This window comes from Anser cygnoides, chromosome 28 (assembly GCF_040182565.1).
Source record: "Anser cygnoides isolate HZ-2024a breed goose chromosome 28, Taihu_goose_T2T_genome, whole genome shotgun sequence".
In the NCBI taxonomy this organism is placed as follows: Eukaryota; Metazoa; Chordata; class Aves; order Anseriformes; family Anatidae; genus Anser; species Anser cygnoides.
In genome coordinates, this window is record NC_089900.1 from 94,373 (window position 1) to 214,463 (window position 120,091).

A 120,091-nucleotide genomic window follows, 5' to 3' on the forward strand; every position below is an offset into this window, starting at 1 on the left:
GCCCACAGCCCCACCCCACAGCCCCGCCCCGTGCCCATAGCCCCGCCCCCATGGCCACGCCCACCCCCTGACCACACCCATGGCCACGCCCACAGCCCCACCCCACGCCCACAGCCCCGCCCCACAGCCCCGCCCCATGCCCACAGCCCCGCCCCTGGCCCCCGCCCACCCCCTGGCCACGCCCACCCCCGGCCACGCCCACCCCTGACCCCGCCCCCCGTGGCCCCGCCCGCAGGGGCTGACGGCGGGGGTGCTGCTGGGGGGCCGTGGCCGCCCCGTTCCTGCCCGGCCTCGGCGCCGCCTTCGCCCTGGTGCTGCTGGAGGGGCTGCTGGGGGCACGGCCTACGGCAACGCCTTCCTCAACGTGCGCGCCGAGGTGGGCGCCGGGGGGGCTCCGTGGGGCCGGGGGGGCTCCGTGGGGCCGGGGGGGCTCCGTGGGGCCGGGGGGCTCCGTGGGGCCGGGGGGCTCCGTGGGGCCGGGGGGCTCCGTGGGGCCGGGGGGCTCCGTGGGGCCGGGGGGTGCTCCGTGGGGCAGCTGGGGGTGCTATGGGGTGGTTGGGGGTACTGGGGGGTGGCTGGGGGGTGGTTGGGGGGCGCCGTGGGGTGGTTGGGGGGAGCTGTGGGGCACTGGGGGGGTGTTGGGGGGCCCTGTGGGGTGTTATGGGGCGGCTTTGGGGGGCGTTATGGGGTTGTGGGGCACTGTGGGGTGGTTGGGGGATGCTATGGGGCTGGGGAGGGTCTCTGTGGGGCGTTACGGGGACTCTGTGGGGTGGCTGGGGGCCCTGTGGGGCGCTCTGGGTCCCTATGGGATCTCTGTGGGTCCCTACGGGGTCCCCACATGTCTCTTTGGGGTCCCTGTGGGATCTGTGGGGTCCCTGTGGGTCCCGTGGGTCTCTCTATGGGGCGCTGTGGGTCCCTATGGGGGGTTGGGGGTCCAATATGGGGGTCCCTATGGGGTCTCTGGGGGTCCCCACATGTCCCTATGGGTCCCTATGGGGTCCCTGTGGGTCTGTGGGCGTCCCTGTGGGTCCCATGGGTCCCGCTATGGGGCGCTGTGGGTCCCTGTGGGTCCCTATGGGGGGGTTGGGGGTCCCTATGGGGTCCCTGTGGGGTCCCTATGGGGTCCCCACGCCCCCCCCCCCCTCTCTCCCCCCCCAGTCCCCCCCGGGCCGAGCGCGAGTTCGCGGCGGCCGCGGGCTCCGTGTCCGACTCCGCCGGGATCGCGCTGGCGGCGGCGGCGGCGCTGGGCGCGCACCGGGCCTTCTGCCCCGCCCCCTGACCGCGCCCCGGGTGGCCACGCCCCTGACCGCGCCCACCGGGTGGCCCCGCCCCCTGACCACGCCCCGGCTGGCCACGCCCCCTGACCACGCCCCCGGGTGGCCACGCCCCCTGGCCACGCCCACCGGGTGGCCACGCCCCCTGACCACGCCCACCGGGACGGCCACGCCCCCGGCCACGCCCCCCGGGATGGCCACGCCCCCAATAAACCTCCCCGCCCCTCCCCCCGGCTGCTCTCGTCTGTGGGCGGGGCTTGGGGAGGGGGCGGGGCTTGGGGGAGGGGGCGGAGATTGGGGGAGGGGGCGGGGCTTGAGGGAGGTGGGCGGGGCTTGAGGGAGGTGGGCGGGGGCTTGGGGAGGGGCGGGGCTTGGAGAAGGGGGCGGGACTTGGAGGAGGGGGCGGGGCCCGCCGCGGACTCGGTTTCCCGGCGTGCCATGGGGGCGCGGGGGGGCGGTGACGTCACTTCCGTCGCGCGGGAGCGGGGCGGGGGCCCGGCCTTTCCGTGCTGCGCAGCGCCGGGAGCGGAGCGGCCGCGTGAGCGGGGGGGGGGGGGGGGGCTGTGGGGCCGGAGATGTGGGGCGGGGGGGTGTGGGGCAGGGGGATCTGTGGGGCGGGGGGAGCTGTGGGGCAGGGGGGTGTGGGGCTGGGATCTGTGGGGCCGGACATCGGAGGCCTGTGGGGCGGGGATCTGTGGGGTAGGCCCCACGGGGCAGGGGGGTGTGGGGCCGGGGACGGTGTGGGGCCGGGAGATCCGTGGGGCCAGAGATCGGGGGCCTGTGGGGCTGGATCTGTGGGGCAGGGCCCCGTGGAGCGGGGAGACCGGGGCCCGGGGGCTCCGTGGGGCGGGGATCGCTGGGGGAGGCGCTATGGGGCGGCCTGGGCCCTATAGGGCCAGGATCTGTGGGGCTGGGGATCTGTGGGGGGGGATCTATGGGGCGGGCTGGGCGCTATAGGGCCAGGATCTATAGGGGCAGGATCTATGGCGTGGGGATCTATGGGGCGGGGCACTATGGGGCGGGGATCTGTGGGGCTGGGGATCTGAGGGGCCAGGCACTATGGGGCGGGGATCTATGGGGCGGGGATCTATGGGGCGGGGATCTATGGGGCGGGGATCTATGGGGCGGGGATCTATGGGGCGGGGATCTATGGGGCACGGATCTATGGGGCACGGATCTATGGGGCAGGCTGGGCGCTATAGGGCCAGGATCTGTAGGGCCAGGATTTATGGAGCAGGGATCTATGGGGCTGGGCGCTATGGGGTGGGGCCGGGTGCTATAGGGCCAGGATCTATAGGGCCAGGATTTATGGGGCTGGGCGCTATGGGGCGGGGATCTATGGGGCGGGCACTATGGGGTGGGTTGGATGCTATGGGGCCGGGCGCTATGGGGCAGGGATCTATGGGGCGGGCGCTATGGGGCGCCCCACTGACGCCCCCCCCAGCAGGATGTCGCGCTTCTTCACCACCGGCTCCGACAGCGAGTCCGAGTCGTCCGTGTCGGGGGACGAGCTGGTGGCCAAGCCGGCGGGCGGCAACTACAGCAAGTGAGGGGGGGCTGGGGGCCGGGGGGGGTCTGGGGGGGCCGGGGGGGGGTCTGTGGGGCCGGGGGGGGGGCCGGGGGGGGGTCTGGGATCTGTGGGGCCGGGGGGGGGGATCTGCGGGGCCGGGGGGGGGTCTGGGGGGCCGGGGGGGAGTCTGGGGGGCCGGGGGGGGGTCTGGGGGGCCGGGGGGGCGGGATCTGTGGGGCTGGGGGGCGGTCTGTGGGGCCGGGGGGGGGATCTGTGGGGCCGGGGGGGGGATCTGTGGGGCCGGGGGGGGGATCTGTGGGGCCGGGGGGGGGGATCTGTGGGGCCGGGGGGGGGATCTGTGGGGCCGGGGGGGGGATCTGTGGGGCCGGGGGGGGGATCTGTGGGGTTGGGGGGGGGGTCTATAGGGCTGGGGGTGGAATCTGTGGGGCTGGGGGTGGAATCTGTGGGGCTGGGGGTGGAATCTGTGGGGCTGGGGGGATCTATGGGGCTGGGGGGATCTATGGGGCTGGGGGGGATCTATGGGGCTGGGGGGATCTATGGGGCTGGGGGGTGGGGATGTGTGGGGCTGGGTGGGGAATTTGTGGGGCTGGGGGGGATCTGTGGGGCTGGGGGAGACTCTGTGGGTGCGGGGGGGGATCTGTGGGGCAGCCCCACACCTTCCCCCCCCCCCCGTCCCCAGGCCCATCCTGCTGAGCGAGGATGAGGAGGACACCAAGCGCGTGGTGCGCAGCGCCAAGGACAAGCGGTGAGCCGCGGGGCCGGCCGTGGGGCGCGCTATGGGGCGCGCTATGGGGCACGCTGTGGGGCTGACCCCCGGCGCCGCCCCGCAGCTTCGAGGAGCTCGCCAACCTGATCAAGACGATCCGCAACGCCATGAAGATCCGCGACGTCACCAAGTGCCTGGAGGAGTTCGAGCTGCTGGGCCGCGCCTTCGCCAAGGCGCGCGGCATCGTGGACAAGGAGGGCGTCCCCCGCTTCTACGTCCGCATCCTCGCCGACCTCGAGGACTACCTCAACGAGGTCCCGGGGGGGTTTTGGGGGTCCCGGGGGGGGGTTTTGGGGGTCCCGGGGGGGGTTTTGGGGTCCCCGGGGGGGTTTGGGGGGTCCCTGGGGGGGTATTTGGGGGTCCCTGGGGGGTTTTGGGGGTCCCGGGGGGGGTTTTGGGGTCCCCGGGGGGGTTTTGGGGTCCCCGGGGGGGTTTGGGGCCCCCCGGACGGGTGCTGAGCCCGCGGCGCCGCCCCGCAGCTGTGGGAGGACAAGGAGGGGAAGAAGAAGATGAACAAGAACAACGCCAAGGCGCTGAGCACCCTGCGCCAGAAGATCCGCAAGTACAACCGCGACTACGAGGCGCTGATCGCCAGCTACAAGCAGGTGTGGGGGCGGGATGTGGGGCGGGGTGTGGGGCGGGGGTGTGGGGCGGGGTGTGGGGTGCTGTGGGGCGCTCACCCCGCTGCTGGTCCCTGCAGAACCCGGAGCAGTCGGCGGACGAGGACGAGGAGAAGAAGAGCCGCGACTCGGAGGGTGCGTGGGGCGCGCCGTGGGGCAGGGGCGCGCCATGGGGCAGGCCGTGGGGCAGGCCGTGGGGCTGACCGTGCCCCCCTCCAGGCTCCAGCTCGTCGGAGGAGGACGAGGACGAGGACGGGCTGAGCGCCGCCGCCTTCCTCAAGAAGAAGGAGGCCGGGGAGGCGCGGGGCCGCTTCCTGAAGAAGATGGAGGTGGGGGGGGGTTTGGGGGTCTGGGGGGGCTTGGAGGGGTCTGGGGGGGGGTCTCAGGGAGCTTGGGGGGCTCTGGGGGAGTTCTGGGGGGGGTTCGGGGGGATTTTGGGGGGGGTCTGGGGGGCAGGTTCAGGGGTCTCGGGGGCCTTCAGGGGGTCTCGGGGGGCTTGGGGGGCTCTGGGGGGGGTTCAGGGGGATTTTGGGGGCGTCTCAGGGGGCTTCGGGGGGTCTCGGGGGGCTTGGGGGGGGGTCTGGGGGGGGTTCGGGGGGATTTTGGGGGGTCTCGGGGGGCTTCGGGGGGTCTCGGGGGGGCTTGGGGGGGGTCTGGGGGGGTATTTGGGGGGCTTGGGGGGGGTCTCAGGGGGCTTGGAGGGGACTGGGGGGGGATTCGGGGAGATTTTGGGGGGGGTCTCGGGGGGCTTGGGGGGGTCTTGGGGGGCTTGGAGGGGTCTGGGAGGGGATTCGGGGGGGTTGGGGGGCTCTGGGGGGGATTCGGGGGGTCTGGGGGGGGTTCGGGGGGTCTGGGGGGGGGCTCGGGGGGACTGAGGGGTTCTGGGGAGGTTTGGGGGGGGATTGGGGGGGGTTGGTGGTCTATGGGGGTAATTGGGGGGGTTTGGGGGGGATTTGGGGCATATAGGGGGCGTTTGGGGTTTTATGCGGGTCACTTGAGAGGTTTAGGGGGGGTTTGGGGGAGTTTGGGGGGGGCTTAGAGGATTTGGGGGGACTTTAAGGAGGATTTTGGGTTTTACGGGGGGAGTTTGAGAGACTTACGGGGGGTTGGGGGGATTTGGGCTTTTGTGGGAGCAATTTGGGGGCTTGGAGGAGATTCGGGGGGGGTTGGGTTTACGCGGGGGTCACCCGAAGGGTTTGGGGGGGTTACGGGGGGGCCGGGGAGCGTTTTGGGGGGATTTGGGTTTTTACAGAGGTAGCTCGGGGGGTTTGGGGGGAAGATTGGGGGGGGTTGGGGATAATTGTGGGGGATTTGGGGCGGGTTTAGGTGGGGTTCGGGGTTTTGGGGGGGGATTTGGGCAGTTCGGGGGGATTTGGGGGGATTTAGAGGGGATTTGGGGTTTTACGGGCGTAATTTGGGGGGATTTGGGGCCGATTCGGGGTCGGTGCCGTCCCCAGGAGGACGAGGACTCGGAGGACTCGGAGGACGACGAGGATTGGGGCTCCTCGGACTCGGACACGGACTCGGAGTCGGACGAGGACGAGGGCAAGTACACGTCGCTGGCCTCCAAGTTCCTCAAGAAGTGAGCAAATCCCCCCGAAACGCCCCAAAACCGCCCCCCGGAGAGGGGCAGGGGGTGACGGCGCCGCCCCCCCCCCCCCCAGGGACGAGGACAAGCGCGGGGGCGAGAAGAAGCGCGAGGAGAAGGCGAAGAAGAAGCACGACCGCAAGGCGCGGCGCTACGAGGACGAGGAGGACGACAACGAGGGCGGGCGAGTGGGAGAAGGTCAAGGGCGGCGTGCCCTGGTCAAGGTGTGGGGCGGGATGTGGGGCGGGGCGTGGGGCAGGGTCCTCGAGTAGGGCAACGGGGTAGGGCTGGGGCTATGGAGTGGGGCTGTGGGGTGGGGTTATGGGGCAGGGATGTGGGCAGGGCTGTGGGGTGAGGTTATGGGGCAGAGCTATGGGGCAGGGCTGTGGGGCAGGCCTGTGGGATGAGGTTATGGGGCAGGGCTATGGGGTGGGGATGTGGGGCAGGGCTATGGGGCAGGGCTGTGGGGCAGGGCTATGGGGTGAGGTTATGGGACAGGGCTATGGGGCGAGGCTATGGGGCAGGGCCGTGGGGTGAGGTTATGGGGCAGCGCTATGGGGCGAGGCTATGGGGCAGGGCCGTGGGGCAGGGTTATGGGGCAGGGCTGTGGGGTGAGGTTACGGGGTGAGGTTATGGGGCAGGGCTATGAGGAAGCGCAATGGGGCTGTGGGCAAGGTTATGGGGCAGGGCCGTGGGGCTGCGCGACGAGGCAGTGCTATGGGGCAGGATTACGGGGCAGTGCCTTGAAGTAGGGCAATGGGGCAGCGCCGTGGGGCGGGGCGCTATGGGGCAGGGCGCTATGGGGCAGGGCGCTATGGGGCAGCCCCACACCCCGCCCCACGCGCGCCCCCCCCCAGGAGAAGCCCAAGATGTTCGCCAAGGGCACGGAGATCACGCACGCCGTGGTGGTGAAGAAGCTCAACGAGATCCTGCAGGCGCGCGGCAAGAAGGGGACGGACCGGTGAGGCCGTGGGGCGGCTGTGGGGCGGGATGTGGGGCCGGCTATGGGGCAGGCTATGGGGCCGGCCGTGGGGCTGACCCCCGGCGCAGGGCGGCGCAGATCGAGCTGCTGCAGCTGCTGGTGGGCATCGCCAACGAGAACAACCTGGGGGTGGCGCTGGAGGTGAAGATCAAGTTCAACATCATCGCCTCGCTCTACGACTACAACCCCAACCTGGCCACCTACATGAAGGTGGGGCGCCGTGGGGCAGGTTATGGGGCACTGGGGTGCCGTGGGGTGGGGTTATGGGGCACCAGGGCGCTGTGGGGCAGGTTATGGGGCACTGGGGTGCTGTGGGGCAGATTATGGGCACCGGGGCTCTGTGGGGCGGGTTATGGGGCGCTGTGGGGTGGGTTATGGGGTACTGTGGGGTGTTACGGGGCACTGTAGGATAGATTGTGGGGGGTTATGGGGCGCTATGGGGCACTGGGGTGCTGTGGGGTGGGCTGTGGGGCTCTGTGGGGCAGATTATGGGGCACCGGGGCTCTGTGGGGCGGGTTATGGGGCGCTGTGGGGCAGGTTATGGGGCACTGGGGCCCTGTGGGGCAGGTTATGGGGCACTGGGGCTCTGTGGGGCGGGTTATGGGGCACTGTGGGATGTTACGGGGCACTGTGGGATAGATTGGGGGGGGTTATGGGGCGCTATGGGGCACTGGGGTGCTGTGGGGTGGGCTGTGGGGCTCTGTGGGGCAGATTATGGGGCACCGGGGCGCTGTGGGGCAGGTTATGGGGCACTGGGGCCCTGTGGGGCAGGTTATGGGGCACTGGGGCTCTGTGGGGCGGGTTATGGGGCACTGTGGGATGTTACGGGGCACTGTGGGATAGATTGGGGGGGGTTATGGGGCGCTATGGGGCACTGGGGTGCTGTGGGGCGGGCTGTGGGGCGCTATGAGGGGGGTTATGGGGCGCTATGGGGCTCTGTGGGGCAGGTTATGGGGCACTGGGGCGCTGTGGGATAGATTGTGAGGGGTTATGGGGCGCTATGAGGGGGGTTATGGGCGGTTATGGGGTGGTATGGGGCAGGTTATGGGGCTCTATGGGGCACTGTGGGGCCAGCTATGGGGCATGTTATGGGGCAGGCTATGGGGCGCCGTGGGGCAGGCCGTGGGGCAGGCTATGGGGCACTATGGGGAGCTATGGGGCGCTGTGGGGCAGGCTGTGGGGCGCTGTGGGGCACTATGGGGAGCTATGGGGCAGGCTGTGGGGCTCTGTGGGGTGCTATGGGGCAGGCTATGGGGCACTATGGGGCGCTGTGGGGCGCCGTGGGGCAGGCCGTGGGGGCAGGCCGTGGGTGCTGACGCCCCCCCCCCAGCCCGAGATGTGGCAGAAGTGCCTGGCGTGCATCGAGGAGCTGCTGGACGTGCTCTTCGCCAACCCCCAGATCTTCATCGGGGAGAACATCGTCGAGGAGTCCGAGAACCTCGCCAACCCCGAGCAGGTGCGGGGGCGCCGGGGGGGCCTCGTGGGGGGCCGGGGGGGCCTTTGGGGGCCTTTTGGGGGCCCTTGGGTCCTTCAGGGGGGCTTTGGGGGAGTTTGGGGTCGTTTGGGGTGTTTTGGGGGGGGTTTTGGGGGGTGTTGGCAGGGTTTTGGGGTCCCTTTGGAGGGAATTTGGAGGCTTCTGGGGGGCTTCGGGGTCCTTTGGGGGGGGTTTGGGGTCATTTAGGGTCTTTTTGGGGGTCTTTGGGGTCCTCTGGGGTCTGTTTGGGGTCTCTTTGGGGGGCTTTGGGGTTCTTCGGGGGGCTTTCTGGGGGCTTGGGGGGAGTTTGGGGTCATTTGGGGGCCTTTTGGGGGGCCGGGGGGTCCTTCGGGGGGGCTTTGGGGGAGTTCGGGGTCTTTTTAGGGGGCTTTGGGGGCTTTTGGGGGGGGTTGGGGTCATTTTGGGGTGGTTTCTGGGGGGCTTCGGGGCTTTTTGGGGACCTTTGGGGTCTTTTGGGTGTCACCTGGGGGGCTTTGGGGTCGCTTGGGAGGCTTTGGGGGCGATTTGGGGTCCTTTGGGGGGGGCTTTGGGGTCCTTTTGGGGGCCTTTGGGGGGGCTTTGGAGGGAGTTTGGGGTCATTTGGGGTCTCTGTGGGGGGCTTTGGGGTCTTTTTGGGGGCGTGGGGAGGGTTTTTGGGGGATTTGGGGTCACTTGGAGGATTTGGGGGGGAGTTTGGGGTCTTTTGGGGTCTTCCGGGGGGGCTTTAGATGGAGTTTGGGGTCTTTGGGGTCTCTTGCGGGGGTTTTGGGGGCTTTTAGGAGGCTTTGGGGTCACCTCGGGGGGGTTTCTGGGGGGTTTTGGGGTGATTTCGGGGTGTTTTGGGGGTGCTGACGCCGCCCCCCCCCCCCCCCCAGCCGTACCGGGTGCGCGGCTGCATCCTGACGCTGGTGGAGCGCATGGACGAGGAGTTCACCAAGATCATGCAGAACACCGACCCCCACTCCCAGGGTGCGCCGCTGGGGCGAAAAGCGCGGGGATCGGGCAAATCGGGGGCGGGGGGAGAAACGGGGGGGGACGGGGGGGGAAATGGGGGGGAAACGGGGAAAAAAGGGGGGGGAAACGGGGAAAAAGTGCAGCAAAAAGGGGGTGGGGGGGGGAATGGGGGGAAATGGGGGAAAATTGGGGGAAATTGGGGGAAATTGGGGGAAATGGGGGGGGAAGGAGGGAAGGGGGGGAGGAAATGGGGGCAAAAGGGGGGAAAATTGGGGGAAAATAGGGGGAAATTGGGAGAAATGGGAAAGGGGGGGGAAGGAGGGAAAGGGGGGGAATTGGGGGGAAAAATAGGGAAAATGGGATAAAATGGGGAGGGAGTGGAAGGAAACGGGGAGAGATAGGGGAAAATAGGGAAAGAGTGGGGTGAAATGGGAGAATGGGGGCAAATGGAAGGGAGCGGGGGGAGAAAATGGGGGAAATGGGAGGAAAATGGGGGAAAATAGAGGAGAATGGGGCAAAAAGGAAGGAAATAGGGGAAAATAGAGGGAAAATGGGGGGTGTGCGGGGAAATAGAGGGAAATGGGGGGAAGATGGGGGAAGAATGGGGAGAAAGGGGGGGAAATGAGGGAATGGGGGAAAATTGGGGAGAAATGGGGAAAATGGAGGAAATGGGGGACAACGGGGGGGAAATGTGGGGAGAAATGGGGGAAAATGGGGGGGAGATGGGGGAAAATGGAAGGGAATGGGGGAAATTGGGGGGGAAATGGGGAGGAAATGGGGGAAAATAGGGGAAGAATGGGGGAAAATGGGGGAAATGTGGGGAGGAATGGGTGGAAATGGGGGAAAATAGAGGAGAATGGGGGAAATGGGGGGATATGGGGGGATATGGGGAGAGATGGGGGAAAAATGGGGGGAATGGGGGAAAATGGAAGGGAATGGGGGAAATGGGGGGGAAATGGGTGGAAATTGGGAGGAAATGGGGGAAAATGGGAGGAAACCAGGGGGGAATGGGGGAAAATGGAAGGGAATGGGAGAAATGGGGGGAGAAATGGGTGGAAATGGGGGAAAACCGGGGGGGAAATGGGGAGGAAATGGGGGGATATGGGGAGAGATGGGGGAAAACCGAGGGGGAATGGGGGAAAATGGGGGGGAAATGGAGAGGAAATGGGGGAAAGTGGGGGGATATGGGAGAGATGGAGGGGAAAATGGGGGGGAATGGGGGAAAATGGGGGAAATGTGGGGAGAAATGGGGGAAATGGGGGAAAATAGAGGAGAATGGGGGAAATTGGGGGGGAAATGGGGAGGAAATGGGGGGATATGGGGAGAGATGGGGGAAAAATGGGGGGAATGGGGGAAAATGGAAGGGAATGGGAGAAATGGGGAGGAAATGGGGGGGAAACGGGGGAAGCCGGAGGGAAACGGGGACAAACGGTGGAAAACGGGGGCCGACGGGGCCGTGGTGTGCGCGCAGAGTACGTGGAGCACCTGAAGGACGAGGGCCGGTGTGCGCCATCGTGGCGCGGCTGCAGCGGTACCTGGCGGCGCGCGGCTCCCCCGAGGAGCTGTGCCGCGTCTTCCTGCGCCGCGTGCTGCACACCTACTACAAGTTCGACTACAAGGCCCAGCAGCGCCGCCGCGCGCCCCCCGGCGCCTCCAAGGTGGGACGGGGGGGGTCGGGGGGGGGTTGGGGGGGTTGGGGGGCGTTACGGGGGGTTGGGGAGTTTCGGGGGGTTTCAGGGGGGTTTGGGGGGATTACGGGGGATTTTGGGGCCATTCGGGGGGATTACAGGGGAGTTTGGGGGCATTACAGGGGGATTACGGGGGAGTTTGGGGGCGTTTGAGGGGATTGCGGGGGGTTTTGGGGCCATTTGGGGCGCTATGGGGGGATTTGGGGGGATTTGGGGGGAATTCAGGGGGATTACGGGAGGCTTCGGGGCGATCTGGGGGGATTGCAGGGGGGTTTGGGGGGATTGCGGGGGGTTTCAGGGCAGTTTGGGGGGATTTTAGGCAATTTCGGGGGGTTCGGGGGGGTTTCGGGGGCATTGAGGTGGATTACGGGGTGTGGGGGGCAATATGGGTGGGTTTCAGGGGGATTTGGGGGATTTCAGGCGATTTCAGAGGGTTTCGGGTCACCTGGGGGGCTTTGGGGGGGATTTGGGGGAATTGGGGCTTCTGCCTCCCTTTGGGGCCATTTCTCTCATTTTGGGGGCCCTTTGGCTCCCTTTGGGTCGATTTTCCCTGCTTCAGGGCCCCTTTGTCTCCCTTTGGGGCCATTTCTCTCCCCTTTGGGGCCATTGTGGCTCCTGTTGGGGCCCCTTTGGCTCACTTGGGGTCGATTTTCCCCCCTTTGGCTCCCTTTGGGGCCATTTCTCTCCTCTTTGGGGTCATTGTGGCTCCCTTTGGGGCCCCTCTGTCTCACTTTGGGGCCGTTTCTCTCCTTTTTGGGGCCGTTTCTCTCCTTTTTGGGGCCCCTTTGGCTCCCTTTGGGGCCCCTTTGTCTCACTTTGGGGCCATTTCTCTCCTTTTTGGGGCCCCTCTGTCTCACTTTGGGGCCGTTTCTCTCCTTTTTGGGGCCGTTTCTCTCCTTTTTGGGGCCGTTTCTCTCCTTTTTGGGGCCGTTTCTCTCCTTTTTGGGGCCCTTTCTCTCCTTTTTGGGGCCCTTTCTCTCCTTTTTGGGGCCGTTTCTCTCCTTTTTGGGGCCGTTTCTCTCCTTTTTGGGGCCCTTTCTCTCCTTTTTGGGGCCCTTTGGCTCCTTTTTGGGGCCCCTTTGGCTCCTTTTTGGGGCCCTTTGGCTCCTTTTTGGGGCCCCTTTGGCTCCTTTTGGGTCGATTTTCCCCCCTTCGGGGCCCCTCTGTCTCACTTTGGGGCCGTTTCTCTCCTTTTTGGGGCCCCTCTGTCTCACTTTGGGGCCGTTTCTCTCCTTTTTGGGGCCCCCTCTGTCTCACTTTGGGGCCGTTTTTTTTTTCTCTCTCTCCTTTTTGGGGCCCCTCTGTCTCACTTTGGGGCCGTTTCTCTCCGTTTTCGTCCCCCCTCGTCCCCCCCGGGGCCGGCTGCCGTCCCCGCCGTGCCGTCGCGGGGCCAGTCGGAGGCGGACGCGGCGGAGAACGAGGGCGAGGACTCGGCGGCGCTGATGGAGCGCCTCTGCAAGTTCATCTACGCCAAGGACCGCACCGACCGCATCCGCACCTGCGCCATCCTCTGCCACATCTACCACCACGCGCTGCACTCGCGCTGGTTCCAGGCGCGCGACCTCATGCTCATGTCCCACCTGCAGGACAACATCCACCACGCCGACCCCCCCGTGCAGGTGGGCGCCCCGCAGCGGGCCCCGAGGGGCCCCCGGGCTGCCCGCGGTCCTGCGGGATCTGGTTTGGGACCCCCGGTCCTGTGGGATCTGGTTTGGGGCCCCCAGTCCTATGGGATCTGGTTTGGGGCCCCCGGTCCTATGGGATCTGGTTTGGGGCCCCCCAGTCCTACGGGATCTGGTTTGGGGCCCCCGGTCCTATGGGATCTGGTTTGGGGCCCCCCGGTCCTATGGGATCTGGTTTGGGGCCCCCCGGTCCTATGGGATCTGGTTTGGGGCCCCCCAGTCCTACGGGATCTGGTTTGGGACCCCTGGTCCTGTGGGATCTGGTTTGGGGCCCCCGGTCCTGTGGGATCTGGTTTGGGACCCCCGGTCCTGTGGGATCTGGTTTGGGGCCCCCGGTCCTGTGGATCTGGTTTGGGACCCCCCAGCCCCGTAGGATCTAATTTGGGACCTCCCGGTCCTATAGGGTCTAACTCAGGACCCCCAGACCCATGGGATTGGATCTGGGGTCCCCCAAAACCCCCTGTGGGATTTGGGGCCACTTCAGTGCCATTTGTGGGGATTTTGGGGCCATTTGGTGCCAATTTGATGTGATTTGGGGCCATTTGGGGGGATTTTGGTGCCATTTGGAGCCAATTTGATGTCATTTGGGGGGATTTCGGTGCCATTTGGGGCCAATTTGGGGCCATTCGGGGGGATTTTGGTGCCATTCGGGGCCGATCCGACGCCGTTTAGCCCGGGTTTGGCGCCTTCTGGGTGCTCTCGGTGCCAATCCGGCGCCGTCTGGGGCCGCCCGCCGTCCCTTTGGCCCACCGGCGGCCCCTCGGGCCCCCGTTGGGCACCGATCCCGAGCCCCTCGCCCCCCGCCTTCCCCCCGCAGATCCTGTACAACCGCACCATGGTGCAGCTGGGCATCTGCGCCTTCCGCGAGGGGATGATCAAGGACGCGCACAACGCGCTGCTGGACATCCAGTCGAGCGGGCGCGCCAAGGAGCTGCTGGGCCAGGGGCTGCTGATGCGCAGCCTGCAGGAGCGCAACCCCGAGCAGGAGAAGATCGAGAAGCGGCGCCAGGTGCCCTTCCACATGCACATCAACCTCGAGCTGCTCGAGTGCGTCTACCTGGTGGCCGCCATGCTGCTCGAGATCCCCTACATGGCCGCCCACGAGTTCGACGCCCGGCGCCGCATGATCAGCAAGCAGTTCCACCACCAGCTGCGCGTCGGCGAGCGCCAGCCCCTGCTGGGTAAGGGAGGGAGGTGTGAGGGATGGCTGCCCCACGGCTGCCCCACGGCTGCCCCACGGCTGCCCCACAGCTGCCCCACGGCTGCCCCACAGCTGCCCCACAGCTGCCCCACAGCTGCCCCATAGCTGCCCCATAACCGCCCTGTAGTGCCTGCCCCATAGCTCCTGCCGTGTTCTGGCCCCATAGCCTGTGCCCCATAGCTCCTAGCCCTATGGCTCCTGCCCCATCCCGCCCCATAGCTCCTGTCCCCGTAGCCCCTGCCCCATCTCACCCCATAGATCCCACCCCACAGCTCCTGCCCCATAGATCCTCGCCCCATAGCTCCTGCCCCATCTCACCCCATAGATCCCACCCCATAGCTCCTGCCCCATCCTGCCCCATAGATCCTGCCCCATCGCCCCTGCCCCACACCGCCCCATAGCCCCTGCCCCCCCTCTCCCCCCAGGCCCCCCCGAGTCGATGCGGGAGCACGTGGTGGCGGCCTCGAAGGCGATGAAGATGGGCGACTGGCGCACGTGCCACCGCTTCATCGTCAACGAGAAGATGAATGGCAAGGTCTGGGACCTCTTCCCCGAGGCCGACAAGGTGCGCGCCATGCTGGTCAGGTGCGTGCCCCGCGGGCCCCAAACGGCCTCGTTTCGCCCCGTTCCGGGCTCCTTGCTTATCCCGGGGGGGGTCGAGGGGCGCGGGGCGGCCCCAAACCGCTGGGGTTTCGCCCCGTTTTGGCGCTGCAGGAAGATCCAGGAGGAGTCGCTGCGCACCTACCTCTTCACCTACAGCAGCGTCTACGACTCCATCAGGTGGGGCGGGGTGACGGCGCGGTGACGTCATCGGGGGCGCGGTGACGTCATCGGGGGCGCGGTGACGTCATGGGGGCGCGGTGACGTCATCGCGGTGACGCCGCGGCGCCCTCCCGGCCCGCAGCATGGAGATCCTGGCCGACATGTTCCAGCTGGACCTGCCCACGGTGCACAGCATCATCAGCAAGATGATCATCAACGAGGAGCTCATGGTGGGGGCGGCGGGGGGCCATGGGGGGCGGCTGTGGGGCAGCTGTGGGGCGATGGGGGGCAGCTATGGGGTGATGGGGGGCGGCTATGGGGCGAAGGGGGGCAGCTGTGGGGTGATGGGGGGCAGCTGTGGGGTGATGGGGGGCAGCTGTGGGGCGATGGGGAGCAGCTATGGGGTGATGGGGGGCAGCTGTGGGGCGATGGGGAGCAGCTATGGGGCAGTATGGGGTGATGGGGGGTGGCTATGGGGTGATGGGGGGCAGCTGGGGGTCAATGGGGGGCAGCTGTGGTGTGATGGGGGCAGCTATGGGGCAATATGGGGTGACTGGAGCACTGGGGGGCAGTTGTGGGGTGCTATGGGGCAGCTGTGGGGTGATGGGGGGCAGCTGGGGGGTGATGGGGGGCAGCTGTGGGGTGATGGGGGCAGCTATGGGGCAATATGGGGTGACTGGAGCACTGGGGGACAGTTGTGGGGTGCTATGGGGCAGCTATGGGGTGATGGGGGGTGGCTATGGGACAGCTATGGGGTGATACTGGGCAGCTATGGGGCAGCTGTGGGGCGATGGGGGGCAGCTGTGGGGCGATGGGGGGCAGCTGTGGGGCAATATGGGGTGATATGGGGCAGCTATGGGGTGATACGGGGCAGCTGTGGGGCAGGGTGGGGTGATGGGGGGCAGCTGTGGGGCAATGGGGGCCAGCTATGGGGCAGCTATGGGGTGATGTGGGGCGGCTGTGGGGTGATGGGGGCAGGTATGGGGTGATACGGGGCAGCTATGGGGCAGTGTGGGGTGATGGGGGGCAGCTGGGGGGTGATGGGGGGCAGCTATGGGGCAATATGGGGTGACTGGAGCACTGGGGGGCAGTTGTGGGGTGCTATGGGGCAGCTGTGGGGTGATGGGGGGCAGCTGGGGGGCGGTGTGGGGTGATGGGGGGCAGCTGTGGGGCGATATGGGGCAGCTATGGGGTGATGGGGGGCAGCTGGGGGGTGATACGGGGCAGCTATGGGGTGATGGGGGGCAGCTGTGGGGCAGTGTGGGGCGACTATGGAGCACTGGGGGGCAGTTGTGGGGTGCTGTGGGGTGCTCTGGGGCTGATGTGGGGCGATGTGGGGCAGCTATGGGGCAGTGGGGGGTGATACGGGGCAGGTGGGGGGCGATGTGGGGCTGATGTGGGGCGATATAGGGCAGCTGTGGGGTGCCGTGGGGTGGATGTGGGGCGCTGTGGGGCACCAGGGGGCGGCTGTGGGGCGGCACGGAGCACCTGCAGGGCGACGCGCGGTGGCGCATGGCAGCGCAGCCTGGGCACGGGGCGCCGTGGGGCAATGTGGGGCGCTGTGGGGCGCCGTGGGGCGCAGTGGGGTGCTGTGGGGCGGCCGTGGGGCAGCCATGGGGCACTGTGGGGCGCCGTGGGGCGCAGTGGGGCAATGTGGGGCAATGTGGGGCGCCGTGGGGCGCCGTGGGGCGCAGTGGGGCAGCAGTGGGGCAGCCGTGGGGCACTGTGGGGCGCAGTGGGGCGCAGCGGGGCAGTGCGGGTCCCGCAGGCGTCCCTGGACCAGCCGACGCAGACGGTGATGATGCACCGCACGGAGCCCACGGCGCAGCAGAACCTGGCGCTGCAGCTGGCCGAGAAGCTGGGCGGGCTGGTGGAGAACAACGAGCGCGTCTTCGACCACAAGCAGGGCTCCTACGGCGGCTACTTCCGCGGTGAGCCCTGCCCCATAGCGCCCCACGGCCTGCCCCACGGCCTGCCCCACGGCCTGCCCCACGGCCTGCCCCACGGCCTGCCCCACGGCGCCGCTCACCCCCTCTCCCCCCCCAGACCAGAAGGACGGCTACCGCAAGGGCGACGGCGGCTACCTGCGGCGCGGCGGCTACCGGCAGCAGGAGCGCGGCTCCAACTACTGAGCCCTGCCCCACGGCGCGACCCACGGATCCTGCCCCACGGCGCGACCCACGGAGCCAGCCCCACGGAGCCTGCCCCACAGATCCTGCCCCATGGAGCCAGCCCCACGGAGCCGGCCCCACGGATCCTGCCCCACAGATCCTGCCCCATGGAGCCAGCCCCACGGAGCCGGCCCCACAGATCCTGCCCCACAGCACGACCCATGGAGCCAGCCCCACGGATCCTGCCCCATGGAGCCTGCCCCACAGATCCTGCCCCACGGCGCGACCCACGGAGCCGGCCCCACGGATCCTGCCCCACAGCATGACCCATGGAGCCAGACCCATGGAGCCAGCCCCACGGATCCTGCCCCACGGCTCCTGCCCCACAGCATCCCCCAATAAAGCACCCGTGGGAAGCAGGGGCCTGGGTGCTGTGTGCTTGGAGGGGGGTTGTGGGGCAGGGGGGGCTCTGCCCCATAGCGGGGGGGTTGTGGGGCAGGGGGCTCTGCCCCATAGCGGGGGGGTGGGGGGGTGGGGGGCTCTGCCCCACATTGGGGTTGCTGTGGGGTGTGGGACACGTGGGGGGAACTCTGCCCCACGGAGCAGGGTCAGTGGGGCACGGAGGGCTCCTGCCCCACACTTTGCCTTGCTGTGGGGCGCAGGCCCTGCGCTGTGGGGGTTCCTGCCCCACACCTCCAGGCTCGCTATGGGGCACAGACCCTGCCCCACGGAACAGGGTCGGGGGGGCACGGGGGTCCCCTGCCCCACGTGTGGGCTCGCTATGGGGCGCAGAGGGTTCCCGCCCCACACATTTGCTTGCTATGGGGCACAGACTCTGCACTATGGGGTCCCCCACCCCACACATTGTCTCACTGTGGGGCCCCCTGCCCCACACATTGCCCTGCTATGGGGCACAGAGGGTTCCTGCCCCACACATTTGCTTGCTATGGGGCGCAGAGGTCCCCTGCCCACACATTGCCCCGCTATGGGGCACAGACTCTGCACTATGGGGTCTCCTGCCCCACAGCATGGGATCAGTGGGGCACAGGGGTCCCCTGCCCCACACATTGTCCCACTGTGGGGTCCCCCGCCCCACACACATTGCCCCGCTATGGGGCACAGGGCCCCCTGCCCCACACATTGCCCTGCTATGGGGCACAGGGGCCCCCCCGCCCCACACATTGTCTCACCATGGGGCCCCCTGCCCCACACATTGCCCTGCTATGGGCCCCCCTACCCCCCACGTTGCCCCCCATGGGGTCCCCCGCCCCACACATTGCCCCGCTATGGGGCACATGCCCTTCACTATGGGGTCTCCTGCCCCACAGCATGGGATCAGTGGGGCACAGGGGCCCCCTGCCCCACACATTGCCCCGCTATGGGGCCCCCCCGCCCCCCCCACGTTGCCCCCCCCCCCCCCCCCCCCCCGTACCCCCGCTCCGGGTCACGGCCCCGCTCCCCCCCCCCCCCAGCGCCCTTCGCCCCCTGCCCCCCACGTGCCCCCCCCACGTGCCCCCCACGTGCCCCCCCCCACGTGCCCCCCACGTGCCCCCCACGTGCCCCCCACGTGCCCCCCCACGTGCCCCCCCCCGCCCCCCCCGGTGACCCCGGCCGACCCCGGTTAATGGTTGCCCGCCGCGGGCTATTAAAGGCCCGGCCCCGGCCCCCCCCGGCCACCCCCGGCCCGATGCCGCCGCCCGAGGCCCCCCGAGGCCCCCCCCGGCCCCCCCTGGACTTCGGCGCGGGGGCGGCGCTGGGGGCGCGCAGCGGCTGGGAGCTGGCGCGGGCGCTGCTCGTGCTGCGGCTCTGCGGGGTGCCCGGCCTGGGCCGCCACGCCGAGACGGTGAGGGACCCGCGGGCACCCGGGGGCACCCGGGGGCACCCGGGGGCACCCCCACAACACCCCCGGGGCACCCAGGGACCCCCAGGGGCACCCAGGGGCACCCAGGGACACCCAGGGACCCCCAGGGACACCCAGGGACACCCCCAGGGACCCCCCCGGGGCACCCCCGGGGCACCCCTAGGGACACCCCTGGGACACCCCCCCGGAACCCCCCCCGGGACCCCCCGGGACACCCCTGGGAACCCCCCGGGACACCCCCAGGACACCCCCAGGGCACCCCAGGGACCCCCCCGGGACCCCCCCGGGACACCCCCGGGACCCCCCGGGACACCCCTGGGAACCCCTGGGAACCCCCAGGACACCCCTGGGACACCCCCCCGGGACCCCCCCCGGGACCCCCCGGGACACCCCCAGGGAACCCCTGGACCCCCCCGGGACACCCTCCTGGGAATGCCCCCGGGACCCCCCCGGGACACCCCCAGGGACACCCCAGGGACCCCCCCGGGACCCCCCCGGGACACCCCCGGGACCCCCCGGGACACCCCTGGGAACCCCTGGGAACCCCCAGGACACCCCCAGGGCACCCCAGGGACCCCCCCGGGACACCCCCGGACACCCCCGGGACACCCCCAGGGACCCCCAGGGACCCCCCCGGGACCCCCCCGGGACACCCCCGGGACCCCCCGGGACACCCCTGGGAACCCCTGGGAACCCCCAGGACACCCCCGGGACACCCCCAGGGACCCCAGGGACCCCCCCCAGACACCCCCTGGGACCCCACGTCTGCCCCACGGGGTGCCCCGTAGGGTGTCCGTAGGGTGCCCCATAGCGCCCCATAGCGAGACCCACAGCGCCCCACAGGGTGCCCCATAGGGCCCCACGCCCCCCCCATAGCACCCCATACCTGCCCCATAGCACCCCATAGGGTGTCCCGTAGGGTGTCCCGTAGCGCCCCACAGCGTGCCCCATAGGGCCCCATAGCGCCCCGTAGGGTGTCTGTAGGGTGCCCCATAGCGACCCATAGGGTGCCCCATAGGGTGTCCGTAGGGTGCCCCATAGGGTGCCCCATAGCGCCCCATAGCTGCCCCACAGCACACCCCATAGCACCCCATAGGGTACCCCATACCCACCCCATAGTGCCCCATAGTGTGCCCCATAGGGCCCCATGCCCGCCCATAGCGCCCCATATCTGCCCCATAGCGCCCCATAGCGCCCCACAGCCGCCCCATAGCACCCCATACCCACCCCCCAGCTGCCCCGTACCCACTCCATAGCGCCCTATACCCGCCCCATAGCGCCCCACATCTGCCCCATATCCGCCCATAGCATGCCCCGTACCTGCCCCATAGGGTGCCCCATAGCGCCCCATACCTGCCCCATATCTGCCCATAGCATGCCCCATACCTGCCCCATAGGGTGCCCCGTAGCGCCCCATATCTGCCCTGTAGTGCCCTGTAGCACCCATACCCACCCCATGGCTGCCCCATAGCGCCCCATAGGGTGCCCCACACCCGCCCCATACCTGCCCCATAGCACCCCACACCCACCCCATAGCGCCCCATAGCGTCCCATACCTGCCCCATATCCGCCTCGTAGTGCCCCATAGCACCCCACAGCACTCCATAGCACCCCATGCCCACCCCACACCCACTCCACACCCACCCCATAGCTGCCCCATAGCGCCCCATAGCGCCCCATATCTGCCTCATACCCGCCCCACAGTGCCCCATAGCACCCCACAGCACCCCATACCCACCCCACACCCACCCCATAGCGCCCCCCAGGCACCGCCAGCTGCCCCATACCCACCCCATACCTGCCCCATAGCGCCCCATAGTGCCCCATACCTGCCCCATATCCGCCCCACAGCACCCCATAGCACCCCATAGCTGCCCCACACCCACCCCATAGCGCCCCATAGCGCCCCATATCTGCCCCATACCCACCCCATAGCGCCCCATAGCACCCCATATCCGCCCTGTAGTGCCCCATAGCGCCCCACAGCACTCCATACCCACCCCACACCCACCCCATAGCGCCCCATATCCACCCCATAGCACCCCATAGCGCCCCATAGCGCCCCATATCTGCCCATACCCGCCCCGTAGTGCCCCATAGCGCCGCCCAGGTGTCCCATACCCACCGCACACCCACCCCATAGCGCCCCATATCCGCCCCATAGCACCCCATAGTGCCCCATATCTGCCCATATCCGCCCCATAGCACCCCATAGTGCCCCATATCTGCCCCATATCCGCCCCATAGCACCCCATAGTGCCCCATAGCGCCCCATAGCGCCCCATAGCGCCCCATAGCGCCCCATATCCGCCCCGTAGTGCCCCATAGCGCCCCCCAGGCGTCCCATACCCACTGCACACCCACCCCATAGCGCCCCATATCTGCCCCATACCCACCCCATAGCGCCCCATAGCACCCCATATCCGCCCTGTAGTGCCCCATAGCGCCCCACAGCACTCCATACCCACCCCACACCCACCCCATAGCGCCCCATATCCACCCCATAGCACCCCATAGCGCCCCATAGCGCCCCATAGCGCCCCATATCCGCCCCATAGCACCCCATAGCACCCCATAGCGCCCCATATCTGCCCCATACCCGCCCCGTAGTGCCCCATAGCGCCCCCCAGGTGTCCCATACCCACCGCACACCCACCCCATAGCGCCCCATAGCGCCCCATACCTGCCCCATATCCGCCTCCGTAGTGCCCCATAGCACCCCACAGCACTCCATACCCACCCCACACCCGCCCCATAGCGCCCCATATCTGCCCCATATCCGCCCCATAGCGCCCCATAGCGTCCCATACCTGCCCCATATCCACCCCGCAGTGCCCCATAGCACCCCATACCCACCCCATAGCGCCCTATAGCACCCCACAGCACCCCACAGCACCCCATAGCTGACCTATAGCTGCCCCCCAGGTGCTGCGGGCGTCGCGGCGGGTGCTGGGGGCGCGGCTGTGGGGCGCGGCGCTGCGGGGCTCCTTCTACGGGCACTTCGTGGGGGGCGAGACCCCCGCGCAGCTGCAGGGCGCCGCCGGCCGCCTCCGCGCCCTGGGGCTGCGGCCGCTGCTGGCGCTGCCCAACGAGGACGGGGGGCAGCACGGCGGGTAGGGGCGGGGGGGGGGCGGGTGGGGGTGGGTGTGGGTGAGGTGGGGGGTGAGGGGTGGGGGGGGTGGGGGGTGGGGGGTGGGGGGGCTGTGGGGCAGGTGTGGGGCAGGTGGGGGGTGGCTGGGGGTGAGGTGTGGGTGGGTGTGGGGTGGGTGTGGGGCAGGTGGGGGACAGGTGTGGGGCAGGTGTGGGGTGGGCATGGGGCGAGGTGGGGGGTGGTGGGGGGTGGGTGTGGGGCAAGCATGGGGCAAAGTGTGGGGCACGATGTGGGGTGGGTGTGGGGCGGGTGTGGGGCAGGGTGTGGGGTGTGCTTTGTGGGCTCACCATGGGGCAGGCTGTGGGGCTCGCTATGGGGCGCGAGTGGGGCAGCTGTGGGGTGAGGTGTGGGGCACAAGGGACCCACAGAGAGCACTGGTTCAAGGCCAGCAGCGGTGTGGGGCAGCTATGGGGTGGCTATGGGGCAGCTATGGGGCACTATGGGGCGCTATGGGGCGCTGTGGGGCGCTATGGGGCGGCTATGGGGCGCTATGGGGCAGCTATGGGGTGCTATGGGGCAGCTATGGGGTGCTATGGGGCAGCTATGGGGCAGCTATGGGGCAGCCATGGGGCGCTATGGGGCGCTGTGGGGCGCTATGGGGCGCTGTGGGGCAGTTATGGGGTGCTGTGGGGTGGCTATGGGGCGCTATGGGGCACTATGGGGCAGCTGTGGGGCAGCTATGGGGCGCTATGGGGCGCTATGGGCAGCTATGGGGCGCTATGGGGCAGCTATGGGGCAGCTATGGGGCGCTATGGGGCGCTATGGGGCAGCTATGGGGCGCTATGGGGCAGCTATGGGGCCCTATGGGGCGCTATGGGGCAGCTATGGGGTGCTGTGGGGCGCTATGGGCGCTATGGGGCAGCTATGGGGCGCTATGGGGCGCTATGGGGCAGCTATGGGGCGCTATGGGGCAGCTATGGGGCAGCTATGGGGCGCTATGGGGCGCTATGGGGCAGCTGTGGGGCGCTATGGGGCGCTGTGGGGCCCGCAGGGAGCCGCAGCTGGAGGCCAACGGCCGCGCGGCGCTGGCGTGCGTGGGGCTGGCGGCCGGCACGGGGCCGGGGGCCATGATGCAGCTCAAGGTGACGGCCCTGCTGAGCGCCCGCCTCTGCGTGAGTGGGGGGGGAGGGGGGCCCCCGAGGTGTGGGGCAGCCCCCCAAGTGTGGGGCAGCCCCCCAAGTGTGGGGCAGGGCCGGGCTGAGCGCGCCGCGGGCCCCGCAGGAGACGCTGTCGCAGCGGGCGGAGGAGCCGGGCTCGGAGCTGAGCGTGGAGCGCGTGATGGCGGCGCTGGGGGGCGAGGTGAGCCCCACGGCTGCCCCATAGCCGCCCCATAGCGCCCCATAGCTGCCCCACAGCCGCCCCACGGCCGCCCCACATCACCCCACGCTCTCCCCACGGCAGGCGCCGGCCTTCTCGTGCCTGAGCGCGGCCGACAACGCGCAGCTGGGCGCCGCGCTGCAGCGCCTCGACGGGGTGGCGGCGGTGAGCGGGGCGGGGGGCGGGGGGGGGGGCTGGTGTGGGGCTGCCCCACGGCGCGGGGGGCTTGGGGGGGGTCGGCCCTACAAGCGCCCCTGCCCCATAGCTGCGTCCCTGCCCCATAGCTGCGTCCCTGCCCCACGGCCAAGTCCCTGCCCCACAAGTGCCCCTGCCCCATAGCCGTGTCCCTGCCCTATAGCCATGCCCTGCCCCATAACCAGGCCCCTGCCCCACGGCCACGTCCCTGCCCCACGAGTGCCCCTGCCCCATAGCTATGGGGCTGCCCTGCCTGTGGGGCTGCCCCATAGCCATGTCCCTGCCCTATAGTCACGTCCCTGCCCCATAGCTGTGTCCCTGTCCTATAGCTATGGGGCTGCCCCCTAGCTGTGGGGCTGCCCTATAGCCATGTCCCTGCCCCTACCTGTGTCCCTGCCCACAACTGTCCCTGTCCCTACCTGTGGGTCTCTCCCTACCTGTGGGGCTGCCCCATAGCCGTGTCCCTGCCCCATAGCTGTGCTCCTACCTGTGTCCCTGCCCCATAGCTATGGGGCTGCCCCATAGCGGTGTGCCTGCCCTATAGTCACGTCCCTGCCCATAGCTGTGTCCCTACCCCATAGCTATGGGGCTGCCCCATAGCCGTGTCCCTGCCCCATAGCCGTGCCCCTACCTGTGTCCCCACCCCATAGCTATGGGGCAGCCCCATAGCCGTGTCCCTGCCCCCTACCTGTGTCCCTACCCCATAGGTATGGGGCAGCCCCATAGCAGTGTCCCTGCCCTATAGTCACGTCCCTGCCCCATAGCTGTGTCCCTACCCCATAGCTATGGGGCTGCCCCATAGCCGTGTCCCTGCCCCATAGCTGTGTCCCTGCCCCATAGCCGTGCCCCTACCCGTGTCCCTGCCCCATAGCCGTGTCCCTGCCCCATAGCCGTGTCCCTGCCCCCTATCTGTGTCCCTGCCCCATAGCTATGGGGCTGCCCCCTACCTGTGGGGCTGCCTATAGTCACATCCCTGCCCCATAGGCGTGCCCCTGCCCCCTACCTGTGCCCCGCCCCTATCTGTGGGGCTGCCCCATAGCCATGTCCCTGCCCCCTACCCGTGCCCCTGCCCCATAGCTATGGGGCTGCCCCCACCTGTGTCCCTGCCCCATGGCCATGTCCCTGCCCCACAAGTGCCCCTGCCCCATAGCGGTGCCCCCACCCCCTACCCGTGGGGCTGCCCCCCATGTGTGGGGCTGCCCCATAGCCGTGGGGCTGCCCCATATCCGTGGGGCTGCCCCCTACGTGTGGGGCTGCCCCCTATCCGTGGGTCTCCCCCTACCCGTGGGGCTGCCCCATATCCGTGGGGCTGCCCCCCATCCGTGGGGCTGCCCCGTATCTGTGGGGCTGCCCCATATCCGTGGGGCTGCCCCATATCCGTGGGGCTGCCCCCTACGTGTGGGGCTGCCCCCTATCCGTGGGGCTGCCCCCTACGTGCGGCCCCGCAGGCGGCGGCGCGCAGCGGGGTGCGGGTGCTGCTGGACGCGGAGCAGAGCGAGCTGCGGGCGGCGCTGACGCTGCTGGGGCTGGCGCTGATGGGGCGCCACAACCGCGCCGCGCCGTGGGTCTGGCACACGCAGCAGGCCTACCTGCGGGTGGGCGCGGGTGTGGGGCGGTGTGGGGCAGGGGGTGGGGCAGGGGGTGGGGAGATGTGGGGCTGGCACACGCAGCAGGCCTACCTGCGGGTGGGTGCAGGTGTGGGGCGGTGTGGGGCGGGGTGTGGGGCAGGGTGTGGGGAGATGTGGGGCTGGCACACGCAGCAGGCCTACCTGCGGGTGGGTGGGGGCGTGGGGCAGTGTGGGGCGGGGTGTGGGGCTGGTGTGGGGCAGGGTGTGGGGCAGGCCTACCTGCGGGTGGGTGGGGGCGTGGGGCAGTGTGGGGCAGAGTGTGGGGCTGGGTGTGGGGAGATGTGGGGCAGGGGGTGGGGAGATGTGGGTCTGGCACACGCAGCAGGCCTACCTGCGGGTGGGTGGGGGCTGGGGGGTGTGGGGGCGGGGGGTGGGGAGATGTGGGGCTGGGTGTGGGGCAGGCCTACCTGCGGGTGGGTGCGGGGAGATGTGGGGCAGGGCTGTGGGGCAGGCCGTGAGTTATGGGGCAGGGCGTTAGCTGTGGGTCCGGCACCCCCTGCCCCCAGGCCATGCCCCCAGGGGGTCAGCTGTGGGGCAGGGGTCGGTTATGGGGCAGGGGTCAGTTAGGGGTCAGGGGTCGGTTATGGGGCAGGGGTCGGTTGTGGGGCAGGGGTCGGTTAGGGGTCAGGGGTCGGTTATGGGGCAGGGGTCGGTTATGGGGCAGGGGTCGGTTAGGGGTCAGGGGTCGGTTAGGGGTCAGGGGTCGGTTACGGGTCAGGGGTCAGTTAGGGGTCAGGGGTCGGTTATGGGGCAGGGGTCGGTTATGGGGCAGGGGTCAGTTAGGGGTCAGGGGTCGGTTATGGGGCAGGGGTCGGTTGTGGGGCAGGGGTCGGTTAGGGGTCAGGGGTCGGTTATGGGGCAGGGGTCGGTTATGGGGCAGGGGTCGGTTAGGGGTCAGGGGTCGGTTATGGGTCAGGGGTCGGTTACGGGTCAGGGGTCAGTTAGGGGTCAGGGGTCGGTTATGGGGCAGGGGTCGGTTATGGGGCAGGGGTCAGTTAGGGGTCAGGGGTCGGTTATGGGGCAGGGGTCGGTTAGGGGTCAGGGGTTGGTTATGGGTCAGGGGTCAGTTATGGGTCAGGGGTCGGTTATGGGGCAGGGGTCGGTTAGGGGTCAGGGGTCGGTTTATGGGTCAGGGGTCGGTTACGGGTCAGGGGTCAGTTATGGGTCAGGGGTCGGTTATGGGGCAGGGGTCAGTTACGGGTCAGGGTCAGTTATGGGGCAGGGGTCAGTTATGGGTCAGGGGTCGGTTATGGGGCAGGGGTCGGTTATGGGGCAGGGGTCAGTTGTGGGGCAGGGGTCGGTTACAGGGCAGGGGTCGGTTACGGGGCAGGGGGTCAGTTATGGGGCAGGGGTCAGTTATGGGGCAGGGGTCGGTTAGGGGTCAGGGGTCGGTTACAGGTCAGGGGTCAGTTATGGGTCAGGGGTCAGTTACAGGTCAGGGGTCGGTTATGGGTCAGGGGTCGGTTATGGGTCAGGGGTCGGTTAGGGGGCAGGGGTCGGTTATGGGGCAGGGGTCGGTTAGGGGTCAGGGGTCAGTTACGGGTCAGGGGTCGGTTGCGGGGCAGGGGTCAGTTATGGGTCAGGGGTCAGTTCTGGGTCAGGGGTCAGTTACGGGTCAGGGGTCGGTTACGGGTCAGGGGTCGGTTGTGGGGCAGGGGTCAGTTATGGGTCAGGGGTCGGTTACAGGTCAGGGGTCAGTTATGGGTCCGGGCACCACGCTATGGGTCCGGGCTCGGCTGTGGGTCCGGGCTCGGCTGTGGGTCCGGGCGCCCCCCGACCGCCCCCCCCGCCCCCCAGGACGCCGTGGGGGACCTGGGGGCGGTGCTGAGCCGGGCCCAGCGCCTCGGGGCCTGCGTGGGGCTGAAGCTGGTGCGCGGCGCCTACCTGCAGCACGAGCGCGCCCGCGGCGCCGCCCTGCCCAGCCGCCAGCACACCGACCGCAGGTGGGCCGCGGCCCCCGGGGACCCCCGCGGGGACCCAAAAATGCCCCGAATCGCCCCAAAACGCCCCGAATCGCCCCAAATCTCCCTGCCCCCCCCCAGCTACGAGCAGTGCCTGGAGCTGGCGCTGGCGCGGGCGGCGCGGGCCGGGGGGCGCCTGGAGCTGATGGTGGCCACGCACAACGAGGGCTCCGTGCAGCTCGCCGTGCGCAGGTGGGCGCTAATTGGGGGGTTAATTGGGGCGGGGGGTTAATTGGGGGGGTGGGGGGGGTAATTGGGGGATGGGGGGGTGGGTAATTAGCCCCTGGGGGGTAACTGAGGGGGTAATGGGGGGTGATCGGGGTGTAAGGGGTTAATTGGGGGGGTGACGGGGTGTGTAGGGGGGTTAATTGGGGTGGGGGGGGTAATGGCTGGGGGTTAGGGGGTGGGGGGTAATTGGGGCCCCCTGGGGGGTAACTGAGGGGGTACTGGGGGGTGATTGGGGTGTAAGGGGTTAATCAGGGGCGTGACAGGGTGTGTAGGGGTTAATTGGGGTGTGCGAGGGGTTAATTGGGGTGTGGGGGGGTTAATTGGGGTGTGTGGGGGTAATTAGCCCCCTGGAGGGGTAATTGAGGGGGTAATGGGGGGTGATCGGGGTGTAAGGGGTTAATCGGGGGGCGTGACAGGGTGTGTAGGGGGGTAATTGGGGTGTGGGAGGGGTTAATTTGGGGTGTGGGGGGGTTAATTGGGGTGGGAGGGGGGTAATTAGCCTCTGGGGGGGGTAATCGGTGTGTCAGGGGTAATTGGCCCCCTGGGGGGGTAATTAACGGGTTGACGGGGGGTTATTGCGGGACAATGGGCGGTAAATGGGGTGTAATTGGGGTGGTGGGGGTTAATTCGGGGGGAAATTAGGGTGGGGGGGTAATTTGGGGGGTAATTAGGGTGCGGGGGGGGGGTAATTGGGAAGTGGGAGGGGTTAATTAGGGCATGTAGGGGGTAATTAGCCCCCGGGGGGGGTAATTGGGGTGTGTATGGGGGTAACTGAGGGCTTAATGGGGGGATAACTGGGGTGTGTGTGGGGTAATTGGGGTGCGTGGGGGGTAATCGGGGGTGGGCTGGGGCTAACTGGGGTCTGCGGGGGTTATTGAGGTGGGGGGGCTAATTGGGGTGTTAATTGGGGTGTTACCGGGGGGTTCCCCGCAGGATGGAGGAGCTGGGGCTGCCACGGGACGGCGCCGTGTGCTTCGGGCAGCTGCTGGGGATGTGCGACCACTGTCTCGCTGGCGCTTGGTGCGGGGTTTTGGGGTCCGGGGGGGGGGTTTGGGGGTCCTGGGGGGTTTTGGGGGTCCTGGGGGGTTTTGGGGGTCCTGGGGGGGGGTTTGGGGGTCCTGGGGGGGTTTGGGGGTCCTGGGGGGGTTGGGGGTCCTGGGGGGTTTGGGAGGTCCTGGGGGGGTTTGGGAGGTCCTGGGGGGGTTTTGGGAGGTCCTGGGGGGGTTTGGGAGGTCCTGGGGGGGTTTTGGGGGTCCTGGGGGGGGTTTTGGGGGTCCTGGGGGGGGGCTTTGGGGAGGTCCTGGGGGGGGGGGTTTTGGGGGTCTTGGGGGGGGTTTGGGGGTCCTGGGGGGGGGGCTTTGGGAGGTCCTGGGGGGGTTTTGGGGGTCCTGGGGGGGTTTGGGGGTCCTGGGGGGGGGGGGTTGGGGGTCCTGGGGGGGGTTTGGGAGGTCCTGGGGGGGTTTGGGGGGTCCTGGGGGGGGGGTTGGGGGTCCTGGGGGGGTTTGGGGGTCCTGGGGGGGGGTTTGGGGGTCCTGGGGGGGTTGGGGGTCCTGGGGGGGTTTGGGGGTCCTGGGGGGTTTTGGGGGTCCGGGGGGGGCTGGGGGCTCCTAAAGGATTCGGGGGCTCCTCGAGGGGGTTGGGGGACCTTCGGGGGTCCTGCTCTGGTCTTAGGGGTCCCCGCTGGGGTCTTGGGGGCCCCTCAGTGGTTTTGGGGCTCCCTTTGGGGTTTTGGGGCTCCCTTTCGGGGTTTCGGGCTCCCAAGGGGGGTTTTGGGGCTCCTTTTTGGGCTCTTGGGGTTCCCCATAGGGTTTTGGCCCCCTGACTGGGATTTCTGGGGCTCCCTTTTTTGGGGTTTTGGGGCTCCCAATGGGACCTTAGGGCTCCTAGGGGGTTTTGGGTCCCCCCAATGGGATTTTGGGGCTCCCAAGTGGGTTTTGGGGCTTCCTTTTTGGGCTCTTGGGGTTCCCCATGGGGTTTTGGCTCCCCCTGACTGGAATTTTTGGGTCCCCCTTTGGGGTTTTGGGGCTCCTTTTGGGACCTGAGGGCTCCTAGTGGGGTTTTGGGGCTCCCAGTGGGGTTTTGGGTCCCCCTTCAGGGTTTTGAGGCTCTTTTTGGGGATTTGAGGGCTCCAACACGGGATTTTGGGGCTCCCAGGGGGGTTTTGGGGCTCCCCCTGTTTCAGGGATTTGAGGGCCCCACATGGGATTTTGGGGCTCCTTTTTGGGATTTGGAGGGCTCCAACAGGGGATTTTGGGGCTCCCAGTGGGGTTCTGGGTCCCCCTTCAGGGTTTTGGGGCTCCTGTTGGGGATTTGAGGGCTCCACGTGGGATTTTGGGGCTCCTTTTTGGGATTTGAGGGCTCCAACGGGGGATTTTGGGGCTCCCAGTGGGGTTTTGGGTCCCCCCTTCAGGGTTTTGGGGCTCCTTTTGGGGATTTGAGGGCTCCACGTGGGATTTTGAGGCTCCTTTTGGGGATTTGAGGGCTCCAACAGGGGATTTTGGGGCTCCCAGGGCGGGTTTGGGTCCCCCCTTCAGGGTTTTGAGGCTCCCTTTGGGGATTTCGGGTCCCCCCCCCGACGGGGTTTCGGGCCTCCCAGTGGGGTCTTCTGGGATTTGGGGCCCCCCCCTCGGGGATTTCGGGGCCCCCCCGGTGACTGCGCCGCTGGCGGCAGGCCGGGCGGGTTTCCTGGTGTACAAGTCGGTGCCGTTCGGGCCGGCCGAGGCGGTGCTGCCCTACCTGGCGCGGCGGGCGCAGGAGAACCGGGCGATGCTGGAGGGCGGCCGCCGCGAGCGGGGAGCTGCTGGCCAGGGAGCTGCGCCGCCGCCTGCTGCCCTGGGCCTCCCGCTGAGGGGGGAAACGGGGGGAAATCGGGGGAAATTTGGGGGAAAAACGGGCGGAAACGGGGCCGGGGGGGGGGGGGGGGGGGCCGCGCCCGCCGCTCCCTCAGCGCCCAAGATGGCGGCGGCGCCTCACGGCCAAAAGGGCGGGAAGCGCGGGGGCGTGGCCTGCGAGAAGGGGGCGTGGCCGCCGGGGAGCGGCCCGCTTTCGCGCCTCTCCCCGGCGGCAGCCAATCGGCGCGCTGCCCGCCCGCCCGTCGCCATGGCGACCGCGCTGCCCCCCCCCCCCCCCCCCCCCAGTCTCCATGGTAACCGCGCTGCCCGCCCGCCCGTCTCTACGGCAACCGCGCGGCCTCCCCCTCCCTTCAGGCCCGTCTCCATAGCAACCGCGCGGCTCCCCCGCCCCTCCCGCCCGTCTCCATAGCAACCGCGCGGCCTCCCCCTCCCCTCAGGCCCGTCTCCATAGCAACCGCGCGGCCTCCCCCCTCCCTCCCCCTCCGTCTCCATAGCAACCGCGCGGCCTCCCCCTCCCCTCAGGCCCGTCTCCATAGCAACCGCGCTGCCTCCCCCCTCCCTCCCCCTCCGTCTCCATAGCAACCGCGCGGCTCCCCCGCCCCTCCCGCCCCGTCTCCATGGCAACCGCGCTCCCCCTGAGGGGATCACCCTGCGGCCTGCGCCCCCCCGCCCCCAAAACACCCCGAATTCCCCCCAAAACCCCGGCCTCCCCCGCACCCCGGGACCCCCCCACCCCACCCCCCCTCCCAGTTCCCCCCGAGCCCCCCCGAGCCCCCCCGACCCCCCCGGGGCCCTTTTGGAGGCGGCGGCGGCGGCGGGCGGCGCTGCCGGCGAGCCCCGGGCCGTACCAAGCGGCGGGGGCGGGGGGGGGAGGGGGAGGAGCGGAGGGGAGGGGGCGGGGGAGGGGGGGGGCTGTCGTCACGGCGCCCCCCGCCCCGATGGTGCCGGCCGGGCCCGCGGGGGCGGCGCCGCCGCCGCCATTTTGTGCGCGGGGGCCCCGGCGGCGGGCGGCGGGAGGGGGCCGCGAGGGGCGGGGGCGCGGCGGGCGGCGGCGGCCAATCGGCGGCGGGCGGGGCGGGGCCGGAGCCAATCAGCGGCGGCGCGCGCCGCGCCCGCTCCCCCCGCCCCTCCCGCCCGAGCGCCATGGACGCGGGCAGCTGGAGCAGCTTCATCTTCCAGGTGAGGCCCCGCCCACCGCCCGGAGGGGGCGGGGCTTGGAGGGGGCGGGGCTTGGAGGGGGCGGGGCTTGGAGGGGGCGGGGCTGGGCCCGGAGGGGGGGTGGGGGGTTGTTCCTCCCCCCCGCGGGGCGGGGCTTGGGGCGGGGGGCGGGGCTTATGGGTGTGGGCGGGGCTTCGGGGGGTGGGCGGGGTTTGGGGTGGGGCCGGTGGGCGGGGCTTCGGGGTGGGCGTGGCTTCGGGGAGGGGGCGGGGCTTCGCGGCGGGGACACGTGAGCAGCGAGGGGGCGGGGCCTACGGGAGTGGGCGGGGCTTCGGGATGGGCGGGGCTTCGCGCAGGGGCCTGTGCTCGTGGGGGGCGTGGCTAAGCGGAGGGGGCGTGGCCTCGCCTTACGGGACCGGGCATTGAGGGGGCGTGGCCTCGCGGGAGGGGGCGTGGCTTCGCAGAAAGGGGCGTGGCTTCACCTAGGGGCACATGGCCGGGAGGGGGGCTGCCCCCAGGGAGGGGGCGTGGCTACAAGGAGGGGCGTGGCTCCAGGGAAGGGGCGGGGCCCGTTGGGTGGGCGGGCTTCGCGGAAGGGGCGGGGCTTCGCGGAAGGGGCGGGGCTTGAGGAAGGGGGCGGGGCTTCGCCTGGGGGTGCATGCCTATGGGGGGGGTGTCTGTGGGGAGGGGGCGTGGCCACGAGGAGGGGGCGTGGCTACACAAAGTGGGCGTGGCTATATAAGGGGGCGTGGCTATGCAAATTAGGCGTGTCCTAACCCCCTCTCCCCTCTCTCCCCTCTTCCCCCTCCCCCTCTCTCCCCTCTCCCCCTCCCCCTCTCTCTCCCTCTCCCCCCTCCCTCTCCCCCCCTCCCCTCTCTCCCCTCTCCCCTCCCCCTCTCCCTCCCCCTCCCTCTCCCCCCTCCCCCTCTCCCTCTCCCCCTCCCTCTTCCCGTCCCCCCCTCCCCTCTCCCCCACCCTCTCCCTCTCCCCCCCCCTTCCCCTCCCCCCCCCCTCTTCCCCTCCCCCTCTCCCCCTCCCCCTCTCCCTCTCCCCCCTCCACTCCCCCCCCCCAGGCCGCCGCCCCCCCCCCCCGCCCCCCCTCCGCCCCGCCGCCCCCCCCCGCCCCCCCCCCCCCCCCCCCCCCGCTGCCGCCCCCCGCCGCGGGCCCCGAGGCGCTGCCGGTGGAGCTGCTCCCGGTGCTGGGCCCCGAGCCCCCGCCGCCGGCACCACCGTGGACCCCGCCGCCCTCAAACCGCCCCCGGCAGCCCCCGAGCCCCCTCCCCAAAACCCCCCGCAGCCCCCCCAGGCGCCCCCCGCCCCCGCCGCCGCCCCCCCGCAAGTCGAAGAGCAAGGGCCCCTACATCTGCGCGCTGTGCGCCAAGGAGTTCAAGAACGGCTACAACCTGCGGCGCCACGAGGCCACGCACGCCCCCGGCCGCGCCGCCGCGCCGCGCGCCGTGCCCACCATGGTGCCGCTCAGCCTGCTCAGCGTGGCCGGCCTGGGCGACGGCGCCGGGAGCCGCGGGCGCCGCCGGGAGCGCCAAGCGGGCGAGGAAGAGCCACGCCTGCGAGATGTGCGGCAAGGCCTTCCGCGACGTCTACCACCTGAAGCGGCACAAGCTGTCGCACTCGGACGAGAAGCCCTTCCAGTGCCCCGTCTGCCAGCAGCGCTTCAAGCGCAAGGACCGCATGAGCTACCACGTGCGCTGCCACGAGGGCGCCGTGCACAAGCCCTACGTCTGCAGCCACTGCGGGAAGAGCTTCTCGCGGTACGCCGCGGCGCGGTCCCGGCTCCTCGGGGCCCGCTTCCGTCCCCTTCCGCCCCGTACTGACGCGGTTCTGCTTCGTCTCGCCTCACGTTGGCCCGTTTCTGTGCTGTTTCGCCTCACGTTGTCCCGGTTCTGTCCCATTTTACCTCATGTTGTCCCGGTTATGTCCCGTCTTACCTCCAAGTTTCCCGTTTTTGACCCATTTCACCTCATGTTGACCCGGTTCTGTCCCGTCTTACCTCCAAGTTTCCCCATTGTTTGACCAAGTTTGACCAAGTTTGACCCATTTCACCTCATATCGACCCGCTTCTGTCCTGTCTTACTTCATTTTAACCAGGTTCTGTTCTGTTTTACCTCATATTGACTTGGTTGTGCTTCATTTTGGCTCACATTGACCCGTTTCTGTGCTGTTTCGCCTCATGTTGACCCGGTTCTGTCCCGTTTTACCTCCAAGTTTCCCGTTTTTGACCCATTTCACCTCATATTGACCCGGTTCTGTCCCGTTTTACGTCAAACTTTCCCGTTTTTGACCCATTTCACCTCATATTGACCCGGTTCTGTCCCGTTTTACCTCATGTTGACCCGGTTCTGTCCCGTCTTACCTCCAAGTTTCCCCATTGTTTGACCAAGTTTGACCAAGTTTGACCCATTTCACCTCATATCAACCCGCTTCTGTCCTGTCTTACTTCATTTTAACCAGGTTCTGTTCTGTTTTACCTCATACTGACTCGGTTGTGCTTCATTTTGCCTCATATTGACCCGGTTCTGTCCCGTTTTACCTCCAAGTTTCCCGTTTTTGACCCATTTCACCTCATGTTGACCCGGTTCTGTCCCGTTTTACCTCATGTTGACCCGGTTCTGTCCCGTTTTACGTCAAACTTTCCCGTTTTTGACCCATTTCGCCTCATATTGACCCGGTTCTGTCCTGTTTTACCTCATATTGACCCGGTTCTGTCCCGTTTTACCTCAAACTTTCCCGTTTTTGACCCATTTCACCTCATATTGACCCGGTTCTGTCCTGTTTTACCTCATATTGACCCGGTTCTGTCCCGTTTTACGTCAAACTTTCCCGTTTTTGACCCATTTCATCTCATATTGACCCAGTTCTGTCCCGTTTTACCTTAAAGTTTCCCGTTTTTGGCCCATTTCACCTCATGTTGACCCGGTTCTGTCCCGTCTTACCTCCAAGTTTCCCGTTTTTGGCCCATTTCACCTCATGTTGACCCGGTTCTGTCCCGTCTTACCTCCAAGTTTCCCCATTCTTTGACCAAGTTTGACCAAGTTTGACCCATTTCACCTCATATCGACCCGCTTCTGTCCTGTCTTACTTCATTTTAACCAGGTTCTGTTCTGTTTTACCTCATATTGACTCGGTTCTGCTTCATTTTGCCTCATATTGACCCGTTTCTGTGCTGTTTCGCCTCATGTTGACCCAGTTTTGTCCCGTTTTACGTCAAACTTTCCCGTTTTTGACCCATTTCGCCTCATATTGACCCAGTTCTGTCCTGTTTTACCTCATATTGACCCGGTTATGTCCCGTTTTACCTCAAACTTTCCCATTTCTGACCCATTTCACCTCATATTGACCCGGTTCTGTCGTGTTTTACCTCATATTGACCCGGTTCTGTCCCGTTTTACCTCGTATTGACCCATTTCTGCCCCATTTCACATCATATTGACCCGGTTCTGTCCTGTTTTACCTCACAATGACCTAGTTCTGTCATGTTTTATTTCATATTGACCCGTTTCTGTCTCGTTTTACCTCAAACTTTCCCATTTTACCTCATATTGACCCGGTTCTGTCCTGTTTTGCCTCGTATTAACCAATTTCTTCGTTGTGATTCGTATTGACACGGTTTGGACTCGTTTCCCCTCACGTTGACCCGGTTCTGTCCTGTCTCACCTCCCGTTAACCCGATTCTGACCCATTTCGCCTCACATTGACCCATTTCTGCTTCCTTTTCACAGAATCACAGAGTCACAAAACTGTAGAATTTTATTTTGCCTCGTATCGGCCCGGTTCTGCCCCATTTCACCCCACACCGACCCATTCCTGCCCCATTTCCCCTTCTCTTACCCGATTTCTTCCCCGTTTCTCTACTATTCACCTCATTTCCCACTCTTGGCCCGTTATCCCCCATTTTCCTCCAAATTTTCCTCATTTCCCCCCAATTTCCCCCGTTTTCCCCATTTCCCCCACATTTTCCCTGTTTTGACGCAGATTTCCCCTATTTCCCCCCCCTAATTTACCCAAATTTCCCCAATTTTCCCCCAATTTACCCCAATTTACCCAAATTTCCCAAATTTATCCAAATTTCCCCAATTTCCCGCATTTTTCCCCGTTTTGCTGCCAATTTCCCCTATTTTTCCCTGATCTTCCCCAATTTCCCCGCATTTTTCCCCGTTTTGCTGCCAATTTCCCCCCCCCTATTTCCCCCCCCCTGATTTCCCCCGATTTCCCCAATTTCCCCCCATTTTTTCCCTGTTTTGCTGCCAATTTCCCCCTATTTCCCCCTGATTTCCCCCGATTTCCCAATTTCCCCCATTTTTCCCCGTTTTGCTGCCAATTTTCCCCTACCTTGCCCAACTTTCCCCAATTTCCCCGCATTTTTCCCCGTTTTGCTGCCAATTTCCCCCTGATTTCCCCGATTTCCCCAATTTCCCCCCATTTTTCCCTGTTTTGCTGCCAATTTCCCCCCCCTGATTTCCCCCGATTTCCCCAATTTCCCCATTTTTCCCGTTTTGCTGCCAATTTCCCCCTATTTCCCCCTGATTTCCCGCACTTTGCCCCAATTTCCCCGTTTTTCGCCCCGTTTTGCTGCCAATTTCCCCCTATTTTCCCCCCGATTTCCCCACCCCCCCCTCATTTTTCCCCGTTTTGCTGCCAATTTCCCCCTATTTTCCCCCGATTTCCTCAATTTCCCCCCATTTTTCCCCGTTTTGCTGCCAATTTCCCCCTATTTTCCCCCGATTTCCCTGCCCCCCATTTTTCCCCGTTTTGCTGCCAATTTCCCCACTATTTTCCCCCGATTTCCCCACATTTCCCCCCATTTTTCCCCGTTTTGCTGCCAATTTCCCCCTATTTTCCCCCTGATTTCCCCCGATTTCCCCAATTTCCCCCCATTTTTCCCCGTTTTGCTGCCAATTTCCCCCTACCCCCGATTTCCCCAATTTCCCCCATTTTTCCCCGTTTTGCTGCCACATTTCCCCCCACAGCCCCCCCACACCCCATTTTTCCCCGTTTTGCTGCCATAGTTTCCCCCAATTTCCCCTACCTTGCCCAACTTTCCCCAATTTTCCCCAATCTCCCCACTCTCCTGCCCCCATAGCCTGCCCCATAGCCCCCGTTTCCGCCTTTGACCCCGCTTTGCCCCAATTTTCCGCCCCTTTGAGCGCGGTTTACGCCGACCCTCCCCCGCTTCGGGCCCCTTTTCACCGCACTTTGCCCCATAGCCCCCGTTTTTCGCCCCGTTTCCCCGCTCTCAGCCCGTTTCTCCCGCAGCCCCGACCACCTCAACAGCCACGTGCGCCAGGTGCACTCCACGGAGCGGCCCTTCAAGTGCGAGGTACGGCCCCACAGCCCTGCCCCACAGCCCTGCCCCACGGCCTGCCGCACGGCCTGCCCCATAGCCTGCCCCACGGCCCTGCCCCACAGCCCTGCCCCACATCCCCTGCCCCACAGCCCTGCCCCATAGCCCTGCCCCACAGCCCTGCCCCACAGCCCTGCCCCATAACCCCACCCCACAGCCCTGCCCCATAACCTCACCCCATAGCCTGCCCCATAGCCCTGCCCCACAGCCCTGCCGCATATCACGGCCCCACGTCCCAGCCCCACATCCTGGCCCCTGCCCCACATCCCAGCCCTATATCATAAATCTATAGGGCCACCCCATGCCCTAGCCCCACATCCCAGCCCCATACCATGACCCTATGGGGCCACCCCGTACCTCAGCCCCACGTCTTAGCCCCATATCACAACCCTATGGGGCCACCCCATGCCCCAGCCCCACATCTCAGCCCCACACCATGGCCTCAGCCCCACACCATGATCCTATAGGGTCACCCCACAGCCCTGCCCCACATCCCAGCCCCACATCATGACCCTATGGGGCCACCCCAAGCCCCAGCCCCACGTCCTAGCCCCATACCACAACGCTATGGGGCCACCCCACAGCCCCAGCCCCACATCCCAGCCCCTGCCCCACATCTCAGCCCCACACCATGATGGCCCTGTGAGGCAACCCCATGTCCCAGCCCCACATCCCAGCCCCAGCCCCACATCTCAGCCCCATATCATGACCCTATGGAGCCACCCCACACTCCTGCCCCACATCCTCGCCCCACACCACAGCCCCAACCCCTGCCCCACATCCTGGCCCCACATCTCAGCCCCATATCAGAGCCCTGTGGGGGCCACCCCATGCCCTAACCCCGCACTACAGCCCCTGACCCACATCCCCTGCCCCATATCACAGCCCCACCCTATGGGGCCGCCCCGTGCCCCAGCCCCACACCGTGACCCTATGGGGGCCGCCCGTGCCCCAGCCCCGCCCCCTCGCTGAGGCCCCGCCCCTCGCCGAGGCCCCGCCCCCCCGCTGAGGCCCCGCCCCCCAGACGTGCGAGGCCGCCTTCGCCACCAAGGACCGGCTGCGGGCGCACGCGGTGCGGCACGAGGAGAAGGTGCCGTGCCACGTGTGCGGCAAGATGCTCAGCGCCGCCTACATCGCCGACCACATGAAGGTGCACGGCCAGGGGCCCAGCCACGTCTGCGCCCTCTGCAACAAAGGTGGGCGGGGCCCGGGGAAGGGGCGGGGCTAAGGGAAGGGGGCGGGGCTTGGAAAGGGGGCGGGGCCTGGGGAAGGGGGGGCGGGGCTTAGAAAGGGGCGGGGATAAGGGAAGTGGGCGGGGCTTGGGAAAGGGGGCGGGGCTTGGGGGAGGGGCGGGCGGGGCTTGGGGAAAGGGGGGCGGGGATAAGGGAAGTGGGCGGGGCTTGGGAAAGGGGGGCGGGGCTTGGGGAAGGGGGAGGGGCTTGGGGAAGGGGCGGGGCTAAGGGAAGGGGCGGGGCCTGGGAAAGGGGGCGGGGCTAAGGAAAGGGGGCGGGGCTAGGGAAAGGGGGCGGGGCTAAGGGAAGGGGGCGGGGCTTGGGAAAGGGGGAGGGGCTTGGGGAAGGGGGAGGGCTTGGGGAAGGGGGCGGGGCTAAGGAAAGGGGGAGGGGCTTGGGGAAGGGGGCGGGGCTAAGGAAAGGGGGCGGGGCTAAGGAAAGGGGGCACGGTGCTCCACAACAAAGGGGGCGGGGCTTGGGGGGTGGGCGGGGCTAAGGGTGTGGGCGGGGCCTGGGGGCGGGGCTAAGGGTGTGGGCGGGGCTGGGGCAGGGCTATAGGGCCGGGGGCGGGGCTGGGGGGGCCGCACCAAAGGCGGGAGGAGGATGGGCGCCCCCCTTCTTCTAGGGCCCCGCCCCCTTCCTGTGGCCCCGCCCCCCTCCTTGGCAGCCCCTCCCCTTCCCCACAGCCCCCTGGCAGCCCCCTAACCCCCACATAATGCCCCAAATCCCCCTCATTTCCCCCCAAGTCCTCCCCTGACCCCCCTCATTTCCCCCCCAGCCACCCCCTCGCCCTCCGTAACAAATCCCCCCCAACCCCCTCATTTCCCCCCCCCAGCTCCCCCCTAACTGCCCCTTACCCCCCACACTCCCCTCATTTCTAGGAGGATGGGCGGCTCCCCCCCCCCCTCTAGGGCCCCGCCCCCTCATTTCTGTGGCCCCGCCCTCCCCCCTAACTGGCAGCCCCTCCCCTCATTTCCCCACAGCCCCCGGCAGCCCCCATTTCCCCCCCTAAGCCCCCCTAACCCCCACGTAATCCCCCCCAAATCCCCCCCCATTTCCCCCCCAAATCCCCCCTATCCCCCCGATAACCACCCCAATAACCCCCCAAATCCCCCCCGAACCCCCTCATTTCCCCCCCCAGCCCCCCCAAATTCCCCCTAACTGCCCCTTACCCCCCACACTCCCCTCGATTTCCCCCCCAAATCCCCCCCCAAATCCCCCCCTAACCCCTCGATAACTCCCCCCAATCCCTCTAACCCCCCCCCCCCCCCCCCCCAACCCCCTCATTTCCTCCCCAAATCCCCCCTAACCCCTCGATAACCCCCCCAATCCCCCCAAATCCCCCCCTAGTCCCCCCATTTCCCCCCCTAACCCCTCCAAATCCCCCCCCTAACACCCTCATTTCCCCCCCCCAGCCCCCCTAGCCCACCCAAATCCCCCCCAAGCCCCTCATTTCCCCCCCAAATCCCCCCCAACCCCCTCATTTCCCCCCCTAGGCCCCCCCCAATCCCCCCTAGCCCCCCAAATCCCCCCCCCAGCCCCCTCCCCCCCCCAAATCCCCCCCCCCCTAACCCCTCGATAACCCCCCCCAATCCCCCCAAACTCCCCCCAGCCCCCCCTAACCCCCCGGCCCCCCCAGGCTTCACGACGGCCGCCTACCTGCGGGTGCACGCGGTGAAGGACCACGGGGCGCCCGCCCCCCGCGCCGAGCGCCTGCTGTGCCGCCTGTGCGGGGTGAGCTGCAAGACCCCCGCCCAGCTCAGCGGCCACCTGCAGACCCACGCCGACGCCGCCCCCGCCCCCCCGACGGGCCCCAGCCCCCCCCCCCGCTGCGCTGAGCCCCGCAGGTCAGGGGCAGGGCTAATGGGAGGGGGCGGGGCTAACGGCAGGGGGCGGGGCTAACAGGGAGGGGCGGGGCTAACAGGGAGGGGCGGGGCTAATGGGAAGGGGCGGGGCTAACGGGGATGGGGCGGGGCTAACGGGAAAGGGGCGGGGCTAACGGGAAGGGGGCGGGGCTAACGGGGAGGGGGCGGGGCTAACGGGAAGGGGGAGGGGCTAATGGGGAGGGGGCGGGGCTAACGGGGAGGGGGCGGGGCTAACGGGGAGGGGCGGTGCTAACGGGGATGGGGGCGGCGCTAACGGGAAAGGGGCGGGGCTAACGGGAAGGGGGCGGGGCTAACGGCAGGGGCGGGGCTAACGGGGAGGGGCTAACGGGGAGGGGGCGGGGCGAAGGGGAGGGGCGGAGCGAAGGGGAGGGGCGGGGCTATCGGGAAGGGGGCGGGGCTAACGGAAGGGGCGGGGCTAAAGGAAGGGGGCGGGGCTGGTGGGAAATGGGAGGGGCTATGGGGAGGGGAGGGGCTAATGGAAAGGGGGCGGGGCTTGGGGAGGGGCGGGGCCAGGGAGTGGGGCAAGGGGTTATGGAGGGGGTGTGGCCTGAGGGGGTGGGGCTAGGGGGAAATGGGGGCGGGGCTGAGGGAAAGGGGAGGGGCTAAGGGAAAGGGGGAGGGGCTAAAGGTCGGTGGGCGGGGCTTCTGAAGGGGCGGGACTAAGGGGAGGGGCATTGGGTGGGGGAGGGGCTTAGGGAGGGGGTGTGGCCTGAGGGGGCGGAGCCTGATGGGGTGGGGCTAAGGGGCGGGGCTTGTGGGGGTGAGGCTGGAAGGGGGGCGGGGCTTATGGAAAGGGGCGGGGTTGGTTGAGGGGGTGGGGCTAAGGGAAAGGGGCGGGGCTAAGGGAAAGGGGCGGGGTTGGTCGAGGGGGTGGGGCTAAGGGAAAGGGGGCGGGGCTAAGGGAAGGGGACAGGGAGCGGGATTGGGGGTTGTGGGGGCGTGGCCGGATGGGATTGACTAATGGAAAGGTGGGCGGGGCTAAGAGAAAGGGGGCGGGGCTTCTGAAAGGGGCGGGGCTAAGGGAGCAGGGCACGGGGTGGGGCACAGGCTTAAGGAGGGGGCGTGGCCTGGGAGGTGCTGAAAGGGGGCGGGGCTAAGGGTAAGGGGCGGGGCTAAGGGAAAGGGGCGGGGCTTATGGGCGGGGTGTGGTTGCGGGAGGAGGCGGAGCCCCAGCTCCGGGGTCATTTGAGGGCGTGGCCACAGCGACGTGGGCGTGGTCACGGCGATGGGGGCGGGGCCAAGGGGCTGGGGGCGTGGCCACCGCGCCCCCGCCCCATTGGCTCCCCCTCTCTGGCCCCGCCCCCTTCCAGGTCTGGCCCCGCCCAGCGACGGCCCCGCGGGAACCGCGCGGGGGGCGGGGCACGGGCGGAGGCCCCGCCCCCCGCCCCCCCTCTCCCTCCCGGCCCCGCCCCCTCCCCGGCCCCGCCCCCCGGGGCTCTGTTCGGCGCCGCGGGAACCAATAAAAACCCGAGCGGTGCAGCCCGGCCACGCCCCCTCCTCGGGGACCGGAAGTGACGTCAGGGGCGAGTGGGCGGGCCAGGCTTCCGGGCGCAGGGAGGGGAGGGGGAGTGGGACCGTGGCCATGACGTCATCGCGCCGGCGGCTTCCGCGGTGGGCGGGGTGAGCGGCCACGTGACGCCGCGCGCAGCACGTGAGGCCCCCGCACGTGGCCCCGCCCCCGAGGTTCCCCCCCCCCCCCCCCACAAACCGAGCCCCGAAAAGCCCCGAAACGGCCCCAAACCGGCCCCGCAGCCCCCTGGGACCCCCGCGGGACCTGCCTGCGCCCCCACGGCCCCCCGCAGGCACCTCGCAGCCCCCAGTTACACCCCCGGCTCCCACAAATGCCCCCCGGGCCCCCCAAACCCCCCTGAGCCCCCGGAGTGCCCCTGAGCCCCCCCAAATCCCCGTGTAGCCCCCGTAATCCCTCCTACAGAGCGCTTTGCATCCCCCATAACCCCCTCATAGGCCCCCCAAGCACCCTTATGAAGCCCCACAACCCCCCTATAGCCCCCCCAACCCCCTTCAGCCCCCCCCATAAGCCCCCCAAACTCCCTTACAGCCCCCGTAACACCCTTAGCAGCGCCCTAAACCCCGTTATAAGCCCCCCATAATCCCCCCATAAGCGCCCCATACCCCCTTAACCCCCCCATACCCTTTTACAAACCTCCATTAATCCCCCATAACCCCACCACCCCCCCATAACCCCACCACCCCCCCATAACCCCACCACCCCCCCCACCACCACCCCCCCACCCCACCACCCCCCCATAACCCCACCACCCCCATAACCCCCTTACAAACCCCTTAGACCCCTTACAACCCCCCGCAGCCCCCCAAATCTCCGCATAAATCACCTGTAATCCCCTATAACCCCCCCAAGCCCCCGTAACCCCCCCTATAATCCCCCCATAAGCTCCCCCACCCCCCATACCCCCCCATATCCCCCCCATAAACCCCCCCAAAACCCCATAACCCCCCAAAACTGCCCCATATCTCCTCACACTGCCTTTAATCCCCCCTAACCCCCCAAACCCCCCCCAAAACCCCCCCCCCATCTCCTCACAGCCAGCCTTTAATCCCCCCCCCAAAACCCCCCAAACCCCCCCCAAAACTCCCCCAGAGCCCCCTCCATCTCCTCACAGCCAGCCTTTAATCCCCCCTAACCCCCCCAAATCCCCCCCAACCCCCCCCCCAAAACCCCCACTATCTCCTCACAGCCAGCCTTTAATCCCCCCTAACCCCCCCAAAATCCCCCCCCGTAGACCCCCAGAAACCCCCCAAAGCTCCCCCAATCCCCCCCAGACCCCCATCACCCCCCAAAATCCCCCCATATGTCCTTACAGACCGCCTTTAATCCCCCATAACGCCCCCAAATGCCCCCGTATCCCCCCCCCAACCCCCCCCAGCCCCCCCGAGCCCCCCACCCCCCCCCGGAGCCCCCCAGCCCCCCCCCCCGAAGCCCCCCAGACCCCCCCAGAGCGGTTTCGGGGCGGCGCCCCCCTTTATTGCCCGTCGGGGATGTCGATGACCAGCTCGTCGTCGCCGTCCAGCGCGTCGCCCTCGTCGCCGCTGCCCTCGCTCAGCAGGCGCCGCGGCACCGTGCTGGGCACCGGGGGCACCGGGGGCGGCGCCGGCGGGGGCAGCGCGGGGGGGCCGCCGACAGGGAGCCCCCCCCGGCACCCCCCGGAACGGCAGCGAGGGGGCGGCGGGGAGCTGGGGGGGAAGGGGTTAACGGGGGGGGGTAGGGGGAACCCCCCTTTTAGGGTCACCCCCCCACCTTTTAAGGTAGCCCCCCCCCCTTTTAGGGTGACGCCGTCCCTTTTAGGGACCCCCCCATTTAGGGTGACCCCCCATTTAGGGTGACCCCCCCCCCCCATTTAGGGTGACCCCCCCCACTTTAGGAACCCCCCCCCTTTTTGGGTGACCCCCCCTTTTGGGGATTTTCCCTCCTTTTACCCCCCCCAACACACTTTTTAGGTCCCCCCTAATTTTGGGGTTCCCCCCTTTCGGAACCCCCCCCTTTTTAGAGTCCCCCCTTTTGGGCTCATTCCCCCATTTCCATGTCCCCCCCACACCCCCCCCCCATTTCATCCCCTCCCCATTTTGGGATCCACCCCCCGCCATTGGGGTCCCCCCCCCCAATTTTAGGATCCCCCCATTTTGTGGCCCCCACCCCCATACTTTAGGGTCACCCCTCCCAATTTTTGGGGTCCCCCCACATTTCAGAACCCCCCCACCGTGTTTTTAGCCCCCCCCCATATTTTAAGACTCCTCCCCCATATTTTAAGACCTCCCCCCATTTTTGGGGTCCCCCTCCCCATTTTTGGGGTCCCCTCCCCATTTTTGGGGTGTCCCCCCCATTTTTGGGGCCCCCCTCCCCATTTTTGGGGTGTCCCCCCCATTTTTGGGGCCCCCTCCCCCCATTTTTGGGGTCCCCCTCCCCATTTTTTGGGGTCCCCACCCCCATTTTTGGGGTCCCCTCCCCATTTTTGGGGTCCCCCCCATTTTTGGGGTCCCCCTCCCCATTTTTGGGGTCCCCACCCCCCATTTTTGGGGTCCCCCCTCCCCATTTTTGGGGTCCCCCCCATTTTTGGGGTCCCCCTCCCCATTTTTGGGGTCCCCTCCCCATTTTTGGGGTCCCCACCCCCCATTTTTTGGGGTCCCCCTCCCCATTTTTGGGGTCCCCCTCCCCATTTTTGGGGTCCCCCTCCCCATTTTTGGGGTCCCCCCCATTTTTGGGGTCCCCACCCCCATTTTTGGGGTCCCCACCCCCCATTTTTGGGGTCCCCCCGATTTTTGGGGTCCCCCTCCCCATTTTTGGGGTCCCCCTCCCCATTTTTGGGGTCCCCACCCCCCATTTTTGGGGTCCCCACTCCCCATTTTTGGGGTGTCCCCCCCATTTTTGGGGTCCCCCTCCCCATTTTTGGGGTCCCCCCCCCCCATTTTTGGGGTCCCCCCCTACCTGCAGGCGCCGCGCCCCTTGGCTCTGCGGGCGGGGCCCCCCGCGGGGGAGGGGCGAGGTACTCGGCCGGGAACGGGCTGTAGGGGGGAGCCCAGCTGGGGGCGGGGGCGGGGTCAGGGGCGGGGCCTCCTCTGGCCACGCCCCCTGACCCCAGAATGGGGGCGGGGCCTCTGGGTGGCCACACACACCCCCCCCAGGTCCAAATAAGGCAGGGGGCAGATCCAGGGGGCGTGGCCTCCGTTCGGTCACACCCCTGGACCAAAAGGGGCGTGGCCTTTAATTGACCACGCCCCCAAGCCCAAGGGGGCGTGGTCTCCACTTGGCCACGCCCCCAGGTTCCAAAGGGGTGGGGCCTCCAAGCGGCCACGCCCCCACTCCGACATCCAGGGGGTGTGGCCTCCCGCTGACCACGCCCTCGAGGGGGCGTGGCCTCCTGCTGACCACGCCCTCGAGGGGCGTGGCCTCCTGCTGACCACGCCCCGGTGGGCGTGGCCTCAATGGGGGCAGGGGCACTCACCGAGCTCAGGTAGGGGGTGGGCGGGGCCAGGCTGGGCGGGGGCGAGGCTCCGCCCCCGTGGGGCTGCGCTTCCTGTGGGGGCGGGGCGGGGGGTGTGAGGCGGCGGGCGCCATGTTGGGTGCTGGCCCCCCCGCCGGCCCCGCCCCCTTTACCTTTTAAGGGAGGCTCCGCCCCTTGGGCCCCTCCCCATCGGTGTCGGAGGAGGCGGTAGCTTCGGAGTCTGGGGGGGGGCGGTGACATCAGAAGGTGTGACGCTCACGGGGTGTGATGTCACCGGGTGTGACGTCACACAGACGTGATGTCACCGGGTGTGACGCCGTGAGGGTGTGACGTCACAGGGTGTGACGTCACCGGGGGCGTGGCCTCGCGGCCCCGTACCTGAGGAGTCGTCGTCCACCTGCTCGTACTGCAGCAGCCGGTCCAGGAGGTAGCTGGGGGGATTTTGGGGGGTTCAGGGGGTCCCCGGTGGGATTTGGGGGCTCCAGAAGGGTTTGGGGCATTTTGGGGCCCTGAGGGGGGGTTTGAGGTCCCAAAGGGTGATTTTGGGGTCCCCAGGGGGATTTTGGGGTCCTCAGGGGGATTTTAGGGTCTCTGAAAGTGCCCGGGGGGGATTTTGGGGTCCCAACGGGACCCTTTGGGGGTCCTGAGCAGGATTTCAGGGTCCCACGGGGCCATTTTGGGGTCCCCGGGGCCCGTTTGGGCCCCCCCTCACCTCTTGTCCCGGGACACCCGGAGCAGCCTCCTCTGGGCCCTCCGCAGCTCCTCCTGGAAGCACTCCTGCTCCTGCGGACAGTTCATTAAGGCTAATTAAGCTTTAATAAAGCCAATTAAGCCCCCCCGTGCTAATTAAGCCTGCCTTGCTAATTAAGGCCCTCCCCTGGTTAACTAAGCTCCCTCCTCCGGTCTAATTAAGGCCCTCCCAGGTCAATTAAGCCCCCGGGTTAATCAAGGCCCTCCCCCTGTCAACTTAAGCTCCTCCCCCATATAATTAACTCCCGCCCCTGGTTAATTTAGGCCCCCTCATGGGGTAACTAAGGCCCCCGGGGCTGATTAAGGCCCCCGGGGCTGATTAAGCCCCCTTCGAGTCAATTAAGCCCCCCCCCAGCTAATTAACTCCCCCTGAGCAAATTAAGCCCCCCCACAGCTCAATTAAGGCACCCTCGTACTAATTAAGCTGTTCCCCAGTCTAAACAAGGCCCCCCCGGGTCAATTACGACCCTCCCCCGGGGTAATCAAGCCCCCTCCCCGCGTTAATTAAGGTCAATTAAGGTCAATTAACCCCCCCCGGGTCAAGCGAGGCCTCCTGGCGGGTAATTAAGCCCCCCCCCCCCGGTTAATTAACGCGTTAACGAGCCCCTCACGTAGAGCAGCAGCTTGAGGCGCCGTTTCAGGGCCCGGTACCGCCGCCGGTAGCCGCCGCCCGCCCCCCCCCCGCCGCCGGGCTCGGCCTCGGCCGCGCCGTTCATCTCCCGGCGGGGCGCCCCCCCAACATGGCGGCTCCCGGCGTGCCCCGCGCCGCCGCCGCCTCCCATTGGCTGCCCGCGGCCGGCGCCGCGCCCGCATTGGCTGCGCCCCGCGAGGAGTCCCGCCCCTCGAGCCCGTTGGCTCCGTAGCGCTTCGCCCCGCCCCTCCCCTTCGAAGCCCCGCCCCTTCGAAGCCCCGCCCCCTCTCTTCCCATTGGTTCCCGCGCGTCGCCCCGCCCCTCCCGCCCCATTGGCTGCCGCTTTGCGTCGCCCCGCCCACCGTTGGCGGTGACGTCAGAGGAGTGGGGAGGGGAGGGGGAGCGGGGAGGGGAGGGGCTGGGGGGGCTGGGGGATTTGGGGGATTTGGGGGGTTTTGGGGTCCTGGGGGGGCCTGGGGGGGTTGGGGTCTTTGAGGGGGGATTTGGGGTCTGGGGGGCACTTGGGGGGCCTCAGGGGGGCTACAGGGGGGTTTGGGGGGGATAAAGGGGGATTTGGGGGTTATTTGGGGTCTGGGGGGGCCCGGGGGCATTGGGGGTCTGGGGGGGCTTGGGGGCATTTGGGGGGATTGGGGTCTGGGGGGGGTCTGGGGGATATTTGGGAGGGTATTGGGGGATAAAGGGGTATTGGGGGGGGCTGGGGGCGTATTCGGGGCCTGGGGGCTATTGGGGGGTCTGGGGGGGGGCATTTGGGGTCTTTGGGGGGGTCTGGTGGGTATTTGGGGGGGTATTTGGGGGTCTAGGGGGGCTTGGGGGGGATTTGGGGTCTGGGGGGTTATTTGGGGGTTAGGGGGCATTTAGGGGAGGGAGGGGGCCTTAAGGGGTGGGATTTGGGGTCTGGGGGGTGGGGGGGCAGTAACTGGGGTCGGGGGGGGGTAATTTGGGGCCTGGGGGCTGTTGGAGGGGGGCATTTGGGGTCTGGGGGGAACTTGGGGGGGGCATTTGGGTCTGGGGGGGATTTAGGGTCTGGGGGGCATTTAGGGTCTGGGGGGAATTTGGGGGGGGTATTTGGGTCTGGGGGGATTTAGGGTCTGGGGGGGGGATTTAGGGTCTGGGGGGGGTCTGGGGGGAGGTTGGAGCCTGTGGGGGTCACCCCCCCGGAGCCCCCCCCCCCCCAAATAAGCACAGCACACCGCTCCGGTTTTGGGTCCAAACGCCGCGTTTTCGGCCCCCCCTCACTTGCGCTGGCGCAGCAGCAGCAGCCCGGGGGGCTCGGGGTCTCCCCTGCCGGGGGGGGGGGTGGGGGGGCTCCCGGGGGGGGGGGGGTCCCTCGGGCGCCCCCCCGCAGGAGCTGCTCCTCGGAGGCGCCGGTGGCGCTGGAGGTCGGAGAGCACCTTGTCCAGCCGCGCCTCGCGCCGCCGCCGCCGCCCCCGCGCCTGGGGGGGGGGAACCGGGGGGTCAGCGGCACCCTTGGGTGCTGACCCCCCCCCCCCCCCCCCCCCCCACCGCCCCTCCTAGGACTCACCCGGGGGCGGCGGCGCTCCAGGAGCCCCCCCCTCGGGGGCCGGGGGCTCGTCCTCGAAGTCGAACTCGGTCGGGGGGCGGCCTGGGGGCGGCAATTGACCCCCCAGCAATTAACCCCCCTTAATTAACCCCCCTTAATTAACCCCCCCTTAATTAATCCCTAATAAACCTCATTAACCCCCCTGTAAAAGGTCTTTTTTCCTCAAGCACCCCCCCCGACCCCGCTTACCCCCCCCCCAAACTCTCCTGCCCCCCCCCCCCCAGTGACCCCCCCAAGGGGTCCCCTCCCCCATTAACCCCCCCCAATTAACCTACCCGCCCCAATTAGCCCCCGTTAACGCTGCCTTCCCCCACCCCAATTACCCCCATTACCCCCCCACCCCAATTACCCCCCAATTACCCCCCGTTAATCATCCCCAATTAACCCCTCCCCCACTAATTACCCCAATCACCCCCCAATGAACCCCTCCCCCACTAATTACCCCGATCACCCCCCAATTAACCCCTCCCCCACTAATTACCCCAATCACCCCCCAATGAACCCCTCCCCCACTAATTACCCCGATCACCCCCCAATTAACCCCTCCCCCACTAATTACCCCAATCACCCCCCAATGAACCCCTCCCCCACTAATTACCCCAATCACCCCCCAATTAACCCCTCCCCCACTAATTACCCCAATCAACCCCCCAATTAACCCCTCCCCCACTAATTACCCCAATCACCCCCCAATGAACCCCTCCCCCACTAATTACCCCAATCACCCCCCAATTAACCCCTCCCCCACTAATTACCCCAATCACCCCCAATTAACCCCTCCCCCACTAATTACCCCAATCAACCCCCCAATTAACCCCTCCCCCACTAATTACCCCAATCACCCCCCAATGAACCCCTCCCCCACTAATTACCCCAATCACCCCCCAATTAACCCCTCCCCCACTAATTACCCCAATCAACCCCCCAATTAACCCCTCCCCCACTAATTACCCCAATCACCCCCCAATTAACCCCTCCCCCACTAATTACCCCAATCACCCCCCAATTAACCCCTCCCCCACTAATTACCCCAATCAACCCCCCAATTAACCCCTCCCCCACTAATTACCCCAATCAACCCCCCAATTAACCCCTCCCCCACTAATTACCCCAATCACCCCCCAATTAACCTCTCCCCCACTAATTACCCCAATCACCCCCCCAATTAACCCCTCCCCCACTAATTACCCCAATCACCCCCCAATTAACCCCTCCCCCACTAATTACCCCAATCACCCCCCAATTAACCCCTCCCCCACTAATTACCCCAATCACCCCCCAATTAACCCCTCCCCCACTAATTACCCCAATCACCCCCAATTAACCCCTCCCCCACTAATTACCCCGATCACCCCCCAATTAACCCCTCCCCCACTAATTACCCCAATCACCCCCAATTAACCCCTCCCCCACTAATTACCCCAATCACCCCCCAATTAACCCCTCCCCCACTAATTACCCCAATCACCCCCCAATTAACCCCTCCCCCACTAATTACCCCAATCACCCCCCAATTAACCCCTCCCCCACTAATTACCCCAATCACCCCCAATTAACCCCTCCCCCACTAATTACCCCAGTTCACCCCCCAATGAACCCCTCCCCCACTAATTACCCCAATCACTCCCCCAATTAACCCCTCCCCCACTAATTACCCCAATCACCCCCCAATTAACCCCTCCCCCACTAATTACCCCAATCACCCCCCAATTAACCCCTCCCCCACTAATTACCCCAATCACCCCCAATTAACCCCTCCCCCACTAATTACCCCAATCACCCCCAATTAACCCCTCCCCCACTAATTACCCCAATCACCCCCCCAATTAACCCCTCCCCCCACTAATTACCCCAATCACCCCCAATTAACCCCTCCCCCACTAATTACCCCAATCACCCCCCAATTAACCCCCTCCCCCACTAATTACCCCAATCACCCCCCAATTAACCCCTCCCCCACTAATTACCCCAATCACCCCCCAATTAACCCCTCCCCCACTAATTACCCCAATCACCCCCAATTAACCCCTCCCCCCACTAATTACCCCAGTTAACCCCCCAATGAACCCCTCCCCCACTAATTACCCCAATCACCCCCCAATTAACCCCTCCCCCACTAATTACCCCAATCACCCCCCCAATTAACCCCTCCCCCACTAATTACCCCAATCACCCCCCCAATTAACCCCTCCCCCACTAATTACCCCAATCACCCCCAATTAACCCCTCCCCCACTAATTACCCCAATCACCCCCCAATTAACCCCTCCCCCACTAATTACCCCAATCACCCCCCAATTAACCCCTCCCCCACTAATTACCCCAATCACCCCCCAATTACCCCAATCACCCCCCAATTAACCCCTCCCCCCACTAATTACCCCAATGAACCCCTCCCCCACTAATTACCCCAATCACCCCCCCAATTAACCCCTCCCCCACTAATTACCCCAATCACCCCCCCAATTAACCCCTCCCCCACTAATTACCCCAATCACCCCCCCAATTAACCCCTCCCCCACTAATTACCCCAATCACCCCCAATTAACCCCTCCCCCACTAATTACCCCAATCACCCCCCCAATTAACCCCTCCCCCACTAATTACCCCAATCACCCCCCAATTAACCCCTCCCCCACTAATTACCCCAATCACCTCCCCAATTACCCCAATCACCCCCCAATTAACCCCTCCCCCACTAATTACCCCAATGAACCCCTCCCCCACTAATTACCCCAATCACCCCCCAATTAACCCCTCCCCCACTAATTACCCCAATCACCCCCCAATTAACCCCTCCCCCACTAATTACCCCGATCACCCCCAACCAACCCCTCCCCCACTAATTACCCCCCCAATTAACCCCTCCCCCACTAATTACCCCAATCACCCCCCAATTAACCCCTCCCCCACTAATTACCCCCCAATTAACCCCTCCCCCACTAATTACCCCACCCCCCCCAATGAACCCCTCCCCCCCTCACCTCTCCTCCTCCTCCCCCCCGCCCCTCCCCCCCCCCCCCCCCCTCCCCCTCCCCGTCCCCCCCCCCCCCCCTGCCCGGTGCCGGTGCCCGGGGGGGGGGGTGGGGTGGGGGCGCGGCGGGGCCGGGGGGCGGCGAGGGGGGGCGGGGCGGCGCGGCGGGCCAGCAGCTCGTACAGCCGCCGGATGTCGGCGGGCGGCGGCGCCCAGGCCTCGGCCCCCGCCGCCTCCAGCTCGGCGTCGCTGCAGCCCGCGCCCCACTCGTCCTCCTCCGCCGCCGGGCCCGGGCCCGCCGCGGCCGGCGAGAGCGGCGGGGCCGCCGGGGAGCCCGCGGACATCTTGGCGGCGGCGGGGGAGGGCGGGGAGCTGGGCGCCGCCATCTTGGGGGCGGGGACGGGGGCTGGGCGCCGCCATCTTGGGGGCGGGCCGTAAGCGGGAGGCGGGGCGCCATCTTGGGGTACGGACGGGACTCTGGGAAGGGCGCCGCCATCTTGGGGCGGAGACGGGGGTGGGCGCCGCCATCTTGGGGGCGGGCCGTAAGCGGGAGGCCGGGCGCCATCTTGGGGTACGGACGGGACATCGGGAAGGGCGCCGCCATCTTGGAAGGGAGCCGTAAGCGGGAGGCCGGGCGCCATCTTGGGGTACGGACGGGATATTGGGAAGGGCGCCGCCATCTTGGGAAGGGCGCCGCCATCTTGGGGCGGAGACGGGGTGGGGGACGCCATCTTGGGGGCGGGCCGTAAGCGGGAGGCCGGGCGCCATCTTGGGGTACGGACGGGACTCTGGGAAGGGCGCCGCCATCTTGGGGCGGGGACGGGGTGGGGGACGCCATCTTGGGGGCGGGCCGTAACGGGGCGGGATTGAGGGGGGCCTACCGCCATTTTGGTGTACGGAAGCCACGTTGAAGTGGGAGCCGCCATCTTGGAAAGGGGCCGTAAGGGTGGGGTGAGGGCGCCATCTTGGAGTACGGAAGCCACGTTAGAGAGGACGCCGCCATTTTGAGGAGGTGCCGTAAGGTTGAGGGGGGCGGGGGTTAAAGGGGTGGGGAGCCATCTTGGAGTACGGCCGGTGTTCGGGGAGGGCGCCGCCATCTTGGTGCACGGAAGCCGTATTAGAGAGGGCGCCGCCATCTTGGAAGGGTGCTGTAAGCTGGGGCGGGGGGCGCCATCTTGGGAAGGGCGCCGCCATTTTGGGGAGGTGTCGTAAGCTTCAGGCTGGGCGCCGTTTTGGGAAGGGGACGCCATCTTTGTAAGGGCGACCCCTCTGTCTTGGGGGGGGACGTTCTTGTCTTGGGGAAGGGGAAGCGCTTGTGGATTTGGGACGCCATTCTGGGAATGGCGCCGCCTTCCCGGGGCGGGAGCCGTTATCCTGGGCCCAGGGCTCGATTTAGGGGCTGAGGGGACGCCATTTTGAGAAGGGCGCCGCCATCTTGGGAAGGGCGCCGCCATGTTGGGGCCTGAGGGACCTCCAGGGGCCTCCATCTTGGGAGCCCGCAGCCCCTCCCCTCCCATCCTTCCCTTTCTCCCTTCCCCTCCCCCTTCCCCTCTCCTTCTCCCCTCCTTCCCCCCCAACGCCCCCCGCCGCCGTTTTGGCCCTCCCCTCACCGAGCCCGCCCCCGCCAGTGCGCATGCGCGCAGCTCCCAAGGGGGCGTGGCCTGGGCGCCGCTGAGGCGTTGCCATGGAGACCGCGGAGGGCTTTGCGCGCGGTCCCCGTGGGGGTGGCCCGGCGCTGAGGCGTTGCTATGGAGACCGCGGCGGGCCCCTCCGGTTGCCAAGGAGACCGGGGCGGCTACCGGGGCGCGGCGCCCAATGAGAAGCCGCCCTCTCCGCGCCTCGCCCAATCCCCGCCCTCCCTCTCTCCTCCCCTCACGCAAACAGCCAATAGCGGCTCGCCCCGCCCTCCTCTCGGCCGACCCCGCCCTCCCATTGGCCGCCTCCCTCCCGCCCTCCGCCGGTTGCCCCCCTCACGCATGCGCAGCGCGCGCGGGGCCGGCCCGGCCGTGAGGCGCCGGCGCCATCTTGGAGCCGGGGGCGGCGGCGGCGGAGCGGGACCGGGACGGGGCCGGGGCCGCCCCCAGCCCCCAGCCCCCAGCCCCCGGCGGCCGCCATGGCCCCGGCCGCGCCCTGACGCCCCCGGGCCCCCCTCGAGGCGCCCCCGCAGCCGCACCCCGGGGGGGTCCCGGGGCGAGGGGGGGCGAGGGGGGGAAGCCCCCGGCCGCTGAGGGAGCCCGAGCCGGCGGTGAGGGGCGGGGCCTATGGGAGGGGGCGGGGCCTGAGGGAGGGGGCGGGGCCTGGAGGGAGGGGGCGGGGCCTGAGGGAGGGGGCGGGGCCTGAGGGGAGGGGAGGGGCCTGGCGGGCGAGGGGCGGGGCCTATGGGAGGGGGCGGGGCTTCAGGGAGGGCCGGGGGCTGTGGGGCAGCAATGGGGGCAGCATTGGGGCTGTGGGGCCGTATGGGGGCTGTGGGGCAGGGCTGTGGGGCTGTATTGGGGGCTATGGGGCAGGTTTGGGGCTGTGGGGCAGGGCTGTGGGGCTGTGTTGGGGCTGCGTTGGGGCTGCGTAGGGGCTGGGGGGCAGCTGCGGGGTTAGGGGGCACCCTTGGGGGCTGTGGGGCAGGGTTACAGGGCTATATGGGGGCTGTGGGGCATCATTGGGGGCTATGGGGCAGGGCTATGGGGGCAGGGCTATGGGGCTGTATTGGGGGCTGTGGGGGGCTGTATTGTGGGGCTATGGGGCAGGTTTGGGGCTGTGGGGCAGGGCTGTGGGGCAGTATAGGGGCTACGGGGCAGCATTGGGGCTGTGGAGCACCAGGGTTACAGGGCTATATGGGGGCTGAGGTATCTGTCATTGGGGGCTATGGGGCAGGGCTATGGGGCTGTATTGGGGGCTATGGGGCAGGTTTGGGGCTGTGGGGCAGGGCTGTGGGGCAGTATAGGGGCTACGGGGCAGTATTGGGGCTGTGGGGCAGGGTTACGGGGTTGTATTGGGGTTTAGGGGGCAATAGCGGGGCCTGTGGGGCTGTATTGGGGGTTATGGGGCAGGGCTGTGGGGCAATAAAGGGGCTATAGGGCAGCTTTGGGGCTGTGGGGCACCCCTGGGGCTGTGGGGCAGCGCTATGGGGCAATATAAGGGCTATAGGATACCACTAGGAGCTATGGGGCGCCATTGGGGGTTACGGTGCAGGGCTATGGGGCTGTAGTGGGGGTCACGGGGCAGGTTTGGGGCTCTGGTGCGTGGCTGTGGGGCAGGACGGGGGCTGCGGGGTGGGCTTAGGGCTATGGGGCACGGTTGGGGGCTGTGGGGCAGGGCTACGGGGCAATAAAGGGGCTGGGGGCGCCCTCGGGGGCTATGGGGCACGGCTGTGGGGTGGTATCGGGGGCTGTGGGGGCGGGTTTGGGGGCTGGGGGGCAGGTGTGGGGCTACGGGGCAGGGCCGTGGGGCAGTACCGGGGGCTGTGGGGCAGGAGCTGGGGCTGTGGGGCGGGGTTACGGGGCAATATAGGGGCTATGGAGCAGGGCTATGGGGCAGGACCCAGTCTCTATGGGGCAGCCCCGCCCCCTAAGCCCCGCCCCTTTGAGCCCCGCCCCTCTAAGCCCCGCCCCCTCAGGGCCCCGCCCCTCTAAGCCCCGCCCCCTCAGGCCCCGCCCCCGCCATGCCCCGCCCCCGGGGCCCCGGGGCCGAGCTGTTCCTGCCCGAGGACCCCGAGCGGCTCTTCGGGGACCTGCGCGAGGTCGGCCACGGCAGCTTCGGGAGCCGTCTACTGCGTGCGTCACCGGGGCCCCAAACGGCCCCAAACGGCCCCGAAAGGGCCCCAGGGGGGTCCCCTGTCCATAAAGGGTCCTGAAGGGGTCCCCGGGGGGCCTGAGAGGGTCCCCGTGGCCCCAAATGGCCCCAAAATGGCCCAAAATGGCCCCAAACTGGTCCCAAGTGGCCCCAAAATGGCCCCAGGGGTCCCCGTGTCCCTAAGGTGTCCCCAAGGGGTCCCGGGGGGCCTGAGAGGGTCCCCATGGCCCCAAAATGGCCCATGGCCCCAAACGGCCCCAAAACGGCCCCAAATGGCCCCAAAACGGCCCCAAATGGCCCCAAAACGGCTCCCCCAAATGGCCCCAAAATGGCCCCAGGGGGTCCTGAGGGGGTCCCCATGTCCCTAAAGGGTCCCCAGAGTGTCCCCAGGGGGTCCCCAAGGGGTCCCCAATGTCCCTAAAGGGTCCCCAGGGGGTCCCCGTGTCCCCAAGGGGTCCCAAAAAGCGTCCCCAGGGGGTCCCCAAGGGTCCCTGAGGGGTCCCTGCGTCCCCAAAAAGGTCCCCAGGGGGTCCCAAATGCCCCTAAAATGTCCCCAGGGGGTCCCCAAAATGTCCCCAACGTCCCTGGGGGGTCCCCGACATCCCCAAGAGGCCCCTAAGGGGTTCCGGGGGTCCCCAAAATGTCCCCGGGGGTCCCCAAAATGTCCCCGGGGGGTCCCCAAAATGTCCCCGGGGGTCCCCAACGCCCCCCCCCGTCCCCGCAGGCCCGTGACCGGCGCACGGACGAGGCGGTGGCCATCAAGAAGATGTCCTACAGCGGGAAGCAGGCCAGCGAGGTGGGCGCTGGGGCAACTGGGGGCACTGGGAGGGACTGGGAGCCACTGGGGGACGGCGGGGCGGGGGGGGGGGGGTGGGGGGATACGGGGGGGTTGGGGGGGTTCTGGGGGGATTTTGGGGGAATTTGGGGTTCTGTGGTCCTGCTCGGACCCGGGGGGATTTGGGGGGGATTTGGGGGGTATTTGGGGGGGGGATTGGGGGTGAGTTTGGGGGAATTTGGGGGGATTTTGGGGTATTTTGGGGGTGTTTTCAGGGTATTCGGGGGGATTTGGGGTGACTTTGGGGGGATTTGGGGTGACTTTGGGGGGATTTTTGGGGTATTTAGTGTGACTGGGGGGATTTGGAGGGATTTTGGGGGTATTTGGGGGTGTTTGGGGGGTTTTGGGGTATTTGGGGGTAACTTGGGGTATTTGGGGTGATTTCGGGGCGATTTGGGAGGTATTTGGGGCGACTTTGGGGTATTTGGGGGTATTTTGGGGGATTTGGGGTGATTTTGGGGGCATCTGGGAGGTATTTGGGGCGACTTTGGGGTACTTGGGGGTATTTGGGGGACATTTGGAGTGATTTTTGGGGGTGTTTGGGGGTGTTTGGGGTGACTTTTGGGGTACTTGGTATTTTGGGGGGATTTGGGGTGATTATGGGGGTATTTGGGGGTGTTTGGTGTGACTTTGGGGTATTTGGGGTGATTTGGGGGGATTTTGGTGTATTTGGGGTGATTTTGGGGGTATTTGGCGGTGTTTGGGGTTACTTTGGGGGTATTTGGGGGGCATTTGGGAGGTGTTTGGGGCGACTTTGAGGTATTTGGGGTGATTTTGGGGGCATATGGGAGGTATTTGGGGTGATTTTGGGGTATTTGGGGAGATTTCGGAGTATTTGGGGTGATTTGGGGGGCACTTGTGAGGTGTTTGGGGTGACTTTGGGGTATTTGGGGGTATTTGGGGGGATTTTGGTGTATTTGGGGTGATTTTGGGGGCATTTGGGAGGTATTTGGGGTGATTTTGGGGTATTTGGGGAGATTTCGGAGTATTTGGGGTGATTTGGGGGCACTTGTGAGGTGTTTGGGGTGACTTTGGGGTATTTGGGGGTATTTTGGGGTATTTGGGGTGATTTAGGGGCCATTTGGGAGGTGTTTGGGGTGACTTTGGGGTATTTGGGGGTATTTGGGGGGATTTTGGTGTATTTGGGGTGATTTTGGGGGCATTTGGGAGGTGTTTGGGGTGACTTTGGGGTATTTGGGGTGATTTGGGGGGCATTTGGGGTGATTTTGGGGGCGTATGGGAGGTATTTGGGGTGACTCTGGGGTATTTGGGGTGATTTGGGGGCACTTGGGGTGGCTCGGGCTGACCCGGGGTGTCGGGGTGCCCCCCAGAAGTGGCAGGACATCGTGCGGGAGGTGCGGGTCCTGCAGCGCCTGCGGCACCCCAACGCCGTCCAGTTCCGGGGCTGCTTCCTGCGGGGCCGCACCGCCTGGGTGAGGGGGGGGCTGGGGGCGCCCCATAGCGAGCTGGGGGCGCCCCACCGGCGGGGGGCTGGGGCGCCCATAGCATGGGGGGCCGGGGTCGGGGGGGGGCTTGGGGGGCGCCCCCAGCATGGGGGGGGCTTGGGGGCTGCCCGGGGAGCTTGGGGTGCCCACAGCTCGGGGGGGCTGGGGGTGCCCCATAGCGTGGGGGGGGGGCTTGGGGGCGCCCCATAGCGGGAGGGGGGCTGGGGGTGCCCCACAGCGTGGGGGGGGGGCTTGGGGGTGCCCCATAGCGGGGAGGTGTGGGGCAGGGGACTTGGGGGGCACCCCATAGCGTGGGGGGGTTGGGGAGCGCCCCATAGCGGGCTGGGGGGTGCCCCATAGCATGGGGGGGACTTGGGGGCGCCCCATAGGATGTGGGGCACCCCACAGCGAGGGGACGCGGGGCAGGAAAACCCCATAAGAGAGGGCCTGGGGGGGATGTGGGGCAGGGAGACCCCGGGGGGAAGGGGGCGCCCCATAGCGGTGTGGGGCAGGGCAGGGCCCGCTATGGGGCAGGGGAATCTATGGGGCAGGGTCCCGCTATGGGGCAGGTCCCGCTATGGGGCAGGGCCTGATCCTTCCCCCCCCAGCTGGTGATGGAGTACTGCCTGGGCTCGGCCGCCGACCTGCTGGAGGGTGAGTGCGGCGCTGTGGGGCAGGGCTGTGGGGCGGGGGTGCTGTGGGGCGGGGGCGCTGTGGGGCAGCGCCGTGGGGCGCCCCCGGCCCCGCTCACCCCCCCGACCCCCCAGCGCACCGGAAGCCGCTGCGGGAGGAGGAGATCGCCGCCATCCTGCTCGGGGCGCTGCACGGCCTGGCCTACCTGCACGCGCACGGCATCATCCACAGGTGCTGCCCCATAGCTGCCCCATAGCTGCCCCACAGCGCCCCACAGCCGCCCCATGGCTGCCCCACAGCGCTCCATAGCTGCCCCATAGCTGCCCCACAGCGCTCCATAGCGCTCCATAGCCGCCCCACAGCGCCCCACAGCTGCCCCACGGCTGCCCCACAAGCTCCTTTCCTCCTCCCAAACTCGTTCGTTCTTCCCCCTGCCCCACGGCCCCGCCCCACACCTGCGCCCCAATCCCACCCCCAGCCCCACATCCCCCCCAGCCCCACGCCCTGCCCCATATCCACCCCCCCAGCCCCACAGCTCATCCCCCAGCCCCGTGCCCTGCCCCCAAACCCACCCCACATCCCCTGCGTCTCCCAGCCAGCCCCACGCCCTGCCCCACACCCAACCCCCAGCCCCACACCCTGCCCCACACCAAAACCCCAGCCCCACAGCCAGCCCCACACCCAACCCCCCCAGCCGCACAGCGTGCCCCCAAGCCCCACACCCTGCCCCAAAACTCACCCTATGTCCCCCCAGCCCACCCCCTGCCCCACGCCCTGCCCCACACTCACCCCTCTGCCCCACACCACCCTGCCCCATACCCACCCCCCAGCCCCACACCTGCCCCCTGCCCCACACCATGCCCCATATCCACCTCCCAACCCTACAACGTTCCCCCCAGCCCCACCCCCTGCCCCACACCCGCCCCCCAGCCCCACACCGTGCCCCACACCGTGCCCCATATCCACCCCCCAGCCCCATGCTGTGCCCCCAGCCCCACCCCCAGCCCCATATCCCCCCCACAGCCCCACCCCCTGCCCCACACCGTGCCCCATATCCACCCCCCCAGCCCCACAGGGTGCCCCCAGCCCCACCCCTGTGCCACCCCCAGCCCCCTGCCCCACCCCACGCCCCACATCCCACCCCCCAGCCCCACCCCCAGCCCCACGCCATGCCCCATATCCACCCCCCAACCCTACAACGTTCCCCCCAGCCCCACCCCCTGCCCCACACCTGCCCCCTGCCCCACACTGTGCCCCATATCCACCCCCCAGCCCCACGGCGTGCTCCCCCAGCCCCACCCCCAGCCCCACAGCGTGCCCCCCTGCCCCACACCGCACCCCATATCCACCCCCCAGCCCCACGGCGTGCCCCCCAGCCCCACCCCCAGCCCCACACCACACCCCATATCCACCGTGCCCCAGCTCCCAAGCGTGCCCCCCCCCACCCCACCCCTGCCCCACAGCGTGCCCCCTGCCCCACACCACACCCCATATCCACCCCCCAGCCCCACGGCGTGCCCCATATTCACCCCCAGCCCCACAGGGTGCCCCCTAGCCTCACCCCCAGCCCCACATCCCGCCCCCTGCCCCATCCCCAGCCCCATATCCACCCCCCAGCTCCATGGTGTGCCCCCCAGCCCCACCCCCTGCCCCACACCATGCCCCATATCCACCCCCCAGCCCACCTCCAGCCCCACACCCTGCTGCATACTCACCCCCATGCCCCACACCGCACCCCATATCCACCCCCCAACCCCACGGCGTGCCCCCCAGCCCCACCCCCAGCCCCATATCCACCCCCCAGCCCCCCAGCCCCACCCCCAGCCCCAAACCCACCCCCCTGCCCCACCCCGCGCCCCACATCCCGCCCCCCAGCCCCACGGCGCTCTCGGCAGGGACGTGAAGGCCGGCAACATCCTGCTGGCGCCGCCGGGGCAGGTGAAGCTCGGAGACTTCGGCTCGGCCGCCGGCAGCTCCCCGGCCAACTCCTTCGTGGGGACGCCCTACTGGTACGGGGGGGCCCTGCCCCACGGCGCGGCCCTGCCCCACGGCGCGGCCCTGCCCCACGGCGCGCACCCTGCCCCATAGAGGAGCCCGGCCCCATAGAGGGATCCTGACCCACAGCGGGACCGTGCCCCGTAGGGGGTCTCGGCCCCACGGCAGGGCCCCGGCCCCATAGCGAGACCTGGCCCCATAGAGAGACCTGGCCCCATAGCGGGTTTCAGCCCCATAGCGGGTCTCAGCTCCCACGGCAGGGCCCCGGCCCCATAGCACCTTCCCTGCCCCATAGCGTCCCCCCTGCCCCATAGTACGGTCTAGCCCCACAGCGGGTCTTTGCTCCCATAGCGGGGCCCTGCCCCATAGCGAGACCGCCCCACAGTAGGACCTGCCCTATAGCAGGACCCAGCCCTACAGCGTGTCTTGTGCCCCATAGCCCCCAGCCCCATAGCGGCCCCCACCCCATAGCTTGTTCCCTGCCCCATAGCACCTCCTGCCCTATAGCACGCCGCCAGCCCCATAGCTTGTTCCGAGCCCCGCAGCTTGCTGCCAGCCCCATAGCCATCCCCGCCCCATAGCGTGCCCCCTGCCGCATGGCATTGTCAGCCCCACAGCACCCCCTGCCCCATAGCACCCCCTGCCCCATAGTGTGCTCCCCTGCCCCATAGCTCCCCGTGCCCCATAGCTCCCCGTGCCCCATAGAACTCAGCCCCATAGCTCTCCCTGCCCCATAGCACTGTCAGCCCCACAGCACCCCCTGCCCCATAGCCCTCCCCGCCCCATAGCGTGCTCCCCTGCCCCATAGAACTTTCAGCCCCATAGCTCCCCCTGCCCCATAGCAGCTCCCCCTGCCCCATAGCTCCCCCTGCCCCATAGCTCCCCCTGCCCCGTAGCACCCCCCTGCCCCGTAGCACCCCCCCCCCAGCCCCACAGCCTGCCCCCCAGCCCCATAGCAGCCCCCCAGCCCCACAGCCTGCCCCCCAGCCCCATAGCAGCTCCCCAGCCCCATAGCGTGCCTCCCAGCCCCATAGCAGCCCCCCAGCCCCATAGCTTGCCCCCCCGCCAGGCTGTGCCCCATAGCTCCCCCTGCCCCATAGCTCCCCCTGCCCCATAGTTCCCCCTGCCCCATAGCACCCCCTGCCCCGTAGCACCCCCCAGCCCCACAGCGTGGCCCCCCAGCCTGCCCCCCAGCCCCCCAGCCTGCCCCACAGCTGCCCCTCCCCCCAGGATGGCCCCCGAGGTGATCCTGGCCATGGAGGAGGGGCACTACGACGGGCGGGCGGACGTCTGGTCGCTGGGCATCACCTGCATCGAGCTGGGTGCGTAGCGGGGGGGGTTGGGGGCTTTTTTAAACGGGGGGGGGGCCTGGGGGGCTGACCCCCACCCCCTGTGCCCCCCTGCCCCCCAAACAGCCGAGGGGAAGCCGCCGCTCTTCAACCTGAACGCGATGAGCGCCCTGTACCACATCGCCCAGAGCCCCCCGCCCGCGCTGCAGCCCGCCCGATGGTGGGGGGGGGCCCTAAATTTGGGGGGGGGGGACCCAAATCCAAAGGGGGGACCCAAATCCAAAGGGGGGGCACCCAAATCTAAAGGGGGGGTAGATCCATGGGGGGCCTAAATCCAAAGGGGGGGGTAAAATCCGCAAGGAAGGGGTTCAAATGCTTGGGATGGGGCCCCAAATATAGATTGGGGGGGGCCCAAATCCACGGGGGGGGGCCCTAAATCCGAGGGTGAGGGGGTGAAATCCACGGGGGGGGGGGGGGGTTAATCCGCAAGGGGGGGCAAAATTCAGGGGGGACCCCAAATCCACATGGGGGGCCCAAATCCAGAGGGGGGCCCTAAATCCACGTGGGGGGAGGGTGCGAAATCCACGGGGGGGGGGGGCCCTAAATCCAAGGGGAGGGGGTAAAATCCATAGGGTCGGGGCCTAAATCCACTTGGGGGGTGGGCCTAAATCCAAGGGGGGTTAAAATGCACCGGGGGGCCCCAAATCCCTGAGATCTTCCCCCAAAACCCCCAGGAACGGCCCCAAAGCCATGGGACCCCCCCCCCCCAGGAACCACCTGGGACCCCCAAACCCTCCCTGGGACCCCCCACTCCCCCCCACTCCCCCCATCTCCCCAAGCCCCCCCCCGAAGTCACCCCTGGACCCCCCAGGCCCCCCCAGTTCCCTCCAACCCCCCCGACCCCCCTAAATGCCCCCCCAAAACTCCCTCAAAGCCCCCCAGGGCACCCTGAGGACCCCCAGCACCCCCCCCAAGCCCCCCCCCAGGCACCCCAAGGCCCCCCCAGCCCCCCCAGGACCCCCCCAAATCCCCCCCCCCCCCAGGTCCCCCCCCCCCTGCACTCCTTCGTGGCCGCCTGCCTGCAGAAGGCGCCGCAGCAGCGCCCCCGCGCCCAGCTCCTGCTGGCGGTGAGGGGCGGGGCCTCGTGGGGGCGTGGTCACGTGGGGGCGCGGTCACGTGGGGGCGTGGTCACGTGGGGGCGTGGTCACGTGGGGGGCGTGGTCACGTGGGGGCGTGGTCACGTGGGGGCGCGGTCACGTGGGGGCGCGGTCACGTGGGGGCGTGGTCACGTGGGGGCGTGGTCGGGGGCGGGGCCTCTGGGGGCGTGGTCGGGGGCGGGGGCCACGCTGGGAGTGGTCTGAGGGGTGGGGGGCGTGGCCAAGGTGGGGGCGGGGCTACTGGGGGCGGGGTCACGTGGGGGCGGGGTCACGTGGGGGCGGGGTCGGGGGCGGGGCCACGCTGGGAGTGGTCACAGGGGCAGGGACAGGGGGGAGGGGGTGGGGGCGTGGCCAATGTGGGGGCGGGGCTACGGGGGCGTGGTCACGTGGGGCGGGGCCACGTGGGGGCGGGGCTATGGTGGGGGGAAGGAGGGGCCATGGTGGGGGCAGGGGTTAAGGGGGCGGGGTCAATTTGGGGGCGGGGCCACGGTGGGCGTGGTCGGGGTGGGTGGGGCCTCAAAGTGGGTGGGGCTACGAGGGGCGGGGTCAGAGGGGGCGGGGCTTTAGGGTGGGGGGTGGGGAGGGGGTACGGGGGTGGGGGCCAAGGGGGGCGTGGTCACGTGGGCGTGGTCGGGGGGCGGGGGCCACAGGCGGGTGCTGACCCCGCCCCATTTCTCTCCCCCCACCCCCATTTCCCCCCCGGTTCCCTTTTCTGCCCCGTTTTGACCCCAATCCCCCCCGTTTTACCCCACCCCCCCCCATTGACCCCCAACCCCCCCAAATCCCCCGTAACCCCCCCATAACCCCCCCCAAAACCCCCCATCCCCCTGAAACCCCCAATACCCCCCACATTGCCCCCCAATCCCCCATAACCCCCCCATAACCCCCCCATAACCCCCCAAACCCCCCCAATACCCCCCCCATCCCCCCCAAAACCCCCCCCCAATACCCCCCCCATTGCCCCCCAATCCCCCATAACCCCCCGTAACCCCCCCATAACCCCCCCAAACCCCCCCATCCCCCCCTATAACCCCCCATTTCCCCCCCCCCCCCCACCCTCCCCATTTCCCCCCCCCAACCCCCCCCCCCGACCCCCCAACCCCCCCGTTACCCCCCCCCCCCCCCCCCCCCCCCCCGCCCCCCCCCCCTTCGCCCCCCCAGCACCCGCTGGTGTCGCCCCCGCCCCCCGCGGTGCTCCCCCCGCCTCCTGCAGCTCCCGGAGCTGCCCCCCGGCGCCGCCCGGCCTGGGGGCTGCACGCGGGGCCCCCCGCGGCCCCGACCAGGTGAGACGCGCGCGAGACCCACGGCGACCCACGGCAACCCATAGACACCCTATAATGCCCTATAGATAACCTATAGGGCCCCACGGAGCCCCACAGCACCCCATAGGGCCCTATAGACACCCCACAGAGCCCCACAGCGCCCCATAGACACCCCACAGTGCCCCATGGCACCCCACGGCGACCCACAGGCACCCCATAATGCCCTATAGATAATCTATAGGGCCCCACAGTGCCCCATAGGGCCCTATAGATACCCCACAGAGCCCCACGGCGCCCCATAGACACCCCACAGTGCCCTATAGATACCCTATGGAGCCCCACAGCGCCCCATAGACACCCCACAGTGCCCTATAGATACCCCACAGTGCCCCACAGTGACCCATAGGGCCCTATAGATACCCTATATAGCGCCACAGCGCCCCATAGACACCCCACAGTGCCCCACAGGTACCCTCCCACGGCGCCCCACAACGACCCATGGACACCCTATAATGCCCTGTAGGTAATCTATAGTGCCCCATGGAGCCCCACAGTGCCCCATAGGGCCCTATAGACACCCCATAGAGCCCCACAGCGCCCCATAGACACCCCACGGTGCCCCACAGTGACCCATAGGCACCCCATAATGCCCTATAGATAACCTATAGTGCCCCACGGAGCCCTACAGCACCCTATAGTGCCCTATAGATACCCTATAGGGCCCCGTAGCGCTCCATAGACACCTCACAGTGCCCCATGGCACCCTATAGATAGCCCACAGGGCCTCACGGCGTCCCACAGTGACCCACAGGCACCCCATAATGCCCTATAGATAACCTATAGGGCCCCACGGTGCCCCACAGCGACCCATAGGGCCGTATAGACACCCCACAGTGCCCCACAGCGACCCATAGGCACCCCATAATGCCCTATAGATAACCTATAGTGCCCCACGGAGCCCCATAGACACCCCACGGTGCCCCATAGATACCCCCAGCACCCCAAAAGTACCCCGGGGTCGTCTCCCCACCGTAAATAGCCCTAAATAGCCTCCAAATGGCCCCAAATGGCCCCAAATTGTTTATTTAGGAATCTGAAAAGCTCTAAATAGCCGTAAAAAGTCTCAAATCCTATCCTAAATGTATTAAATGAGCGGAAATCCCGTTTTTAGGGCTCCTAAGTGGACCTAAATAGGTTTACATAGCCCTAAATGCTGTTGTTAGCGACCCTGAAAAACCCCGAACGCCTTAATATTTTGTTATTAGGAACCCCAAAAGGCCCCAAATAGCTCTAAATAGACCCAAATCCTGCCCTAGGTGGCCCTAAGCAGCCCTAAATGGCCCTAACTGGGCTCAAAATGGCCCCAATCGGCCCCAAATCCTATCCCCAGCGACCCTAAATTCCCGCAAACAGACCCAAATGGCCCCGATGTCCCCATATCCCACCCCCAGTGCCCCCCAGTCCCCTCCCAGTGCCCCCCAGTGCCCCCATACCCCCTCCCAGTGCCCCCCCAGTCCCCTCCCAGTGCCCCCCCTCACCCAGTATCCCCAGGAGGCTCCGGGGGACGGCAGCCTGGCCAGCCGCAGCAGCAGCGCCACCAGCGCCACCAGTGCCACCAGTGCCACCAGTGCCACCAACGCCTCGGGGCCGGAGGACGAGGACGGGGACGAGGAGGAGGAGGAGGAGGAGGAGGGGGGAGGAAGGCGCCCGCCCGCCCCCGACGGCTCCGTCACCGAGCCCCCAGCCGTAAGTCAGGGGGCGCTTGGGGTCCCTGCCCCACATCTGTGGGGCACTGGGGCCCTGCCCCATATCTTTGCGGTTATGGGGCTGCTGGGGGGGGGGGGGGGCTCTGCCCCACATCTATGGGGTGCTGGGGTCCCTGCCCCACATCTGTGGGGTTATGGGGCCGCTATGGGGCAGTGGGGGCCCTGCCCCACATCTAGGGGGCTTTGGGGCTCCTGTGGGGTGCTGGGGGTCCCTGCCCCACATCTGTGGGGTTATGGGGCCGCTATGGGGCAGTGGGGGCCCTGCCCCACATCTAGGGGGCTTTGGGGCTCCTGTGGGGTGCTGGGGGTCCCTGCCCCACATCTGTGGGGTTATGGGGCCGCTATGGGGCAGTGGGGGCCCTGCCCCACATCTAGGGGGCTTTGGGGCTCCTGTGGGGTGCTGGGGGCCCTGCCCCACATCTGTGGGGTTATGGGGCCGCTGTGGGGCACTGGGGGGCTCTGCTCCATATCTGTGGGGCGCTGGGGGGCTCCTGCTCCACATTTTTGGGGGTGATGGGGCTGCTTTGGGGTGCTGGGGGTGTTCTGCCCCACATCTACGTGGTTATGGGGCCGCTGTGGGGCACTCGGGGTCCCAGCCCCACATCTAGGGGGCTACGGGGGGCCTGCCCCACATCTGTGGGGTTATAGGGCTGCTATGGGGCGCTGGGGGGCCCTGCCCCACATCTATGGGGTGCTGGGGGGCTCCTGCCCCATATCTTTGGGGTTATGGGGCCGCTATGGGGCACTTGGGGGTCTCTGCCCCACATGTGTGGGGCTGTGGGGCCGCTATGGGGCGCTGCGGGCCCTGCCCCACATCTGTGGGGTGCTGGGGGGCCCTGCCCCACATCTATGGGGCGCTGGGGGGCTCCTGCCCCATATCTTTAGGGTTATGGGGCCGCTGTGGGGCACTTGGGGGTCCCAGCCCCACATCTGTGGGGTTATGGGGCTGCCGGGAGGGGGGCTCTGCCCCACATCTATGGGGCGCTGGGGGGCTGTGGGGGGCCCTGCCCCACATCTATGGGGCGCTGGGGGCCCTGCCCCACATCTATGGGGCGCTGGGGGCCCACCCCCATATCTCATCCCCACCGCCCCGCCCCCCCTTTCAGGCCCCGCCCCCGGAGGAGGAGGAGCCGCAGGAGGAGGGGAGGAGCCGGAGCCCCCCCCCGCCCCACGTGGGCACCCGGCAGGTGGGCGGGGCTTGGGGGGCGGGGCCGGGGGGCGTGGCCAAAGGGGGCGGGGTCAGATGGGGGCGGGGCCAAAGGGGGCAGGGGCGGGGAGAGTGGGGGTAAAGGGGGTGGGGTAAAGGGGGCGGGGCTTAAATGGGCGTGGTCATAGGGGGCGGGGCCAAGTGAAGGAGGGGGTGGGGTTAAAGGGGGCGGAGTCAATGGGTAGGGTTAAAGGGGGCGGAGCTTAAATGGGTGTGGTCAGAGGGGGTGGGGTTACGTGGGCAAGGGGCGGGGCTTAAGGGGGTGGGGCCAAAGTGGGTGGGGTTAAAGGGGGGTGGGGTGAAGTGGGCGGTGCTAAAGGGGTGTGGTCAGAGGGGGCGGGGCCAAGTGAAGGAGGGTGGGGTTGAAGGGGCGGGGCTTAAGGGGGTGTCGTCAGAGGGGGCGGGGTTACATGGACAAGTGGGTGGGGGCTTAAGGGGGGTGTGGTCAGAGGGTGGGGTTATGTGGACAAGGGGCGGGGCTTAAGGGGGTGGGGCCAAAGTGGGTGGGGCAGAGGGGGTGGGGCTAAAGGGGGTGGGGTGAAGTGGGTGGTGCTTAAAGGGGTGTGGTCAGAGGGGGCGGGGCCAGGTGAAGGAGGGGTGGGGCTAAAGGGGGCGGGGGCACTGGGTAGGGTTAAAGGGGGCGGGGCTTAAAGGGGTGTGGTCAGAGGGGGCGGGGCCAAGTGAAGGAGGGGTGGGGCTAAAGGGGGCGGGGGTGGGGCCAGCGGGTAGGGTTAAAGGGGGCGGGGCTTAAAGGGGTGTGGTCAAAGGGGGCGGGGCCAGGGGGTTTCAATGCGGGTGGCAGGAGCGTGGGCGGGGCTAAAGGCCTGGGGGGCGTGGCTTCGGGTGGGCGTGGCTACAAGTGGGCGTGGCCACGGGCGGGCGGGGCCTGTGCGAGCGTTGGGGGCGGGGCCACCGCACCGACACCCCCCCTCCCCCCCCCACAGGAGGAGGAGGATCCCCGCCCCCCCCCCACCCCCCCGCCGCCCCCTCCCGGGGGCGGAGCCTCCCCGGGGGGCGGAGCCTCCTCCCGAGGCCCCGCCCCCCGCCCCGCCCTTCCTGCCCCCCCCCGCCCCCTGCTGGGCCCTGGCGCTGGCGGGGGGCGCTGTGGGCGCGGGGCTGGGGGCGCGGGCGGCGCTGGAGGGGGCGGCCGTGGGGCTGGCCTTCGCCTGCGCCCCGCCCCGCGGGCCTCGCCCTCCTTCCTCCCCCCTCCTCCTCCCTCCTCGTCCTCCTCCTCCTCCTCCTCTTCCTCCCGGCCCCCCCGGCGCCCCCTGGCGGCGCTGCTGGGGCTGGGCGCCCGCTGCTGGTGCCGCCGCCCCCCCCGGCGGCCTCCACGTGCCCGTCCTGCTGCTGGCCTCGCGCCTCCTGGCCTCCCCCTGGCTCTTCCCTCCCGCTCTACCTCCTGGTGGCGGCCGCCCGGGGCCGGGGGGGTCCCGCCGGGGGGGGGGGCCGCCCGGGGCGGGGGGGGCTCCCCGCCGGGCCGGCCGCTGGTGGCTGCGGGCGCTGCTGCGCCTGCCCCGGCCTCTCTTCGGGGCGCTGCAGAGGCTGGGGCTGGCCTCCGAGCGCGGCCTCTTCCGCCTCTTCCCCAAGGCCAACAAGCGGGGGGGCGTTCCGCCGCGCCTCCCCGTGCCCGGCCCCCCCGCCCCGAGGGGGGCCCCCCCCGGCCCCGCCGCCGGCCGCCCCTCGCCCCCGGCTCCTCGCCCTCCTCCTGCGGGCGCTGCCTCCGCTCCCCGCCGGCCTCCGCCACCGCCTCGGCCTCCTCCGCCGCCCGCCGCCCCCGCCAGCCGCATCCCGCGCCCTCGCCCCCGCCCGCGGGGCCCCCTCGCCGCCCCCGGCCCCCCCGCCAGGCCCCCGGCACCCCCCCAGCCGCCCCCCAGGAGGCCGTGGAGGTGACGGAGGCCACGGGGCCACGGGAGGCCGGGGAGGCCGTGGTCCCGGCAGGGAGATGCGGGGAGCCCCGGCTTTGGGGGCGGGGACCCCTTTTCGGGGCCAAGGTGCCTCTTTCGGGGTCAAGACCCCCCGTTTCGGGGCTAAACCTCCCCATTTTGAGGCTAAAACCCCTCTTTTTGGGGCCAAGACCCCCGTTTTGGGGCTAAACCCCCCGTTTTGAGGCTAAAACCCCCCTATTTTGAGGCTAAAACCCCCCCTTTTTGGGGCCAAGACCCCCCACTTTGGGGCCGAGGTGTCCGTTTTGAGGCCGGGGGCCTCCCCGTTTTGAGGCCGGGACTCCCAGTTTTGGGCCCAGGACCCCTGTTTTGAGGCCGGGGACCCCCTTTTGGGGGGCAGGAACACCGCTTTGGGGTCAAAACCCCCATTCTGGGGCCAAGACGCCCATTTTGAGGCCAGGGACCTCTCCATTTTGAGGCCGGGACTCTCAATTTTGGGTCCAGAACACTCGTTTTGAGGCCAGAGAGCCCCTTTTTGGGGCTGAGAACCCGATTTGGGGCCGGGGACCCCCATTTTGAGGCTAAGAACCCCCTTTTGGGGTCAGGGACTTTCCTTTTTTTGAGGCCGGGAACCTCCATTTTGAGGCCGGAACCCCTGTTTTGGGGATCTCCCTGCTTTTGGGCTGAAAAACCCCATTTTTGGGGCCGGGGACCCCCTTTTGGGGCTCAAAACCCTCATTTTAGTGCCGGGGACCGCCATCTGGTGTCGGGGACCCCCCGTTTTGGGGTCAAACACTCCCGTTTTGGGGTCAGACCCCGCATTTTGGGGCCGGGGACCCCTTTTTGGAGGCAGAGCCCCCCCCAGCGTGGAGCCCCTTTTTACTGGGGCCCCCTCTTTGTACTGGGAGCCCCCTTTTTATACTGGGGCCCCCTCGTTTGACCTGAGGACCCCCCCCCCCTTTTATCGGCCCCCCCCCGTGGGGCCGGGGACCCCCTATTTATTGCCGCGGGGCCGCGTTTCGGGGCCGTTCCCCTCGGTTTCGGGTTCTCGATGACTTTCTTCGCCCCTGCTCCTCGTCTCGCTGCTCTGTCCGGCCGCCGGCGGTTTCGGGGCTCCCCGGGGGGATTGGGGTGGTTTTGGGGGTCCCCGGGGGATTTGGGTGGTTTTGGGGTGGTTTTGGGGTTCCCCGAGGGGAGATTGGGGTGGTTTTGGGGCTCCCAGGAGGAATTTGGGTTGTTTTGGGGCTCCCCCTGAAGAGTTTTGGTGGTTTCAAGGCGCCCTTGTGGGGATTTTGGAGGTTTCGAGGCTCCCCGGGGGGGGATTTGGGTGGTTTTGGGGCTCCCCCATAAAAGTTTTGGTGGTTTCGAGGCTCCCCGTAAGGGTTTGGGTGGTTTTGGGGCTCCGCTGTAGGAATTTGGGTGGTTTTGGGGCTCCCCTTAAGAGTTTTGGTGGTTTTGGGGCTCCCTTTTAAGGATTTTGGTGGTTTCGGGCTCCCCAGAGGGGATTTGGGTGGTTTCGGGGCTCCCCGTTGGGAATTGTGGCGGTTTTGAGGCTCTCCGGAAGAACCGTGGAGGTTTTGGGGCTCCCTTGGGGGGATTTGCGTGGTTTTGGGGCTCCCCGGGGGAATTCTGGTAGTTTTGGGGCTCCCCAGGAGGGATTTCGGGGGTTTCGGGCTCCCCAGAGAGACCATGGGGGTTTTGGGGCTCCCTTGGGGGAATTTGAGAGGTTTTGGGGCTCCTCTGGGTGGTTTGGGGGAGGTTTTGGGGCTCCCCGTAAGAGTTTGGGTGGTTTCGGGGCTCCCCGGGGGGGGGTTGGGTGGTTTCAAGGCCCCCCCAGGCCCCTCTCTACACCCCTTCCAGGACCCAGAGGCCCCCCAGGCCCCTCTCTACACCCCTGCCAGGACCCAGAGGCCTGGGTGTGGCGCTGTGGGCGTGGCTATAGAGATAAGCCACGCCCACCTGGCCCCGCCCCTCTTGTGATGCAACGCGGGGGGGGGGGGCGGGCAGCGAGGCCTGGCGGCCATCTTGGGGCCTGCGGGCCCTCGGAGAGGCCTCCTCGACTATAATTTAATTAAAGGAGCGCTAATTAATTAATTATCTGTATTTTTATTAATTAAACGCTCGTTAATCACACGCTGATTGCTCCCTGATTAATTCCGCGCCCCTTAATTGCGTTCATTAATCAGCCCCGCTCTCAGTTGGCTGCTTCTTCCCCCCTTATCTCCCGTTGCCATGGCAACAGCTCCGCCGCGCCCATTGGCCGCCGAGCGTCACGTGCCCCGGCGGAGCCTTCCCGCCGCGCGCATGCGCGGGGCCGGCTGCCAGCACCCCGCGGGGAGGGAGGGGCGGGCAGCGGGACGCCCGACGCATGCGCGGGAAGGGCCGCGCCCGCTTCGCCGCCTGTGCGCATGCGCAGAACCCTGCGCGCTTCCCCCTCGCGGCGCGGTTGGTTCCGGCCGCTCTTAAAGGGGCCGCGGCGGCGCCGGGCGGGACCACCGGGGGGGCGGGGGGGCCATGGCGGGCGGCGAGGGGAGCAGGAACGTCTTCCTGTTCGTGCCCAACATCATCGGTGAGCGGGGGGCACTGGGAGGGACTGGGAGTACTGGGGGCACAGGGAGCTACTGGGAGGGGACTGGGGGGTGATGGGAGGACACTGGGGGGGATACTGGGGGCACTGGGAGGGACTGGGAGCTACTGGGGGTGCTGGGAGTACTGGGAGACACTGGGAGGGACACTGGGGGTACTGGGATACGCTGGAGGGCACTGGGGATGCTGGGATGCACTGGGGGGGCTGGGGATGCTGGAAGGGTTACTGGGGCTACTGGGGAGCTGTGGGAGGGTAATGGGGATACTGGGAGGGCACTGGGTGACACTTGGGAGGATGCTGGGGCTACTGGGGGTCACTGGGAGGGGCAGTGGGGATACTGGGGCTACTGGGAGGCACTGGGGAGGAACTAGGAGGGTACTGGGGATACTGGGAGGACACTGGGAGTTTTGGGGGGGCACTGGGAGGTACTGGGGGGACACTGGGCATACTGGGGGGTACTGGAAGGGGCATTGGGGCTACTGGGAGATACTGGGAGGGCCCTGGGGCTACTGGTAGGCACCGGGTGGCCTCCGGGAGGCACTGGGGGGTCATTGGGAAGCGCCGGGGGGGCGCTGGGAGGTACTGGAAAGGCACCGGGGTGGCGCTGGGCATACTGGGAGGATACTGGGAGGGCGCTGGGAGGCACTGGCTGTACTGGTGTGTCCCCCCCCCCCCAGGCTACGTGCGGGTGCTGCTGGCGGCGGCCGCCTTCGTGCTGATGCCGCGGGAGCCGGGCCCGGCGGCCGCCTGCTACGTGCTCAGCGCCCTCCTGGACGCCGTCGACGGGCTGGCGGCGAGGCTGCTGGGGCAGGGTGGGCGGGGCCTGCGGGGTGGGTGGGGCCTCGGTGGGAGGGGGCGGGGCCTCTGGGGTGGGCGGGGCCTCGGTGGGAGGGGGCGGGGCCTCGGTGGGAGGGGGGCGGGGCCTCGGTGGGAGGGGCGGGGCCTCCATAGGGGGCTCCAAGATGGGGCTGCTGTTGGGGGTGGGGTGGGCGGGGCTTGTGGGTGGGCGGGGCCAGGGAGTGGGCGTGGCTAATGAGTGGGCGGAGCTTATGGTGGTGTGGTCTCCAGGGGGCGTGTCCCACCCCCTTGCAGCACGGAATGGAGCTGGGGTGGGCGGGGCTTGCGAGTGGGTGTGGCCGTGCCGGTGGGCGTGGCCTCGGCGGTGGGGCGTGGCCTCGTGGTGGGCGGGGTTGTGCTCGAAAAGTGGGCGGGGCTTCCATGGGCGGGGCCGGGCCTTGCATTACGGGGGGGCAGGGTGGGGGCTCCTTGGTCGGAGGGGCTTATTGAGGTGGGAGGGGCTTATAGGGGCGGGGCTTTAGGGGTGGGCGTGGCCTCTCGTGGGCGGGGCTTCCCTCCATTGAGCGCCCCCATCCCTGAGTCCCTCCCCCTCCCTCATGCCCCGCCCTGTCCTCGAGGCCCCGCCCCCTCCCTCATGCCCCGCCCCGTCCTCGAGGCCCCGCCCCCTCCCTCATGCCCCGCCCCGTCCTCGAGGCCCCGCCCCCTCATGCCCCGTCCCCTCCTCGAGGCCCCGCCCTCCCTCATGCCCCGCCCCGTCCTCGAGGCCCCGCCCCCTCCCTCATGCCCCGTCCCTCCCCGAGGCCCCGCCCCCTCCCTCATGCCCCGCCCTGTCCCCGAGGCCCCGCCCTCCCTCATGCCCCGTCCCCTCCTCGAGGCCCCGCCCCTCCCTCATGCCCCGCCCCGTCCTCGAGGCCCCGCCCCCTCCCTCATGCCCCGCCCCCTCCTCGAGGCCCCGCCCCTTCCCGGCTAAGCCCCGCCCCCCGCGGGACGCCCCGCCCCCCAGGCTCGCGGCTGGGCGCCATGCTGGACATGCTGACGGACCGCTGCGCCGCCATGTGCCTGCTGCTCAACCTCGCCCTGCTCTACCCGGCCGCCGCCCCCTGGCTGCAGCTCAGCATGGTCCTGGACGTGGCCAGCCATTGGCTGCACCTGCACACGTGGGCGGGGCTTCCGGGGGCGGGGCTTCCGGGGGCGGGGCTTCCGGGGGGCGGGGCTTCCGGGGCGGGGCTTCCGGGGGCGTGGCCTGGGGGGCGTGGCCGGGGGGCAGGGGGGGCTGCGAGGGGAGGAGGGTGGAGGGAAAGGGGGCGTGGCCAAGTGGGGGCGGGGCTTGGGGCGTGGGCGGGGCCTGGGGTAGGTGGGTGTGGTCTTGTGGGCGGGGCCTGCGGGGGGCGGGGCTTGGGGGCGTGGGGAGGGGGTGGGGGGTGGAGAAGGGGGCGGGGAGGGGGAGGAGGGAAAAGGGGGCGTGGTCATGGTGGGGGCGTGGTCATGGTGGGGGCGGGGCTTGGAGGGGCGGGGCTTGGAGGGGGCGGGGCTTGGAGGGGTTGGTGGGTGTGGTCTTGGGGTGGGGGGCTTCGAGTAGGGGGCAGGGACTGGCTGGGGGTGTCGCAAGGGGGCGTGGCCTGGGGAGTGGGCGTGGCCTGGGGGCGGGCGTGGCCTGGGGTGGGCGTGGCCTGGGGTGATCGGGTGTGGTCGCTCGGGTGGGCGTGGCCTTTGAGCGGGCGGGGCTGTCGGGTGGGCGGGGCTTTGGTGTGGGGAGGGGGAGGGGGTGTGGGGGTGTGGCCTTCGGGAGGGGCGTGGCCTGTGGAGTTGGGCGTGGCTATATGGTGGGCGTGGCCTGGGTGGGCGTGGCCTGTTTGCGATGGGGGCGTGGCTCGTGGCTGTGGGCGTGGCCTCCACGAGCCCCGCCCCCTCCCCCAGCTGCACCCTGGAGGGCGCCGAGAGCCACAAGGGGGCGGGGCCGGGCGGGAGCCGCCTGCTGCAGCTCTACTACGGGCACCGCGTGAGTGGGGGCGGGGCCTGAGGGGGCGGGGCCACGGGAGGCCACGCCCCTTCTCTGACCACGCCCCCCTCCTTCCTGGCCCCGCCCCCAGCCCGTCCTGTTCCTGGTGTGTGCCGGCAATGAGGGGGTTCTACTGCAGCCTCTACCTGGTGTACTTCGGGGAGGGGCCTGCTGGTGAGACTGGGGGGCACTGGGAGGCACTGGGGAGGGGGCTGGGGGCTACTGGGAGGGACTGGGGGGCGCTGGGAGGGGGCTGGGGGGCACTGGGAGGGGGCTGGGGGCTACTGGGAGGGACTGGGAGGGGGCTGGGGGCTACTGGGAGGGGACTGGGGGGCACTGGGAGATACTGGGCTGAACTGGGGGGCACTGGGAGATACTGGGATGAACTGGGGGGCACTGGGAGTTACTGGGGGGCACTGAGAGGTATTGGGGGGACACTGGGAGGTACTGGGGGGACACTGGGAGATAGTGGGGGGACACTGGGAGGTACTGGGGGGGCACTGGGAGATACTGGGCTGAACTGGGAGGTACTGGGGTGGTACTGGGCGTTACTGGGGGGTGCACCGAGAGTTACCGGGAGGTCCCGGGGGGCACCAGGAAGCACTGGGGGGGGCTGTAGGGCCGCAGGGACGCCTGCTGGCCCGTACTGGCCCGTACTGGCCCGTACTGGCCCGTACTGGCCCGTACTGGCCCGTACTGGTCCATACTGGTCCGTACTGGTCCTTACTGGTCCGTACTGGTGCCCGCAGTGCCGGGCGGCCCGGGGCTGTTCCGCGCCCTGCTGTGGCTCTGCGCCCCTGGCGCTGCTCAAGGGGGCTGCACCTGCTGCAGCTGGGGGGCCGCGCGGCGCCTGGCGGCCATGGACGGGGGGGCGCGCCAGAGCGACTGAGGCCCCCCCCGGGCCCCCCCCCCCCCCCGTTAATTAATTGGTTGGTTCGTTAATTAATTGCTTGGTTCGTTAATTAATTGCTTGGTTCGTTACCCCCCCCCCACCTTAATAAACGCGCACCCGGTCTGAGCCGTGGGGGGGGTTTTTTGGGGGGGGGGGGGATGGGGGGGGGGCATTTGGGGGGGGGCAGTTATGGGGGGGCAGTTATGGGGGGGTCCCCATTTATTGTGGGGGGGGTTGGGTGGGGGGGGGTCCCAATGGGGGGGTCTTGGGTATGGGGGGGGGGCAGGGGGGGCAGTTATGGGGGGGGCAGTTATGGGGGGTCCCCATTTATTGTGGGGGGTCTTGGGTATGGGGGGGGGCTGGGGGGTCCCAGTGGGGTCTGGGGGGTCCAGGGGGGCTGGGAGGGGGCCGGGGGGGGGGGGCAGTTATTGGGGGGGGCCCGATGGGGGGTCTGGGGGGGGGGTCTTGGGTTATGGGGGGCCCAATGGGGGGTCTTGGGCATGGGGGGTCCAGGGGGTCCCCATTTATTGGGGGGTCTCAGTGGGGGGTCCCCAATTACGGGGGGCAATGGGGGGGGGCAAAGGGGTTGGGGGCTCCGTGGGGGGTCCCCATTTTGGGGGGGGTCCAGTGCAGTGTTCCCCCTTCGGGGGAGTCCCCATTTTGGGGGGGGTCCCCATTTGGGGGTCCCCCTTCGGGGGGGGTCCCCCTTGGGGGTGGTCCCCATTTTGGGGGGGTCCCCATTTCGGGGGTCCCCATTTTGGGGGTCCCATTTTGGGGGTCCCCATTTGAGGGGGGGCCCCATTTGAGGGGGGTCCCCATTTTGGGGGGTCCCCATTTGAGGGGGTCCCCATTTTGGGGGGGTCCCCATTTTGGGGGGTCCCCATTTTGTTGGGGTCCCCATTTGAGGGGGGGGGTCCCATTTTGGGGGGGTCCCCATTTTGGGGGGGGGTCCCCATTTTGGGGGGGTCCCCATTTGAGGGGGGTCCCCATTTATTGGGGGTCCCCATTTTGGGGGGGTCCCCATTTTGGGGGGGGTCCCCATTTTGGGGGGGGGGGTCCCATTTTGGGGGGTCCCCATTTGAGGGGGGTACCCATTTTGGGGGGGTCCCCATTTTGGGGGTCCCCATTTTGGGGGTCCCCGTTTTGGGGGGGTCCCCATTTTGGGGGGGGGTCCCCATTTTGGGGGGGGGTCCCCATTTTGGGGGGGTCCCCATTTGGGGGGGTCCCCATTTTGGGGGGGTCCCCATTTTGGGGGGGTCCCATTTTGGGGGGGGTCCCCATTTTGGGGGGTCCCGTCCATGCAGGCAGCCTTTATTTCATGCGCCGATACAAACGCGCCCCCCCCGGCCCCCCCCCCCCCCGGCCCCCCCCGCAATGGGGGGGCCCCGCGCGTGGGGGGGGGGCCGCAGACAGAGGGGGGGGGTCCCGGACGGACAGACGGACACGGGGGGCGGGCAGGCGGTGCCCCCCCCCCGCGGGACGGACGGACGGACGGGGGGGGCAGGCAGGCAGCGCCCCCCCCCGATGGACGTGGGGGGGGGGGGGGGGGGGCAGGAGGCGACCCCCAAATGGGTCCGGGGGTCCGGGGGGTCCTCACTGGAACACTGGGGGGGGGGACACGGGCGTTAGTTTGGGGGAAAACGGGGGATTTGGGGAAAATTGGGGTGGGGGGGGGGGGGGTTGGGGGGAGATTGGGGGATTCTAGGGAAAAAGGAGGGTTTGGGGGGAATAACGGGAATTTGGGGAAAAAGTAAAAATGGGGATTTTGGGGGAAATGAGGGATTGGGGGATAAGGGATTTGGGGGGAAAAATGGGGATTTTGGGGAAAAATGAAGGGTTTGGGGGATAAGGGATTTGGGGGAAAAATGGGGATTTTGGGGAAAAATGAAGGATTTGGGGGGATAAGGGATTTGGGGGAAAATGGGGATTTTGGGGAAAAATGAAGGATTTGGGGGGGATAAGGGATTTGGGGGGAAAATGGGGATTTTGGGGGGAAATGAGGGATTTGGGGGGATAAGGGATTTGGGGGGAAAAATGGGGATTTTGGGGGAAAATAAAGGGTTTGGGGTGAGAAAGAATGGATTTGGGGAAAGAACAAGGGTTTTGGGGGAAGAACAAGGGTTTTGGGGGAAGAAATGAGGGATTTGGGGAAAAAAGGGATTTGGGGATGAAAAGAAGGGATTTGGGGGAAAACCAAAGGATTTGGGGGAAATAACAAAGGATTTGGGGACAAAAGGAGGGATTTGGGGAAGTAAGAAGGGGATTTGTGAAATAACGAGGGATTTGGGGGGAAATGGCAAAGGATTTGGGGAGAAAAGAAAGGGATTTGGGGAAATACCAAGGGACTGGGGAGAAAACCAGGGATTTTGGAGAAAAGCGAGGGATTTGGGGAAGAAAGGGGGATTTGGGGGAAGAAAGGGGGATTTGGGGGAATTAAGGGGATTTGGAGTGAAAAAGGGGATTTTAGGGAAAAAAAGGGGATTTTGGGGCAGAGAAAGGAGGGATTTGGGTCAGAAAGGGGAGATTTGGGGGAATTAAGGGGATTTGGGGAGAAGAAAGGGGGATTTTGGGGAAGAAATGAGGGATTTGGGAGGAAAGAAAAGGGATTTGGGGGAAGAATGGAGGGATTTGGGGGAAGAAAGGGATTTCAGGGGGAGGAAATGAGGGATTTGGGGGAAGAAAGGGGGATTTGGGGGGAAGAAAGGGGGGATTTGGGGGTAGAGAAAGGGGGGATTTGGGGCAGGAAGGGGGATTTGGGTCAGAAAGGGGGATTTGGGGTCAGAAAGGGGGATTTGGGGTCAGAAAGGGCTGTCAGGGGGTGGAGAGGGGGGATTTTGGGTCAGAAAAGGGGGATTTGGGTCAGAAAGGGGGATTTGGGTCAGAAAGGGCTGTCAGGGGGTGGAGAGGGGGGATTTTGGGTCAGAAAAGGGGGGATTTGGGTCAGAAAGGGGGGATTTGGGGTCAGAAAGGGCTGTCAGGGGGTGGAGAGGGGGGATTTTGGGTCAGAAAAGGGGGGATTTGGGTCAGAAAGGGGGATTTGGGGTCAGAAAGGGGGGATTTGGGGCAGGAAGGGATGTCAGGGGGTGGAAAGGAGGGGTTTTGGGGAAGAAATGGGGGATTTGGGGGTAGAGAAAGGGGGGATTTGGGGGTAGAGAAAGGGGGGATTTGGGGTGAGAAAGGGGGGATTTGGGGCAGGAAGGGCTGTCAGGGGGAGGAAATGAGGGATTTTGGGGAAGAAAGGGGGATTTGGGGGTAAGAAAAGGGGGCTTTGGGGTAGAGAAAGGGGGATTTGGGGTCAGAAAGGGGGGATTTGGGTCAGAAAGGGGGATTTGGGGTCAGAAAGGGGGATTTGGGGTCAGAAAGGGATTTCAGGGGGAGGAAAGGAGGGATTTGGGGTCAGAAAGGGGGATTTGGGTCAGAAAGGGGGGATTTGGGTCAGAAAAGGGGATTTGGGGTCAGAAAGGGATTTCAGGGGGAGGAAAGGAGGGATTTGGGGTCAGAAAGGGGGATTTGGGGTCAGAAAGGGGGGATTTGGGGCAGAAAGGGATGTCAGGGGGTGGGGGGGGATTTTGGGGAAGAAATGGGGGATTTGGGGGTAGAGAAAGGGGGATTTGGGGTCAGAAAGGGGGGTTTGGGGCAGGAAGGGCTGTCAGGGGGCGGAGAGGGGGGATTTGGGGTGAGAAAGGGGGGTTTTTGGGGCACTCACGGCCGAAGTTGATGGCGCAGGAGGCGGCGATGAGCAGGGCCCCCCGCCAGGGCCACCCCCGCCAGCAGCTTGGCCACGCGCCCCAGGCGCCGCGCGCCGTCCGCGTCCCCCTGCTGCAGGCTGTGCCGCGACTGCCCCACGGCACGGCCCCATAAGTGAGTGCCCCATAGTGCCCCATGGGACCCATAGAGCCCCATAGTGCCCCATAGTGCCCCATATAGTGCCCCATAGTGCCCCATAGTGCCCCCTTGTGCCCCATACAGCCCCATATAGTGCCCCATAGAGCCCCATAAGTGCCCCATAGTGCCCCATAGAGCCCCATAGAGCCCCATAGAGCCCCATAGTGCCCCATAGAGCCCCATAGAGCCCCATAGTGCCCCATAGTGCCCCATAGAGCCCCATAGAGCCCCATAGAGCCCCATAGAGCCCCATAGAGCCCCATAGTGCCCCATAAGTGCCCCATAGTGCCCCATAGCGCCCCATATAGTGCCCCATGGGACCCATAGTGCCCCATAGTGCCCCATATAGTGCCCCATAGCGCCCCATAGCGCCCCATAGTGCCCCATAGTGCCCCATATAGTGCCCCATGGGACCCATAGTGCCCCATATAGTGCCCCATAGTGCCCCATAGCGCCCCACACCCAGACCCACAGCGCCCCATAAGTGCCCCACCGGCACCCGCGGGGCCCATAGAGCCCCATAGTGCCCCATCGTGCCCCATAGTGCCCCATAGTGCCCCATAGTGCCCCATAGTGCCCCATAGTGCCCCATATAGTGCCCCATAGTGCCCCATAGTGCCCCATAGCGCCCCATATAGTGCCCCATGGGACCCATAGTGCCCCATATAGTGCCCCATAGAGCCCCATAGTGCCCCATAGTGCCCCATAGTGCCCCATAGAGCCCCATAGCGCCCCCATAGCGCCCCATAGAGCCCCCTTGTGCCCCATAGTGCCCCATAGTGCCCCATAGAGCCCCATAGAGCCCCATAGTGCCCCATAGAGCCCCATAGAGCCCCATAGAGCCCCATAGTGCCCCATAGTGCCCCATAGCGCCCCATAGCGCCCCATATAGTGCCCCATGGGACCCATAGTGCCCCATAGTGCCCCATGGGACCCATAGAGCCCCATATAGTGCCCCATAGAGCCCCATAGTGCCCCATAGCGCCCCATAGCGCCCCATAGCGCCCCATATAGTGCCCCATGGGACCCATAGTGCCCCATATAGTGCCCCATAGAGCCCCATAGTGCCCCATAGTGCCCCATAGCGCCCCATAGTGCCCCATATAGTGCCCCATAGAGCCCCCTTGTGCCCCATACAGCCCCATATAGTGCCCCATAGAGCCCCATAGAGCCCCATAGCGCCCCATAGAGCCCCATAGAGCCCCATAGTGCCCCATATAGTGCCCCATGGGACCCATAGTGCCCCATATAGTGCCCCATATAGTGCCCCATAGTGCCCCCCTTGTGCCCCATAGTGCCCCATAGAGCCCCATAGAGCCCCATAGTGCCCCATAGAGCCCCCTTGTGCCCCATACAGCCCCATATAGTGCCCCATAGAGCCCCATAGTGCCCCATAGAGCCCCATAGTGCCCCATATAGTGCCCCATAGTGCCCCATAGCGCCCCATAGTGCCCCATAGCGCCCCATAGAGCCCCATATAGTGCCCCATAGTGCCCCATAGTGCCCCATAGAGCCCCATAGTGCCCCATAGAGCCCCATAGTGCCCCATAGTGCCCCATAGTGCCCCATAGTGCCCCATAGAGCCCCATATAGTGCCCCATAGTGCCCCATAGTGCCCCATAGTGCCCCATAGTGCCCCATATAGTGCCCCATAGTGCCCCATAGTGCCCCATAGTGCCCCATATAGTGCCCCATAGTGCCCCATAGTGCCCCATATAGTGCCCCATAGTGCCCCATAGTGCCCCATAGTGCCCCATATAGTGCCCCATGGGACCCATAGTGCCCCATAGCGCCCCACACCCAGACCCCCGGCACCCCATAAGTGCCCCACCGGCACCCGCGGGGCCCATACAGCCCCATAGGGCCCCATATAGTGCCCCATAGTGCCCCATAGCGCCCCCATAGCGCCCCATATAGTGCCCCATATAGTGCCCCATAGAGCCCCACACCCAGACCCACAGCGCCCCATAAGTGCCCCACCGGCACCCGCGGGGCCCCGCACAGCCCCATAGGGCCCCACGGGACCCATAGAGCCCCATAGAGCCCCCTTGTGCCCCATAGTGCCCCATAGTGCCCCATATAGTGCCCCATATAGTGCCCCATAGCGCCCCATAGCGCCCCATAGCGCCCCATATAGTGCCCCATATAGTGCCCTATAGCGCCCCATAGCACCCCATATAGTGCCCCATAGTGCCCCATAGCGCCCCACACCCAGACCCACAGCGCCCCATAAGTGCCCCACCGGCACCCGCGGGGCCCATACAGCCCCATAGGGCCCCATATAGTGCCCCATAGTGCCCCAATACCAGGCCCCATAGTGCCCCCCTGTGCCCCATAGAGCCCCATAGAGCCCCATATAGTGCCCCACAGCGCCCCACACCCAGACCCACGGCGCCCCGTAAGGCTCCATGGCCCCGTAGCGCCCCATAGCGCCCCACGGCACCCCACTCTCTGCCCCATCTCACCCCACAGCCCCCCCATCCTGCCCCCCACCCCCCCATAACCCTCCCCACCCCCCCCCCCACTCCCCCCCCATCCCTCCCCACGGCGCCCCCATAACCCCCCCTTGTGCCCCCCCACGACCCCCCCCCCCCCCCATAACCCCCCCATAACCCCCCCCTTGTGCCCCCCCCCCCCCTTCATGACCCCCCCCCAACCCCCCCTCCCTCCCGCCACACCCACCCTCCTCCCTCCCCCCAACCCGCCTCCCTCCCCCCCAAAGACCCCCGACCCCCCCCACGACCCCCCCCCCCCCACCCCCCCATAACCCCCCCCTTGTGCCCCCCCCCACCCCCATCTCCCCCCACAGCCCCCCCCATTCTCTCCCCCCCCCCCCCCCCTCCCTCCCCCCAAAGACCCCCCAATGCCCCCCCCGACCCCCCACCCCCCCATAACCCCCCCCTGTGCCCCCCCACTCCCATCTCCCCCCCACAGCCCCCCATTCTCCCCCCCCAAACCCCCCTCCCTCCCCCCCCAAAGACCCCCAAGCCCCCCACGACCCCCCCCCCCCCAATAACCCCCCCTGTGCCCCCCACGACTCCCCCACCCCCATAACCCCCCTTGCCCCCCCATAACCCCCACAGCCCCCCCATTCTCTCCCCCCACCCCCCTCCCTCCCCCCCCAGCCCCCTCCCTCCCCCCAAAGACCCCCCATGCCCCCCCCGACCCCCCCCCACCCCCCCATAACCCCCCCCTTGCCCCCCCATCTCCCCCCCCCCCCCCCCCCACCCCCCCCCCCCCCCCCCACCCCTCTCCCTCCCCCCCCCCCCCCCCCTCCCCCCCCCCCAAAGACCCCCCAATGCCCCCCGACCCCCCCCCCACCCCCCCATAACCCCCCTGTGCCCCCCACGACCCCCCCCACCCCCCCCCATAACCCCCTTTGTGCCCCCCACCCCCCTCCCTCCCCCCCAGCCCCCTCCCTCCCTCCCCCAAAGACCCCCCCCATGCCCCCGACCCCCCCCCAGCCCCCCATAACCCCCCCCCCCCATCTCCCCCCCCAACCCCCCCATCCCTCCCCCCCCACCCCCTCCCTCCCCCCCAACCCCCTCCCCCCCCACGACCCCCCCCACCCCCCATAACCCCCCCATAACCCCCCCCCCCCACTCCCATCTCTCCCCACAGCCCCCCACCCCCCCCCCCCAACCCCTCCCTCCCCCCCACCCCCCCCCCCCCCCCCCGACCCCCCCCACCCCCCATAACCCCCCCCATAACCCCCCTGTGCCCCCCACGACCCCCCCCACCCCCCATAACCCCCCCCCCCATCCCCCCCCCAACCCCCCATTCTCCCCCCCCCCACCCCCTCCCCCCCCCCCCCCCCCCACCCCCCCCCCCCCACCCCCCCCCTCCCCCCCACCCCCTCCCCCCCCCAGCCCCCCCCCCCCCCCCCCCCCCCCCCCCCCCCAATTTTTGGCCCCCCCCCTCACCATGAGGGCGTAGACGAAGGCGACGATGTTGATGGGCCAGATGGGGCAGAAGCAGGCGAGGGCGGCCAGCAGCACGTAGCTGCGCGGCTTCGCCCTCGGGGCCCCCCGGACCCCCCCCGCCCCCGGGGCTGCCCCCCCCTGCTGGCCCCCCCCCGACCCCGTTCTCCTGGGGGGCCGGGCTCCCTCCCCCACGGCCACGGTCACGGCCGGGGGGGGGGGGGGCCGCCGCCGGGGGGCCGGGGGGGGGCGGTCGGGGGGGGCTTTTGGGGGGGCTTTTGGGGCCGGGGGGGTTTTGGGGGGTTTTGGGGCCGGGGGGGGCTTAGGGGCGGTCGTGGGGCTGGGGGGGCTTTTACGGGGGGGCCTGGGGGGAGATGGGGGCTGGGGGGGTCGGGGGCGGTTTGGGGGCTGGGGGGCTGTAGGGGAAATGGGGGGCTGGGGGGGTCTTAGGGGTGGCTATGGGGCTGAGGGGGGGGGTTAGGGGTAGATCCGGGGCTGGGGGGCTTTTCGGGGTAGTTTTAGGGCTGGGGGGCTTTTAGGGGAGATCGGGGGACTGGGGGGCTCTAGGGTCAGCTCCGGGGCTGGGGGGCTTTAGGGGTAGCTGGGGGCTGAGGGGGGCTTAGGGGGGTCGTGGGGCTGGGGGGTCCTGGGGGGTTCCTGGGGGCGGCCTTAGGGCTGGGGGGCTCTCAGGGGGTCTTTGGGGGTCTTTGGGGTCCTGGGGGCAGCCGTGGGGCTGGGGGGGTTTCGGGGGGTCCTGAAGGTCCCGGGGGTGGTTGGGGGCCGGGGGGTCCTTGGGGGGGTCTTTGGGGGGTCCTGGGGGGCAGCCGTGGGGCCGGGGGGTCCTTGGGGGGTCTTTGGGGTCCTGGGGGGGTCTTTGGGGTCCTGGGGGGGTCCTGGGGGTCCTGGGGGCAGCCGTGGGGCCGGGGGGTCCTTGGGGGGTCTTTGGGGTCCTTGGGGGGTCTTTGGGGTCCTGGGGGGGGTCCTGGGGGTCCTGGGGGGTCTTTGGGGTCCTGGGGGCTCCTGGGGGGTCCTGGGGGTCCTGGGGGCAGCCGTGGGGCCGGGGGGGCGTCTGCGGCGTCCCGGGGGTCTCCGCCATGGTTCAGGGCTGGGGGCAACGGGGGGGTGAGGGGTGGCCCAAACCCTCCCCTATAGCACCCCAACACCCCCTATAGCCCCCCCCCAGCCCCCCCATAGCCCCCCCCCCGGGCCCTATAGCTCCCCCCCAGCCCCCTATAGCCCCCCCCGGGCCCTACAGCCCCCTGTGCCCCAGCCCCCCCAGCCCCCTCTCTACCCCCCCACCCTCCTCAGCCCCTATAGCCCCTCCCAGCCCCTATAGCCCCCATACCCCCCGTACCCCCGCAGCCCCTATAGCCCCTCCCAGCCCCTATAGCCCCCCCACCCCTTACAGCTCCTCGATGCCGCCGTACCCCCTGTTACCCCCATCCCCTATGGCCCCCCATCCCCTATAGCCCCCCATCCCCTATAGCCGCCTATAGCCCTCCATCCCCTATAGATCCCCCATCCCCTATAGACCCCCATACCCGCCCACCCCCTATAGCCCCCCCACCCCCTATAGCTCCCTCATCCCCTATATCCCCCTACCTCCCCCATCCCCGTAGCTCCCCCATCCCCTATAGATCTCCTATAGCCCCGTATATCCCCCCATCCCCTGTAGATCCCCTATAGACCCCCCATAGCCCCACCCCCTATAGCTCCCCTATAGCTCCCCCATAGCCCCCTATCCCCCCATACCGCCCCCACCCCTATAGCCCCCTATAGCCCCCCATCCCCTATAGCTCCCCTATAGATCTCCTATAGCCCCCGATAGCCCCCCGTCCCCTATAGATCCCCCATACCACCCCCATTCCCTGTAGGTCCCCCATCCCCTGTAGATCCCCTATAGCCCCTGCAGCCCCCCATCCCCTATAGCCCCCTATAGCCCCCCATCCCCTATAGATCCCCTATATCCCCCTGCAGCTCCCCATCCCCTATAGCTCCCCCATAGATCCCCTATAGCCCCCGATAGCCCCCCCGTCCCCTATAGATCCCCCATACCCCCCACCCCCTATAGCTCCCCCATCCCCTATAGCCCCCGCCATACCTCCCCCATCCCCTATAGCCCCCATCCCCTATAGCCCCCATCCCCTATAGCCCCCTATAGCCCCCCCCCCATCCCCTACAGCCCCCATCCCCTATAGCCCCCTATAGATCCCCCCCCCCCCCAGCCCCGTACCTGGGCGGCTCCCGCGGGGTGCGGGGGGGGGGCCCCACGGCCGGGGCGGGGGCGGGGGCGGGGGCGGGGGGGGGCGGCGGGACGGGAGCGGGGCGGCAGCGGCCGCGGCGGCGGGGAGGGAGGGGGGGCGGGCGGGGGCGGGGCCTGGGGGCGGGGCTTGGGTGGGGGTGGGGGGCGAGGGGGGGATTGGGGGGGACTGGGGGGACTGGGAGGGGTTGGGGGGAACTGGGAGGGACTGGGAGGGCACTGGGAGGGGTTGGGGGGGACTGGGTTGTACTGGGAGGGACTGGGAGGGCACTGGGAGGGATTGGGGGGTACTGGGAGGGAACTGGGGGGACTGGGGGGACTGGGACGGGTTGGGGGGAACTGGGAGGGACTGGGAGGGCACTGGGAGGTGTTGGGGGGGAACTGGGAGGGAACTGGGGGGGACTGGGGGGGACTGGGAGGGGTTGGGGGGGAACTGGGAGGGACTGGGGTATACTGGGAGGGGTTGGGGGGGACTGGGTTGTACTGGGAGGGACTGGGAGGGCACTGGGAGGGATTGGGGGGGGGACTGGGAGGGAACTGGGGGGGACTGGGACGGGTTGGGGGGAACTGGGAGGGACTGGGGTATACTGGGAGGGGTTGGGGGGGACTGGGTTGTACTGGGAGGGACTGGGAGGGCACTGGGAGGGATTGGGGGGGGACTGGGAGGGAACTGGGGGGGACTGGGGGTACTGGGAGGCACTGGGAGGGCACTGGGAGGGACTGGGGTATACTGGGAGGGCACTGGGAGGGGGAACTGGGAGGGACTGGGAGGGATAGGGGGGCACTGGGGAGGACTGGGGGATACTGGGAGGGGAGTGGGAGGGTCTGGGGGGACTGGAGGGGGACTAGGGGATACTGGGAGGGCACTGGGAGGGACTGGGGTGTACTGGGGGGGAACTGGGGGGATTGGGAGGTGCTGGGAGAGAACTGGGAGGGACTTGGGGGGCACTGGGGGGAACTGGGGGGGGGAACTGGGAGGGACTGGGAGGGCACTGGGAAGGATTGAGAGGCACTGGGGGTGCATTGCAGGAGACTGGGAGAGACTGGGAGGTACTGGGAGGGGTTGGGGGTGGCACTGGGAGGGTACTGGGGGATACTGGGAGGGACTGGGAAGGATTGGGGGGCGCTGGGGGAGTGCTTGGAGGGATTGGGGGGCGCTGGGGGGGACTGGGAGGGACTGGGAGGGAGTGGAGGGGTACTGGGGGTGACTAGAAGGGGACTGGGGAGGACTGGGGGATACCGGGGGGAACTGGAAGGGACTGGGGGGCACTGGGGGGGACTGGGGGGGACTGGGGGATACTGGGAGGGATGGGGGGCGCTGGGGAGGCACTGGGGGGCACTGGGGGGGGACTGGGGGGACTGGGGGATACTGGGAGGGATGGGGGGCGCTGGGGAGGCACTGGGGGGACTGGGGGGGACTGGGGGATACTGGGAGGGATGGGGGGCACTGGGGAGGCACTGGGGGGGACTGGGAGGGGACTGGGGGGGGACTGGGGGATACTGGGAGGGATGGGGGGCACTGGGGAGGCACTGGGGGGGACTGGGGGGGGGGAGGAACTGGGAGGGGACTGGGGAGGCACTGGGGGATTTGGGGTCACTGGGAGGGACTGGGGGGGCACTGGGGGGTTACTGGGAGGTTACTGGGAGGTTACTGGGAGGGCGCTGCCCCCCGCCCCCATCCCCCGCCCCAGTGCCTGCTGGGAGCGCGGCCAGGAGCCCGCAGGATCGGGCCCGGGGCCAGGGCTGAGCTCACGGGGGGGGGGGCGGGATCTGGGGGGGGGTATCGCGATAGGGGGGGGCGGGACGGGGGGTAGCGAGAGGGGGGTATGGGGACGGGGGGCGTCGGGGTGGGGGGTGTCGGGATGGGGGGTGTTGGGGTGTCGGGGGTATTGGGGTGTCGGGGTATTGGGGTGTCGGGGTATGGGGGTGTTGGGGTATGGGGGTGTCGGGGTATTGGGGTGTCGGGGTATGGGGATATGGGGATATGGGGGTGTCAGGATATGGGGGTATCGGGATATGGGGATATGGGGGTGTCGGGATATGGGGACACAGGAATGTTGGGGTGTCGGGATAGGGGGATATCAGGATATGGGGATATGGGGGTATCGGGATATGGGGGTATCGGGATATCGGGATATTGGGGTGTCGGGATAGGGGGATTTTGGGGTATCGGGATATCGGGATATGGGGTTATCGGGATATGGGGTTATCAGGATAGGGGGTATTGGGATATGGGGGTACCTGGATACTGGGCTATGGGGATATCAGGACATTGACGTATCGGGATATGGGGGTATTGGGGTATCAGGATATGGGGATATTGGGGTATCAGAGTACCGGGATACGGGGATATCGGGATATTGGGATATCGGGATATTGGGATATCGGGATACGGGGATTTTGGGGTATTGGGATATTGGGGTATGGGGATATTGGGACATCGGGATATCAGAATATGGGGATATCGGGGTATTGGGGTATGGGGATATCGGGACGCTGGGACATGGGGATATCAGACCATCAGGATACTGGGATATGGGGATACTGGGATATCAGGATATCGGGATATTGGGATATGGGGATATCGGGATATGGGGACATTGGGGTAACAGGATATTGGGATATGGGGATATTGGGGTAATGGGATATTGGGACTTGGGGATATTGGGACATTGGGATATCGGGATATTGGGATATGGGGATATCGGGACATTGGGACATGGGGATATTGGGACATGGGGATATCGGGATATCGGGATATCGGGATATTGGGGTAACGGGACATTGGGATATCAGGACATCGGGATATCGGGACATGGGGATATCGGGACATGGGGATATCGGGACATTGGGACATGGGGATATCGGGATATCGGGATATCAGGACACGGGGCTATCGGGATATCGGGACGTGTAGACAGGAGGGCACAAGACATCGTGACGCATGCGTTTTTATTGGCAGCGGGGCGTAACGGGGGGTGCGGGGCCGGGGGCCTGTCGGGACGGGGGGCGGGGCTCAGAGGCGGCGGATCTTCATCTCGCTCTTCCTCAGGGAGTAGTAGAAGCCCTTCCACTGCGCCCAGTTGATGCCGTTGGCGTAGGAGAGGTGGGCGCCGCCCAGGTAGAAGCCGTTGAGGTTGGAGAAGTGGCAGCTCTTGAACCACCAGGCGCCCGAGGAGAGCGCGGCGCAGTTCTGCACGTAGAGGTCCTGGTCGCGGTCGAAGGTGGAGAACTTCTGCCCGTGGTGGTAGCTCAGCGAGTCGCCTGCGGGGCGCCGCGGGGACGGGGACGGGGACGGGGTCGGCCACGGCACCGATACGGGGGGGCGGGGGGCGGGGCGGGGGGCGGCGCGCGACGATCGCGGCCCGTGGCTCGCGTTGGCCCCGAGGCTCTCCCCGGCGGCCCCGTTGACCCGACAACCCCTGCCCGCGGTCCGCGTTGACCCCAAGAGCCCTCCCAGCGGCTCACGTTGACCCCAAGAGCCCTCCCCGTGGCCCACCCCCGCAGCCCGTTGACCCCGAGACCCTTCCCAGCGGCCCGCGTTGGCCCCCAGACCCTCCCCATAGTCTACATGGACCCCAAGAACCCTCCCCAGTGGTCCACGTCGACCCCAAGACTCTTCCCAATGGCCCACGTTGACGCCGAGAACTCTCCCCATGACCCCATCGACCCCGAGACCCTTCCCAGTGGCCCACGTTGACCCCAAGACCCTCCCCGTGGTGCACCTTGACCCAACGATCCCTCCCCACGGCACGCGTTGACCCCAAGACCCTTCCCATGGCCCTGTTGACCCGACCATCGCTCCCCATGGTCCGTGTTGACCCCAAGAGCTGTCCCAATGGCCCACGTTGACCCCAAGGTCCCTCCCAATGGTCCATGTTGACCCCAAGAACCCTCCCCATGGCCCTACTGACCCCAAGACCCTTCCCAATGGCCGATGTTGACCCCAAGAACCCTCCCCATGGCCCCCATTGACCCCAAGACCCCTTCCCATAACCCACATTGACCCCAAGACCCTTCCCAATGACCCAAGACCCTTCCCCATGGCCCCATTGACCCAAAAATCCCTTCCCAAGGCCCCATTGACCCCAAGACCCTTCCCAGTGGTCCACGTTGACCCCAACACCCCTCTCCATGGCCTCATTGACCCAAAGACCCCTCCCCATGCCCCCCATTGACCCAAAGATCCCTCCCCAATGGCCCCATTGACCCCAAAGCCCCTCCCCATGACCCCGACCGACCCCAAACCCCTCCCCACGCCCCCACCGACCCCAAACCCCTCCCCACGCCCCACCCCGCCTCCCTACCGGCCCCGCCGTCGACGAAGCGCCCCACGTGCAGGGTGTAGCCGTCCTCCTCGGCGCTGATGGCGTGGGGCGAGAGGGCGAAGGTGCCGTAGGTGGCGGAGGCCGTGTTGTTCTCGAAGTCCTCGAGCTCCACGCGCAGCTCGTAGCGGCCCTGCAGCGTCAGCAGGTGCAGCGTCTGCAGGCCTGGGGAGGGGGGACGTGAGGGGGGAGGGGGGCACCGGGGAGGGCGGGGGGGACGGGGGGAGGGAAATTGGGGGGGACAATGGGGGATATGATGGGCACAACGTGGGGAGTCCAGGGGGATACCGTGGGGACACCATGGGGACATTGGGGGGACATCAAGGGGATACCAGGGGGACACCAGGGGGACATCAAGGGGATACCGGGGGACACCATGGGGACAGTGGGGGGACATCAAGGGGATACCAGGGGGACACCATGGGGACATCAAGGGGATACCAGGGGGACATTGGGGGGACATCAAGGGGATACCAGGGGGACACCAGGGGGACACTGGGGGGACATCAAGGGGATACCAGGGGGACACCAGGGGGACATTGGGGGGACACCAGGGGGACACTGGGGGGACATCAAGGGGATACCAGGGGGACACCAGGGGGACATTGGGGGGACATCAAGGGGATACCAGGGGACATTGGGGGGACATCAAGGGGATACCAGGGGGACACCAGGGGCACACTGGGGGGACATCAAGGGGATACCAGGGGGACATTGGGGGGACATCAAGGGGATACCAGGGGGACACCAGGGGGACATCAAGGGGATACCAGGGGACACCAGGGGGACACTGGGGGGACATCAAGGGGATACCAGGGGGACACCAAGGGGACATCTTGGGGGTACCATGGGGGTCCATGGGGGCATCATGGGGACGCCAAGGGGATTCCCTGGGGACACAGTGGGGACTCTGTGGGGACGCCGTGGGGGCATCGTGGGGAGACCGCAGGGACTCCGTAGGGACGCCGTGGGGACATGATGGGGCTACCGCGGGGAATCCACAGGGACGCTGGGGACACCGGTGGCTCCTGGGGGACACCGGTGGCTCCTGGGGGTCTCACCGAGCCAGTACTCGCCGTCGGCGCGCCCGAAGCCGAAGCGGTAGTCGTTCCAGCCCCGGAAGAAGCTGACGGAGCCGTTGAAGCGCTTCTGGAAGACCTGGGGGGCACGGGGGGGAGCTCAGGGGGTCTCGGGGGGCTCGGTGGCCCCGGGGGGGACGCGGGGACACGGCGGTACCGTCCAGACGTGTCCCTCGGTGCTCATGTCGCAGTAGACGGGCACGGGCAGCCCCGGCCCCGAGGGGTACACCAGGTAGACGCCGTCGGCCTGCGCCCCCGCGTCGTGCACGTCCTGGCAGTCCCGGGGGGCCGCGGCCTCGCACAGCGGCGCCGCCACCGCTGCCGGCACGGCGTCACCGGCACCGCCACGCGGCACCGGGGCCACCCTGACCCCCTCCCCGCCCCATGGGGGGGTCCCATCCCGTCCCCATCCCGTCCCCATCCCGCCCCCAACCCTGTCCCCAGCCCCGGGACCACCCCGTCCCCACCCGGGGTCCCCTCTCGTCCCCATCCCAACCCCCTTTGGGGTCCCAGCTGGTCCCAACCCCAAACCTGACCCCAACCCTGTCCCCATGGGGGGCCCCAATGGGGGGGGGTCCCACGGGGGTCCCACCCTGTCCCCATCTTGCCCCCATCCCGTTCCCATCCCTGGTCCCCATCCCTGTCCCCTCCCCGTCCCCAACCCTGTCCCCCCCCCTCCCCGTCCCCACTCACCCTGGGGGCAATGGGCTGCCCCCGCCCTCGGGAGCCCCCCCAGCACCGCCAGCACCACCAGCACCGCCGCCACCGGACCCTGGGGGAGAGATTTTTTGGGGGGAGGGATTTGAGGGGGTCCAAGGCCCTGGGGGGGGGGTCCAAGGCCCTGGGGGGGGGTCCCAAGGCCCTGGGGGGTCCCAAGGCCCTGGGGGTCCTGGGGGGTCCCAAGGCCCTGGGGGGGTCCCAAGGCCCTGGGGGGTCCCAAGGCTCTGGGGGTGTCCCAAGGCCCTGGGGGGGTCCAAGGCCCTGGGGGGGGTCCAAGGCCCTGGGGGGTCCTGGGGGGTCCCAACGCCCTGGGGGTCCCAAGGCCCTGGAGGGGGGTCCCAAGGCCCTGGGGGGGGTCCCAAGGCCCTGGGGGGTCCAAGGCCCTGGGGGGGGTCCCAAGGCCCTGGGGGGTCCCAAGGCCCTGGGGGGGGTCCCAAGGCCCTGGGGGGGTCCGGCAGCCGCGGCCGTTACCTCCATGGCGCCGCTGTCCTCGAGCCCCCGCCGGCGGCCCCCGGCCCCCCCCCCCGGGCCTGGGTGTGTGGGGAGGGGGGGGGATAAGGGGGGCTGGGGGGGAGGCCCCGTTAGGGGAGCGCTGGGAGGTTGGGGGGGGGGCAGGGCCTCGGGTCTTAACCCCCCGCTGCCAGGGGCTGTGAGGGCGGTGGGACCCCCCTTAATGAGTTTTGGGTGGTGGTGGGGTAATTAGGGGGAAATTAGGGGGTCATTAGGCCCCCCCCCCCCCCAAAATTACCCTTAACTCTGCCCCTCCCTTGGGAGGGCCCCAGCGGGGTCCCCATTTTGGGGGGGGGGGGGGAACGCCCAAAAGGAGGGGGCTTTGGGGTCCCCCCGAGGTTTGGGGGTCTGGGCCCGCTGGGGGGGCGGCCCCGTCCCAGGACCCCTGGGATTTGGGGACCCCCCCCGGCCACCATGGGCCAGCAGCTATTCTGCCTAGCAACCGCGCCCGGGCCCCCCCAGGCGGGGCCGCCGCTGATTGGCTGGCGGCGGGCCGCGGCGCGCTCCCATTGGCTGGCGCCCGAGGAGCCGCGGGGGCCCCAAGGGGCCGACGGCGATTGGCTGCCCGCCCGGGATGGGGGTGGGAGGGGGCAAAGTCCGCCGCCGTCCCGGCGTGCCTCGCTGGCTGTGCACAAGATGGAGGGCGGCGCGGGGGTTGTCGGGAGGTGGAGTCCGGCAGGGCCTCCCCTTGGGCGAGAGCGGCGGCGCGGCGGACTACATTTCCCATCACACACCGCGCGCATCACCAGCGGCGGCAGCCAGAAGATGGCGGCCGCGCGCGGTGCACGCTGGGAGTAGTAGTCCCCCGGGGCACCTTCGCTGCTGGGGAGAGCGGGCGCGCGGACTACACTTCCCGGCGTCCCCGCGCGCGCGCGCTGACGTCGACGGCCGGAAGGGGAGGCGGGGGAGGGGGGCGCGTGGCGTCGCCTCGCGTCTCGCGTCCGGGGCAGCCTCGAGCGCGGGGTCCGTGCGCGGCGCAAGCGGAGCCGGCGGCCGGTGAGAGCCGGGGGGGCGGCCGGGGGGAACGGGGAGGGGAAGGGGAGGGGAACGGGCGGGGGGCGAGGGAACGGGCGGGGGCGGCCGTTGGAGCGGGCGGGGGGGGGGAAGAGGAAGAGGAACGGGGGAGGGAAGGCCCGGCCGGAGGCGGGTTGAGGTGAGAGGAGAGAGCGGGTCGGGGAGGTTCGTGAGGGGAGTTGGGGGGGGGCGGCGGGGTTTTTGGGGGAAAACGGGGGTTTTGGGGAGGTGGGGGGAAGAGGGGGGGTTGGGGGGGAAAGCGGGGTTTGGGGCGGTTTGGGAGGGGAAAAATGAGGTTTTTGAGGGAAAAATGGGGTTTGGGAGGGAAAAAGTGAATTTTGTGAGGGAAAAAGCGGGGTTTGGGAGGGAAAAACGGGAGTCGGGGCGTTTGGGGAGGGAAAAAGTGAAAATTGTGAGAGAAAAAGTGGGGTTTGGGGCGGTTTGTGAGGGAAAAAGTGGAATTTAGGAGATAAAAAGTGGGGTTTGGGAGGGGAAAAAGTGAGGTTTGTGGGGGAAAAATTGGGGTTTGGGGAGGTTTAGGAGAGAAAAATGGGGTTTGGGGGAGGGGGGAGGGAAAAGTGAGGGTTGGGAGGGAAAAAGTGGGGTTTGGGGCAGTTTGGGGGGAAAAAGTGAAAATTGGGAGGGAAAAAGTGGGGTTTGGGGCAGTTTGGGAGGGAAAAGTGAAAATTGGGAGGGAAAAAGTGGGGTTTGGGGCGTTTTGTGAGGGGAAAAGTGAAAATTGGGAGGGAAAAAGTGGATTGGGGAAGGGGGAAAAGTGGGATTTGGGGGAGGTGGGGAGGGAAAAAGTGAAAATTGTGAGAGAAAAAAATGGGGTTTGGGGCAGTTTGGGAGGGAAAAAGTGAAAATTGGGAGGGAAAAAGTGGGGTTTGGGGCGGTTTGTGAGGGAAAAAGTGGAATTTAGGAGATAAAAAGTGGGGTTTGGGAGGGAAAAAAGTGAGGTTTGTGGGGGAAAAATTGGGGTTTGGGGAGGTTTAGGAGAGAAAAATGGGGTTTGGGGGAGGGTGGGAGGGAAAAGTGAGGGTTGGGAGGGAAAAAGTGGGGTTTGGGGCAGTTTGGGAGGGGAAAAGTGAAAATTATGAGGGAAAAAGTGGGGTTTGGGGCGTTTTGTGAGGGAAAAAGTGAAAGTTGGGAGGGAAAACGTGGGGTTTGGGGCAGTTTGGGGGAGTTAAGAGTATAGGTTCTTTTTAGGGAAAAGGAGTTAAGGGGCAGTGTTTGAGGAAAATAAGGGGTTTGGGACAAATTGTGAGGAAAAATATACTTTCAGGGTGAAGCTTATGAGAGAAAGAGTGGATTTGGGTGAAGCTTACTAAAGGAAAGTGGGTTTGGGGGCAGGTTTTGAGGGGAAAATAAGGTTTTGAGGCAGTTTTTTTGGGGAAAAGTGGGGGGTTGGGATATGTTTTGAGGGCGAAAGAGGCTTTAGGTGCAGTTTTTTTGGGGGGAAAAGAGGCTTTGGGGGCAGTTTTTGAGGTAAAGTGGGTTTTTTTGGGGGGGAAGTGGGGTTCTAGGGCAGTTTTTGAGGTAAAAGTGGGGTTTGGGGGCACGCTTTGAGGGGAAAAGAGGGTTTGGGCTCAGGTTTTGTGAGGAAAAGTGGGGTTTGGGTGCAGTATTTTTGGGAAAAGTGGGTTTGGGGCATGATTTTTTTTGGAAAAGTGGGTTTTGGGTACAGGTTTTGAGGGAAAAGTGGGGTTTGGGTGCAGTTTCTGAGGGAATAAATGGTTTGGGCACACGTTTTAGGGGGAAAAGTAGTTTTTGAGGACAGGTTTTGTGAAGAAAAGAGGCTTTGGGCTGAGGTTTTGTGAGGAAAAGTGGGTTTTGCATGCAGGTTTTGAGGGAAAGTGGGTTTTAGGCACAGGTTTTGAAGGAAAAGGGGGTGTGGGTGCAGATTTTGTGGGAAAAGTGGGGTTTGGGTGCAGGTTTTAGGGGGAAAAGAGGGTTTGGGCGCAGTTTTGGGGGGTTTTGTAGGGTTTAGTTAGGGGAGAAAGAAGGGGTTTGGGTGTTCTTTTGAGCAGGGGGATTTGGTGGCTGAAAGCGTGGGGTTTTAATCCGTTTCTGACAGGAAAAACGTGTTTATTGGGATTTTTTCACAGAAAAAAGAGCACTTTATTTTGGTTGTTTTAGCGACAAGTTATTTAGGAGGCACTTTGTGAGGGGAAAAAAGGGGGATTTGGGGAATTCTGGGGAGAAAAGTGGGGTTTTGGGGGCGCTTCAGGGAAAGGGGTTTTGGGGCTGTTTGTGAGGAAAAAGCGGGGTTTTGGAGGATCTTTTTTGAGGGGAAAATGGGAGTTTGTCGGGAAAAAGGGTTTGGGACACATTTTGTGAGGAAAAAGGGGTTTGGGGAGTCATTTTTAAGGAAGAAAGGGGGCAAAAGTGTTCTTGGGCGTTTTGTGAGAGGAAGGAGGGGTTTTGGGGGCAGTTTGTGAGGGGAAAAAGTAATTTTTTTTAATTTTATATTATTTTTTTGTGAAGGGAAAGAGGATTTGGGGTCAGGCAGGGAAAGACTAGGATTTTGAGCGGTAATTGAGGGGAAATTGGGACGTGAAGGCTTGTTCTAAGGGGAAAACTGGGGATTTGGGGTCCGTTACGAAAGGAAATGTGGGGTTTGGTGGGAGTTCTGAGGGAAAATTTTTATTTTTTATGCTTTCTTTAAGGAAAAGGAGGGCTTGGGGTTTCTTTGTGAAGGGAAAGGGACTTTTGTGGTGTTTGGGGGCAAATTGCGAAGAGAAAACAGGGGTTTGGGTCTGTTTCTGGCTGGGAAAGGGTGTGGGGGCGTTTTCTGAGGAGAAAACGGGATTTGGGGCAGGTTTTGAGGGAAAAGGGGGATTTCTGAGGCACAGCTTTTATAAAAAAGTGAATTTCGGGGTGTTTTGTGAGGGGGGAAGGGGTTTTGAGGAAAAGGGTGGGGTTTTGAGTGATTTGTGAGAGGAATTGGGGGTTTCCGGGAGGGTTTTGGGGGAAAGGTTGGTTTTGTGTGGGGAAAAGGGGACTTTGGGGCGCTTTGGGGGGAAAAAAAGGCGGTTTGTGTGTGGTGTTTTTAGGGAAAAAGTGGGGTTTTGAGGGGGTTTTTACGCTTGGGGGCGCTTTGTGAGAGGAAACGCAGGGTTTGGGGGTAAAAGCGGGCTTTGCGCGCAGGTTTTGAGAGGAAAAAGGTTTTTTCTCTGCTTTCTTTAGGGAAAAGCGGAGTTGGGGGCACTTGTTGAGAGAAAATGGGAGTGTGCAGGGCCTTTTGAGTGGAAAAAAACGGGTTTGGGAGGCAAAAAAAGCGGGGTTTGGGGCCGTTGGCGAGGGGAGACGGGGCTGGGGGGGGGCACGTGGTTTTGGGGGCTGTTTTGAGTGGAAAAAGGGGGATTTTGGTGGGGGGGGGAAGCTGCATGGACGTGGGGGGAGCTGAGTGGAGATGGGGGCACGCAGAGAGGTGTGAGCAGGTTTGAGGCAAAAAGAGGTAGGAGGGGGGGTTGTGAGGGGATTTTGGGGGGGTTTGGGGGCAAATCGGGTGTGGGGGGGCGGTGGGGGGAGATAAGGGGTGGGGGGAGATAAGGGGTGGGGGGAGATAAGGGGTGGGGGGAGATAAGGGGTGGGGGGAGATAAGGGGTGCGGGGAAATGGGGTGGGGGGAGAGGGGGTTTATGGGGTGGGGGGTCACAGGGGTGCAGCACAGTGGGGTGGGGGTTCTGGGGGTGCAGCGCAATGGGGTGGGGGCCCACCCTAAAGGGTCGGGGGGTTTGGGGACCCACTACAATGGGGTGGGGGTTGTGGGGACCCACCCTAAAGGGTTGGGGGGGGGGGTTGTGGGGTCCCACCACAATGGGGTGGGGGTTTTGGGGCCCCCCCCCAAAGGGCCACGGGGTCGTGGGGCTGTAAACGCCTGCGGGGGCGGGGGGTGGGATCCGGCGTCACGTAGCGGGGATCCCGAGTCCCACGGGGTGTTGGGGGGGGGGGATGAGGGGGCAGGGGGGTGCTGACGGCGGGCCCCCCCGCAGGGGCTGCAGCGGGGTCGCCATGTACAATGGGATAGGGCTGCCGACGCCCCGGGGCAGCGGCACCAACGGCTACGTGCAGCGCAACCTCTCGGCCCTGCGGCACAAGAAGGAGCGGGCGGACTACAAGGGCGAGGAGGAGCTGCGCAAGCTGGAGGCCAGCCTGGCCAAGAAGCCCAACCAGGACATCCTGGACCACGAGCGCAAGCGCAAGGTGGAGCTGAAATGCCTGGAGCTCTCCGAGCTCATGGAGGAGCAAGGGTGAGCCCCCCACCCCCCAAAAACCTTGGTTTGCACCCAAATTCTGCCTCTATCCGCCCCCTAACGCCCCCCGTTCCCCCCCCCCAGGTACACTGAGAGCGAGATCCAGGAGAAGGTGGCCACCTTCCGCATGATGCTGCTGGAGAAGGACGTGGCGCTGGGCAAGGAGGGCGAGCAGCCCGACCAGAAGCCCACGTGAGTGCCCCCACCCCTAAACCCCCCCCCAAAACCCCCCAACCCCGCTCCTCACCCCCCCAAAACTCCCCCAACCCCGCTCTCGCCCCCCCCAACCCCCCCCCCCCCCTCCTCAACCCCCCCCCAAACCCCCCCGACCCCCGCTCCTCGCCCCCCCCGACCCCCCTCCTTGCCCCCCCAAAACCCCCCCCAACCCCCTCCTCGCCCCCCCAACCCCCTCCTCGCCCCCCCCAGCCCCCCAAACCCCCCCCAACCCCCTCCTCGCCCCCCCCAGCCCCCCCCCCAAACCCCCCCCCCAACCCCGCTCCCTCGCCCCCCCGACCCCCCCTCCTCGCCCCCCCAACCCCCCCCCCAAAACCCCCCCCACCCCCTCCCCCCCCCCCCCCCCCCCCCCCCCCCAAAACCCCCCGACCCCGCTCTCGCCCCCCCAACCCCCCCTCAGCCCCTCAACCCCCCCCCCCAAACCCCCCCGACCCCGCTCCTCGCCCCCCCCCCCCAACCCCCTCCTCCCCCCCCCCCAAACCCTCCCGACCCCGCTCCTCGCCCCCCCGGCCCCCCCCAAAACCCCCCCAGCCCCCCCCTTTTGCCCCCTCCTCACCCCTTTTGCCCCCTCCTCACCCCCTTTTTCCCCCTCCTCACCCCCCAACCCCCTCCTCACCCCCTTTTGCCCCCTCCTCACCCCCCCCACCCCCCTCCTCACCCCCTTTTTCCCCCTCCTCACCCCCCAACCCCCTCCTCACCCCCTTTTGCCCCCTCCTCACCCCCCCACCCCCTCCTCACCCCCTTTTTCCCCCTCCTCACCCCCCCCAACCCCCTCCTCACCCCCTTTTGCCCCCCCTCGCCCCCCCAAGCCCCCCCCCTCACCCCCCCCAAGCCCCCTCCTCACCCCCCCCCTTTGCCCCCCCCCAGGGTGACGGAGACCCACCAGCTGGCCGAGGCCAACGAGAAGAAGAACGAGCGGCTGCGGGCGGCCTTCGGCATCAGCGACACCTACGTGGACGGCAGCTCCTTCGACCCCAGCCGCCGGGCCAAGGAGGCCCCCCGGAGCCCCCACAGCCCCCCAGGTACCCCCGGGGGCTTTTTTTTTGGGGGGGGGGGGGTTGGGGGGGTGCAACACCCCTCTCTGACCCCCCACCCCGTCTCGTCCCCAGCGCGGTGGCGGCGGCGCCGGCGGCGGCGCGTGAGTCGTCCAGCTCCCCCTCGCCGTCACCCAAGCAGAAGAAGAAGAAGAAGAAGAAAGACCGAGGCCGGTGCGTGGGGAGCCAATTTTTTGGGGTGAAACGAGGCGGTTTTGGGGGCGGGGGGGGCGGGGAACAGAGCCCGGATTGACTCGGGGTGGGGGGTTTGTGGCAGGTCGGAGAGCCGCTCCGGGGAGCGCAAGAAGGCCAAGAAGAAGAAGCACAGGTGGGTGTGGGGGCTGGGGGGCAGCTGGGGGGGGGGGGCACCTGGGGGGCAGCCCGAGCCCCCCCTCGTTTTGTGTCCCCCCTCATTGTGTTTTTCTGCGACCCCCCCAGGTCGGAATCGGAGGCCAAGAAGCGGAAGCACCGGTGAGGGGCTGGGGGCTGAGGGGGGGGGGTTGGGGTGGGGATGCGGGGGGGTTGGGGGAACTTTGGGGTGTTTTGGGGAATTTTGGGGTGTTTTAGGGAATTTTGGGGAGCTTTGGGGAATTTTGGGGGCTTTAGGGAATTTGGGGGGAGTTTTGGGGAATTTTGGGGGGCTTTAGGGAATTTGGGGGAGTTTTGGGGAATTTTGGGGAGCTTTAGAGAGTTTTGGGGGAGTTTTGGAGGATTTGGGGGAGTTTCAGGAGGGTTTTGGGAATTCAGGGGGGTTTTGGGGGAATTTAGTTTTTTGGGGGGGAGTTTGGGGAGTTTTGGGGAATTCTGGGGGGGTTGTGGGAATTTTTAGGGGGATTTAGGGAAATTTTGGGGAGTTTTGGGGAACTTTTGGGACGTTTAAAGGGGATCGCAGCCATAGCATGCGCCCCCGTCCCCCCAGGTCTCCGAGCCCCAAGACCAAACACAAGTCCAAAGAGAAGAAGCGGAAGAGGTGAGCGCCCCCAACCCCCCAAATCACCCCAAAACCCCCCAACCCCCCCAAATCACCCCAAAACCCCCCCAAATCACCCCAAAACCCCCCCCAACCCCCCCAAATCACCCCAAAACCCCCCCCCAACCCCCCCCCCCCCAGCCCCCTCCTGACCCCCCTTCTCGCCCCCAGGTCCCCCAGCGAGGCGGCCTCGCAGAAGAGCCGCCGGGAGCGCTCCTCCTCGCCCGCCGCCTCCTCCTCCTCCTCCGCCTCCTCGCGCAGCAGGTGAGCCCCCCCCTTTCCGAAACCCCCCCGACCCCCCCCTGAGACCCCCCGGGCCCCTCACCGCCCCCCCCACGCAGGTCCCGCAGCGCCACGGCCCCGAAGCGCCCGCCCCAGGCCCCCCCGCCGCCAGCCGCCGAGAGCCGCCCCGAGGCGCAGGAGCCGGCCCCCGCCGAGGGCAGCCAGCAGCCGGAGGTGAGCCCGGGGGGCCGCGGGGGCCGCGGGGGGCGCCCCCTCCCCTCCCCGTCGCCGCCCCCCCCCACCCCTCTCATCCCCTTTCTCCTTTTTGTTTTCTCGCCCCCTCCTCAACCCCCCTCCGCCCCCCCCCAGGCGCCGCCGCAGCCGCAGCCCCCGGCGTCGCCCCCCGGCAGCAGCAGCCGCCGACGGAGCCCGAGCCGCCGCCGCCCGTGAGCCCGGCGCCCGCCGAGCCCCCCCCGCGCCTCCTCGCCCCCCCCCCGCCGCCCCCCGCCCTCCTCCTCCTCCCCCCCCCGCCCCCCGCAGCCCCTCCCCGTCCCCCCCGCCCCGCCAAGCCCCCCGCAGCCCCTGCCCGCCGCTCCCGCACCCGCTCCCCGCCGCCCCCCCCTCCAAACCCTCCTCCTCCTCCTCCTCCCGCTCCCCGCGCCCGCCGCGACCGCTCCCGCACCCGCACCCCCCCCGGCGGCCGCCGCGCCGCCGCCCGCTCCCGCTCCCGCACCCCCCCCGCCGCACCCCCGCCACCCGCCGCGGCCGCTCCCGCACCCCGCCGCGCCGCCGCCGCTCCCGCTCCCCGCACCCCCCCCCCGCGCGCCGCCGCTCCCGCTCCCCGCACCCCCGCTGTGGCGCCCCAACTCCACCAGCCCCATCCGCCTCCCCCGCCGCCGCCGCCGCCGTGGCCGCCGCCGCCGCCGCCTCCTCCCGCTCCCGCTCGCCGCCCCCCGCCGCCGCTCCTCCCGCTCCCCGCAGCGCTGGGGGGGGCCGCTCCCGCTCCCGCTCCCCCGCGGCAGCCGGGCTTGGTCGCGGGGGCGCTGGGGTCGCTCCCGCTCCCGCTCCCGCCGCCGCTCCCGCTCCCGCCGCCGCTCCCGCTCCCGCCGCCGCTCCCGCACCCCCCGGCGCCGCTCCCGCTCCCCCGCCGCGGGGGGGGCCGCTCGCGCTCCCGCACCCCCCGCCCGCCGCCGCTCCCGCTCCCTCTCCTCCCCCGACCGCCGCCGCCGGGCCCGCGGGGGGGGGCGCCGCTCCCGCTCCGACTCGTCCCGCCGCGGGGGGGCCGCCGCTCCCGCTCCCTCTCCTCCCCCCGCCCCAAGAAGCGGGCCCGGGGCTCCTCCCGCTCCCGCACCCCGCCCGGCGCCGCCGCCGCTCCTCCACGCCCCCCGCCGCCGCTCGCCCACCCCCCCAGCCGCTCGCCCACCCCCCGCCGCAGCCCCCCGCCCCGCGCCGAGCCCCCCCGCCCCCGCCGCCCCCCGCCCCCGTCCCGGCCCCCCGGCGCGCCCCAAGTGGGTGCCCATCGCCGAGCTGCACCCCGCCGCCCCCCAGCCCCCCCCAACCTGGCCAAGCCCCCCGCCGGCCCCAAGTGGGTGCCCATCGGCGAGGCGCCGCCCCCCCCGGCACCCAGCTGACGCCCCCAAGGCGCCCGCCGCCGCCGAGACCCCCCGGCTGCACCCAAACCGCCCGCCGACGCCAAGCCCGCCCCCCCCGCCGCCTCCCCTCCCCGTCCTCTGCTGAAGCCCCCCGCAGGGCGCCGCGGCCCCCGGCGCCGTCACCGGCGGCCCCCCGGCGTCAAAACCGGCCGCCGAGGCGAAAACCACGCCCCCCGGCGGCACCACCGGGCTCCGAGGGGAAGGCGGCGACCCCCCCAAACCGGCGCCCCCGGCGACGCCAAGACCCCCGCCGGCGGCCCAGCCCGAAGCCCCCAAGATGGCCGCCGAGGCGAAGCCGGCGCCGGCGGCGACGCCGAACGCACCCAAGATGGCCGCCGAGGCGAAGCCGGCGACCCCGGGAGCGCAGACTGTCCCCAAGATGGCCGCCGACGCCAAACCGGCACCGGTGAGCGCCGCGACTGCGCCCAAGATGGCCGCCGACGCCAAACCGGCGCCGGCGGCGCCACAGCCGGCACCCAAGGCGGCCGCCGACGCCAAACCGGCGCCGCTGCCAGCACCTAAGATGGCCGCCGAGCCCAAACCGGCACCGCCAACGTCTCCTAAGATGGCCGCCGAGCCCAAACCGGTGCCGCCGCCGCCAGCCAGCGCCAAAACGGGGCCGGGGACGCCGCCGAACGTCCCCAAAACCGTCACCGAAACGAAGCCGCCGCCGCCGCCAGCCCCTAAGATGGCCGCCGAGGTGAAGCCGGCGACGTCGCCAGCTCCTAAGATGGCCGCCGAGCCCAAGCTGTCACCCGCACCCGCCGGTGACGCCAAAGCGCCACCAACCGCCGCCGCCGAGCCCCCAAAATCGGAGCCGCCGCCCAGCGACGCCGCCGCCGCCGCCGTGACATCGCCGATGACATCACCGATGACGTCACCAGCGCCCCAAAACCTCCTCAAATCGGCCTCCCCGGCGCTGCCCCGCGCCGCGCCGGCCCCCCGCCCTCCCCAAAGCCATGCCCGTGCTCACGGTGACGCCGCCGGCGCCCCAAGCCCTCCGCGGACCCCCCCAGACCCTCGGCGGACCCCAAAACCGCCCCCAAGCCCCCCGCGGCGCCCCCCCCGAAGCCCTCCCGGGCGGCGCCAAGCTCGGCGCCCCCCCGCCGCCGCCCCCGGGGCTGCCGCGGGCGCTGGCGGCCGCCAAGCTGCTGGGGCTGCCCTCGTCCCCCGTGGCCGCCTCGGCGCTGCACCCGAAGGTGGCCCCGCGGCCCCTCCCCGCCTCCCCGTCCCCGTCGCCGCCTCCCCGGTGTCCCTGGGGCCCGGCGGCGCCGCGCGCTGCCGCGGGGGGCATCGGCGCGGCCGCCTGGAAGCCGGCGCCCTGGCACCCGCTGACGTCACTCGCGCGTCGCCCGCGGCAACCGCTGACGTCACTCGGCCATCACCCGCCGTAACCGGTGACGTCACTCGGCCGTCACCCATGGCAACTGGTGACGTCACTCGCGCGTCGCCCATGGCAACCGGTGACATCACTCGCGTATCTCCCGCGGCGACCACTGATGTCACTCGTGTATCTACCCCGGTAACCGGTGACGTCATTCGGCCGTCGCCCATGGCAACCACTGATGTCACTCGCGTATCTCCCGCGGCAACCACTGATGTCACTCGCGCGTCACCCATGGCGACCGCTGACGTCACCCGCGCGTCACCCCCACTGGTGCTGACGTCACCCGAGCACCGGCTGCGGTCGCTGCCGATGTCACCCGGCCGTCGCCCGTGGCAACCGCTGACGTCACTCGGCCGTTGCCCGCGGTTACCGCTGACGTCACCCGCGCGTCGCCCACTGTCACCGCTGACGTCACTCGGCCGTTGCCCGCGGTTACCGCTGACGTCACCCCCGCATCGCCCGCTGTCACCGCTGACATCACTCGGCCGTCGCCCGTGGCAACCGCTGACGTCACCCGCGTGTCACCCACGGCCACCGGTGACGTCACCCGCGCGTCACCCGCCGCCAGCAGTGACGTCACCGCCGCGGCACTCAGCCCGGCCACCGCCGAGGCCGCCAAATTGTCCCCTGGGGCCACCGCCAACGTCCCCAGGGCGTCCCCGGCCGCCGCCGGCACCGCCGCGGCCACCGCCACCGCCGCCGCGGCCACCGCCGCCGTCCCCAGAGCGTCCCCCGCCGTCGCCGCCGATGCCGCCAAGGCGCCCCCGGCCGCCGTCCTCGGTGCCACCGCGGCCGCCGTTGTCACCCGCGCGTCCCCCGTGGCTACCGTCAACGCCGGCGTGGCCACTGCTGACGTCATCAAGGTGGCCGCTGCCGATGTCACCAGGGCGTCCCCTGTCCCCGCGGCCGCTGCGGCCGCCACCGTTGTCACCAGAGCGTCACCCGTGGGCCCTGCCGGCGCTGCTGACGTCATCAAACCCAGCGCTGACGTCATCAAACCCACCGCCGACGTCATCAAAACTAACACTGACGTCATCAAACCTAACGCTGAGGTCATCAAAGCCAACTCTGATGTCACCAAGGCCACCGCTGACGTCCCCAAACCCACCGCTGAGGTCCCCAAACCCAGCGCTGAGGCCGCCAAACCCAGTGACGTCACCAAAGCAGTGACTGATGTCACCAGACCCAACGCTGACGTCACCAAACCCAACGCGGGCGTCGCCCCGGCGGCCTCTGACGTCACCACAACCACTGCTGACGTCGCCAGGAGCGTTGCTGACGTCACCAAGACCACCGCTGACGTCACCAGAGCGGCCAATGACGTCACCAAAGCCACCCCTGACGTCACCAAAGCCACCCCTGACGTCACCAGATCCGCTGACGTCACCGCGATGACCGCCGATGTCACCAGAACTGCTGCTGACGTCACCAAGACGACCTCTGATGTCACCAAGACGACCTCTGACGTCACCAAGACAACCTCTGATGTCACCAAAACGATCTCTGACGTCACCAAAATGACCTCTGATGTCACCAAAACGACCCCTGATGTCACCAAGATGGCCGCTGACGTCACCAAGATGACCCCTGACGTCACCGGAGCCACCGCTGACGCCACCAGCGCCGTCACCGTCCACGCCGCCGCCACCGTCCTCGTCCCCGCCGCCGACGTCCCCGCCGCCGCTCCCGCGGTGGCGGCGCCGGGAAGAAGAAGAAGAAGCGCAGCTCCTCCTCCTCGTCTTCCTCCTCCTCCTCCTCCTCGTCCCTCGTCTTCCTCCTCCTCCTCCTCCTCCTCCTCGGACTCCGACTCCAGCTCCAGCTCCTCCGACTCGGCGCCGCCGTCGCCGGCACCCGCGCCCGGCGTCGACGCCAGCGCCCAGCCCGGGTGAGTGCCCCCCCGTGTCCCCGAGGGTGCCCCCCATGTCCCCGAGGGTGCCCCCCGTGTCCCCAGGGTGCCCCCCATGTCCCCAGGGTGTCACCCGGGTCCCCAGGGGGTCATTGATGTCCCCAGGGGGGTCACTGATGTCCCCGGGGTGCCCTTGGCCACGTCCCGTGTCCCCAGGGGGCTTCGTTCTGGGGGTGCCCCGTCCCCGGGGTGCCACCCGTGTCCCCAAGGGGCTTGGTCCTTCGGGTGCCGTGTCCCTAAGGTGCCACCCATGCCCCCAGGGGCACCATCGACGTCCCCAGGGGTGCCCTTGGCCACGTCCCATCGCCCCAGGGTGCCCCCCGTGTCCCCCAGGGACCCGCTGACCCCATCTCATGTCCCCAGGGTGCTTCGTCCTTCGGGTGCCCTGTCCCCAGGGTGCCCCCGTGTACCCCAGGGACCCGTTGGCCGTGTCCCGTGTCCCCGAGGGGCCTTGTCCTTGGGGTGCCATGTCCCTAAGGCGCCCCCCATGTCCTTAAGGTCCCCGCTGGTCACGTCCCGTGTCCCCAGGGTGCCCCCCGTGTCCCCCAGGGACCCGTTGACCCCATTTTGCGTCCCCAGGGTGCTTCGTCCTTTGGGTGCCGTGTCCCCAAGGTGCCCCCCACGTCCCCCGGTATCCCCTTAGACCCCTCCCCACGTCCCCAAGGGACCCGTTGGCCACGTCCCCTGTCCCCAGGGTGCTTCGTCCTTTGGGTGCCGTGTCCCTAAGGCGCCCCCCATGTCCCCAAGGCCACTCCTTACGTCCCTAAGGTGTCCCCCAGGGACCCGCTGACCCCATTTTGCGTCCCCAGGGTGCTTCGTCCTTTGGGTGCCGTGTCCCTAAGGTGCCCCCCATGTCCCCAAGGCCACTCCTTACGTCCCTAAGGTGTCCCCCAGGGACCCGCTGACCCCATTTTGCATCCCCAAGGGCCTTCGTCCTTTGGGTGCCGTGTCCCCAAGGTGCCACCCATGCCCCCAGGGGCGCCATCGATGTCCCCAGCGGCTTCTATTCCTTGGGTGCCCTGTCCCCGGGGTGCCCCCCGTGTCCCCGAGGGGCCCCGCGGCCGCGTCCCCGTACCCCTGGGGTCCTTCGCTTTCGGGTGCCCCCCACCCCGGGGTGCTGACCCCCCACCCCGGGGCGCTGACCCCCCCTGTCCCCGCAGGTCCCCCCCGGCGCAGCGGCGGCGCCGGCGGCCGAGCCCAGCAGCACCGCGACCGCGGCCCCCGGGGCAGCGACGACGGCGGCGACGCGGGAGGGGCGCGCCCCCACCGCCGCCCGCCGCAAGCGGCGCTCCCGCAGCTCTTCCTCCTCCTCCTCCTCCTCCTCGTCCTCCTCCTCTTCCTCCTCGTCCTCCTCCTCCTCCTCCTCTTCCTCTTCCTCATCCTCTTCCTCCTCCTCCTCCTCCTCTTCTTCATCCTCCTCCTCCTCCTCCTCCTCGTCTTCCTCTTCCTCCTCCTCCTCCTCCGCCCCCCGCGCCCCCCCCCGCCCCCGCCGCCTCCCCCCACCCCTCGCCGCCCCCCCCCCCACCGCCGCGGAGGGCCCGCCGCCCCCCAGACCCCCGCCGCCGCCCCCGCTCCTTCCTCCACCCCCCTCCTCCTCCTCCGACGCCCCCCAGACCCCCGCCGACCCCCCCAGACCCCTGCCACCCCCACCCCCGCCCCCCGCGCCCCCGGCTCCCTCCTCTCCCCCCCCCCCCCCGCCCCCCCCCCGCCGCCCCCCAAAGCGGGGGGGCCCCCGCCCGCCCCCCGGGCTCCCTCCTCGCCCTCACCCCCTCCCGCCCCCCCGCGCCCCCGCCCGCCCCCGGCTCCCTCCTCTCCCTCACCCCCGCCCGGGGGGGCGCTGGGCTCCCCGCGGCCCCTTCCCCTCCCCTGCCCTCCCGGGGGCGCCGCCGCCTTCGCCCGCTCCCCGGCCTCCCCCTTCCTGGCCACCCCGGGGGGCGCGCGCGGCCCCCGGCGGCGGCGGCGGCGGGGGGGGCTGCTTCCGCCGCGCTCCCCGGCCTCCCCCTTCCTGGGCGCCGCCGGGGGGGCTCCCCGTGCCGCGGGGGCGCCGCGGCGGGGGGGGGCGGCTGCTTCCCCCCGCTTGGGGCTGGGGGCCGGCCGGCGGCGGCGGCGGCGGCGGGGGGGGCTGCGTGCACCGGCTGCAAGGGGGGCGGCGGCGGCTGCTGCTCCCCCCGCCTCGGGGGGGGCTCCCCGTGCCTGCAGCGCCTCGGGGGGCTGCCCCCGCCTCGGGGGGGCTGCCTGCACCGCCTGGGCTGCGGGGGGCGCGCCTGGCGCCCTGCTGCCACCGCATGGTGGGGGGCCAGCACCGCGCCCCCCGCGCCCTCCCCCTTCGCCGCCACCCCCGCCGGCGCCGCCCGCGCCTACGGCGCCGCGCAGTACGCCCAGTACGCCCAGTACGGCGGCGGCGGCGGCGGCCAGTACTACCAGTACGGCGTCAACGGCGCCCAGTACGGCGGCAACCAGTACACCCAGTACAGCGCCGCCGCCGCCGCCTCCCAGTACGGCGCCTCGCAGTACGGCTCGGGCGCCTCGCAGTACGGCACCGGCGCCTCCCAGTACAGCGCCATGGCGGCGGCGGCCGCCCAGTACGCGGCGGCAGCGGCCGCGGCCAGCGGCAGCGGCGCCGCCGACGCCTCCCAGTACGGCGCCGGCGCCCTCCCAGTACGCCGTGGCGGCCGGCGCTGACGCCTCCCAGTACGCCGGGGTGGACGCGGCCCAGTACGGCGCCGGCGCCTCCCAGTACGGCGCGGCGGCGTGGGGCGAGGCGGCGCAGGACGCCTGGGCGGCCGCCTCGGCCGCCGGCACCGGCAGCGTGGCCGGCGGGGTGAGCTGGGGGAACTGGGTGTCCCCCGCCCCGTAGCGCGCCCCACGGCGCGGCCCCGGCCCCACGGCGAGGCCCCGGCCCCACGGCAGCTCCAGCCCCGCGGACAGCGGCCGCATCCTGCCCCACGGAGCGCCCCCCCCCCCGAGGTGAGCAGCGGGGAGATGTGGGGCGATGTGGGGCACACGGGGAGGTGTGGGGAGATGTGGGGCACAAGGGGGTGGGTTGGGGGGGTTGTGGGGCGCGTAGGTCTGCGGGGTGAGGAGCTGTGGGGTGGGATCTGTGGGGTGCATGGACTTATGGGGTGAGCATCTATGGGGCGAGCGGATCTATGGGGAAAGGATCTATGGGGCGAGGATCTATGGGGCACGCGTAGATCTGTGGGGTGAGGATCTATGGGGTGAGCGGATCTATGGGGTGAGCGGATCTATGGGGCGCACATAGATCTATGGGGTGAGCATCTATGGGGTGAGGACCTATGGGGGTGCGTAGATCTGTGGGGCGCGTAGATCTATGGGGCACGTAGACCTATGGGGTGGGTGGGTCTGTGGGGCAGGTGGGTCTATGGGGCGCGTGATCTGTGGGGTGAGATCTATGGGGTGAGGGTCTATGGGGATGTAATCTATGGGGTGCCGTGGGTCTGGGGGGTGCGAAGAGCTGTGGGGCAGCTCAGAGCTGTGGGGTGCGCGCATCTATGGGGCGCGTAGATCTATGGGGCACAGAGGATCCGTGGGGCGCCGCGGATCTATGGGGCGCAAGGATCTGTGGGGCGCGTGGGTCTGGGGAGGGGGGTCAGGGATCTGTGGGGCGCGTGGATCACTGGGGCACCTGGGTCTACAGGGTGCAGATCTATGGGGCGCACATCTATGGGGTGCGCGGATCTATGGGGCGCCCGGATGTACGGGGTGCGTATCCACGGGGGGCACAGATCTGTGGGGTGCAGGGATCTATGGGGCACGGATCTATGGGGTGCAGGGATCTATGGGGCACGGATCTATGGGGTGCAGGGATCTATGGGGCACGGATCTATGGGGTGCAGGGATCTATGGGGCACGGATCTATGGGGCACGGATCTATGGGGCCCGCAGGCCGGTGGCCGTTCCCACCCGGGTCTTCGCTGTGGGGTGCATGCGGTGCCCACTTGGGGGGCAGAGCCGTGGGGCGGCGCCGTGGCCGGGGGCAGTTGTGGGGCGCTTGCCGCGCGGCTGTGGGGCAGAGCCCACTTAGGGGGCAGGCAGCCAGGGCCCGGTGATGGGGCCAGGACTATGGGGCAGAGCTATGGGGCGGGGGAGGGGGGGGGCGCTGTGTGCTTGTGGGGCGGGGAGGGGGTCAGTGGGGCCGTGCTCGCTTGGGGGGCGGATTTGGGGGGGGGGGGAGGGTGACGCTTGCTTGGGGGGCCCATGGGGCCCACTTGGGGGCTGGGGGCCCCAGGGCCCTACTGCTGTGGGGCTGGGATCTGTGGGGCTGGGATCTGTGGGGCTGGGATCTATGGGGCTGGGATCTGTGGGGCTGGGACTTTAGGGGTTGGGAGTTGTGGGGCTGGGAGTTTAGGGGCTGGAATCTGTGGGGCTGGGATCTGTGGGGCTGGGACTTTAGGGGCTGGGATCTGTGGGGCTGGGATCTGTGGGGCTGGGATCTATGGGGCTGGGATCTGTGGGGCTGGGACTTTAGGGGTTGGGAGTTGTGGGGCTGGGAGTTTAGGGGCTGGAATCTGTGGGGCTGGGATCTATGGGGCTGGGCCTTTAGGGGTTGGGATCTGTGGGGCTGGAATCTATGGGGCTGGAGCTTGTGGGGCTGGCGATCCGTGGGGCTGGGAGTCTGTGGGGCCGTGCTGTCTGCCTGGGGGGTCGCGCCGGCCGGGGGCTATGGGGCCGGCCGTGGGTCTCGCCGTGGGGCCGGCCGTGGGGCTGACCCCTGTCCCCGCAGGGTGCCGCTCGCGCCGAGGACGCCGCAGCCGCTGCCCGGAGCCCGCGGGCGGCCGGTAGGTGTGGGGCAGGGGCCGCGCCGTGGGGCGCCGTGGGGCAGCAAGCCCCGCCCCTCACCCCGCCCCCTCCCTCTCTTCTCTTGCAGCCCCGCCCCCCCCGGAGGCAAGCCCCGCCCCCTTTCCCTCCAAGCCCCGCCCCTTTCCCTCCAAGCCCCGCCCCTTTCCCTCCAAACCCCGCCCACTTTCTCTAAGCCCCGCCCCTTTAAGCCCTTCCTGATTCTCTAAGCCCCGCCCCCTTTCTCTAAGCCCCGCCCCTTTCTCTAAGCCCCGCCCCCTTTTCTCCGCGTTTTACATATAAAGACGAAAGGCCAATGGCAGGCGTGGGCGTGGTCTCTGGGGGTGGGCGGGGCCTGCGCGGGAGGGGGCGTGGCTTGTCGGGGGGTGGGCGGGGCTTGGGGTGGGGGTGGGCGGGGCTTGGCGGGGGGCGTGTCCGGTGGGAGGGGCCCCTCGGCGAGTCCCCCGGTGCCTCTGCCCCACAGCGCCCCAAATACCCCCCGGGACCCCCAAATACCCCCCCGGGACCCCCAAATACCCCCTGGGACCCCCAAATGCCACCCTTGGGACCCCAAATACCCCCCGGGACCCCCAAATACCCCCCGGGACCCCCAAATACTCCCCCGGGACCCCCAAATACCCCCCGGGACCCCCAAATACTCCCCCGGGACCCCCAAATACTCCCCCGGGACCCCCAAATACTCCCCCGGGACCCCCAAATACCCCCCGGGACCCCCAAGTGCCCCCCCGGACCCCAAATCCCCCCCCCCGGACCCCCAGATACCCCCAGGACCTCCCCAAGTACCCCCTGGGACCCCCAAGTGCCCCCAAATACCCCCGGGAATCCCCCCCCCCCCCCCAAAAGCACCCCATGGGCCCCAAATACCTGAAGGGACCCCCCCAAATGCCCCCCTGGGACCCCAAAGTACCTCCGGGACCCCCCACATGACCCCCAGGGGACCCTGAAATGCCCCGGGAACCCCAAAACCCCCGGGACTCCCCCAAAATACCCCCCTGGACCCCCTGGGACCCTCAAACACCCCCTAGGACCCCAAAATACCCCCTGGGACCCCCAATTCCCCCCCCCCGGACCCCAAAAATGCCCCCTGGGACCCCAAATGCCCCCCCTGGGACCTCCAAATGCCACCCTTGGGACCCCAGATACCCCCTTGGAGGCCCCAAAATGCCCCCCAGGACCCCAAATACCCCCTTGGAGACCCCAAAATGCCCCCCAGGACCCCAAATACCCCGTTGGAGACCCCAAAATGCCCCCGGGACCCCAAAATGCCCCCGCTCCCCGTTGCCCCCCAGGACCCCGCAGGACGCTGGCGCGGGACGAGCCGGAGCCGCAGGTAGCGCCCACAACGGGGGAGGTTTTGGGAGGGGGGCGGCGGCTTTATTTTTGGGGGGAACCATGGGGGTCCCGAGGTCGGGAGGGGGGGGTTTGGGGGGGGGGTCCCGGCCCCCTCACTGCACCGGGGTCTCGTTGGCGCCGCCGGTGGAGTCCTGGGGCTTCATCACGTCGGGGAGCTCGGGGGCTGGAGAAGGCGTCGATGCGCAGCGCCTCGAAGCACTCGTCTGCGGCACGGGGGGGTCAGCGCCCCCAAAACAACCCCAGAACGGCCAAAGAACACCCCAAAACACCCGAAAATAACCCCAAAATACCCTAAAACACCCCAAAACAGCCAGAGAACACCCCAAAATACCCCCCAAAAAAACAAAACACCCCCAAAACAGCCAAAAAACACCCCAAAATACCCCAAAATAACCCCAAAACACCCTAAAATAACCCCAAAATACCCTAAAACACCCCGAAACACCCTAGAACATCCCAAAACAGCCAAAGAACACCCCAAAACACTGAGAATAACCCCAAAATACCCTAAAACACCCCAAAACAGCCTAAGAACACCCCAAAATACCCCAAAACACCCCCAAAATAGCCAAAGAACACCCCAAAACAGCCAAACACCCCCAAAATACCCCAAAACACCCCAAAGTAACCCCAAAATAACCCTGGAATACCCTATAACACCCCTAAAACACCCCAAAATACCCTAAAACACCCCAAAGCATCCAAAGACCACCCCAGAACACCTCGAAATACCCTAAATCACCCCCAGCGTCCCCAAAATACCCTAAATTATCCCCAAAATACCCCCAAACGCCCCCAAAATACCATAGATCACCCCCAAAATACCCCAAAACACCCCTAAAATGCCCCAACCATACCCCAAAATGCCCCCGACCACCCCCCAAGTACCCCAAAAGCAACCCCAAAATACCCTAAAACGCCCCAAACACCCCTAAATTACCCTACCCCCCCCAAAAATAACGAAGTGCCCCAAAGATGACCTAACAGATCCCCAAATCCCCTAAAAGTACCCCAAATCCCCCCCATCTTCCCCCAAATTCCCCCCAAAGACCTCAAATCCCCCCTAAAGACCCTCAACTACCCCCCCCAAAAACAAATCCCCCCCAAAATAAACAACCCCCCCCGCTGAGTCCCCAAATCCTCCCTAAAGACCCCAAATATCCCCCTGCTGTCCCCAAATCCCCCCCGTGCCCCCAAATCGCCCCCGGACCACCCCCAAATCCCCCCGGACCCCCCAAATCCCCCCCGGACCACCCCCAAATCCCCCCCGTGCCCCCAAATCCCCCCCCCGTGCCCCCAAATCCCCCCGCTGCCCCCCCCTCCCCCTTTCCTCCCCCAGCCCCCCCCGAAGACCCCCACATCCCACCTCGGACCGCAAAACCCCCCGAAACCCCCCCAAATCCCCCCCAGTGCCCCCCTTGGGAGCCCCCCAAATCCCCCGGTACCCCCCCACGGGGCAATCCCCACACCCTATAGGGCAGGCCCCCGCTATGGGGTAGCCCCACACCCCTATAGGGTGCCCCCCACACTATGGGGCAGCCCCACACCCTATGGGGCACCCCCTCCCCATAGGTCATCCCCCTGCTATGGGGCACCCCCACACCCCATAGGGCGCCCCCCACACCCTATAGGTCACCCCCCGCCCCATAGGGCACCCCCCTGCTATGGGGCAGCCCCACACCCTATGGGGCAGCCCCACACCCTATAGGGTGCCCCCCCACACCCTATAGGTCACCCCCCTGCTATGGGGCACCCCCCACCCCATAGGGTGCCCCCCCACACTATGGGGCAGCCCCCCACCCCATAGGGCACCCCCCGCTGTGGGGCACCCCCCCACCCCATAGGGCACCCCCCCACACTATGGGGCACCCCCACCTGCTATAGGTCACCCCCACACCCCACGGGGCGCCCCCCACCCCATAGGGCACCCCCCGCTATGGGGCACCCCTACACCCCATAGGGCGCCCCCCATACCCTATAGGTCACCCCCCCGCTGTGGGGCAGCCCCACACCCCATAGGGCACCCCCTGCTATGGGGCACCCCCCACCCCATAGGGTGCCCCCCCACACCCCATAGGTCACCCCCACACCCCCAGGGCACCCCCCCACCCCACAGGGCGCCCCCCCGCTATGGGGCAACCCCCCACCCCCCCCCGCCCCCCAGCCCCCCCCCGCCGTGGGGCGGGACCCACCGGCGCTGCGCAGCGCCAGCCCCACGGTGGCGGGGGCCTGTGGGCGCGCGGTCTGGCTGGTGAAGCCGCAGTCCCCCAGCGTCTTGGCGTCGTCCAGCAGCTGGTCGTCCTGGGGGGAGGGAGGGGGCGGGGGCAGCCGCTGCGACCCACGGCCACCCCCACGTGCCCCACAGCGACCCACGGCCACCCACGCGTGCCCCACAGCAACCCACGGCCACCCCCACGTGCCCCACAGCGACCCACGGCCACCCCCACGTGACCCACAGCCACCCACGGCCACCCCCACGTGCCCCATAGCGACCCACAGCCACCCCCACGTGCCCCACAGCGACCCACGGCCACCCACAGTGACCCACATGTGCCCCACGGTGACCCACGGCCACCCACAGCAACCCACAGCTACTCCCACAGCGACCCACGGCCACCCCCACGTGCCCCACAGTGACCCACGGCCACCCACGGCCACCCACACGTGACCCACAGTGACCCATGGTGACCCCTGGCGACCCACAGCCACCCCCACAGTGCCCCACACATGCCCCACAGCGACCCACACGTGCCCCACAGTGACCCACGGCCACCCCCATGTGCCCCATAGCGACCCACAGCCACCCACACGTGACCCACACGTGCCCCACGGTGACCCACGGTGACCCACAGCCACCCCCACAGCGACCCCCACGTGCCCCACAACCACCCCCATGTCCCACCATGCCCCACAGCGACCCACACGTGCCCCACAGTGCCCCATAGCGACCCACGGCCACCCCCACGTGCCCCACAGCGACCCACGGCCACCCCCACGTGCCCCACAGCCACCCACGGCCACCCCCACGTGCCCCACAGCCACCCACGGCCACCCCCACGTGCCCCACAGCGACCCACGGCCACCCCCACGTGCCCCACAGCGACCCACGGCCACCCCCACGTGCCCCACAGCGACCCACGGCCACCCCCACGTGCCCCACAGCCACCCACGGCCACCCCCACGTGCCCCACAGCCACCCACGGCCACCCCCACGTGCCCCACAGCGACCCACGGCCACCCCCACGTGCCCCACAGCGACCCACGGCCACCCCCACGTGCCCCACAGCCACCCACGGCAACCCCCACGTGCCCCACAGCGACCCACGGCCACCCCCACGTGCCCCACAGCCACCCACGGCCACCCCCACGTGACCCACAGCGACCCACGGCCACCCACACGTGCCCCACAGCGACCCACGGCCACCCCCATGTGCCCCATAGCGACCCACAGCCACCCACACGTGACCCACACGTGCCCCACGGTGACCCACGGTGACCCACAGCCACCCCCACAGCGACCCCCACGTGCCCCACAACCACCCCCATGTCCCACCATGCCCCACAGCGACCCACACGTGCCCCACAGTGCCCCATAGCGACCCACGGCCACCCCCACGTGCCCCACAGCGACCCACGGCCACCCCCACGTGCCCCACAGCCACCCACGGCAACCCCCACGTGCCCCACAGCGACCCACGGCCACCCCCACGTGCCCCACAGCGACCCACGGCCACCCCCACGTGACCCACAGCGACCCACGGCCACCCACACGTGCCCCACAGCGACCCACGGCCACCCACACGTGCCCCACAGCGACCCACAGTGACCCACAGCAACCCACAGCCACCCCCACGTGACCCACATGTGCCCCACAGTGCCCCACAGTGACCCACAGGAACCCACGGCCACCCCCACATGCCCCATAGCGACCCACGGCCACCCCCACGTGACCCACACGTGCCCCCACGGTGACCCACAGCGACCCACACAGCAACCCACGGCCACCCACGGTGACCCACAGCCACCCCCACGTGCCCCACAGCGACCCACACATGCCCCACGGTGACCCACAGCGACCCACAGCGACCCACGGTGATCCCTGGCGACCCACAGCCACCCCCACAGTGCCCCACACGTGCCCCACAGCGACCCACACGTGCCCCACGGTGACCCACAGTGACCCACGGTGACCCACAGCCACCCCCACAGCGACCCCCACGTGCCCCACAACCACCCCCGTGTCCCACCATGACCCACAGCGACCCACATGTGCCCCACACGTGCCCCACAACCACCCACACGTGCCCCACAGCGACCCACGCGTGCCCCACAGTGCCCCATAGCGACCCACGGCCACCCACACACGACCCACAGTGCCCCACACGTGCCCCACACGTGCCCCACAACCACCCACACGTGCCCCACAGCGACCCACGCGTGCCCCACAGTGCCCCATAGCGACCCACGGCCACCCACACGCGACCCACAGTGACCCACACGTGCCCCACAGCGACCCACAGCCACCCACCGTGCCCCATAGCGACCCACAGCCACCCCCATGTGCCCCATAGTGACCCACACGTGCCCCACTGTGCCCCGCGGCCACCCCCACGTGCCCCACAACCACCCACCGTGCCCCATAGCGACCCACAACCACCCCCATGTGCCCCACAGTGACCCACACGTGCCCCACTGTGCCCCGCGGCCACCCCCACGTGCCCCACAACCACCCACCGTGCCCCATAGCGACCCACAACCACCCCCATGTGCCCCATAGTGACCCACACGTGCCCCACTGTGCCCCACAGCGACCCCCTTGTGCCCCACGGCCACCCCCACGTGCCCCACTGCGACCCACACGTGCCCCACCCATAGGGGCCCACCAGCCCCATAGGAAGCCACTCGGCCCCATAGGGACGCTGCCAGGCCTCCTATAGGGCGTCAGGCAGCCCCCCTGGGACCCTATAGAGCCCCACACCTCCCCCCGGGACCCTACAGAGCCCCACACCTCCCCCTGGGACCCTATAGAGCCCCACACCTCCCCCGGGACCCTATAGAGCCCCACACCTCCCCCCGGGACCCTATAGAGCCCCCCACCTCCCCCCCGGGACCCTATAGAGCCCCCCACCTCCCCCCGGGACCCTATAGAGCCCCACACCTCCCCCGGGACCCTATAGAGCCCCACACCTCCCCCCCCCCGGGACCCTATAGAGCCCCCCACCTCCCCCTGGGACCCTATAGAGCCCACAGGCAGCCCCACAGGGACCCCATAGAGCCCTATAGACCCCCATAGAGACCCCAGGCAGCCGCATAGGGCCCCCCAGGGACCCCACAGAGCCCTATAGGGCCCCAAGGAGCCACTGCAGCGTCCCCTGGCAGCCCCACAGAGGCCCCAGGGGCCTTATAGGGCCCTATAGGCCCCACAGAGCCCCCGGAGAGTCCCCCAGGGTTCGCTATAGAGGCCTACGGGTCCCCACGGAGACCCAAGAAGACCCTATAGAGCCCTGTACGCCCTCCCAGAGCTCCCAGGAGCCCCACAGAGCCCCCCAGGGACCCCATAGAGTCCCCAGGCAGCCCCACAGGGTCCTTATAGCACCCCATAGGGCCCCAATATCGCCCCGCAGAGCACTAATAGAGCCCTATGGGGCCCCAGCATCACCCCTTAGGGCCCTTATAGTGCCCCATAGGGCCCCAATAGAGCCCCATAGGGACCTAACGGAGCCCCAGAGAGCACTAACAGAGCCCTATAGGGCCCCAATAAAGCCCCATAAGGACCTTGTAGTGCCCCAGAGGGCCCTTATAGCACCCCCTAGGGCCCCAATATCACCCCCTAGGGCCCTTATAGCACCCCACAGTGCCCCATAGCACCCCATAGGGCCCCAGTATCACCCATAGGGCAATCATAGAGCCCTATAAGGTCCTGATAGAGCCCCCCAGAGCCCCATAGCGACCTTACAGTGCCCCCTAGGGCCCTTATAGCACCCCATAGGGACCTTACAGCACCCCATAGGGCCCCAACATCACCCCCTAGGGACCTTACAGCGCCCCATAGCACCCCATAGAGCCCCAATAGAGCCCTATAGGGACCTAACAGAGCCCCACAGGGCCCTATAGGACCCCAATAGAGCCCCAATACCACTCCCTAGGGCCCTTATAGCGCCCCACAGGACCCCAATACCACCCCTAGGGCCCTTATGGCACCCCATAGGGCCCCAATGTCACCCATAGAGCCCCAATAGAGCCCTAGAGGGACCTAACGGAGCCCCACAGGGCCCTATAGGACCCCAATAGAGCCCCAATCCCACCCCCTAAGGCCCTTATAGCCCCCCACAGGGCCCCAATACCACCCCCTAGGGCCCTTACAGCACCCCATGGGGCCCTTACAGTGCCCCATAGGGACCTTACAGCACCCCATAGGGCCCCAACATCACCCCTAGGGACCTTACAGCGCCCCATAGCACCCCATAGAGCCCCAGTATCATCCCCTAGGGCCCTTACAGTGCTCCATAGTGCCCCATAGAGCCCCAGTAGAGCCCTATAGGGACCTAACAGAGCCCCACAGGGCCCTATAGGACCCCAACAGAGCCCCAATCCCACCCCCTAGGGCCCTTATAGCCCCCCACAGGGCCCCAATCCCACCCCCTAGGGCCCTTATGGCACCCCATAGGGCCCCAATGTCACCCATAGAGCCCCAATAGAGCCCTAGAGGAACCTAATGGAGCCCCACAGGGCCCTATAGGACCCCAATAGAGCCCCAATACCACCCCCTAGGGCCCTTATAGCGCCCCGTAGGGCCCCAATCCCACCCCCTAGGGCCCTTATAGCGCCCCACAGGGCCCCAATATCACCCATAGAGCCTCAATAGAGCCCTATATGGACCTAACAGAGCCCCACAGGGCCCTATAGGACCCCAATAGAGCCCCAGTACCACCCCCTAGGGTCCTTATAGCGCCCCATAGAGCCCCGATAGAGCCCTAGAGGAACCCAGTGGAGCCCCACAGGGCCCTATAGGACCCCAACAGAGCCCTAATACCACCCCCTAGGGCCCTTATAGCGCCCCACAGGGCCCCAATACCACCCATAGAGCCCCAATAGAGCCCTATAGGGACCTAATGGAGCCCCACAGGGCCCTATAGGACCCCCAATAGAGCCCCAATCCCACCCCTAGGGCCCTTATAGCGCCCCACAGGGCCCCAATACCACCCATAGAGCCCCAATAGAGCCCTATAGGGACCTAATGGAGCCCCACAGGGCCCTATAGGACCCCCAATAGAGCCCCAATCCCACCCCCTAGGGCCCTTATAGCCCCACAGGGCCCCAATACCACCCACTAGGGCCCTTACAGCGCCCCATAGGGACCTTACAGCACCCCATAGGGCCCCAACATCACCCCCTAGGGACCTTATAGCGCCCCATAGCACCCCATAGAGCCCCAGTAGAGCCCTATAGGGACCTAATAGAGCCCCACAGGGCCCTATAGGACCCCAATAGAGCCCCAATACCACCCCCTAGGGCCCTTATAGCACCCCAGAGCCCTTACAGTGCCCCATAGGGACCTTACAGCACCCCATAGGGCCCCAACATCACCCCCTAGGGACCTTACAGCGCCCCATAGCACCCCATAGAGCCCCAGTATCACCCCCTAGGGCCCTTACAGTGCTCCATAGTGCCCCATAGAGCCGCAGTAGAACCCTATAGGGACCTAACAGAGCCCCACAGGGCCCTATAGGACCCTAATAGAGCCCCAATACCACCCCTAGGGCCCTTATAGCACCCCATAGGGCCCCAATCCCACCCCTAGGGTCCTTATAGCGCCCCACAGGGCCCCAATCCCACCCCCTAGGGCCCTAGAGGCACCCCATAGGGCCCCAATATCACCCATAGAGCCCCAATAGAGCCCTATAGGAACCTAATGGAGCCCCACAGGGCCCTACAGGACCCCAACAGAGCCCCAATACCACCCCTAGGGCCCTTATAGCGCCCCATAGGGCCCCAATACCACCCCCTAGGGCCCTTATAGCGCCCCATAGGGTCCCAATACCACCCCCTAGGGCCCTTATAGCGCCCCACAGGGCCCCAATATCACCCATAGAGCCCCAATAGAGCCCTAGAGGGACCTAATGGAGCCCCACAGGGCCCTATAGGACCCCAATAGAGCCCCAATCCCACCCCCTAGGGCCCTTATAGCCCCCACAGGGCCCCAATACCACCCCCTAGGGCCCTTATGGCACCCCATAGGGCCCCAATGTCACCCATAGAGCCCCAATAGAGCCCTAGAGGAACATAATGGAGCCCCACAGGGCCCTATAGGACCCCCAATAGAGCCCCAATCCCACCCCCTAAGGCCCTTATAGCCCCCCACAGGGCCCCAATACCACCCCTAGGGCCCTTATAGCGCCCCACAGGGCCCCAATCCCACCCCCTAGGGCCCTTACAGCACCCCATAGCGCCCCATAGAGCCCCAGTAGAGCCCTATAGGGACCTAACAGAGCCCCACAGGGCCCTGTAGGACCCCAATAGAGCCCCAATACCATCCCTAGGGCCCTTATAGCGCCCCACAGGGCCCCAATACCACCCCTAGGGCCGTTATAGCACCCCATAGGGCCCCAATCCCACCCCCTAGGGCCCTTATAGCGCCCCATAGGGCCCCAATATCACCCATAGAGCCCCAATAGAGCCCTAGAGGGACCTAATAGAGCCCCACAGGGCCCTATAGGACCCTAATAGAGCCCCAATACCACCCCTAGGGCCCTTATAGCACCCCATAGGGCCCCAATACCACCCCCTAGGGCCCTTATAGTGCCCCATTGGGCCCCAATCCCACCCCCTAGGGCCCTAGAGGCACCCCATAGGGCCCCAATATCACCCATAGAGCCCCAATAGAGCCCTAGAGGGACCTAACAGAGCCCCCACAGGGCCCTATAGGACCCCAACAGAGCCCCAATACCACCCCCTAGGGCCCTTATAGCACCCCATAGGGCCCCAATTCCACCCCTAGGGCCCTTATAGCGCCCCACAGGGCCCCAATCCCACCCCCTAGGGCCCTTACAGCGCCCCATGGGGCCCCAATCCCACCCCCTAGGGCCCTTATAGCGCCCCACAGGGCCCCAATCCCACCCCTAGGGCCCTTACAGCGCCCCACAGGTCCCTTACAGCCCCCCATAGCGCCCCATAGCGCCCCCCGCCCCCACCTTGTAGAGGCGCTGCTCCTCGGGCGGCCGCTTGAGGATGCCCTCCACGATGCGCTTGAGCTCCAGCACGGTGCTCGACTCCTTGGCGTCCGTGAAGATGGTGGTCTTGTGGCGCCGGATCATCAGGAACACGTCCTGGGGGCGGGGTCACACCGGGGGCAGGGGGCAGGGGTCAAGGCCGGGTCAAGGCCGGGTCAAGGGTCAGCGCCGGGCTCGGGGTCAAGGGTCAAGGCCGGGTCAAGGGTCAGCGCCGGGCTCGGGGGGGGGGGGGGTCGGCGCCAGGCCCCGCGGGGCTCGGGGGTAGGGGCGGGGGGTGAGCGGGGGGCGTGGCCTAACGGGGGGCGTGGCTTCGTGTGGGCGTGGCCTCGAGTGGGCGTGGCTTCGAGTGGGCGTGGCCTCGCGGGGTATAAAAGGGGCGGCGCCCCCGCGGGGCCCAGAACCGGCGGCACCTCGGTGGGGGGGGGGGGGGCTGCCCGCGCCCTCCCCCCTTTCCCCCTCCCCAATTTCAGCCCCGCCCCGTCCCGGTTTAACCCCGGGGGGCCCCAAAGCCCCCAAATCGCCCCAAATCGCCCCAAATCCCTGCCCCCCCCTCCCCCGGCCGCCCCTCACCATCGCGGCGCCGCGCTCCGTCACCGCCGGGGCCGCCACGCTCCCAGGCGGCTGCGCGGCAGGGAAGGGGCGGCGCCCCGCCCACCCCCGGGCCCTGCTGCGCGTGCGCGTCCCGGTGGCCACGCCCCCCTCACCCCCCGGGCCTCGGCTCCTTGTGGGGAGGGGGCGGCGCCATCTTGGGAAGGGCGGCGCCATCTTGGGAAGGGCGGCGCCATCTTGGGAGGGGGCGGCGCCATCTTGGGAGGGGCGGCGCCATCTTGGGAGGGGCGGCGCCATCTTGGGAGGGGGCGGCGCCATCTTGGGAAGGGCGGCGCCATCTTGGGAAGGGCGGGGTCGTTGTTCCCGGCGTGCCGTGCGACGGGAGCGGGGGGGGGGTCCTATGGGTTGGGGGGGCCCTGGGGGGGGTCTTGAGGGGGTCTTTGGGGTCTGGGGGGGCCTTGGGGGGCTTTAAGGGGTCTGGGGGGCTTTGGGGGCCTTGGGGGAGGGGCTTTAAGGGGTCTGGGGGGGGGGGGCCTTGGGGGGCTTTAAGGGGTCTGGGGGGCCTTGGGGGGCTTTAAGGGGTCTGGGGGGGCTTTGGGGGGCTCTAGAAGAGGGCTGGGGGGGTCCTATGGGGTTTGGGGGGTTCCTTGGGGTCTGGGGGGGGGGGGCTTTGGGGGGCTCTAAGGGGTCTGGGGGGCTTTGGGGGGCTCTAAGGGGGCTGGGGGGCTTTGGGGGGCTCTAAGGGGGCTGGCTGGGGGGCTTTGGGGGGGCTCTAAGGGGGCTGGGGGGCTGGGGGGCTTGGGGTCCGGGGGTCCTTGGTTCTGGGGGGGGTCTTAGGGGGCTGGGGGTGTCTGG

At 68.0% G+C, this 120,091-nt stretch overlaps 12 protein-coding genes, 1 long non-coding RNA gene and 1 pseudogene across 15 annotated transcripts; 9 read left to right on the forward strand and 5 right to left on the reverse strand.

Moving 5' to 3' along the window:
- The first annotated feature begins 1,667 nt into the window (after positions 1-1,667).
- On the forward strand, positions 1,668-17,054 carry LOC125181805 (eukaryotic translation initiation factor 3 subunit C-like). The gene is given in 22 exon segments (XM_066984348.1): positions 1,668-1,812; positions 2,719-2,820; positions 3,485-3,550; positions 3,636-3,825; positions 4,051-4,176; positions 4,272-4,326; positions 4,411-4,520; positions 5,649-5,773; positions 5,856-6,003; positions 6,637-6,740; positions 6,830-6,971; positions 8,092-8,217; positions 9,111-9,204; positions 10,661-10,687; positions 10,690-10,847; positions 12,272-12,496; positions 13,377-13,740; positions 14,186-14,345; positions 14,475-14,540; positions 14,665-14,752; positions 16,291-16,453; positions 16,569-17,054. Coding segments are annotated over 21 exon segments (2,721 nt in total). The 5' UTR covers positions 1,668-1,812; positions 2,719-2,722; the 3' UTR covers positions 16,655-17,054.
- Positions 17,055-18,300: 1,246 nt separating this feature from the next.
- On the forward strand, positions 18,301-30,561 carry LOC136787050 (hydroxyproline dehydrogenase-like). 3 transcript variants are annotated; one of them, XM_066984172.1, is made up of 10 exons: positions 18,301-18,476; positions 21,420-21,607; positions 22,637-22,757; positions 22,867-22,944; positions 23,047-23,127; positions 24,606-24,752; positions 26,583-26,728; positions 26,828-26,938; positions 27,908-27,994; positions 29,646-30,561. In XM_066984172.1, exons 1-10 carry the CDS (start codon positions 18,321-18,323, stop codon positions 30,121-30,123), a joined length of 1,593 nt encoding a protein of 530 aa, XP_066840273.1. In that variant the 5' UTR covers positions 18,301-18,320; the 3' UTR covers positions 30,124-30,561. The 3 variants fall into 3 exon arrangements, with proteins under 3 accessions (XP_066840273.1, XP_066840272.1, XP_066840271.1); XM_066984171.1 differs by lacking the exons at positions 18,301-18,476; positions 21,420-21,607; positions 24,606-24,752 and having other exon boundaries at positions 22,320-22,757; XM_066984170.1 differs by lacking the exons at positions 18,301-18,476; positions 21,420-21,607; positions 23,047-23,127 and having other exon boundaries at positions 22,320-22,757.
- Positions 24,600-69,767, forward strand: TAOK2 (TAO kinase 2). The gene is made up of 14 exons (XM_066984165.1): positions 24,600-24,603; positions 54,024-54,109; positions 54,887-54,958; positions 56,329-56,430; positions 57,051-57,096; positions 57,210-57,306; positions 58,971-59,084; positions 60,301-60,392; positions 60,486-60,581; positions 61,408-61,486; positions 62,678-62,799; positions 64,321-64,524; positions 65,651-65,731; positions 66,696-69,767. Exons 2-14 carry the CDS (start codon positions 54,032-54,034, stop codon positions 67,856-67,858), a joined length of 2,346 nt encoding a protein of 781 aa, XP_066840266.1. The 5' UTR covers positions 24,600-24,603; positions 54,024-54,031; the 3' UTR covers positions 67,859-69,767.
- MAZ (MYC associated zinc finger protein) lies at positions 32,091-40,991 on the forward strand (the record flags this gene model as incomplete). Its single annotated transcript, XM_066984220.1, is given in 6 exon segments — positions 32,091-32,497; positions 32,499-32,753; positions 36,256-36,319; positions 37,368-37,539; positions 39,215-39,422; positions 40,772-40,991. Coding segments are annotated over 6 exon segments (1,311 nt in total), but the record flags the coding sequence as incomplete, so codon positions are not given.
- On the reverse strand, positions 42,440-44,062 carry LOC136787241 (uncharacterized). The gene is made up of 2 exons (XR_010826818.1): positions 43,924-44,062; positions 42,440-42,674 (listed from the first exon to the last, which is right to left on the reverse strand). It is a non-coding gene; the product is annotated as an uncharacterized lncRNA (long non-coding RNA).
- Positions 44,570-45,958, reverse strand: INO80E (INO80 complex subunit E). Its single transcript, XM_066984390.1, has 4 exons — positions 45,802-45,958; positions 45,153-45,223; positions 44,819-44,871; positions 44,570-44,660 (listed from the first exon to the last, which is right to left on the reverse strand). The coding sequence occupies exons 1-4, from the start codon at positions 45,904-45,906 to the stop codon at positions 44,596-44,598; spliced, it is 294 nt and encodes a 97-aa protein (XP_066840491.1). The 5' UTR covers positions 45,907-45,958; the 3' UTR covers positions 44,570-44,595.
- Positions 47,075-51,626, reverse strand: PAGR1 (PAXIP1 associated glutamate rich protein 1). Its single transcript, XM_066984221.1, has 3 exons — positions 50,474-51,626; positions 47,381-47,445; positions 47,075-47,275 (listed from the first exon to the last, which is right to left on the reverse strand). The coding sequence occupies exons 1-3, from the start codon at positions 51,624-51,626 to the stop codon at positions 47,075-47,077; spliced, it is 1,419 nt and encodes a 472-aa protein (XP_066840322.1).
- A 280-nt stretch (positions 69,768-70,047) lies between the features above and the next one.
- CDIPT (CDP-diacylglycerol--inositol 3-phosphatidyltransferase) lies at positions 70,048-73,907 on the forward strand. Its single transcript, XM_066984222.1, is given in 7 exon segments — positions 70,048-70,203; positions 70,899-71,033; positions 72,023-72,176; positions 72,937-73,018; positions 73,110-73,142; positions 73,144-73,192; positions 73,768-73,907. Coding segments are annotated over 7 exon segments (648 nt in total). The 5' UTR covers positions 70,048-70,148.
- A 7,051-nt stretch (positions 73,908-80,958) lies between these two features.
- On the forward strand, positions 80,959-82,282 carry LOC136787096 (uncharacterized; annotated as a pseudogene).
- Positions 82,283-86,910: 4,628 nt separating this feature from the next.
- Positions 86,911-89,815, reverse strand: LOC136787062 (microfibril-associated glycoprotein 4-like). Its single transcript, XM_066984188.1, has 4 exons — positions 89,537-89,815; positions 89,362-89,458; positions 88,283-88,465; positions 86,911-87,239 (listed from the first exon to the last, which is right to left on the reverse strand). The coding sequence occupies exons 1-4, from the start codon at positions 89,798-89,800 to the stop codon at positions 86,992-86,994; spliced, it is 792 nt and encodes a 263-aa protein (XP_066840289.1). The 5' UTR covers positions 89,801-89,815; the 3' UTR covers positions 86,911-86,991.
- A 1,644-nt stretch (positions 89,816-91,459) lies between these two features.
- SRRM2 (serine/arginine repetitive matrix 2) lies at positions 91,460-98,862 on the forward strand. Its single transcript, XM_066984180.1, is given in 12 exon segments — positions 91,460-91,605; positions 95,621-95,878; positions 95,966-96,073; positions 96,983-97,110; positions 97,113-97,137; positions 97,225-97,323; positions 97,427-97,477; positions 97,588-97,620; positions 98,069-98,119; positions 98,291-98,383; positions 98,461-98,575; positions 98,711-98,862. Coding segments are annotated over 11 exon segments (1,023 nt in total). The 5' UTR covers positions 91,460-91,605; positions 95,621-95,639; the 3' UTR covers positions 98,792-98,862.
- A 1,408-nt stretch (positions 98,863-100,270) lies between these two features.
- LOC136787097 (uncharacterized) lies at positions 100,271-101,387 on the forward strand. Its single transcript, XM_066984223.1, has 2 exons — positions 100,271-100,967; positions 101,065-101,387. The coding sequence occupies exons 1-2, from the start codon at positions 100,271-100,273 to the stop codon at positions 101,385-101,387; spliced, it is 1,020 nt and encodes a 339-aa protein (XP_066840324.1).
- Positions 101,388-101,625: 238 nt separating this feature from the next.
- Positions 101,626-106,143, forward strand: LOC136787098 (calphotin-like; the record flags this gene model as incomplete). The annotated part of the gene is made up of 4 exons (XM_066984224.1): positions 101,626-103,265; positions 104,447-104,903; positions 105,486-105,944; positions 105,979-106,143. Coding segments are annotated over 4 exons (2,721 nt in total), but the record flags the coding sequence as incomplete, so codon positions are not given.
- Positions 106,144-109,545: 3,402 nt separating this feature from the next.
- ELOB (elongin B) lies at positions 109,546-119,582 on the reverse strand. The gene is given in 5 exon segments (XM_066984192.1): positions 109,546-109,619; positions 109,621-109,660; positions 111,650-111,758; positions 118,649-118,783; positions 119,258-119,582. Coding segments are annotated over 5 exon segments (651 nt in total). The 5' UTR covers positions 119,555-119,582; the 3' UTR covers positions 109,546-109,549.
- Between the last annotated feature and the right edge of the window lie 509 nt (positions 119,583-120,091).

What these genes read in the sequence shown, in the direction of transcription:
- LOC136787062 (XM_066984188.1), bottom strand. Translation starts at nt 89,800, where the DNA reads ATGGGGACGGGATGGGGACGGGATGGGACCCCCCCATGGGGCGGGGAG. An exon ending in CCGAGGGACACGTCTGGACG is followed by an intron (nt 89,459 to 89,536) that starts GTACCGCCGTGT and finishes CGTGCCCCCCAG; the next exon opens with GTCTTCCAGAAGCGCTTCAA. An exon ending in CGACGGCGAGTACTGGCTCG is followed by an intron (nt 88,466 to 89,361) that starts GTGAGACCCCCA and finishes CCCCCTCCCCAG; the next exon opens with GCCTGCAGACGCTGCACCTG.
- PAGR1 (XM_066984221.1), bottom strand. Translation starts at nt 51,626, where the DNA reads ATGGCGTCCCCTTCCCAAAACGGCGCCCAGCCTGAAGCTTACGACACC. An exon ending in CACCCCACCCCCCCCCCCGG is followed by an intron (nt 47,446 to 50,473) that starts GCACCGGCACCG and finishes TGCCGCCCCCAG; the next exon opens with GCCGCCCCCCGACCGAGTTC. An exon ending in CCGAGGGGGGGGCTCCTGGA is followed by an intron (nt 47,276 to 47,380) that starts GCGCCGCCGCCC and finishes CCCCCCCCCCAG; the next exon opens with GCGCGGGGGCGGCGGCGGCG.
- INO80E (XM_066984390.1), bottom strand. Translation starts at nt 45,906, where the DNA reads ATGAACGGCGCGGCCGAGGCCGAGCCCGGCGGCGGGGGGGGGGCGGGC. An exon ending in GCCTCAAGCTGCTGCTCTAC is followed by an intron (nt 45,224 to 45,801) that starts GTGAGGGGCTCG and finishes AACTGTCCGCAG; the next exon opens with GAGCAGGAGTGCTTCCAGGA. An exon ending in GGTGGACGACGACTCCTCAG is followed by an intron (nt 44,661 to 44,818) that starts GTACGGGGCCGC and finishes GCCCCCCCCCAG; the next exon opens with ACTCCGAAGCTACCGCCTCC.
- LOC136787050 (XM_066984172.1), top strand. Translation starts at nt 18,321, where the DNA reads ATGCCGCCGCCCGAGGCCCCCCGAGGCCCCCCCCGGCCCCCCCTGGAC. An exon ending in TGGGCCGCCACGCCGAGACG is followed by an intron (nt 18,477 to 21,419) that starts GTGAGGGACCCG and finishes GCTGCCCCCCAG; the next exon opens with GTGCTGCGGGCGTCGCGGCG. An exon ending in GACGGGGGGCAGCACGGCGG is followed by an intron (nt 21,608 to 22,636) that starts GTAGGGGCGGGG and finishes TGGGGCCCGCAG; the next exon opens with GGAGCCGCAGCTGGAGGCCA.
- TAOK2 (XM_066984165.1), top strand. Translation starts at nt 54,032, where the DNA reads ATGCCCCGCCCCCGGGGCCCCGGGGCCGAGCTGTTCCTGCCCGAGGAC. An exon ending in CATCACCTGCATCGAGCTGG is followed by an intron (nt 60,393 to 60,485) that starts GTGCGTAGCGGG and finishes CCCCCCAAACAG; the next exon opens with CCGAGGGGAAGCCGCCGCTC. An exon ending in CCCACGTGGGCACCCGGCAG is followed by an intron (nt 65,732 to 66,695) that starts GTGGGCGGGGCT and finishes CCCCCCCCACAG; the next exon opens with GAGGAGGAGGATCCCCGCCC.
- LOC136787097 (XM_066984223.1), top strand. Translation starts at nt 100,271, where the DNA reads ATGGCCGCCGAGGCGAAGCCGGCGCCGGCGGCGACGCCGAACGCACCC. An exon ending in AAGCCATGCCCGTGCTCACG is followed by an intron (nt 100,968 to 101,064) that starts GTGACGCCGCCG and finishes CCCCCCCCGAAG; the next exon opens with CCCTCCCGGGCGGCGCCAAG.